At 45.9% G+C, this 144,179-nt stretch overlaps 1 protein-coding gene across 2 annotated transcripts; it reads right to left on the reverse strand.

Annotated features, from left to right (window-relative positions):
• Positions 1–21,232: 21,232 nt before the first annotated feature.
• CMTM8 (CKLF like MARVEL transmembrane domain containing 8) lies at positions 21,233–110,916 on the reverse strand. 2 transcript variants are annotated; one of them, XM_029589413.1, is made up of 4 exons: positions 110,608–110,916; positions 63,663–63,836; positions 26,911–27,036; positions 21,233–21,678 (listed from the first exon to the last, which is right to left on the reverse strand). In XM_029589413.1, exons 1-4 carry the CDS (start codon positions 110,746–110,748, stop codon positions 21,601–21,603), a joined length of 519 nt encoding a protein of 172 aa, XP_029445273.1. In that variant the 5' UTR covers positions 110,749–110,916; the 3' UTR covers positions 21,233–21,600. The 2 variants fall into 2 exon arrangements, with proteins under 2 accessions (XP_029445273.1, XP_029445274.1); XM_029589414.1 differs by lacking the exon at positions 110,608–110,916 and adding an exon at positions 66,741–66,885.
• Positions 110,917–144,179: the final 33,263 nt, after the last annotated feature.

The raw sequence follows: 144,179 nt of genomic DNA on the forward strand, positions 1-144,179 counted from the left end.
CGGGTCCTAAAATACTGATAAACTTCATAGTAAGAAAATAGAACAAGCCAGAACATAAAATGTGCCATACTGGGTCTGAGCAAAGGTCCATCAAGCCCAGTATCCTGTTTCTAACAGTGGCCACTCCAGGTCACAAGTACCTGGCAGGATCCCAAAGGGTAGATAGATTCCATTCTGCTTATCCCAAGGAGAAACAGTGGATTTCTGCAAATCCACCTTAATAATGGTTTGTATTAGACAGGGATTGAAAACATGAAGAACTTCGGTGTTCAGGCAGGGCCAGTTAGGCCCCTGAAGAACTGAACCACTGACTGAGTTGTATACATTGTGAATATACTGTATATATTTAGGATTTGTTAAGACTTTTGGCTTCTTTTTTCTATTAAGCTCTCTGTCTTCTCTGGAAAACGAAACCACTGAATTTTGAGTGCTAGTGGTGAGTCTCTGAGGCCCTCAGGAAATCTGCATTATTAGGCTACTTATAGGTCACATTCCGCTGATCTTTTTGAACCAACACCTGGCAAGGGCCCTCTGCCCTAGGAGCTGGAATACTTGGGAAAGAAAAAAGTGCACAGCATGAATGATGCTTAAATATTGGTGGGAAAGTCAGACAAAGAACCAATACCTCGGTATTGGCAATAATGCAAGACGTTCAATGGCATGCCATGCTCAAGTGCTTCGTGTTCCTAGAGATGGACTGACTGCTATATTGCTGAGGTTCATGAAACAATCTCAGGACTTAAGCAGATTTAGAATTGTATTGTGTGTATGTGTGTGTATATATTCTTTGGTTTTTTATTTACTTATTCTATGTATATACTTTCTTGTTGTTGAGGCTTGGTTCAGGAGGATCATAGTGGACACCACCTCCAGAGTGACATGGGATGTCATGACGACTGGAGCTAGGCTTGGGCAGTCCAGTGAGGCTGGAGGAATTGCAAGCAATGCTGGAACTGAGGAAAAGGGTGCAGGCAATGCTGGAGCTCAGGAACAGACTGAAGCTGCAGACTAAGACTGGTCAGGACAAGACAGAACAAGGACAACACAGAACATGAAGCATAAAGCTCACAGGCAATAATGCAGGAAGGTCTCAACTTGGGCAAGATAGGGAGAGGCCAAAAGAGGCCACAGGCTAGGCAAGGCCTGGGTAGGGTGGAGGTCACGGAAGGCCTAAGTAAGACCGCAAACAAGGAAGGGCCAGGAAGAACATAAGAAGATGCCATACTGGGTCAGACCAGGGGTCCATCAAGCCCAGCATCCTGTTTCCAACAGTGGCTAATCCAGGTTACAAGTACGTGGCAAGTACCCAAACACTAAGTAGATCCCATGCTACTAATGCCATTAATAGCAGTGGCTATTCCCTAAATCAACTTGATTAATAGCAGTTAATAGACTTCTCCTCCAAGAACTTATCCAAACCTTTTTTAAACCCAGTTACACTAACTGCCCTAACCACAATCTCTGGCAACAAATTCTAGAGCTTAATTGTGCGTTGAGTGAAAACGAATTTTCTCTGATTTGTTTTAAATGTGCTACTTACTAACTTCAGGGAGTGCCCCTAGTCCTTCTATTATCTGAAAGAGTATATAATTGATTCACATTTATCCGTTCTAGAGCTCTCAAGATTTTATAGACCTCTATCATATGCCCCTCAGCCATCTCTTCTCCAAATTGAATAGCCCTAACCTCTTTAGGCTATTCTCATAGGGGAGCCATTCCATCTCTTTATCATTTTGGTCATCCTTCTCTGTACCTTCTCCATCGCAACTATATCTTTTTTGAGATGCAGTGACCAGAATTGCACACAGTACTCAAAGTGCGGTCTCACCATGGAGCAATACAGAGGCAATATGACATTTTCTGTTTTATTCACCATTCTCTTACTAAAAATTCCTAACATTCTGTTTCCTTTTTTGATCACCACAGCACACTGAGCCGATGATTTCAATGTATTATCCACTATAATGCCTAGATCTCTTTCCTGTGTGGTAACTCCTAAGATAGAACCTAACATTGTATAACTACAGTAAGGATTATTTTTCCTTATATTCAACACCTTGCACTTTCCCACATTAAATTTCATCTGCCATTTGGAAGCCCAATCTTCCAGTCTCGTAAGATCTTCCTGCAATTCATCACAATCTGCTTGAGATTTAGGTACTCTGCATAATTTTGTGTCATCCGTAAATTTGATCACCTCATTCATTGTATCCCTTTCCAGATCATTTATAAATATATTAAAAAGCACCGGTCCAAGTACAGATCCTTGAGGTCCTCCACTCACTGTTTAACTTTTTCCACTGTGAAAACTGACCATTTAATCCTACTCTCTGTTTCCTGTCTTTTAACCAATTTACACTCCACAAAAGGATATCGCCTCCTATCCCATGACTTTTTAGTTTTCTTAGTAGCCTCTCATATGGGACTTTGTCGAACACCTTCTGAAAATCCAAATACACCACATCTACTGGTTCACCTTGGTCCACGTGTTTATTCACCCCTTCAAAAAATGTAGGAGATTTGTGAGGCAAGACTTCCCTTGGGTAAATCCATGCTGGCTATGTCCCATCAAACCATATCTATCTAAATGTTTTGTGATTTTATTCTTTATAATAAAATCACTTTTCCACCCCCACCCCCCTCCTCTCTTATCTCCTGGAAACAGATATTCTCTTGTTAGATATGATTGGACTTGTCTTTGAAACCATGATGAAGTGAGGGACATGCAAGGGCATATTTTGCAAGAAGGGGACAATGCAGAAATTTTGTTTGGCAACATATAATCCTTGCCAGTTACAGATACCCCGCCAACAGTTTTTTTTTCTATTTAAAGCATGTTTTGTTTGTCCACTAATTAAAAGCATTAGTATTTATGCCTTATGTCATATAGAACAATATATACATGTATAATAAAAATATGTTTCAATTGGAAAGCAGAGAAATGATATGAAAGGTTCAGTTTGCATTTTAGGAAAAATGACATTTGACCTAAAGTCTGTGTTCTGTGTTCACAGACAGGTACAGGAATGTTGCATTCTGGTTATTGTAGTTGCCCCATGACTGTGACCTCATGCAGCAATGGGCAGTGGGTAGGGAAAAAAAAAAGTATACTGTAGACAAACCAAGATTCCACACGCCTCCTTTTTTCCAAACATACATAAAATGTTTTTTAAGAAATGAAAAAATGTAAAAAACTAAAATTGAGTTAAAACATGGTTTGACAGGCCAGTGCTGTTTCAGGCTCCAAGTAAGACTGCAATGCAAGTTTTTTTTTTCATTCTAATTATGGTCTTATAACTTTTTTCTTTGTCTCTCTGGATGGTGCCATAAAGGTGATATTGACTGAGTACCAACTTGTCATGTTGTATTGTGACCAGGGAACAATAATGGACCCAAACCCAAACCCGAGACATGCTGAAAGAAAACTATTTCAATGGTTGTAAATGGCTTGCCTCTAGCTGAAACCGCGGGAGCTCAGATGGCAAGAGCATTAGATTTCCTCTCTAAAGATACTGGTTAAGCCTGGGCTGTAATAGCAATTTTTTTTTCTTTTGTAAAACTACTGAGTGTTTTTACAAATAGTTAACAGGCATAGGGCTGGATTTTAAAAGGCTTATGTGCGTAACCGACCTTACGTGCGCTGGGCCTATTTTAAAAAGGCCCAGCGAGGCGCGTAAAGCCCCAGGACTTACACGCGTCCTGGGGCTTTACTAAAGGGGCAGTCCAGGGGCAGGGCAGGGGTGGGGCCAGAGGCCACCGACAGAGCGGCCATTGCTACTGGGTTGGAGGATCGCGTGCCAACAAGCTGCCAGCATGTGCAAAAGGTAAGACAAGAGTCGGGGGGGGGGGGGGGGGTGTGTTAGAGTAGGGCTGGGGGGGAGGAGGATAGGTTAGGGGGAACGGAGGAAGGGAGCACGGCTCGGCGCCCATGGTGCACAATTGTGCACCCCCTTGCGCGCACCGACCCTGGATTTTATAACATAGAAACATAGAAACATAGAAATGACGGCAGAAGAAGACCAAATGGCCCATCTAGTCTGCCCAGCAAGCTTCACACATTTTTTCTCTCATACTTATCTGTTTCTCTTAGCTCTTGGTTCTATTTCCCTTCCACCCCCACCTTTAATGTAGAGAGCAGTGATGGAGCTGCATCCAAGTGAAATATCTAGCTTGATTAGTTAGGGGTAGTAGCCGCCGCAATAAGCAAGCTGCACCCATGCTTATTTGTTTTACCCAGACTATGTTATTAGCCCTTATTGGTTGTTTTTCTTCTCCCCTGCCGTTGAAGCAGGGAGCTATGCTGGATATGTGTGAAGTATAAGTCTTCTCCCATGCCGTTGAAGCAGAAAGCCATGCTGGATGTGCATCGAAAGTGAAGTATCAGGCACATTTGGTTTGGGGTAGTAACCGCCGTAACAAGCCAGCTACTCCCCGCTTTGTGAGTGTGAACTCTCTTTTCTTCTCCCCTGCCGTTGAATCAGAGAACTATGCTGTATATGCATTGAAAGTGAAGTATCAGGCTTATTTGATTTGGGGTAGTAACCGCCGTAACAAGCCAGCTACTCCCCTCTTTGTGAGTGTGAATCCATTTTTCCACATTTCCTCTTGCTGTTGAAGCTTAGAGCGATGTTGGCATCACAGTAAGCCTGTGTATGTTTATTGAATAAGGGTATTGTCTCCAGGCAGTAGCCATCATTCTGGCGAGTCACCCACTCTTCATTGGCAGCCTCTTGACTTTATGGATCCACAGTGTTTATCCCACGCCCCTTTGAAGTCCTTCACAGTTCTGGTCTTCACCACATCCTCCGGAAGGGCATTCCAGGCATCCACCACCCTCTCCGTGAAGAAATACTTCCTGACATTGGTTCTGAATCTTCCTCCCTGGAGCTTCAAATCGTGACCCCTGGTTCTGCTGATTTTTTTCCTTCGGAAAAGGTTTGTCGTTGTCTTTTGATCATTAACACCTTTCAAGTATCTGAAAGTCTGTATCATATCACCTCTGCTCCTCCTTTCCTCCAGGGTGTACATATTTAGATTCTTCAATCTCTCCTCGTACTTCATCCGATGAAGATCCTCCACCTTCCTGGTCACCCTTCTCTGTACCGCCTCCATCTTGTCTTTGTCTTTTTGAAGGTACGGTCTCCAGAACTGAACACAGTACTCCAGGTGAGGCCTCACCAAGGACCTGTACAAGGGAATAATCACTTCCCTTTTCTTACTCGATATTCCTCTCTCTATGCAGCCCAGCATTCTTCTGGCTTTAGCTATCACCTTGTCACATTGTTTTGCCAACTTCAGATCATTAGACATCATCACCCCAAGGTCCCTCTCCTGCTCCGTGCACATCAGCCTTCCCCCCCTATCGAATACATTTCATTCGGATTTCCACTCCCCATATGCATGACTTTGCATTTCTTTGCATTGAATCTCAGCTGCCATATCTTCGACCACTCTTCCAGTTTCCTTAGATCCCGTCTCATTCTCTCCACTCCTTCCGGCGTGTCCACTCTGTTGCAGATCTTAGTGTCATCCGCAAAAAGACAAACCTTACCTTCTATCCCGTCCGCAATGTCGCTCACAAAGATATTGAACAGGACCGGTCCCAACACCGATCCTTGCGGTACTCCGCTTAACACCGCTCTCTCTTCAGAGAAGGTTCCATTTACCATCACACATTGTAAATGGACCCTTACAAACCCCCTGAAAGACAGGTGATAGAAAGGGAGGGGGGGAGGGGGAGCCAGCCCTTGTTCTCAAGGTATGGTGTAAGCCCCTCTACATACTTAGGGAGCTTGTAAGGGAATGGAAAGGATGCCAGGCTGAGGGAATTTTGATGGAATATCAGGGGCTCTTACCAGTACCAAAGGAGAATGCAAAAAAAGGGCCGGCTGATGCCGTTGGTGCAAAAAATTGTTTGATTCCTAAGACTCGTTCGATAATAATGAGAACAGAGAAAACGCCGATGCGGCGGCAGACACAGACAGCGGTGACAGCTGTATAGATTGCATGGACATAGAGCTGTACCATGCAGCGGCAGATGCCGAGACGATGGATTACTTTAACAAACTAAAAGAAGAAGACTTTTCAGCCATGGCAGCAAAGGTAAGAGCGTGTTTTTTAAAAGTATTTGCGGGTGTTATGACAGAAAGAGAACTAGTTTTAGAGCGGCTTTCTCAATCTTATAAACATTTTATATTATAGCTTGCCAGTGAATCTTTGCTGCCCGGAGAAAAAGAAGAGGCGGGAGATCCGCCGGTGCTCAAATTGTCCTGCGTGCGTGTGCTGTTTTACGCTTGCAACAACGAAGAACCGGAAGATGTGAAAGGTAAACACAGAGATCACAGAAATGGGCTTCAAGATCAGAGGATGTGGGGGACATGAGATAGTGGTACAAACTGGGGGGCGTTGGAAACAAGCGCGCACACAACCTTCTTTACCGTAAAAGCGTATTCAATTCGCTCATACGATCAATGGTGCACTGTGTTATAAAGAAATGTCGGCACGGGGGGGTCCTACGATGACTGCAAGGCATGAATTTTCACAAGTGTCTGAAATGGTGCTGGCAGGTGGAAAGGCAGAAACTGAGAAGCATGTCATAAGCTTTTGTTGCTGGCAGGGTATAAGATGGAGATATTGGGGCTGTGTAACGAGGTCGTAAATATGGTTATGGATCTAATCAGGTCTGTCAAAAATGCAGAGGGCTCCCAGGCGGCTCGAAGCCAACTAGTTAGGCACAACATTGATAAAGATCAAACGAGGCTTATCAACTGCATATTAATCTATAAAAGAGAGCACACCTCATATTTTAAAACAGCTTAGTGATGATCTTGTATTTTTTTGTAGAAATAAAAACTGTTGTAGATGTTTGGAGCAACCCAAGATGTATTTTGAAATAACAATGATACTATGTATAGAATTCCATAAGCAGGTGTTTTGGGGGTTTTTTTTGTAATCTGTATGTTGATGCTGCTCCCCTCTAGGCACAAGCGTGCATCCCAGCCAGATGAAGGCTCTGTGGCAGGAAGCAGTCCGCAGTGCCAGCTGATGACGTCGACTAGCCCAGGCATTTTAACCTTGCTTCTGCAGTTGCCCAATGCCTCGGCAACAGGTCCTTTGCCATGTGACTGCCAGCATAGTTGCTTCGCGTCTTACCCAGTGCCTTGTCTCCTTCCTGCCATGCTCCTGTCCTCCTCCCTTGTTCTGCCTTGTCTTTGCTCTCATTCCTGTATCTCCCTGATCTGTGTCTCGTTCTCCTCCTCATTGCTACCTCAGACCGGACCTCAACCTCATTTTGCCTGCTGCCTGCCATAGCCTTGGAATGGACCTCAACCTCGTTATGCCTGCCATGACCTCGGAATGGATCTTGACCTCGCCTTGCCTGCCACCTGCCATGACCTTGGAATGGATCTCAACCATACCTTGTTTGTCACCTGCTGCAACTTCAGCCAGGACCTTGACCATGCTGTACTAGCCACATGCCCAGACCTGAGCCAGCCTGTTACTTCTCCAGACTTTCCTTGGCCTGCAGCCCACCATGAGAGAGGTAAGGTACCTTGCGGTACCTCTTCTCTTGTTGGTCCAAGGCTCCACTCCTTGCCCCGTTACACCCTGCGCAGTGCTCTCACCCCTATTTTTCCCATTCCCAATGCTTTTACCACTCTCTTCCCCTGTCCTCAAGTACTCTCACTCGTCTCTACCTCATGTTTTTACCCTTCTTCCCCTGCTTTTTTCCCCTCTTCCCCAGTGCACTCACTTCAATCTGCATTCCCACTCATCACATTCCCCTGTTTCCCCACCCCACCCACCCAGCATCGTGCTTTCCCCTGCTCTTACCTTCTGTAGACCTATGCTGGTAGTAGGAAAACGCCCTGACTAGCAGGAGGGATGTACTCCCACCTCCCACCGCTGATTGGCTCATTCTGTTCACAAGAACCAATCCTTTGCCGGTCAGAGGAAACAAGAGAGGAAGCAGTAGAGGAAACAGCTTGATCTCTGCTCTTTCCACTTGCCCTGCATATGAGTCAGCTCTGGTGGTGGAGTCCCCTTTACAGCAGGGCCCTGGTGCATCTGTCCCCTCCCTGCTCTTTCTAGCATCTCGACCCCAGGTCATGGCTTTTCTCTCTTAACTCAAAACCTCTTATTTCTAGTTGTGTGTCCTTTTTGCCATTCTTGACTGGATTGTAAGCTCTAAGGAGTAGGCATTGTCCAATATGTGACTCTCAGTACAGTGCTGCATACCTCTTGTTTGCACTATACAAATAATAGTAATAAATGTGCCACTTGGCCTTCACAGCTGTTGTGGTGTTCCTCCGGGGGTATTTCCCCTCTCTTTATGGCCCTGTGGCTATTTTCTACTCTTTAGCTCCTCAGAGTGTTACATAAATTCTTCTTGGAACACCTTTTGGAGCTAACGTTTCTCTACGTTGCTTGTGTGTGTTGATTCCTTATAACCAAAATTCTCCTGGATCTCCCAGACAGGTAAAGAAATACTTTTGAATTTTCATCTTCATTCAGAACATGTTGTGCTGCATGCAGAATGAGGCTTCTTGGGGTTTTGTCTGTATATTTCTATTTCTAATTTGTGGTCACTTATTTTGCATTTAATGACTTTCTGTCTATGGGGTGGCTTTATCAAAATGTGGTAAGTATTGCATGCGATAGCAAAAGGGGCATGTTTTATGCTAATATAGCATTTATCACAATTTGTGCTAATTACCTGTGTGAAGAGCTAAGTTAGTGCAAATTGTGATACCATTTTCAGATTCTGCAATAAGTGCTAGACCTGTTATATTTCCTTCATTCAACCACCAGGGGACCATTGTTAATGGAGAGAGAGAGCGAGAGAGCACCTGGCTATAATGTCATGGCCCATAGGTAGGTATTTGTATCCCTATGGTAGGCCCACCTAGTAACTCTAGGTGGGGATTAGGTAAGAGTGTAGGGGGTTAGGGGTCACTTTGACATTCTACGTGACACCTACGAACAGAACAGTGGTCTCTTGTGAAGATTTGATGGCCTTCGGAATGAGGAAACTCACTCCAAGATGAGATTTGGGCAATGTTCTCTCAACCTAGCTTGATGTTACCCAGGTAGAGAGTCCATCAAGCTAGGTTGAGAGAACATTGCCTAAATCTCATGTTGGAGTGAGTTTCCTCACTCCGAAGGCCATCAAATCTTCATGAGACCACTGTTCTGTTCGTAGGTGTCACGTAGAATGTCAAAGTGGCCCCTAACCCCCTACACTCTTACCTAATCCCCACCTCGAGTTACTAGGTGGGCCTACCATAGGGATACAAATACCTACCTATGGGCCATAAAACTATTCTCATTCTCTCTCTCTCTCTCTCTCTCTCTCTCTCTCTCTCTCTCTCCAGTAACTGCTGTTCCATGCAGTTTAAACCCCAAGCCTTATATATTAACAAAACAACATTTTTACTGGGTGAGAAGCCTTCTTGACAATTCAGACAATGCTCCTTGATGTGCTTTGCTTTTGAACTTGGCCACAGAAGCAGTCCTGACTTTTTCCCTTATCTCTGTGTATCAGTACCCCAGACTGTACGAGTCGGGGCCCATGTTGGTTGTCCTCTGAATCCAATTCCCCCTTTTCCCCCCATATCGTCAAAGCAGAGAGCAGTTGTGTCAAAAGCATCAAGTCTTATTGGATAAGGGGGTAGTAATTCCCATGCACATCGTTAAGGGTAGTAATCGCCACCCAGCAGGTTACCCCCCATGCACTCTTTTCTTCATTTCTGTCCTTCAGCCTTTGGGGATCCACAGTATTTATCCCATGCCCCTTTGAATCCTTTGACTGTTTTTGTGTTCGCCACCTCCTCCAGAAGGGCATTCCAGGCCTCCACTGCCCTCTCCGTGTGTGACTGAGGTGAGGGATTCTGCTAGCATGTGCTCTGCGTGGGGATCCATAGCAGACCAGTTTCATTGTTTTTCTAGTAGGAGGTGTGGTGTGTTCTAGAGAGCAGTGTAATATTTGCAATGCTGCTTTTTCATAGGTGCTGTAAGCCTTTGCAGGAAGTGGGGTTACATTCCCTCCCCTCCCCCTCAGGATAGCCCTGCATCTGAGCACTGACAACTTTTTTTTTTTTTTTTTTTTTTTTTTACAAATAATCCCATTAAATAAATGATAGCTACTGGAGTCAGATACAAAACAAAGCCTGTATTTTTGGTCATGGAATGCCACAGGGAGTTAAAGTTGTTGAGTTTTATTGGTAGGGGAGTGTAGCAATGTTAATAATTTTCAAGTCTTGACTAGATTGTAAGCTCCATGGAAGAGGGATTGCCCCCTTGTGTCTGTACAGTGCTGCATATGTTTTGTAGTTACTATATAAATGTTCAGTAATAGTAGGAGAACCACCCTCTCTTTTCCTCACCCTTCTCCCCCAGTCTCCACATTCCTGGAACCTTCCTCCTTCTTCAATCCTGAGGAGAGAGGAGAGCTGCAAAGTAAGTGGGGAAAATAACCCCCACGGGAACACCACAGTCTTAATGCAGGCAATATCTTCCCTACAAACTGGTGCCCTGTCACGCACACCATATTTCTAATACACAGGCCGATACAGTACAGAGCGCACTGTTAACCCGCATTTTGGACCCATGTTTGACGCGCTAGCTTTACCCCTTATTCAAGCCGCACATTTTACTTTCAGAAATTAGCGCCTACCCAAAGGTAGGCGTTAATGTCTGCCGGCACCAGGAAAGTGCACAGAAAAGCAGTAAAAAACTGCTTTTCTGTGCACTCTCCGACTTAATATCATGGCGATATTAAGTCGGAGGTTTCAAAAATTAATTAAAAATTTAAAAAAATAATTAAAATCGGCCCACGGCTCGCGGGTTGAAAACCGGACGCTCAATTTTGCTGGTGTCCGGTTTCCGAACCCGTGGCTGTTAGCGGGTTTGAGAACCGACGCCGGCAAAATTGAGCGTCGGTTATCAAACTTGCTGACAGCCGCCGCTCCTGTCAAAAAAGAGGCGCTAGGGACGCACTAGTGTCCCTAGCGCCTCTTTTTACCGCGGGTCCTAATTTGAATAATTTGTTTTAGTGAATTGCGCGCACAGGAGAGTGGCCTATGCGCGTGCCCGCTCTCCCGCGGGCCTTAATTTGAATAATTTGTTTTAGTGAATCCCGCGCACAGGAGAGTGGCCTGTGCGCTCGCCCGCTCTCCCGTGAACTTTACTGTATCGGCCTGACAGTAACTTGCTACTGGAAAACCTTCCCTTCCTCCTCAAAGTTACTAAAGGCAGTGGCTGTTCGTTTTAGGGAAGTCTCATGTTGCAAGATCAGACCCTGCGGTTTCACCAACCATGCAATAAGACGTGAGTAACAAAAATGCACGCTGAACTTCAGTGCACATTTTTCTTTACTCAGACACTAAAAGGACAATTAGCTCTTGGTGCAGTAAGCTAATGGTATGGTAAAGCACTGGGAGTTTAAAAAAAGCGGGCTAACCCTTTAATGTGCATGCAATGACATGCTTAGCACACATCAAACATGATTTATGCACACAAAACACAGTTTGTGCGCAAGGCATGGTTTCTATTCATACACTCAAAACACTGCTCCAAAAAGGAGGAATTATATTTTACCCTTGCTAACACACAAATTTTTTGGGGGGGAAATTGTATCAGAATGATTGTGCCTTCACAGTCGCCTGGCTCTTGCCCTTACAGGGCTTCAACCAGTATCGTGTATATGGCACACAAAGTCACCTCATTTTTTAATAGTGAATCACGTGATGGGGTTTTTAAAATAATAAACTGGGATAGAGTAAATGAGGTGACTAGGTTTTTAATAGTGAATCACGTGATGGGGTTTTTAAAATAATAAACTGGGATAGAGTAAATGAGGTGACTTTGTGTGCCATATACACGATACTGGTTGTAGCCCTGTAAGGGCAAGTTACTGTCAGGCCGATACAGTAAAGTTTGCGGGAGAGCGGGCGAGCGCACAGGCCACTCTCCTGTGCGCGGGATTCACTAAAACAAATTATTCAAATTAGGGCCCGCGGGAGAGCGGGCGAGCGCACAGGCCACTCTCCTGTGCGCGGGATTCACTAAAACAAATTATTCAAATTAGGGCCCGCGGGAGAGCGGGCGCACGCATAGGCCACTCTCCTGTGCGCGCAATTCACTAAAACAAATTATTCAAATTAGGACCCGCGGTAAAAAAGAGGCGCTAGGGACACTAGTGCGTCCCTAGCGCCTCTTTTTTGACAGGAGTGGCGGCTGTCAGCAAGTTTGATGTTTTGAGTGTTAGAATTAACAAGGAGGATTTTTGAAGCCTTATACTAGAGGTTTTTTATGGTTTCTATTCATGTCATGATTTATGCACACAAATCCGAGTGTAGGGATCTCTGCATCACAAACTTCAGGTTCAGCCCGATTAGACCAGTACTATCCCCAAAACCTTTCCCCCACCTCTGACCAGTAAAGCCTATGCACCTCTCTGCATTGGGCAGTAACAGTTAACGCCTTGATTAACATGGGATCTGCATGAAAAAAATGCTAATTTATGAGAACAGTTGTACTCGCGTTTGTGCGAGCAGCTTTTGTGTGCCCAGCTCCTTGTTAAATCGAGAATAAATTTGTACACACAAAAAATTGTACACAAAGCAACACGCTAATGGTGTGCGCCCGGAAGGGCACGTCTTATTCCATCAGGGCCTGAGCATGTGACTGCAGGCCAGTCACTTAATGATCTCCCTGGAGTTTCAGCTGCCCCAGCTATAATTGGGTAATACTAATAAAATTGTTCTTCATCCATTCACTTCTGTCCTTGCACTGCATAGGTAGTGATTTGCAAGTTTTCAAAGCACCAGGCATTGGGATTCTGGCTGAATGAAAGGCATGGCATAAATTCAGATGGCTATTATTATTAACAGCAATACAATTATTTTGCAGATATTTAAAAATAGATTCTAGAACATAAGAACATAAGAACATAAGAAAATGCCATACTGGGTCAGACCAAGGGTCCATCAAGCCCAGCATCCTGTTTCCAACAGTGGCCAATCCAGGCCATAAGAACTTGGCAAGTACCCAAAAACTAAGTCTATTCCATGTAACCATTGCTAATGGCAGTGGCTATTCTCTAAGTGAACTTAATAGCAGGTAATGGACTTCTCCTCCAAGAACTTATCCAATCCTTTTTTAAACACAGCTATACTAACTGCACTAACCACATTCTCTGGCAACAAATTCCAGAGTTTAATTGTGCGTTGAGTAAAAAAGAACTTTCTCCGATTAGTTTTAAATGTGCCCCATGCTAACTTCATGGAGTGCCCCCTAGTCTTTCTACTATCCGAAAGAGTAAATAACCGATTCACATCTACCCGTTCTAGACCTCTCATGATTTTAAACACCTCTATCATATCCCCCCTCAGTCGTCTCTGCCTGAAATGTGTATACCTTTTTTTTTGTGGGGAGGGGGGAGGTCTGGCAATCTCTTCCTGTTTCTCTGGGTTTACAGCTCATTTGGAACGGGTCTCTGTTGAGCTATGGCACCATGAGCCTTTATTTGCAACTGGATGAGAATTCCCCCCCCCCCCCCCCCCCCCCTATTTTCTATCTCCTCCTATCATTGCAGCAGCAGCAGTCTGCGGCTGGGAGTACTCACGTCTTATTGCATGGTTGGTGAAACCGCAGGGTCTGATCTTCTGGAACCCTGTAATCATCAGCCAGAAAAGGTGTCACCCTTGCAGAGTAACTGAGATTCTCTCCCACATGGGAGCTGTGGTGGTTGTTGCCTATTCACTATTCCCAGCCCCAGCTAACCCAGGAAGCAAAAACCGTGACCATGAATTGAAGCCTGCTGTTTTCCACGTGGCTATAGCACTCGCCAGTGAGCCACAAAACCATATGTATGCCTTTAAATTGTAATGAAAAAAATCATTGCTAGAAATCATTGATAAGAGTTCCACCCGCTGCCCCCCCCCCCCCCATAGCACCACTCCTCTCCCTCGCACATGCCTATTTGCCTTAGAAACCTGCTCCATGACCCATCACCTGGCATTTGTTACTGCCATTACAGTGTTGCGGACCTTCATGTCTGACGGGAGCCCAGGAGAAGTCTCTAGCTATCAAAAAAGACAGCCATTCATAAAGGATTATTAGCTTAGGTCTAATGATATCCACTCAGGAGAGAAAACGGAGGCCAAGCCAGCTACTCCAAAAATAAAATAGTACATTTACAGGTCGATCCAGTAAAGTGTGCTCCGTCGGAGCGCACTGTCACCCTGCTCTGGACGCGTGTTTTCCCTTACCCCTTATTCAGTAAGGGGAGGAAAACACGCGGCCCACCCGCGGCACCTAATAGCGCCCTCAACATGCAAATGCATGTTGATGGCCCTATTAGGTATTCCCGAGCGATCCAGTAAGTAAAATGTGCAGCCAAGCCGCACATTTTACTCTAAGAAATTAGCGCCGCCCAAAGGTCGGCGCTAATTTCTTCCGGCGCCAGGGAAGTGCACAGAAAAGCAGTAAAAACTGCTTTTCTGTGCACCCTCCGACTTAATATCATAGCGATATTAAGTCGGAGGTCCCCAAAAGTAAAAAAAAGTAAAAAAAAAAAAAAAATTTTGAATTCGGCCCGCGGCTGTCGGGCCGAAAACCGGACGCTCAATTTTGCCGGCGTCCGGTTTCCGAGCCCGTGGCTGTCAGCGGGCTCGAGAACCGACGCCGGCAAAATTGAGCGTCGGCTGTCAAACCCGCTGACAGCCGCCGCTCCAGGCCAAAAGGAGGCGCTAGGGACGCGCTAGTGTCCCTAGCGCCTCCTTTTCCTCGTTTGCACCGCGTCGCCTAATTTAAATACTGGATCGCTCGCACCGGCGAGGGGCCGGTGCGCGCGCCGGGAGAGCGGGCGTTAGTCCGCTCTCCCACGGACTTTACTGGATCGGGCTGATAGCTGGTAAATAATACATTTACAAAGGCTGATGTTTCAGGCCCCAGGCCCACTTGGAATCTTCCTCAGGCCAACGCCTGTGCAGATATGTCCCATATGTATAGCCCAGAGCGGTCAGCATTTTCTCAGCATTCCTCCAACCTTCCTGCATAAATTCCAAGATGATTATGACACATGAATCACCCCCATGTGATGACAACTTTGGGAGACCCTCATTATGATGCTATTGGGATTCTGCCATGCAAAATCTATGCCAGGCCTGCTCTGATAGCAATGCATTTACCATACACTAAGTATGTTTTATTATTATTATATGTAAATATAACGTTTTAAACTGCAAGTCATTTATACTCAAATTTTATATTTTTGAAAGGACACTTTTTTTTTATCTTTATATTCTGTTTTCACTGCATAGAGTATGTAAAAAGTGATTTTATCCAATAAATGAAGCAGACATCCTAAATACAATAGGACAATCATACAATGTATAATTCAAAAGGTACATTTTACCACCACTGAAAGGCACTTGAAGTCTTTTATGTCTTTACTCCAGCACACTAAGGAGGTCATTTACTAAGCATCATTAATACTGTCATGGGGCAGCAAACTGGAGTCAGGGGGCACCCCCGCAGAAGCAGGACAGGAGCACAGGACCAGACTGGAACTGGTTTTCTACGTATCCAGCCCCCCTCCCCTACAAGTTGAGTCCTTGGGTTCAGGGGGCCAGTAGGATTTGCTTCTTGAAAACATCATGGTGCTGGCGTGAAGTGGGAGCCTTGGACAGGCTGGGAGCTGGGGTCAGGCACAGAATCGAAGCTGAGATCAAGCACAGACTGGAAGCTGGAGGACAAGGGCAAGGCCTGAGGCAAAAGGTCAAGGGAAAGCCCTGAGAAATGGACAAGGAACTGGATTGGGCAATACAAGACATAACAAGGGCTGGACAAGGACTAGAACGAACAGGCAACAATAAAGAGGAATGCTCAACAGGGCACAAGGATGGCTAGGATAACCTAGCAGGCTCGGTGGCCGTAAGGTAAGGCAAGAGCCCAAGCGGGCAGGTAGGCCTGAGAGGCCACAGAGCAAGACCAGAAGGCCTGGAAGAGGCCAAGGGAGGCCACAAGGCAAGGCAGAGTAACCAGACAAGGCAGGAGGCTTGAGTAGGCCACACGAAAAGGCAGAATAACAAGGTAAAACTGACCAGGTCAGAGAGCCGAGGTGTCTCAATGAAGAAGCACTGAAAAGGCTGGGTTAGGTAGGGCTGGGGTGAGGCATCAGGTGATCAGGAAAGTGGTGACTTGAACAGCTGGGAGCAGGGTTCGCTGAGGACCCATGATGGAGGAGAGAATGCACAGCAGGTAAAACCATAACAGTACCCCCCTCCCCTCTTTAAGACCCCCTTCTGCTGGGTCCCATTTGTCATGGGGGCTGAGGTCAATAGGTACTAGAGTCTCGCTGGAACTGAACTACAAAGCTGGGGTCTGTCCGGGCTTGAGCTGTAGAAACAGAGTCAGGTGCTGCAATGTTGACTCAGAGATTCCTTGGGGCTGAGGTATTGACGCAAAGCTTTGCTGGCACTGAAGAATTGGACTGGGGTTTCTCTGGCTAGAAACATGGTGCCGGAGCCTCTCTGGTGGTGAAGTGTTGGATGAATGTCTCTTGCGGCCCGCTGAGGTGCTGGGCCAGAATCTCTCTGACAGTGGGTGGCTATGCTGGCATCTCTCCGAGGCCGGCCGGCTGGCTCAGTCTCTCGGGCACTGGGTGGCTGAAACATCATGTCATTAGGGCCAGGTGGCTAGAAAATCATCTCCTTGGTGCTGGGTGGCTTGATCGGCTGGGTTGGACTCTTCCTGGAGTGGGATGGCTGGAATAGACTGCCCTTTCTGGAGTGGATCAGAAGGAGATGAGTCCCTTATAGGAGGAGTTGCTGAACTAGGTATCTCCCAGAGTAGAGTGGATAAAGTGGATCCCTGAGGCTGAGGCATAGCTGAGACCAGCAGAACTTCAGAGGTGTTTTCCATTTCCTCCAGCTGGGAATATAGAATGTGCAGAAGACGTTACAGATGTTTTCACAATGCATAATAATTTAACAGAGGCACAGGACCTCCCTGAAGGCAACAATCTGGAGTGGGCTCTGTATAACAGGACTGGAGTTAGTTTCTGAGCCTTGCACAAGTAGGAGAGATGCAGAGAAGGCTGGTATGGGAAAGGTACAGGCTACCTGCAGCTGAAGACATCTGAGCTCCATGGGCAGAATCAATTAGCTCTGCCTCGAAACTTCTGCACACCCAGGCAGTGGTTCAGGAGCAGGATTAGCCAGTGCATTCACCGGCCCCAGACTGTCCTGGCTGGATCCTGAAGCAAACCTTGCATTCCCAGATAAGATTTTACAATTTTATTGGCAAAGTATAGCTGTATCAGCTGGGATTTCCAAACAGGCTGTGCTGGTATTTCTTGAGAGGTAACCTTCCTGCTGTTAGACTCTGAAGTTGTCTCTCAGGAGCAGGCTTGGAGACTGCAGTGACCTGACACAAAAGGTAGAAAAGAAGGTGTGCCAGATTCTGAAGCAGTGCTTACCCCTACAGGTACAGATTTTAACTTCTGTCGTCTGGTTTTAAGTTAAGGGGGTGTGCTATGACAGAATCTTATGGCTTAGAAGTAGGTTTGGCAGCATGGCAAAATAAACAGGCTTGTTCAGGAGAATTGCATCTTAACTTGCACTTTGAGCATTTCCATAGGTAAGGTTTACCGAATCATATCCAAGGCATTCTGGAAATGTTGGTGGGTTCTTACCAAGGCATTTGCCACATTTCCAGTAAGCTGGGCAGGAAGGAAGTATCTCCTCAAAAAGCGGGGTCTATAACTTGGGATCTGGCTGGGGCACAGCACAGCTGCTACAGGTATTTATGGATGCAGTGTTTGTAAATCGACATTCTGAACAGTCCCACGATTCAAAATTAGGGGAATGACAACTAATACATTTAGAAAGTGTGGAGAATTCCAACACTGACCTTGGTCACACATTCTGAAGCAAGCAGGAGATATAGGAAACTGAAAACATTTTTTTGTCAGGGAGTCCTGTACCCACTCCCGTGGGGGTTGTTTAACCTCTTCATTCTGTCATGGGGCAGCAAGCTGGAGTCAGGGAGCACCCCTGCAGAAGACCACAGGGCCGGACTGGAAGTGGACTTCTGCCTCAACAGCCCCCCTCTCCTGAAGGTTGAGCCCTTGGGTTCTGAGGGCCAGTACGACTTCCCTTCTTGAAAACATCATGGTGCCAGAGCATGTAGTGGGAGCTGTATATAGGCTGGAAACTCTGGTCAGGTGTAGACTTTATGCTGATGGCAGGCATTGGCTGGGAGCTGGGCTTCAAGCTCAGGTTGGGGGCTGGGGGAGAAGGGCAAGCCCTGAGAAACAGATAAGCGACTGGACTGGGCAAATGTAAGACAGAACAAAGACCGGACAGAACATGCAACAATAAATAGGAAAGCCCAACAGGGCACAGGGCTGACTAGGATAGCCTAGCGGGGCTGGTGGCCATAAGGTGAGAGAGGAAAGCCCAAGCGGACATTGAGCATGGCAAGTAGGCCTGGGGGGCTGCAGAGCAAGACCAGAAGGCCTGGAAGGGCCCACAGCAAGGCAAGAGGCTAAGAGAGGCCACAGAGCACGGTAGCAGAAGACCTGGATAGGCCAAAGGACAAGGCAGCATAACAAAGTAAGGCCTGCCAGGTCAGAGAGCAGAGATGACTCATATGAAGAGGCACCGAGGGAATGGGCAGGCTGGGTTAAGTAGAGCTGGGGCATCAGGTGATCAGGAGAGTGGTGACTAGAACAGCTGGGAGTGGGGCTTGCTGAGCACTCGTGGTGAAGGGGAGGCTGTGCAGCAGGTGAAACTGTAACAAATACTTGATAAACTGCATTTACTGTGCAGTAAAAACATTATCAGAGAGATAAAACCCAGAATTTGAAATTCCATGTATTATCTGTATTGCAGCAAACATGGCACAACACAAGTAAGTAAATGGACAGCTCATTACTATGTAAATCAAATGACGACTTGTGTTCAAGCAAGTCATGTTATTCAATGGAAATGTTAACTGCATCTCAAAAAGTGTAGTTAACTTCCCCTGGGAGCTTTGGAATGCTAAAGCACATTCTGATTCTCCTGGGGTCTTGCATTAAAAAGGCTGGCTGGCCCTCTCCAGGCCTGAGTGAATAAATGTTTTGGGGTCTAGTGGGATTCTCTTTCCCAACTTCCTTTCCATATCCTCAAGTGTCAAAAGTTAGAAAAAGAAAATCAAAGAAACTCCCTGGGCCCTGTCACCACCCATTCTTATTTCCCACCTCATTGCTCCCCTGCAAATGTAAATGATAGACCTGGTGGTCCAAAGGTGTTAAGCGTGCACTCTATGGGCTTCTGCTCCAGAGATACCATTTTCAAAATGATGCCAGCTGATCCCCAGCCATACCTTTGTCCATTTGATAAGTGGTAAAATACCACACCATATATCTGCCCCTAAGACCCTAAGAGATAAACTGAAAGCATAGCTGTACCCAAGCAGGGATATATTCCATCAGGACTTTTGTATCTCTTCAGCCTCTTGGTCATTATGTTATTTAAAAAGAGAGTATTTTAGCTGTTAGAACATTGACCAACAGAATCAAAAATACTCCTTGGATGCAAGTTCTCTAAAGGGCAGATTTTAAAAGGGTTTTGTGCGTAAGTTACGTGCGTAACCCTTAACCCCCACCCCTGCGCACCGCCGAGCCTATTTTGCATAGGCTCGGCGGTGCGCGCAAGCCCCGGGACGCGCGTATGTCCCGGGGTTCGCAAAAATGGGCGGGGCCGTAGGCAGACAGGCAGCGCGCGCAAGTTACGCTGGGCTGGGGGATGGGTTAGATAGGGAAAGGGAGGGAAAGGTGGGAGGGAACAAAAAAAAAGTTCCCTCCAAGGCCGCTCTGATTTCGGAGCAGCCTTGGAGGGAACGGGGAAAGCCATTGGGCCTCCCCTAGGGCTCGGCGAGTGCAAGGTGCACATGTGTGCACCCCCTTGTGTGCGCCGACCCCAGATTTTATAACATGCGCGCGGCTGTGCGCGCATGTTATAAAATCGGGTGTACATTTGTGCACGCCGGGTAGCGCGCACAAATGTACCCCCTGTGCGTAATTTTAAAAATCTGCCCCTAAATGTAGTAAAACAGTTATAACATTGACAAAGCCACATTCCAGAAGCATAGTTGCACATTCGAGCACTTATTCAACTATACGCTTTTATTTTGCAGTCAAGAAGATTATTCATATCTCTTGCAGTGCGCACAGAAGTTGCAGGCATCCCCATTGCGACTCGTCATCTGCTCCAAAATCCACAAAAGGATATCAACAGGGAGAAAATCCTTCCAAAAAGTTAGAAAAAAATGTCACGGAGACACATTACAAAGTACAAATAAAGCAGACACTGCCAGAGCTCTCCTTTTCATGATCTTGAAATTACAAGTGATCATTTTTTAGTAGTCGGCATTTTTAATAATCCCCCTCTGGCATAATACAGACACGAATCCCAACAGGTCCATTCGTACAATGCGACTGACCAGCTTTGCAACGGCCATAAAACATGTTGCTGGGCTGGCTGGCATCATTGTACGACTAGATCCAGCGGGGAAGGAGTGACGGGGGCTCACTTCTGCAACTTTCTACCTAGGAAACTCATGGAAGGCGTAAACAGCGATTGGGGTTCTTTTTTTTGTTGTTGTTTTTTACTTTTTCAATTTAATATTTCAGTTCAGCAAATTAACTGAACTGAAATTCAAAGGGGGAAAAAAGCCCAGAAATGAAATCATGAAACAGAAGTTTTTGTGTGTGTGCGTATCTAATAGTAATATCCTTGGGGAAACAAAATGACACTTCTGCACTTTTTCAAGATTTTTCCTATCCTTACCATGACTAGTTCAGGAATAAGTTGTAGCCCTGCCTGCATTTCTCATGTCACCTCTTGTTAAACATGGGCATTGGTTTCTGCATACCTGTATTCTTGTTGGTGGGCTTTTTTTTTAATGAAATAAATACGAAACAAACAATTCTAGTGGTTTTATAGCTGAAGTAATGTCCTATATAGTGAGGATTTATAAAGCATAAAAGGCCCCATCAATCAACTGAATAATGAGAAAAGGCTTTTTCTGGTACACAGATTTCCTCAGTAGGCATGCTTATGTGCTGGCTCCGCAGACTGAAATTATACTTTTGCATATATTTTTTGTAATTTTAGCTTTCTAAAGGAAAATGTCTTTGCAATAAATCTTGTGAAAAAATTCAAATAGTGCATATGGATCTGAGTGGTTTTTTTTTTTAATTAACAAATCTTTTTATATTTTTTTTCACAACACAATTTACATAATGTTTAGGAAAACACTGTGGATTAATTTTAAAACAATACAAAACACTGGGGGAAAAAGTACATGTTGTAGCACCACAGCACAATGAAGGAGCAGCTTCGTACAGAAACTTGAGGATTATAAATATCTATCCAACTAATGAATATAAAAATCATTTTTTACCAGGCTAAGTGTACAGAAAACTTTGACTGAAGAATCTTCTTCTGGTGGCATATTCTGTACCTGCTCGTTTCCTGTTTTCTGTGTATATATATATATGAGGAAATGAATATGCAGATTTTCTCTAGTTTGCGAAATAATGTTTCAAGTCCTTGATCTCCAAGACACAAAACTAAAATATGTATTTCCGGCATAGCAGATTGTGACCAGGAAGGCAAAGAACTGGAAAAACAGAAATACAACAAAACCACGTTATTATTTTTTACTGCTTTGCTCTAAAATTCATGGGGCACTGGGAGTGGAAAGTTATTGTGTGGTAGGGTGAAGGCAAAATAGATGCACAAGTCTAAAGAATGCTCAGTTACTTTAGAAATTCAAGCAAGCTGTGGCATTTACCACTGAAATGCAGTCTAAGACACACTGGCTGTGAAGTTCAGAAGTATGTGGGGATTAATCTTCTAATGGACAGAGCCGAATATCTCCAAAGTGCACCTGAATGCATTTTGTAGCACGAGAATAAAATGTCACGAGTCAAATGTGTTGCTCAGGGAACAGAGATTTGCAAGAACGCAAGTTTCCTTTTTTTCCTCCCTCTCTGCTGCTGGCCTGCCTGCCCATGTTATTAAGCAATAGAACATGACCAGATGGTCAGCTTTTCAATAGAAACTATAATCTTGCTGCTCAGTACTTTGGCAGTATTGACTGACTGTATCTGTAGCAATGAGCTCAAGTAGGGATGGCGAGCTCCAGTTGTCATAAGAACCTTAGAAGTTCCATTCTGGGTCAGATCAATGGTTCATCGAGCCCAGCATCCTGTCTCCAACAGCGGCCAGTCCAGGTCATTTGGAAGTACCTGGCAGATGCCAATGGAGAGATTCATTCACTATTTCTCACCCTTGGAAGTAAGAAGTGGCAAATCCCAAGCCTGCCTGCTTAATAATTGCTGATGCACCTTTGGCCAATCCTTTTTTAAACCCCAGCTGCACTACTTGCCTTGACCACATCTGCCAGCAACAAATTCCACAGCTTAGTAGTGCGTTGACTGAAAAAAATTACCTGTACTTTCTTAAAATGTGTTTTAAATATGCTACCAGTTAGTTTCATGCTGTGCTCTCTATTCTTAGTACTATTTGAAAGAGTAAATAACCATTCTCTAATTACCTTGTTCTACTCCACTCCTGATTTTATAAACCTCTATCATATTCCCTCTCAGTCTTCTCTTTTCAGAGCTGAAGAGTCCTAAGCTGTTTAGCCTTCCTTCCAGGGCCGAAGCTTCCATTGGGCAAATAGGCAGTTGCCTAGTGGGCAAAAGTTTTGTGGCAGCAAAAATCTAACCAGTGCAAGGCCCAGAAGGGTTCTGGTGCAGTGCCAATGCCATCAAAGAAGAAAGCACCGCACTGATGCCCACTGCTACTGGTAGGAGAGAGAGTGCTGTAGTGCGGCTGCTGCCAATAGGTAAGCTAGGGGAGGGGTGCATGATGAAAGGTTCGCCTAGGACATCAAATGCTCTTGCACTGGTCCCGCTTTCTTCATAAAAGAGCCATTTCATATCCTATAGAGGTGTGAATAGTGTAATCGATCATCTTAACAATCGATTTTGGCTGGGGGGGGGAAGGGAAATCTGATCATCGAGTTGTTTTTTTTCTAAAAATCGTTAAAAATCGTAAATCGGGGGAGGGCAGGAAAACCGGCACACCAAAAAAACCCTAAAACCCACCCGAACCTTTAAAACAAATCCCCCACCCTCCCGAACCCCCCCCCCAAAATGTTTTAAATTACCTGGGGTCCAGTGGGGGGGGTCCCGACGCGATCTCCTCCCGCTCTCTGGCCACCGCTGCGTTGAGAAATGGCGCCGGTGGCCCTTTGCCCTTATCATGTGACAGGGCAAAGGTAGCGCAGGCGCCATTTTGTTTCCTGTCTCCCGACGTCACGCATGTGGGAGATTGCCCCCGGACCCCCGCTGGACCCCCAGGAACCTTTGGCCAGCTTGGGGGGTCCGGGAGCGACCTCCTGCACGCGGGCCGTATTGCCAATCTTCAAAATGGGTGACCCGTATGACATAGTGAGGGCAAAGGTAGTGCCGGCGCCATTTTGAAGATTGGCAATACGGCCCGCGTGCAGGAGGTCGCTCCCGGACCCCCGCTGGACTTTTGGCAAGTCTTGTGGGGGTCAGGAGGCCCCCCCCAAGCTGGCCAAAAGTCCCTGGGGGTCCAGTGGGGGTCCGGGGGCGATCTCCCACACGCGTGACGTCGGGAGCCAGGAAACAAAATGGCGCCGGCGCTACCTTTGCCCTGTCACATGATAAGGGCAAAGGGCCACTGGCGCCATTTCTCAACGCAGCGGTGGCCAGAGAGTGGGAGGAGATCGCGTCGGGACCCCCGCACTGGACCCCAGGCAATTTAAAACATTTTGGGGGGGTTCGGGAGGGTGGGGGATTTGTTTTAAAGGTTCAGGTGGGTTTTAGGGTTTTTTTGGTGTGCCGGTTTTCCCGCGCCCTATTTAACGATACAATACAAATGCCCCTGACGATAAATCGGGGGCATTTGTATTGTATCGCGTATCTAACGATTTTGGACGATTTTAAAATTATCTGACGATAATTTTAATCGTTCAAAAACGATTCACATCCCTAATATTCTATAACATTTTTGTTTCCCTTCTGTGTACATAAGAACATAAGAAATGCCATACTGGGTCAGACCAAGAGTCCATCAAGCCCAGCATCCTGTTTCCAACAATGGCCAATCCAAATCACAAGTACCTGGCAAGTACCCAAACATTAGATAGATCACAAGCTACTATTGCTTATTAATTACCGTAATAGCAGTTTATGGATTTATCCTCAAGGAATTTATCCAAACCTTTTTTTAAACCCAGTTACACTAACTGCTGTAACCACATCCTCTGGCAATGAATTCCAGAGTTTAACTATGCACTGAATGTAAAATAATTTTCTTTGATTTGTTTTAAATGAGCTACTTGCTAACTTCATGGAGTGCCCCCTGGTTTTTTTTTTTATTATCTGAGAGAGTAAATAATCGATTTACATTAACTTGTTCAAGTCCTTTCATGATTTTGTAGACTTCTATCATATCTCCCCCTCAGTCATCTCTTCTCCAAACTGAACAGCCCTAACTTCTTTAACCTTTCCTTACAGGGCAGCTGTTCCATGCCCCTTATTTTGGTTGCCCTTCTCTGCACTTTCTCCAGTGCAGCTATATCCTTTTTGAGATGTGGTGACCAGAACTGCACACAGTATTCAAGGTGAGGTCTCACCATGGAGCGATACAGAGGCATTATGACATCCATCACTTTATTTTCCATTCCATTCCTAATAATTCCTAGCATTCCATTTGCTTTTTGACCACTGCTGCACACTGAGTGAGGAGCTCACTGTTCACTACTCCAAGATCCTATTCCCTAGTGGTAACTCCTAATATGATACCCAACAATCTGCACATATAGCTGGGATTATTTTTCTGTGTCTACATCACTTTACAATGTCAACATTACACTTTATCTGCCACTTAGATGTTCCCTAGTCTTGCAAGTTCCTCCTGCAATTCCTCACAATCTGTTCAAGTTTAAATTACTTGAATAATTTTGCGTCATCTGCAGATTTGATAACTTCACTCATTGCTCCCTTTTCCAGGTCATTAATGAATATATTAAACAATACTTGTCCCAGTAGACATCATTGGGTCTCTCTACTATTGACCTCTCTCCATTGGGAAAACTGACTGTATAGCAGAGCCTAAATAAGCATTTTAGTGCCCTGGGCAGGCAAACTTATTTGCACTCACTTTCCCCACCTTGATCTCTTTCACACTGATCCCCAGTCCTTTCTCCCTCTGTCCCATCTTCCCCCCAGCCTGGATGATAGAAGGACCGTGGCACATTCTCTGCCTTTTCATCCACTACCAGCCCACACTTGCATTTCAGCCAGCTTTCCACCCCTAAAAGGATTTACGCCCTGGGCAGTTGCCCTGTTGCCTACCCCTACTTTAATCTTATTTTTTCTTTCCTATGCTTTAACCAGTTGCCAGTCCACAACAGGATATTGTCTCCTAGCCTATGATGTTTTAATTTCCTCAAGAGTCTCTCATAAGGAACTACATCAAATTCCTTCTAGGAATACACTATATAAGGGTTCCCAATGGCTCATAAATTTATGGGCTGTCTATAATAAAACCTAAACACAAAATTTCCAACGGCCTTCTTTGCAATGAGTGACAATTTCCAAAACATGTTTGTGTGTGAACATGTCCCTTTTCAAGTTACATCCAACACTCAAAAGTTACAAGCCTAATTTTCAACTTGCATGCATAACCCTCAAAGCTATAAGCCTAATTCAAAGTGGCCTACGTAGCAATGGTTTTCTCCAGTTTTGTTTCTATGGGAATGATGCTTAGTACATAGGGCCCATAGGTGCATAAATTGAAATTTACACATGTAAGTTTTTGTACATGTGCAGTTTAAAAATAACAGAGATGGACAAATGATCAGGCATATGAGGTATAACTGTAAAAATGGACCCCCCCCCCCCCCACACACACACACAAAAGCTTTTTCTTCCAGTCCTGGTGGTCAGTAAAAATCTATCAGACTTTCAATTAAAAAAAAAGTTTTAGGAGTTGACAACTCTGCACTGTATCAACCAGCTCACCCAGAATTTTGGACTGAAAGTAATTGTTCTGACCAATGAGATTACAGTTTCTAACCTCCCCTTGGTTTCTCCTACTGTTGGGATATAGTCCTGGACCTAAGTCTTTAACTGTTTACAGAACAGGCTTAGCTCATTAATTGTTGCTTGCAGCTAAAATGAATACCACTTCTAAGTGGAACTATGTTGTCCCCTCTAGGCTGGCAGATTATCATTCCAAGATTTGGCAGATTTCAGAGAATCTGGAGTACCTGACCTTTCAGATTAAAGACAAGCTATCTAGGTTCCAAGATATCATGTTCTGGAATATGCAGGACACAGGATTATCAAAAGCAAGTACGTTTAAACAATGAAAGACTTTCCTTGTATTTCTGTTCCTTGTCGTGCAGCTGTTGTAGCACCCAACTTCCTACTTGAGCCACAGTGGTTGAGATATGTGTCTTGCAGTTCGCATCCACGGCTGTTATGGTTATGTATGTTTTAAGATGAGCATTAATTCCCCTTTTGGAATTTTTGCTGGATGACATTAATGCTGCCAGCTTGAAAGAAGTTACATTTCCACTGAAGGGGCTGCCCCCTGTTCCTAAGGAAAGAAAGCCATTCGCCCCCGTGGTTCTGTGCTGTAAGAGTCCTTCCTACAGATCTATTATTAGAACCCAACCTCCCTGTGATGTCATAAGGAATCCCAGCTGCTGTGAGCTCTCCCCCAGAGGTGAGGGGTTCACCTGCCTTCCTGATGTGCTGACTGGAAAGGGGGCTGAGTTCCCGTTAGCATGGAAAGCAATACTCACTGATGAAGCTGCCCAGCTGTTGTAATCGTGCTGACTGTGGTGGTTATACTCTTTGGTGACTGAGGAGGCATCTACGATGGCAGCACTGAGGTATAGTATGAAGGCACTCCCATTAAAACACAGACCCTGCAGGGGGAAGATATTAAAAGGTATCATATTAAATAGCTCCCAGATGACAATCATATCCATAGGTGAAAATGTAACAAAAATGAGAAATACATATAGACGTACATCGTGCAATATTGTTTTAGTTATTACACTTTTACAATTCATGGATATTAGTCAGGGCTAAGACCTCTCACATGCATCCAGGGTCGCCTGAAAGCTTACAAAATGCAGAATGGTAGAAGTAACCAGCAAGAGGGATTTTCAAAACTTTTAAACAGAATCACCTCTCCAGAATATAGCTATGTTTTGATTTTGAGAAAACCAGAACTGGATCAGCTGGCAACTATACAGAAGACAGGACAATTTTAGGAAACATAAAAAAAAAAAGTAAAGCAATGTTTGTCATTAAGCATGGACACAGGTCATACAGATGTTGATTTGGACCTCCAGTAGAGAGAACATTTGACTTTTTACCTTTGCTACACAAATGGTACTCCAGAGAGAGCTTTGATGGTTCCAATGACTAGCAGTTTAAATTTTAGGTAGATATAATGAAATAAAGTATAATAAATAAATATGATGCAGATATATTCACTAGGATTAGAAAAGATGGTCTATTCACATTTAATGTGTTTGTTACTACAGAAGAGGTATTTTACTCCTCTCCTCCTGCTCCTCTGTCATAGCTGCAGAATTTCCAGTGGGGTTATTTCAATTTTTGGACAGTGGGTCCCAGGGTACAGGGGATATCATTTTGTTAAGGACAGAAAAGAATCTAAATGATGATCAGGCAAGTAGCACACTGCTTGGCCATCCTGCCAAAATATGGGGGTTGTCACTCCCTACTCATGGAACATGATCAATGGCTGATCAAGGATGCCACTTCCCAGAAGGCGTCTACTCACAGATCCTATGGCATTGTGGTCCAAGCTAGGTTCTGGACAGACTCTTCCCTTAGTCTACAGGCAGTCCCCTCCCGATACTAGTCCTCTTGCTTTGGATGGCACAGAGTTAGATGGCCCTCTCCAGATTAAGTACCTGAATGTAGTTTCCCTTGAGCTGCCAATGAAAAGGCATGAACTAAAATCTAAATAAAATGACAGCAGATAAGGACAATTACGCCCATTTAGTCTGCCCAATTTTATTTCTGGTGCAATTCCATAGACCCCAGCTGATCTCTGGTTTTCCTCTCACTTCTTCAAAACTAGCGATCCTCTGTGCTTATCCCACATTTTCTTGAATTATTGTTTCCTTCTTTGTCTGCACCATCTCCACTGGGAGGCCATGCTATTCCTCCACCACCATTCCTGTGAACGCATACAGTATTATCTGATTGTTGTTCTCGAATCGGCCAACCTTCGGCTTCATATCATGACCTCCTCTGTAAAGGGTTTGCTTCCTGTGCCCAAATTATAATTTAGAGGAATTTTAATGTCTCTTATCATATTCCCCTGTCTCCTTTTCTCTAAGGTATATATATTTAAGTCCTCAAATGTCATGTCATATGAACTTTGATGTTGACCCTGCACCATTTTGCTAGCCTTTCTCTGGACTGCTTTCTGTCTATATCCTTTTGGCAGTACAGCCTCCAGAATCAGACAATATTCTAGGTTGAGGTATCACCAATGAGCTATACAGAAGCAGCAGCATCACCATTTTGTCTGCCGAATAAGCCTCTCCTTATATATCCTACCATTCCATTGCAGAGCTGGAAAATTATTAGGAAACCCTAGGTGTTAGCAAGTAATTTTTTTGGAGCCAGAAAGGGATGAGGATGATGATGTGGGATTGCAAGATTATGACTGGGTTGCTTGGTTTTAGGGTTTGTTTGTTTTTTAAATTTCTATTGTTTGTTATATTTGATTGTTATGATGTAATTTTTATGATGTTTCAACAGTCATAAATTGTAAACCACATTGTGTAACTTTACTTGGTCAGGATTGTGGAATTTAAATTGAATAAATAAATAATAAAATTAACTTCAGTCCTTGTAGCACTAGGTCCCCACTACGTTTTTTGCTTATAAAGATCAGGTAGGCAGTGTAAGGGTACAAGGAGCATACCACCTATTCTTCAGCTCCCCCATGTGGGTTGCTGTAATGGTTGCTTCCTGACCCTATTAAAGGCAGAGACCACTAGTGAGAATGTGAATTTCTAGTTTGTTTTTGGAGGAAGCAGGAATGTTTCTTTTGAGTTCCTCTTTCTTTTTCTTCTGATTTTAGTTTGGGGAAAAGAAGAAGAACTTGTAGACCTTCCATACTGGGGAAATTTAAGAAACTGTGGGCCGGATTTTAAAAGCTTTACATGCGTAGAGTGGCTTACGCGCGCAGGGCCTATTTTATAAAAGCCCGGCGACGCACATAAAACCCCAGGACACATCTAAGTCCCGGGGGCTTTACTAAGGGGGTGGCCTGGGGTGGGACAGGGGTGGGGTCAGAGGTGTCTGGCAAGGCATCCAATTGCCGCTGTGTTGGAGGATCGCGTGCCGGCAGGCTGCCGGTGCGTGCAACCTGCGCCTGCCTGGTGAGAGAAAACATTTTGGGGGTTAGGTCAGGCTAGGGGGAATGGGGGAAGCCCATGGGCATCGGCGCACACAAGGTGCACTAGTGTGTACCCCCTTGCACGTGCCGACCCTTGAAATCGGGCGTACATGTGTGCGCGCTGGGTAGCATGCGTACATTTGAAAATGTACCCCTGTGTGTTTCACTCTTTTCTGAGGAGCATGAGCTTTTATTTTTGGATTCATTTGCAGGAAGTTTCCAATCCACCCTTCCTTTTCTTTGAAATTTGTGAGGACTGGTCCTATATTGCTTTGCCATTTGAATCTTTCCACCTAAGAGAGTCAGCCCTACGTCACAGAAGCTTGAAAGGAGGCTTGGACAATCATCCAATGTCCAGGAAGAGAACAGAAGAAAGGAAAGGCTGAAAAGAATGGCAGCAATCTGGAGGATTGGTGCCATTCACTCTCCATCAGATATTTTGGGAAGGAGTTGGGAGGCACCCTTCAGGCAGCACAAGGAGTATAATATACCAAAGGATTAGTAAGGAGTTGATACCATGACATCTCATCAAAGGTATTGCAAACTGGGAAATGAATTTGATCCACCATCCTACCGTACAGAAATCCCCTGAGAGGAAGCTCTAAAACTGCCCTTTAAGCAGGGAGGGATCTGAATGGGAAATCCGTTTTTGAAGAAACTGCAGAGTCACAGATTTTGCCAGGAATGAGTTTTTGCATAATGGACTGTATAGAGAGAGGACATATAAACAGTACTATATTCCACCTTAAAATCACTTATCAGTGCAATTATACTGAAAACTCACCACGAGTCCAGTGTACTTATTACTCTCTGCTATAGAAACTGTAAAACAACACCCAAGTCCTGGGAGAGTATTCTGCCTCACTGGTACCTTAAGCCCCAGGATTGGGTGTGTGCCCATTGGACTATAGAGGACCTCAGTCCAGGGGTTACATACAAATAAACCTGGATCTTGAATCAAATGTATGCAAATCTATGACAAATATTCACTGACTACATGACTACTACAACTCCCTTTATTGGAGATTATCATTGGGTTCACTGAAACAACTGCAAATCCTCCAAAACACAGCAGTGAGTTTACTGGTCAGAGCAAAAGCTAGGGACTATATTACACTAATTCCAGAGAGGTTGCATTGGTTCCTTTATTAATCAAAGAGATAAATATACATTGTTACAAATTGTATACAGTTGTTTGAATCAAACAGGCCCACTCTACCTTTATGAGCTTTTAGAGCTCTATACCACAGAGTTCTCCGATCTTCACAACAGGCACCGTTATTTCATGTAAAACCTGAAATTACCCATTCTACGGCATTTATTTATGTGGCACCATTTTTTTGGAATTTGATCCCACAAGAGATTAATTTTAGAAAAACAGTGAAGACTTGGCTCTTTGCGCGAGCATTTCCTATTTAAGTGAAACAGGTTGCTTACAGAGGTAGGATTGCCAATGAGTGGGCTAACAGACTGATTGGGAATTTAGCAGGATGAGCAGACAAGTAAGAATGGTGAATACTGTAATTCTGGGATGGTTGATTTCTGGCACTTAAACAGTTAATATAGGAATCTTAAATATTGTTAGGGCATTGTTTATGTACTGTATTATAGTGTATTGGATTGTTGAATTTTCTAAAAACATGACAACCATCCCTGTGTCTGGAACTTAAGGATAAGAGTTCACCATGTCTCACCAAGGGAGAGACAAACTGATACTTTCCCCACTCCCACAATCCTCTTCTCCAATATTTCATCTCTCCCTTCCATCCTTCCCCATGGTGTTCCTCCTTCTTCTCCCTCCACAAGGCCCATCTCTTCCCATGATGCTCGTCTTCCTCCAACCCCATCTCTCCTCATGGTGCTCGTCTTCCTTTACCCCACCCATCCCCATTTTCCCCATAGTGCTTCTCCTCCCTCCCATTTCTTCCCATAGTGCTCCTCTTCCTTCCTCCTCCCATCTTTCCCCATGGTACTCCTATTCTTCCCCGCTCCCCCCCCCCCCCCCCCCCCCCACACACATCCACTCCATTTATCCCTATGGTGCAACTCTCTGAGAAATGGTCAGAGTCCATGGGAAAATTGTACTTGTGGCTTTGCAATTCTGCAAGCTGTTTTGAAACTTGTCTGCAACTCATGAAATTTGATTCTGCGTTGTGTCAGAAGTGGAGCCTAAATGGTAAACCAACAAAGTAAAATAGTCTTTGTTGTTATTTTTAAAAAAGTCTTTCTTAAGAACAACTTTTGTTTTCCTGTACCAGCTTCTGTGTATGTACATCAGTCTCAGGAATTTAAATAGATTTACCGGTATATACTATCAAGCTAGGGCAAGAGAACATTGAAGTAATCTCATCTTAGTCTGACTTTCCTCACTCCAAATTACATCAGATCTTCACTGAGGTCTACTGTGCTGTTCGTACATCTCACTCTGCATGTAAAACTGGTCCCAAAACCCCACCTCAAGTTACTAGCTGGCCCTCCTATAGTGATATAAATAGTTGACTACTATTCTCTCTCAACACACATTGTGATAAACTACCTATGCGAAGCATGCAGTGCAGTAATTCTAAAATTATCATAACCACATCCCTTTTTCTTATTGCGAGCATTAACCATGCGAAAATTGTAGCATTTTGATGAATCTAGGCCTGAGTAATTGTGAAATAAATATTGCTAATTACCATTCAATAATCAATCAATATGGAGATGACATAAGAATAGATAGTTTGCTAGCCTGTTACCATGTTTGGAAGCTTAAAGATAAGAGGAAAATATGTCTCCTCCCTATAAAATGCTGTACAATATGGAACACAAAGAGGCAGAGAAGATCCAGGACCCAATTATCCTGAGATCAACCTTTGTTGAGAGACATGAACTTGAACGAATTTCATGGGACATTCTAGAGAAGCGATTCACAACACAAAGCTGAAGATTAGCCCATCTAAACATTTAGTAAGAACCGAGGAATTTTGGGTGAGAAACATAACTTCTTTTGCTTATTGGACATACTTTGGGACATGGAATATTAAAGCTTTTTCCAGACTAGGTAATAAGAAATAATAAATTAGCGCTCAGTGTCTCCAGGTCCATCTTGGTAAATTATGAAGTAATGGCTCTTTGGTTATAGGACCTATGTGAAATATCTGTGATGGGGGAAGCCGAATTCTGGCTCTTATTAGCAGTGGTGGCCCCTTAATAGTATGGCAGCAGAGGCTTCAACAGGTAAGCTTGCCAGCAGAGTGTGTCAGAGGTCTCCATCCAGACCCTGCCCCTATGTGTGAGGTCAGCATACTGTAGGTGTGTAAATGTAGTGTACCACTCTCCAGTGCTAACAAAACTCCTGTGCTCATAATTCACAGGGAGAATCTAGATTCAGCTTTAACACAGGACCTGAGGAAGCAAGTATCTTTCCACGTGGATAGGTGTCTCCTCCTCCATGGGGTGTAATATCCTTATGTGAAGGGATGTCTAAAAGGAGAAGGAAGTTCCAGAGGGACTTCCTGGGAGGTCAAAGTGTTGGAAGAAGAGTTCCTGAGATTCTCAGGAGACCCAACAGAGAAGGGGGAATGGGGAATTCAGCAACATTTTGGATGAGTGTACCAGGAGTCCTAAGGGAGTCCTGGGAAAATCTACAGAGTCAAAGACTGATCAAGCAATCCAGTCAAAGGCTCTGGAGAAGAATCAAAGTGAGAAGAACAGAGAGAAAAAGAAGATTCAGCTACCCAAAATGTACTGGGAAGGCCTAAGTTGGAAGGGTACCCTGAAGACTTAACACAAGATTTATTTTTTTTTAACACTGGAAATGTAACTCATGATCAGAGGTAGAGTTATAGTAACTCAAGGTTCTGGGGCTAGTCTTAGTCTATGATGCTGTGCTGGAGAATAATCCTTGACCTGGAGATCCTGGTACAGGGGTCCTGGACTCGGGTCTTCTGGATAGACTACTGAAGCTAGAAACCCCAGGTCTGGAAGCATGCTGGCATAGCATCCTAGACAAACAATATCTCCAGAAATATGAGTTAACTTTTATTCCATCTCTGGCCTGGGAGTTCAATTGCCAGATCTAATTTTAAAAAAGAAAAATGGGCCAAGTATTGGGGTACCTGATTTCAGTTCCCCAAGCCAGAGACCCTTTACCCTGGTACCCTCTGCAGCCCCCAGCCAGAGAGACTCTGCTATGGGATGCCTGGACTCAGAGATGCAAAATTGTTATACGTGCAACTCTCTATTGTTATATAATTGGAGGAAGGCACTTATAGTAGCATACAATTGTCTCCTTTTTGCAGTGCTCGCTGTATGTACAACTGACTAATGCAGTCACCTTGTGATTCTCCCGATTCCTTGTGTTTTGGTGTGCAAGGCCCACCATCCCTCCGTTGCGCTGCTGTCATACAGCACCTGCCTGGCCAATAGTTCTGCTGCCAGCAGTTCTCAGGTCTTACACACGGAGACAAATCCGGAGAAGCCCACAGCAACAGTACTAGACAGTTGTACACACAAGTGCAGCATAGTGGCGACAACTGTGTTACTGCAAATGTCTGCCCCAATCAGAAACACTTTTTAAAATCCTTAGCCTAACATGTCTTTTCAGGTTTTTTTATGCTCAGAATCATGATTTTTGCTGGGTGGTGTTTTTTTTCACACATTTTTTTTTTTAAACTCCTGATGCATTTGTACATGTGGCCCAGGCCCTAAATCTTGGACCTATGTCACTAGTAATGTATTCTTTTATCTTAATCCAATTTTGCCATGTAACCTCTAATTTTGGTTATTTTGTGATTAGTGCTGTTACAGGAGTATGTGGCATAGTTCACGGCTGTCTCATTAAGTAAGAGTCTTAAGGAGGACCTCTAGGATGAGTGCGCCCTGCATTCAGCTCAGAGGGGATGTATGGGCATAGGTACCATCTCTGTCGTTGCATGAGCTCCTCCAGTGTTGGCTCCGGTACTCCTGTGTGGATCAGGAGCTGCAGGGCCTTGAGGGAGGGCACAGGAAGCTATTGGCTGACTGTGGACTGTCTGTCTAACAGGCTGCAGGGGGACCAGAGAGCAGCAGCAGTGCAGGCAGGGCCAGATTTAGGCACAGACAGCACAGGTGTGCATCTTGGGCGCCAAATTCTAAAGGAGCCAAAAAACCCAAAACTGGGACTCCTCTCTTGCCATTTGATTTCCACGGGGAGGGGAAGAAGGAAACCCCTTGCCTTAGGTCCCCTGCCTATGGGCACCATCTTCTTAAATTTGGCTCTGAGGATAGGACAGGCAGGCTTTCTGTCCTCGGTCTGCCCTGAGGGGCAGTGGAGATGGGGAGGGCTGCTGATAGAAGTAATGGGAAAGGGGAAAGAGGGACAGAAAGGAATGGAGGAGCACTGAGGAGCGTGAGAAAAGGGGCTGGGAGAACTGCTGGGAGATGAGGAAAGGGAATGCTGGCTGGGTTATGGGACAACTGGTTGTAAAATGGATACTAACTAGGAGAATATTGCTGTGAGGGTCTGGGAGAGGAACTGAAACAAGGGATTCTGGCTGGGACCGGAGGAGAGGGATGGTTTTGAAGCTGTGTGAGAGAGAAGCAGACACAGGCTTTGAGGGCAAGAAGGGCTGGGAAGGGGGATATGGGCAATGAGAAGTGGTAAGGAGCTGAGAGAAGGGGGATACAAGATGGGAGAGAAGACATGGACTGTGATAAGACAAGGAGCTAGGGTGAGGGTTTAGGGGTCAGGCAAAGGGAACAAGAGGTGAAGAGAACTAAGAAGGGAGCTGTGTGAGACAGAGAGCGGGGGCCAGGGGGGAGGGCTTTAGGGCACGTAAACCATGAGAAGGGTTGTGAAAAGGGAGGGGAGCATAGTGGAGGGAAGAGGCATGAAGGGATGAGGAGAGAGATGGAATTGGCAGGAGGGGCGAAATTAGGAGAAGGTGAGAGAAGATAGTGAGCTGTGGAGAGTCAGCTGGCAGATAGAAAGAGATATACACATGGAGGAAAAATAACAGAAATGAAAAAGAAATAAAAGGAAAACCAGAAAATAAATATTTAAATAAAAGGAATGAGAAGCAAAAAAGAGGAAACCTGGATAATGCCAAGGGCAAGCAGGTTGAAGACATTTATATTTTAAGTTTTTGGTGAAGATTTCTCTAAGAACCAAGATGGGTCAAGGGTAGGGGGCAGGTGATATTTGCTCTTTTCTTCCAGCCCTGCAGTCATTGGGGTAGATAAGGGATTTTATTGTAAGGATGGGGAAGGGGAGCTTGTGGTAAAAGCATGCTATGCCATGAACTGAAAGTTTCTCTCAAAAATTGCTCCCTCTTGGCAGCTCCAGTTGCTGCCAAGGCTTGAAGTGAGAAGGAATGGAAGGGAAAACTGTTCCTCTAGTTCACAAAAATAAAAAAATATATCTTTCAATAGGCAGCAGTTATCTCTGGGGTTTCAAAATTTGATGGTGAGACAGACTATGTTCAGCCAGGGGCAACAGAATGCCCTTTTTGGGTGGGGGGCAATCAAGCTATGCCCAAGCTCCACCCCCAAGGTCTTACTTTACATTGAAAGTTGGTCATTCTCTCTTACATGCACTCTTTGCATGAATCAGAGTATAATTATTCATGCTAGAAAACCAGACATAGCAGTGAAGGAGAAAATAACAAAATGGCATTATTAATAGAAATATCAGTACAAAGCCAGTATTCTGTACTGTATATGGAAAGAGAGAGAAGATCATCAAGTACAAAGAGATGTAATCTGAGACCAAGAAAAATGTGATCTAAAGATACAGAAACTTTTTTTTCTTACTTGTAAAGAATGCAATACAGAAAATACCACATCATAATCATGCAATAACAAGGTAATCAGAACACAAGACAACTCATTAATTTGCACTGACATATCACTAGCACATTCATCTTTAATCACTGGAGCAGACTTATCTTATATGTCTATTCAAGAACACCAATCCAAGGAATACTCTACTATCTGCAATTTGCCCACAAACCTCTGTGGTAAGGAAAAAAAATGTTTTCCCATGCTTGTACATTACTGTAGTCCTACATGTCACAGTGCAAATTTAATATTCAGCCTCTCCAACCAACCATAGGCCTGGATTTATCAAAATGTGGTAAGTACTGCATGTGATTGCAAGAATTTGTGATAAGTGTCAGACCTGTTGTGTTTCCTGCATGGACCATTTTTGTGAGTGAGTGAGAGAGAGAGAGAGGGAGAGAGAGAGAGAGAGAGACTGGCCATAATGTCATCCCCATAGGTAGGTATTTGTATCCCTATGGTAGGCCCATCTAGTAACTCGAGGTGGGGTTTAGGTATGAGTGTAGGGGGTTAGGGGCCACTTTGACATTCTACGTGACACATACGAACAGAACAGTGGTCTCTTGTGAAGACTTGATGACCTTTGGAGTGAGGAAACTCACTCCAAGATGAGATTTGTGCAGTGTTCTCTCAACCTAGCTTGATGGACTCTCTACCTGGGTAACATCAAGCTAGGTGGAGAGAACATTGCCCAAATCTCATCTTGGAGTGAGTTTCCTCACTCCGAAAGTCATCAAGTCTTCACAAGAGACCACTGTTCTGTTCGAATGTGTCACATAGAATGTCAAAGTGGCCCCTAACCCCCTACACTCATACCTAAACCCCACCTCGAGTTACTAGGTGGGCCTACCATAGGGATACAAATACCTACCTATGGGGATGACATTATGGCTAGACACTCACTCTCTCTCTCTCTCTCTCTCTCTCTCTCTCTCTCTCTCTCTCTCTCTCTCTTTCAATTCACAGCTGTGCAATATCTCTTCACAGACAGGCTAATCCAGCCCACTCTCCTCCTATTTTCTGAATTTGCATCACACCATATGATATGGTGCTATCGCATACATTTTCACATGCAAAAACACCTTATCGCATTTTGATAAATGACCCCCATAGTTTGATATCAAAGCATAGAAGACACTGGAAGGGGCCAGAATCCAGTGTTTCAAAATACAGAATTTTTCTAGCAATATGGTTATTCTAGTAAACAACGCATCTGTTAGACCACTATGGAGCCTATTACCTAGATCCCAATAATAAAAATGTCCCATTAAAAGGAGGTTTGACATCAAGTATCCACTCCAGGACAAGTAACACCTCTTCCCAACATGAAAATAGTCTTGCACCAAACAAAGCAATGCACTAGAGTTCATCTCTCAATATGACATTTAACACAAGTTTCTGAATCAGTTTCAGCCATATGGCATGCTTATACTGTGTCAATAAAACAATGATGTAGTAATTTAAATTGTAATTCTTGAAATTTGGAATCTATAGTTGTTTTAAAAGCCAAATCAAAATAAAAATACCATGTCAATAGATGTAACTGATGAGCCTATATTATCTTTCCAGAATCTTGCTACTGAAGAGCATGAAGCAGAAGATTAATTTGAAAGGTGGAGTTTATTTCCAGTGCAATAGGATGTTGCGTTTATTCATCATATGAACAATGGACCATAGAGACACTGAAGTAAAAAGCAGAGGACGTTTAGACATTAATATCATAATATAATGTCTGATTTGTAAATATGCAAAAGATTGCTTATTAGAAAATGTGTATTGTGCAGACAACTGTTGAAAAGAAAAAGATTGTTTTGTATTATACAATAAAATTGCAAAAAATCTTGAATCCCTTTACATTTCCAGTCTTAAAATATTTCATAGTGAAGTCCAGGTATAAAGTTAGAGTTCCCAACCAAGGGAAGTAAATCTGAAACAAGTGACACCTCCCCATTTACAAATACCATGCCAAGTCAATAATATAGGTTTAAACAACACATAAAATTTCACTTGCATTGGAATGAGGCTATTGGAAGCATGAAGGTTACCCTTACTTGACAATGGAGCTATCATGGCCTCAATAAACAAAGGAATATGAAATTTATCGAAGCCAGGGTACCATTCCCAGCAAAAGTGCATTTATCAGACTATGTTATAAAAGTGAAAGGTAAATTTAATCTGCCAAATCTCTTGGCTTTCATTAAGGTGGCATATTTCAATTTTGCACATTTGCCTCTCCAAATGAAATGGATAACCACAGAATGCAGACTCACAACATCTTAGGTAGTTAGCCAACAAGGTGACATTTGTAATTTATATCACAATTTGGGCAGTAATGTTATTTTAAATAATGCGCATCTGCCAAAAAAGGAGATTGGTAAATTGTTCCATGCTAATAGAGCTGGGTCTGCATATCTTCATCAGCTGCACTAATATTAAGGGTAAACAGTTGTGTTATCAATTGGTACGCATATACCTAAATATTTAAGAAAAGAATTACGTCACTGAAAAGAAAATCCTGGAGTCGGAGATCTCCTGAGCACTGACCGGCGATGTTGGGTGTCCCCAGAAGTGCTGGCCCAGCGCATTGGCATGAGGCACCTGTACGTAGCCGGTCATTTGCTCAGGGAGATACGGGGCCTTTTTACCCCCCGACCCCTCCAGCCCGTCCGAGGGGGTCCCTCAGGCTGGGAGTCCCCCACCCCTGCCCACCCCTCCCCCTGTCCTCCCGGACCTGATAATTGGCCCGCCTCAACATCAACAGGGACCCCCTCAGCCTCCCTGCCCCCCTTCCCACAGCCTATGTCGGCTGGCAGCGCTCCGGCAGATGCCCTTCCAGGAAGCCCCAAAGGCGGCACTCCAGTCGCTGGTCCACCACCAGGTGCATCAGAACACCCTTCGAGGCCGCCCCGATACACCTTGGCGAAGGGTGCTGGGCGGTGCGCAAAAGCCCCGGTGGGAACAATTCTACTCTGAATTGATTCCAAAACCCACCGGGGATATAAGTTGGCGCATCGCCCATGGGGCTATCGCTACTGGGGGCCTGCTGGAGCGGATCCGGGGCTCGAGAGGAGGGTGCGAGTTCTGCGGGGAAGAGGACGCATTAGAACACATTTTTCTCCAGTGTCCACGATTGGTGACCTTCCTCGCAGACCTCAAAGCCCTCCTCCTCAAGTTTTTGGATCCACTTCAGCACACCCCTTTTCATCTACGGGCACATTACCGCACGGAATCCCAGGTTGGAAGCGAGAGACCACCTCGTTAATTTTCTCATCGCTACCGCCAGACAGGTCATTCATCAGTCCAGGAGAGTGGCACTGGACGGCGGCACACCGACAGCCTGCTGGCTCAGTTTCTGCGGTATCGTGAGAACCCGGCTACAGATGGAATTCAGTTATGCTGTAACAGCAGACAGAGTCCAGGAATTTATTTGGAAGTGGGCATGTGATGATGGCCTGTGCATGGTCACCCCTGGGCCTCAGCCTTCCTTGGAGCTCCAACTGTAGGCCATATAGGGGTTTCCCTTGGGGCAGTGGCGCACGCCATCCTTCGGGAACGCGTGCACGGGAAGAGTGAGGCGTTCCCGCCCCAGTTACCAGTCATGAGCGTTGGGGTCCCATGTGGGCAACTGGGAGCAACCCCACAGCACCCCCCCCCCCCCGCCTGGGTTACGGCATCCCACCCCTCCCCTTCCGTTCCTTCCTCCCGGGCCTCGCAGCTGGCTACCTCATTATGCAGGTGAGGCAGTGGTGCGTTTTACCTCTCCCTTCCATCCTCCTCCTGTTCAAGGCTCATAGGCCTGCACCTTCGCAGCTGGTCACGAAACACCACCTGTGACTTTATTTTCAGTCTTTTTCTGCGTACCCTGCGGGATGCAGGGGCACACTAGTTGTATTTCTTCATTTTGAAGGGGGGGGGGGGGGCGGCTACCTCGCCTTCCCCCCAGTTCTATTTCGTTCTAGGCTGAAATAGGCCCCCTGCTGTCGAGCTCTGGTATTACCGTTGTTCTTATGGTAGATTGTCAGCTCCTGCCTGCGGCCGGGCTGCGCTACATCACACAATGTATACTCTTTATCCATAGAATCCCCTGGGCACATATAGGTAAACCTCCCTATACAAAAAATTCTAGTGTCATCTAAGTAAGAAGCACAAAACTCCCTAAGCTGCAAGGCACGTTGTGAATTAAAAAATCCAGAAAAAAAATACATTCAGCATATGTGGCAAATTTGCCATTCCACAGCTATACTAATTCACAGGATTGCAAAAGCAACAACTCTATCTATGAAAAGGCAGCACTGGAAATATTAATCTGGACCCTAGAACACCAATACACCTCCTGTTGGCAAAACACAATGAAAAATACCTCTGCAGATCCCTACAAACTAGCAGAATACCTCAGCTCAGTCACACTTGCAGAACAGACATTGAATACAGAACAAATGACAAATTAAAAACTCCAAGAAGCTCAGACTATGTATGATGTGCAAAGCCTTTCCCAGGCTCCTAGAGTCTCTTCCTCCCCACATCCCCACCAGAAGACTAGGGATGGGAAGAGAACTAGGAAAGGAGAGGGGGAGAGACCTGGGAAACTGGGAAGGCAGAGAAGAGTAGAAGGAGATCAGATGGATGTTATGGGTTTGGACTGTAGCAAGGGTGTGGAAAACACCACCTCCAGGAGTGGCACTGGAGGGCAAGGCTGGAGCTAAGCATGGGTAGTCCAATGAGGCTGGAATAGGAACAATCTCAAACTGTGCTGGAGTTCTGGGATGAAGTGAAGCTGGAACGGAGGTCTGGAGCAAGCTGCAGGCTGGAATGGCGTTCAAACACTGGAACTGCATGCAGTAAGTGTGGAACTGGAACTCAGTGAAGTTCAGCGTGGAGCTGAGAGCTGGTAAGGGTGGAACTGGAACACAGGAAAAGTGTGCAGGTAAGAGTGGAACTGAATGCAGGTAGAAGTGCACTGGAACAACTGGAACAGACTGAAGCTGGGTGCAGGTAAGCAAGGAACTGGAACAGAGACTAAGGCAAGACAGGCTAGGACAAGGACTACATAGAACATGGAACATAGAATGCCCAAAGACTGCATAGGCAAGGAAGGCCCCGAGGGGCAAAGCAGAGAGTGGCCTAGAAACAGGGAGAGACCTAGGAGTCAGGTTAGGCCAGAGGCTAGGAAGCAGGGAGGCCTGGAAACAGAAGAGACCTGGGATTCTCAGGCAGGCCTGACAGGACAGAAAGCTGGGGATCACAGGACAGACAAGGGAACCAAGAAATAGAAGACCCAAAGCCAAGGGACAAGGGTCAAGGAAACAAGAGTCAGAAGACCCGGAGGCCACGAGGAAATAAAGAGAATTGCCTGGAAAGGTCACAAGGCACGGGTCTCTAAGCAAGGAACCCAAGGGAACTCAATGTCAAAGCACTGAGGCATGGAAGAGGCAGGACTAAGTAGGGCAGGAGTCTTGGTGTGCTGCAGGCAGTAGAGAGGGGCTTGGCCAGCCAGGGGCAAGAGCTCGGGGAGTTCTTCTGGTGACGCACAGGGTGTAGGACAGGGACCAAAGATGTGCTGGTAGTTCGGAGCCAGGTTCACCAGGGTCCTCTGGTGGAGGGGAGGCTGCACAGTGGCCAGAAATGCAACAGTACCCCCCCCCCCCCCCTTTTTAAGACCCCCCTCCTCTTGGGTCCCATCACTTCAGGGGGTGCCAGCTGAAGGAGAATGCTGCGGGTTGGTCAAGATCTGCTGAAAGCAGGTGCCTCCCACTAGATGATGTTGCTTCGGCCCCCTTTGGGGCGGCAGTACTGATTTGAGCTCCTCCAGGAGCTGATAAGCAGACTTGAGCTTTCCTTGGAGCTGCTGGGCAGATTGGGGCTCTTCCCAGAGCTGCCAGTCAGACATGGAACAGGTTCCCTCGATGGACAAGTTTGCTGAGGATCATTCTGGAGCTGCATAGCAGGCTTGGGCTGCTGCTGGAACTGCATGGCTGACTTGTGCTCCCCCTGGAGCTGACTGGTAGAGTAGGGCTCCTCAGGGAGCTTCTAGACAGAGTGCAGCTCCTCCTGGAGCCACTGGAGAGAGTGGAGCTCCTTCTGGGGCAATGTGGCTGGCATGGTCCCCTCCTATGGTACTGCAGCTGGAAATGAACAGATGCCCCTTTGTGGATGGGTTGGTTGCGAGAAGGCGTCCTCTGCTGGTGGAGAATGGATGCTACCTGCTGGAGGAGTTAGCAGAGAACAGGCATCATCGGCTGGAAGAACTGGCCGAGTACAGGCGCATCCTGCTGGTCAAGGTGACTGTGAAGGAGTGTTTCTTCCATACTGAGAGTTCTTCGCTGGTCTGGGTGCACCTGAAGCAAAGCTGGGACCCTTAGCTGGAGTAGCCTGGATGATGCTGGAAACCTCTGAGAGCTGTCTGGAAACAAGTTGAGGGAGCAAGGAGTAAGAGGTGCAAGATGATTAAAAACACACGTTGCTTTCTGTTGCAGTTCTGGCCGCGAGCGCCGCGACCAGACCCTTACCTCCGTGCTCCTGGACCTACTCCCGCGTCTGGAGGCCTGGTTTGCGCCCTGTTCGGTGGCGTCCCCGCGGGGGCCGTGCCGCCGGGAGGCTTCCCATGGACGCCCTGCTTCTAGGCGCGCGTCACTTGGACGCTTTTCTAGGCCGTTTCCTGCCACTGGTGACTCCGCCCAGTTCCTGACGTCAGACGCCGCGGCCTTGATAAGCCGGCCGCGGACACTCATTCTTTGCCTTGCAACGGGCTTACCTCCTGGTTCCCTGTTGCGTCGTGCCCCGGAGTGAGTTACCTTGCTACTCGCCCCGTTCCTGCTTGCCTGCTACAGTTCCTGCCTGGTTCCGGTACCCGAGCCTTGCTACAGTTCCCGCCTGGTTCCAGTACCCGAGTCTTGCTTCAGTTCCTGCCTGGTTCCAGTACCCGAGCCCTGTTACAGTACTTATCTACTGTCCTAGTCTGGTTCCAGTTCTCAGTCCTGATCAACAACCTGCCTAAGTCCCAGCGGCCGGGCCCCTTCGGGCTCCTCCCGGGGGGACTTCAGCTTCCAAGGGTGAAGCCGCCTAAGTCCCAGCGGCTGGGCTCCTACGGGCTCCTCCCAGGGGAGTACCAGCTTCCAGGGTGAAGAGCACCTCTACGTCCCGCCTGAACATCTGCCTCCCGGCCTGCCACATTCTAGAGAGATTGAATACCTTTCCCAGTCTCCTGCAGGTCGGCCCAAGGATCCAGTAAACTGAGACTTCATAACAGCTTTCAGCCATCTCCCTGGAAAGCTTGCCAACTTCTGCTGCTGGATTGCAGATGGAGAAAATTGAGCACTACTTGGCTTAGTTAGTCATCCCTGCTCTTGGTAGGTATGTTGCTGTGAACTGGACAGGAAAACCAGGGGATCCCTGCCTGACAATCTTTTCAGGTTGAGTTTTTACAGGCTTTTAGAACTGCGGTTTCAAGAGTTAGTTAGTGCTTCCTGCTCAGGAACAATCAGAGTCTGGGAATAGAGCAAGAAACCCACAAGAATGCTACAGACCAAGTTGGTGTCAGTCTTTTCTGGTGAGTGTTTTACAATCTCTTGATGAAAGGTTTTTCCTAAAGATGTTATGCTGAAAACATTTACAATAGTATGTGCTCTGTTAGCTGGAGTTAGTTCCCTTTCTGGACCAGGCTCTGGTTTTAAAATTGCCATGATTTTCCCCAGGGTTGGCTTGGTGACCCCACAGATGGGGCTAATTAATCCCTGCTGCTTCAGGCAATCTGATGTCTGGCTTGAAGTGAGGAACCCACTAGATCCCTGCCAACAAGATTAGTAATGGGCCTCTCTGCTGCAATTTTTGCAGGAGTTACAACAGTAGTTCCAGTAGTGATTTATTCTGTCTCTTTTGACTCTACTGGTGCAGATTTGTTGTAAACTGTGAGGTTTGGGTGGACCCTTGGACACTGTGGCAGCTGACCATGCCCACGGGAGGAAGTCCGTGAGGGGTCACAGGTGAGGCTTAGCTCAGGACACACAACACAGAGATTGATCTTTTATTAGACTGTATAAGGAAACCACCAGAGGTGGCAGTAGTGAGCAGCTGGAATAGCCCGGCAGGGCTGGTATCCCTCAGGCGCTACAACAGCGACTCCTCCGGTAGCAGTGCTGTAGTGGAAAGAACTGAGAGAATGTTTATAATGATATATGATATGTGTCACTGTATTTCATATTGACTGTAAAGCCTGTTGCTAATTTACTGTTTATTGTGAACCGAGGTGATGTTATTAACGTGCCGCGGTATATAAAAAACCACTAAATAAATAAATAAATAAATAAATAAATGAGTACAGTGGAGAATATACAAGACCCCAGTATGGAGATCCCCCAGGGTAGGGAGAGCAGGCCCTCGAGGAGCGAGTACCTGATCCCTGAGAGCTGGGAGGCTTACAGATGATGTACTCACACAGCAGTTCCACGGAGATGGCACTGGGGCTGGAATGGAGGCAGGCCCTCGAGGAGCGAGTACCTGGTTCCAGGGAACAGCTCTGAGGTGGAGATGGTAGTACTCACTGATGTTGAAGATTAGCGAATCCTTCCAGGCAGAAGAGAAGGTAGGAGTATGCAGCAAGTCAGGGAACATGGGCCCTCGAGGAGCGAGTACCCGTTTCCTGATAGCGACCTGAAAAGCAAGTGAGGCCCCCGAGGAGCGGGTACCCCGTTAGCGTTAGAGAGTCCAACAGAGATTGGAGAGACAGAGTAGCTGGGTACGGAGAGCGAATCCCATCCGTAGGATTCCCGTAGGATTACCCCCTTGCTAACTCAAATGCTAGCAAACATTGTAGGCTTTAAATATCCAGGCATCATGATGTCATCACGGGGGGACGCCCTGGAGGTTCGCGCCAAGTAGGAAATAAGAAGAAGGGCTGCGCGGTGCGCTCGCCCTATGGTACCAGCGGAGCATGGCGGGAGGCAGTGCCCAAGCCGGTCCGGGGATGCCGGAGAGGACGGCAGGCAGACACCGCAGTAGCCAGGCGTCCATCTGCAGCATGAGGAGGAGCAAAGAGAGGTAGGCGGAGTGAAGCCATCGGAAAGGGATGATTGCAACAAGATTTAAAGATGTTTTGAGCCATCAGCATCAGCAGTTTTGTATAGGGAGTGGAAACCAAGAGTTTTCTCTCTTCATAAATAGAGTTTGCCTGACTAGACTCAGGTTTCAAGTCAGTCAAACAGGCTAGTATTTTTTTAGGTGTTGTACAGAGAGGTTTTGCAGCAGGCTGCACATGATTATCTTTAATTAATTTCTCCCTTGGTCCAGATTCAGGTTTTAAGAATGCCTTCTTTTTGGAAACTGGCTGGATGGCCCATAGATGGGCAGATCATTTCTGGAGGAATGTAGGAGGGAATGCAGGGGCAGTTCCACCAGTTTGGCTTGGGGGAGTCACAATTTAAACATTATGGGAACAAGAAGACATTTTTCTCCCTACACCCACTGCATGCCCAAGATTGATGGTCAGTAAGTTTACATGCTAGGCATTCAGATTTATGTGAATAGTTCAAAGCCTGGCAGGTACTGAAGGAATAATATAGTCTAAGAGTGCTATTATGCTTCTGGTTAGAAAAGGGAAGTGGACTCGGTGGGGTGGTGCAGGATCCTGCCCCCTTCCTGGAGATGGCTGTGCTTCGGCATCCTGTTGTGAGTTTGGGCTGTAGCAAGGGTGTGGTGAACACCACTCCAAGAGTGGCACAGGAGGGCAAGGCTGGAATTAAGCATGGGTGGTCCAGTGAGCCTGGAACAGGAACAAGCGCAGACTGTGCTGGAGCTCAGGGATGAAGTGAAGCTAGAATGGAGCTCTGGAACTGGCACACTGGAGCTGCATGCTGGTAAGGGTGGAACTGGCACACTGGAGCTACGTGCTGGTAAGGGTGGAACTGGCACACTGGAGCTGCGTGCTCGTAAGGGTGGAACTGGCACACTGGAGCTGCGTGCTCGTAAGGGTGGAACTGGCACACTGGAGCTACGTGCTGGTAAGGGTGGAACTGGCACACTGGAGCTGCGTGCTCGTAAGGGTGGAACTGGCACACTGGAGCTGTGTGCTGGTAAGGGTGAAACCAAATGCAGGTAGGAGTGCACTGGAACAAACTGAGTGTGGGTAAGCATGGAACTGGTTCAGGGACTGGGGCAAGACAGGCTAGGACAAATCAGGACAAAGACTACACAGAACATGGAACTGAATGCAGGTAGGAGTGCACTGGAAAAATTGGAACAGACTGGAGACTGGTGCAGGTAAGTGCGGTGGAACAGGGACTGGGGCAAGACAGGCTAGGACAAGGACTACACAGAACATGGAACATAGAATGCCCGAAGGCAGCATAGGAAAGGAAGGCCCCGAGGGGCCAGGCAGAGAGAGGCCTAAAAACAGGGAGAGACCTAGGAGTCTCAGGGCTACGCTGAAAGCTAGGAAATAGAAGAGACCTGGGAGTCTCAGGTAGGCCTGACAGGACAGAATAGGCGAATCGGATATTAATGTCTTGAAGTTGTTCATGTAATCGTAATATTGATAAATTCTTGAGAAAAATATTTGTAATATCTCGTGAACGGCTACTGTGTCTCAAAACACAAGTGACAAGATTAACATCTTGCAATTGCTCAGTTTTATTGGGTCTAGGAAAAAGATTCTCTTTTGGAGAAAATAATGCCCGTTTATAGGCTTTTCTGACAACACCTACTGGATATCCTCGCTCCAAAAAAATCACCGGACATTCCTTTAGATTTTTTCTTAAATTCTTGAAGTGATGAACATATCCTCCTCACTCTCAAGAGTTGCGAAAAAGGTAAATTGTCTCTCAAAGGTTGCAGATGAAAACTACCATAATGTAAATATGCATTAAGATCAGTGGTCTTTTTATACAAAGTTGTAACTAAATTTCCACGATCGCCCCCACAAACTCTGACATCCAAAAAAGTGACTTTCCTATGACTGTAATTCATAGTAAACTGTATATTTTCATTACAAGAATTTATCCATTTGTAAAATTTCTGTAATTCATCAACCGTCCCCAACCATAACAGAAACACGTCATCAATATATCTCACCCATATCTTAATTTTCCTCTGAATGGTGAATTATCAATCCAACACGATTCAAACTCAGACACGTATAAATTTGCTATTGATGGGGCCATTGTACAGCCCATTGCAGTTCCTTTGATCTGTAAATAGATTTGTTTGTGGAACAAACAAAAAATTGTCACATAAAGCAAACCTGGCCAGCTTGACAATAAAAGATGTCGGTACTGAATGTGGATGAGGCCATTGTCTCAACACATTGGAAATAACATTTAAAGCTTCTTCCTGTGGAATATTAATGTACAGGGAGCACACGTCTAAGGAAACCATTAAACTAGGGTCAGAAAGATTCAATATTTCAGTCACACTTAAAAAGTGACTTGTATCACGTATGTAAGTTGGCATCTGTAAAACATAGGGTTTTAAAAAAATTGTCAACCTAAATAGCCAGCGGTTCTAAAATAGATTCATTGGCTGACACTATGGGTCTTCCTGGTGGTTTGATAAGTGTTTTGTGGACCTTTGGTAACAAATACATTGTAGGAATTCGTGGATGTTGCATATTTAAAAACTGGAATTCCTTCTTGGTCAAAAAACCTGCCTCAATGGCAGTACTTGTAACCACTTTTATAACCATTTGTAATCTCCTCGTGGGATCCTTGGTCAATTTGTAATATTGTGCATCTGATAGCTGATTCACTACTTCTTGGATAGTCTCTTTTCTTGAGAACAACAATGCCCTCCCCCTTTGTCAGCTGGTTTTATTGTTATGGTTGGATCCCTCCTCAAATTGTAGGTGGTGAATGATTTTTTTCTGTTCTAATTGTCGAATGTCCTGTAGCACTGATTCTTTAAATGTGTATAATATAGTATCCATGGGGCCAGGTGGTATCCAAGTTGATTTTGGGCAGAGAGTAGAAAAGTCATCTTCTGTAAATTCTTTGTCACCAAAAAATACCTCAGTTGTAACAGTCTCACAAATCGTTCAAGATCAATCCTCATTTGAAAGGAATCATAAGGTCTACTTATTACGAATGATAGCCCCTTTTGTAAAACTTATTTCAGAGGAAGAGAGTGATCTATCTGATAAATTGAAGACCAGATCTTTATTATTTAAAGTATCGATGCCACTCTCTTTCGGAGTGGACTGGTCAATTGTTATTGATCTTGTGACTTCTGAGAACGTGTGAACGGTCTTGACCAATTGCTTCTCTTCATTAGATTTTGAAAGTTCTTTTTGCCTTGATATCATTGACCTCACTCCAAAAAAACCGGGAAGACTGTGTCCCATCTGAATCATCGCTACTCATGGATTCATCTGATGTCGCAAAGGTGACCAATGGTATCTCACACTGTCTAGAAAAAAATCACAATCTTGATGATTTGCCCTTCTTTGCTTTAAATTTGGTGGAACAACATCCGTGGGGTGGTGACAGAGAAAAATATTTATTACAGCAAGAATAAAAGTGGGTTTATGAATTGGGAAGCATTGTTCCCTATAACTTGAACATTAGTATTGAATGGATACATTTTCTTTAATGGACTTTTGTGAAAGATGCATTTTATATTCTATTGGTCAGCAGTTTGATTGTCAACTGATTGCAGCAGTAGTGAGTTGGGATTTGGCTGTACTCCTCTGTGAATCACTGGAATCAAGAACCAGTCATTTCTATTCTTTTGTGAATCAATGGCATTGAGATATACAAAGAACCAATTAGATCAATCAGAGACTTGCAGAAATTCAGATGCTATTGGCTAATAGTGTGAGTGACAAGTGATTGTTGCAATAGCAAGTCAGGTATTTGAAAAGCACTACACTATAAGCTGCTGCCTTTCAACATAGTATTCAAAATGGAGGTAGACCTGGATCACCTTTGAGTATCATACAGTTTTTTTGAATGAAACACATCGTTGAAAAGGTTGGTTTATGGGAGGAAGTGGGTGAATGAAAGTTATTTAGATTTTTAAATTTTGCATGTTGCTTATTTTTAGGAACAGTCCAGTTGATTCTCCCTGACGCAGCCATTAAGGCGAAACACTGGCCAGCTTGTTGGAGCAATTTTGTTCAAAATCTTACAGCAGTGCTCTTGCTCATGTGAAATAACTGAAAGAAGCTAGAATTGAAACAAGATAGAGAAGCTGAGAAACAATTTGAGGACTGTTACAAATTAATATGGCTGAAATAGTGGTCCTTATTGAGCAACATATGTTATGAAAAGTGAGGTTCTCAGCTAAATTTCATAGAATGTTAATAGGTATAAGCATATTGGAGCGATAGTGGATACAGCGTTCCTTTTTAAAGAAAAACGTCAAGATAATAAAATTTAGTATTGTAAGATTAAATTTAATAAAAAGAGGAGGTTTTTCCAGACTAATGATTTTGCCCTTTACTAGGATGACTTATTAAATAGTCATTCTGGCATCTGAAGACATTTCCTCCTTGAAAAACAAATATATAAAAATTACAAATTGGAATAAATTATCAAAATTAAATTTTTTTTAGTTTATATAATGTGCATTTAGATTTCTATGTGCAGTTTTCTCTTTGGGTTTATATATAACGCACTGGTTGCCCTTTAGCATTGAGTATAAAACTTCAAAACTGCATTGGTCTTTGGAGAGGTGACATTATGAATTAGGTTATGGATGATGGAGGAAAACTTATACTGAATTCGCCATTGAACCTGGATCCAGTGCAGTGTGAAAAGTATAGGGAATGTTGTATGACTGTTAACTTCAGAATGACGGTATATAAATAAATAAATAAATAAATAAATAAATATTAAATAACATAAATATGTGGTCACAAATAGTTTTTCCAATTTGAATGTGGGCAGCAGAGTTTTGGATAGTTTTAAGGGGTCAATTTGTGTTTTGACCTATTGCTGGTTCTCACAGACCAGCAGGGCCCATGGTCACCATGGAAGCTGGAGTGCAAATGGTATACTTCTAGACAGTGCCAAGGTGCACCTAGGGGGAACTATGGACCACAACTATCTTGTGTATCTTGTGGGAGGATCCTGTGGTTTTTGTTGCGATTCCGGGCCGCCCCCGGAATCGCCACCCACCTGGTCGCGCGTCCGCTCGGGCCCCGTGCTCCCCGGGCCTCCGGGGATCTCTGCCGCCGCAGGCCCGGCGTCTCCCTACCTCGCCCGGGCCTGCAGCGCCTTCAGTTCCTGCTCCTTCGCTTCGCCGGAGCAGCCGGTGCCTCGCGGTGCTAAGCCCCGCCCCCTAGACGCGCGCGCGCGCGTCTAGGGCTAGTATTTAAAGGGGCCAGCGCGGGAAACCTCAGGGACGCCCCCTGATGACATCAGACGCTGCAGGGTACTTAAACCCTGCAGCTGGACCAGGACATCGCCTTGCAACGAGGTTCCCAGGTTCGTCTGCTCCCAGTTGCTGTGTTCCTGCTCATCGCTTGATCTCCTGGTTTTCGACTTCGGATTGGCTTGTGGTTCTTCCTGGCTCCTGACTCTGGTTTGGCTTCGGTGACTTCTGGCTCTCGACTCGGCTTGGCTTTCGGTACTTCTCTGGCTCTTGACTTGGACTGGCTAACGACGATCCTCTGGCTCTAGACGCGGACTGGCTGACGGCGATTCTCCGGCACCTGACCCTGGCCTGGTGAGCTCGACTCCGTCGGTAGAGATCTCCTAAGTCCCAGCGGCCGGGTTCCTACGGGCTCCTCCCGGGGGGACACCGGCTTCCAGGGTGAATCGCCTAAGTCCCAGCGGCCGGACTCCTACGAGCTCCTCTCGGGGGAGTACCGGCTTCCAGGGCGAAGATCCTCTTCCACCGGGTCAGCCTCTCCTCCTGGCCCTTGGTCGCATAGGGCCCTTCGTGTCCTCCTCTCAGCTGTCCGCGAGCCTGTCTTCGCCGCCCCCCCGGTTGGAACCGGTGTCTCTACCTCTCTAAGGTATTCCATCTCCTGGTTCCGATCGGCCCAAGGGTCCACGAAGCTGACAGATTGCAAGGCCATGGACCCGGCGGACCTTGCCGGTCTCAAGGCTATTCCAGGCCTGGCCCAGAAGTTGCAGCAACAACAGAGCTGCCTCGACACGCTCATGTCGACAGTACAACGTCTGGCAGATCGCGTTGATGGAGCCTCCGCAGCAAGTTCCCGGGCGTCCATGTCCCAGGCCAGTCCCAACTTCGCCGCTCCCGTACAGATGCCCGCTCCATCCCGATATTCAGGGGATCCGAAGGCATGCCGGGGGTTCCTCAATCAATGCTACATCCGCTTCGATCTACTACCCGCCCAATTCCCTACGGACCGAGTCAAAACGACCTTTATAATCTCCCTCCTGGAGGGGAGACCTCTGTCTTGGGCTTCAGCTCTTTGGGAACGACAGGATTCCCGACTGAATAATCTGGTTCAGTTTGTCAAAGCCTTCCGCAGAGTCTTCGACGAGCCTTCCCGGGCCTCCACGGCCGCTTCCGAACTGCTTCAGCTCCGGCAGGGCAATCGGCCCCTAGAGGAGTACGCCACAGAGTTCAGACCCTGGCCACTGAGCTGGCCTGGGGGACCGACAGCTTGCACGGCATCTTCATGGAAGGCATCTCTCCTCGTCTTCAGGATGAGCTCGCCGGCCGTGACCTCCCCGACGACCTTCAAGAGCTCATTGAACTAGCTGGGCGTGTAGACCGACGAATTCAGCGTCGGTTCCGAGAGCGACGGCCTACTCAGGGCCAAACCACACGCAGGATCACTCCGCCTCGAGTCCGGACGTCTCCGCCTGCAGCTACCACTCCATCTACCGAGGAACCCATGCAGTTGGGTCGTGGTCCCCTATCTTCTGAGGAACGCCGACGCCGCCGTACCCAAGGACTGTGTCTTTACTGCGGGGGCCAGGGGCATTTTCTGGCCCGCTGTACCGAGCGTCCGGGAAACGCCCGAACCTAGAGCTCAGCGGGGAGTTGACTCTAGGCAACATTTCACCTAGCTCCCCATGTACCGTTCCGGTACGCCTGTGTCTTCCGGAGGGAGGCTTCGACACCCTAGCCTTACTCGATTCTGGGTCCGGGGGGAATTTCGTCCTCCAGGAGCTGGTACAACAGCTTCAGCTCGAGGTTTGCCCGCAAGAACCGCCTGTGCGGGTTTCCTCCATTCAAGGGAGCCCTCTTCCTGGTATCATATCCACTCGCACCAGCCCTCTGAAGCTTCAGGTGGGAGCCCTCCACCAGGAGGAAATCTCGTTTCTTATCCTGGAAAAATCCATCCACCCAGTCATCCTGGGCTTACCCTGGCTTAGGGAGCACTCTCCGGTGATCGATTGGAGGTCTCTACAGATTACCTCCTGGAGTTCTGCGTGCCACCGTCATTGCCTTCCTGCACGCCCGCTACAACCCATTTCGCTCTGCACGGCCTCATTAACAGTACCTCCACAGTACCATGCCTTTCAGGATGTTTTCTCCAAAGAGAAGGCAGAGTTACTCCCAGAGCATCGCCCGTTCGATTGCGCAATCGACTTGCTCCCGGACACCACGCCCCCCCGTGGGAGAGTATATCCTCTGTCCTTACCAGAGACCAAGGCTATGTCCGCCTACATTAAAGAAAACCTGGACCGAGGGTTCATCAGACCGTCTAACTCCCCGGCTGGAGCCGGCTTCTTCTTCGTGGCCAAAAAGGATGGGTCTCTCCGGCCCTGTATTGATTACCGGGGCTTGAACCAGATTACCCGGCGGGACCGCTATCCATTGCCTCTGATTCCGGAGCTCCTGGATCGCCTGCAAGGAGCTCGCATTTTCACCAAGTTGGACCTTAGGGGGGCATACAACCTCGTACGAATTCGACCAGGCGACGAGTGGAAGACCGCCTTTAATACCAGGGACGGCCATTACGAGTACCTCGTCATGCCCTTCGGTCTCTGCAACGCCCCAGCGGTGTTCCAAAACTTAATGAACGAGGTGCTACGGGACCTCTTGTACACATCCGTCATTGTGTACCTTGACGATGTGTTGATCTACTCCCGGAACCTCGAGGAACATCGGCAGCATGTACGACAGGTTCTGCAAAAACTGAGGGAAAACCAACTGTATGCGAAGTTGGAGAAATGCCAGTTTGAGGAAGAATCTCTGCCCTTTCTGGGATACATCGTATCCTCCACCGGCTTCCGCATGGACCCTGAGAAGGTTGCTGCCATCCGGAACTGGCCCCAACCGGTGGGAGTGAAGGCGATCCAACGGTTCTTAGGCTTCGCCAACTTCTACCGTCACTTTATTCCACACTACTCCTCCCTGGTGGCGCCATTAACGGCCCTCACACGCAAAGGCGCCGACGCACGAAACTGGTCTTCCACCGCCGTCCAGGCCTTCCAGGACCTTAAAGAGGCCTTTCTGCAGGACACTTGCCTCCGACACCCGGATCCCTTACGTCCGTTTGTTTTGGAAGTGGATGCCTCCAACGTGGCCGTGGGAGCCGTCCTGTCCCAAGCCTCCAAAGACGGGAAAACCCGACCATGCTCCTACTTCTCCCGAAAGTTTTCACCTGCTGAGAAAAATTACGGAATAGGAGACAAGGAGCTATTGGCCATTAAGCTGGCCTTCGAAACTTGGCGTCAGTGGTTAGAGGGGGCCCAACATCCCATCGTGGTGTACACGGACCACAAGAACCTCGAGTACTTGTCCCATGCTCAGAGGCTCAATCCACGGCAAGCACGCTGGTCCCTCTTTTTCAGCAGGTTCAATTTTGTTCTCCAATATCGGCCAGCAGCCAAGAATACCAGGGCAGATGCCCTCTCACGTGTTTCGGAGAGTGAAGATGGTCCCAACCCTCCGCAATACATTCTGGATCCGGCAAAGGTCCAACTGGCGGCCACCGAACTAGCACCGGCAGGGACTACGGTGGTTTCCGTACGTGCCCGAAGGAGGGTCCTGGCGTGGGCACACGACTCTTTGACGGCGGGGCACCCCGGGGTAGCCCGGACTCTCCAGCTCCTGACTGAGTTTTACTGGTGGCCGAAGGTAAAGGAGGATGTCCGCCTTTACGTCCAGTCATGCCCCACATGTGCGCAGCAGAAACCGTTGCCTGGTCGCCCCTGGGGACTCCTTCAGCCTCTCCCTGTACCCGCGGAGCCGTGGACCCACATCTCCACAGACTTCATCGTCGAGTTGCCTCCCTCACAAGGGAAAACGGTTGTCTGGGTCACGGTTGACCGCTTTTCTAAAATGGCTCATTTTGTGCCATTAGCGAAGCTACCCTCGGCTCCTGAGTTGGCAGACCTCTTCGTCCATCATGTCTTCCGCCTACACGGTCTGCCTCAGCATATCACCTCAGACCGTGGGCCCCAGTTTACGGCCAAGTACTGGCGGGCGCTCTGCAAGAAGTTTGGGATTCAGGTAGACCTGACTACGGCGTTCCACCCCCAGGGCAATGGTCAAGTGGAACGCACGAACCGAACCCTGAAAACGTTTCTCCGCGCTTTTGTAGGGGAGCAGCAGGACAACTGGGTGGCTCTCCTCCCCTGGGCCAAATTCTCGTACAACCGGCATTGACACTCTGCTACGCAACAGTCTCCCTTCAAGATGGTATATGGAAAGGTCCCTAAACCACCATTACCGTTGCCTGTCTCCACCTCCTCGCCAGCAGCGCAACTGACGGCCAGCCAGATTCAGCAGCTTTGGCACTCCACGCAAGAGCAGCTCCGCCATACCGCCGCACGCTTCAAGACTTACGCGGACAAGTCTCGGCGACCTGCTCCGGTATTTCTGCCCGGTTCCAGGGTGTGGCTCTCTACCAGGAACATCCAGCTCAGGATTCCCTCCATGAGATTAGCTCCCGCTACATCGGACCTTTTCGGGTAGCCGAACGGGTTGGCGCGGTTTCCTCCTACCGCTTACGTCTCCCATCTACCCTTCGGATACACGACGTCTTCCACGTTTCTCTCCTCAAACCAGTGGTCCTCTCTCGCTTTCGGCCTCTGCCTCCGGAGCCTTCCGAGGTTGCTTCTGATCCTGGGACCACGTACACGGTGAAAGAAGTCTTGGACGTTCGGTTCCGTCGTCATCGCTGGGAGTATCTTCTCTCCTGGGAAGGATACGGCCCTGAAGAGAACTCATGGGAGCCCTCCGCCCACATTCTGGATAAGGACCTCCTTCATCGATTCCATATGGCGCATCCTGATAAGCCGCGACCCCCCGGGAGGGGGCGTAGGAGGGGGGGTACTGTTGCGATTCCGGGCCACCCCCGGAATCGCCACCCACCTGGTCGCGCGTCCGCTCGGGCCCCGTGCTCCCCGGGCCTCCGGGGATCTCTGCCGCCGCAGGCCCGGCGTCTCCCTACCTCGCCCGGGCCTGCAGCGCCTTCAGTTCCTGCTCCTTCGCTTCGCCGGAGCAGCCGGCGCCTCGCGGTGCTAAGCCCCGCCCCCTAGACGCGCGCGCGCGCGTCTAGGGCTAGTATTTAAAGGGGCCAGCGCGGGAAACCTCAGGGACGCCCCCTGATGACATCAGATGCTGCAGGGTACTTAAACCCTGCAGCTGGACCAGGACATCGCCTTGCAACGAGGTTCCCAGGTTCGTCCTGCTCCCAGTTGCTGTGTTCCTGCTCATCGCTTGATCTCCTGGTTTTCGACTTCGGATTGGCTTGTGGTTCTTCCTGGCTCCTGACTCTGGTTTGGCTTCGGTGACTTCTGGCTCTCGACTCGGCTTGGCTTTCGGTACTTCTCTGGCTCTTGACTTGGACTGGCTAACGACGATCCTCTGGCTCTAGACGCGGACTGGCTGACGGCGATTCTCCGGCACCTGACCCTGGCCTGGTGAGCTCGACTCCGTCGGTAGAGATCTCCTAAGTCCCAGCGGCCGGGTTCCTACGGGCTCCTCCCGGGGGGACACCGGCTTCCAGGGTGAATCGCCTAAGTCCCAGCGGCCGGACTCCTACGAGCTCCTCTCGGGGGAGTACCGGCTTCCAGGGCGAAGATCCTCTTCCACCGGGTCAGCCTCTCCTCCTGGCCCTTGGTCGCATAGGGCCCTTCGTGTCCTCCTCTCAGCTGTCCGCGAGCCTGTCTTCGCCGCCTCCCGGTTGGAACCGGTGTCTCTACCTCTCTAAGGTATTCCATCTCCTGGTTCCGATCGGCCCAAGGGTCCACGAAGCTGACAGTTTTATTGAGAATTACTGCTGAGAAGAATTCTGTGAAGGGGTGTGAGTACCTCTGAAAACAGTGATATAGAGCAGTGATTTTCAACCAGTGTGCCGCAGTACACTAGTGTGCCGCGACACATGGTCGGGTGTGCCGCGGGGAAAGTTCCCCAAACTATAGTGCTCCCCTGTGCAGGGCCGGCGGAAGCACTAGGCGAACTAGGCGGTCGCCTAGGCTAGGGCGCCAGCTTCCCGGGGGCGGCACTGCCCTGGTAAAATTAAGAGAGCCGCGCTTTCAAGCATGTGAGTCCTTTGCTGTCAGCCCGGGCGGAACGCGGCAGGACAGCTGGAGTCAGCGGCACCGGGCGTGCTCTCTTCTTCCCGCCCCCCCCCCCCCCGCGGTCCGGAAGAGGAAGTGGAGAGCATCGGGTGCCTGCGCGGGAAGAAGAGACCACGCTAGTGTGGTCTCTTCTTCCGCGCAGGCACCCGATGCTCTCCACTTCCTCTTCCGGGGGGGGAGGAGAAGAGAGCACGCCGGGCACGACTGGAGTCAGCCGGGTGCCTGCGCGGGAGTCAACGGGTGCCTGCGCGGGAGTCTTCCCGCGCAGGCACCCGATGCTCTCCACTTCCTCTTCCGGGCCGCGGGAAGAAGAGAGCACGCCGGTGCCTGCGCGGGAAGAAGAGGCCATGCTAGTGTCCGACGGGAAGAAGACTGCAGCGCGGCTCGGAGGAAAATGGAGTTTCAACCGCGGCCGATGGGACTCCGCCTCCGCGAGGGCTGAAAATGAAGAGGTTAGCGTTGGGAGGAGGCTGCTGCTGCTGCTAGTTCCTGGGGTGGGGGAGAGAGATAGTGAATGAACGAGCAAGCATGTGTGTTTGAGATCCTGTGTGTGTGAGTGAGAGATTGCATGTATGTGAATGATTGAGAGCCTGTGTATGTGAAAGAGAGTATGTCTGTGATTGAGAGCCTGCCTGTGAGAGAGAGAGCATGAATGTAAGTTTACCATTGGGAACCTGTATGTGTAAGTTTGTGTGAAAGAGTATGTGTGTATGATTGAGATCCTTTGTGTGTGAGAGAAATCATGTGTATGTATGATTAAGAGCCTGTGTGTATAAGTAAGAGAGAGATCATGTGTGTCTGTGTCTGATTGACAGCTGGTTTAGGTGATGGAGCATGTGAGTATGTGATTGAGAGCCTGTGTGTAAATGAGAGAAAGAGAGGACATGTTTGTAAGCATGTGAATGAGAGTCTGTGTGTGAGAGAAAAAGACAGCATGTATTTATGTGATTGAAAGCCTGTGTGTGTGTGTGTGTGTAAGCGTGAAAAGATAGACAGCATGTGTGTAAATGTGTAATTAAGAGCCTATATGAGAGAGAAAAAACATGTATATATGTGAGTACTGAGAGCATGTGTGTATAGGTGTGTCATTGAGAGCCAGTGTGAGAGAGAGCGCTGGTATGTGACTGAGAGAGGAGAAAGTTCCAAGCAAACCACCCCACCTCCTGCTAATTCAGAACAATCTCAGGACACCTGGATATCAAATGTTCCCAGGTATGCAGAGCAAAAAAATTTTTGTATCCTTATTATTTTTCATTACTGGGTCTTTGTGTCTGCTATTTTTAAATATTTTGTTGGTATCTGGAAATGTTTTATATGAGTTTTTAATTATTGGATATTCCACTCATCAGCTGTTTCAAAATATGTTCTTTTTGTTAGTACAGTTTTACTGCTGATGATTTTATATTTCTTGATTTGTTTTATAAGGATGGGTGATGTTTCTTTTTTCCTTTGTTACACTGCATACAGAGACTCTGGCTTGTTGCAGTTTCCAATTCAGTTTTTTCTGCATGCTTCTTGTTATGCGTTTTGGTCTCTTTATTCTATGTTAGGTGAGGGACAGCACGTGATTCAGGTGAGGTTTTCTGCTGGCGTGTTGTTTCTGTGTAGGACTCTATAGCAGCCTGACTTGGTCCGTTTTCCTAATAGGAGATGTATTGGTGTCTTAAGGCCTGGTGTAATATTTTCAGAGACTTATTGTACTTTAAAAGTGTGATCTTACATAAAATGCACACATTTACTTGTATTTAGTTTTAAACATATTGTATGGCTCTCATGGAATTACATTTTAAAATATGTGGCGTTTATGGCTCTCTCAGCCAAAAAGGTTCCTGACCCCTGGTATAGAGCTTAGCCACTACTGCTGCTTCTGGTGTGTACTACAGCCTGCATGGAAGAAGAGTAAGAGAGCTGCTGGAGGGGGTAAGTAAAGATGGCTTTTTAAGTTCATTTTTCTTGATGTATAATATGTACTGTTTTAGTGTCATTTTGTGCCATTTTGGTTGGTGGTGTGCCCCGGGATTTTTTAAGTGTAAAAAGTGTGCCGCGGCTCAAAAAAGGTTGAAAATCACTGATATAGAGAACCAGATTAAGATCTGAAAGCTAAAGGAAGAGGAAGCTAAACGTATAATTGTTTTTGTTCTTCTGTATGTCTGTCATGAATCTTGTGACCCATTCTTTTTGGTGATTTTTGTATTTGTGCCTGAATTTGTCGAGACATACCAGACCAGTACCTAGGATGGCATAGATCTGTGGGGCAGCAGGCTGGCTGAAGGTCTGCTGTCCTTCAGCTGTTATGAATCTCACTTAGCAAAGAACATCCCTCTACTTCCTGGTCAACCCCAAACCAAACCAGACAGCGTGCAGGGAACAGGAGGGGGAAGGGTAACAAAACATAGTAACATAGTATTGCCAGCAGAAAGAGACCAAATGGTCCATCCAGTCTGCCCAGCAAGCTTCCCATGGCAGCACCTGCTGCTCCGTGCAGGTTACCCCCAAGTGTCCACCAAGGGTAGTAACTGCCGCTCCGTGCAGGTTACCCCCAAGTGTCCACCAAGGGTAGTAACTGCCGCTCCGTGCAGGGTACCCCCCAAGTGTCCACCAAGGGTAGTAACTGCCGCTCCGTGCAGGGTACCCCCAAGTGTCCACCAAGGGTAGTAACTGCCGCTCCGTGCAGGGTACCCCCAAGTGTCCACCAAGGGTAGTAACTGCCGCTCCGTGCAGGGTACCCCCCAAGTGTCCACCAAGGGTAGTAACTGCCGCTCCGTGCAGGGTACCCCCAAGTGTCCACCAAGGGTAGTAACTGCCGCTCCATGTAGGGTACCCCCAAGTGTCCACCAAGGGTAGTAACTGCCGCTCCATGCAGGTTATCCCCATGATTCTGTTAAGGGTAGTAACTGCCGCTCCATGCAGGTTACCCCCAAGTGTCCACCAAGGGTAGTAACTGCTGCTCCATGCAGGTTACCCCCATGCCTTATGTTAAGGATAGTAAAGCTTACAAGCAAAGCAAATAAGAGTTGCTCTGCGCCCTAATCCAGCACCCCTTCATCTTCTTTCATTCAAGGACAGGGGGGGGGAAGGGAGGGGGAGAGCCTAGAGCAGACACAGCAAAGGAGGATCATTTTAGGGAGGTTAGGAGAGGCTGACTGGGAGACCACTGGGGTGTGAGGAGAGAGGCTGGGGAGAGGAGAGTGGATCAATCTGGGAGCATGTGTCTGTATATGAGAGGGGGAGAGGAGATAGTGTGTTTATAAATGTGAGGGAAGGACTTCGTATTGGAGGGGGAGGAGTGTGTGTGTGTATGCTAGAATCATTGGGTGGTTAGAGAGGGAATGCAAGGGAGATTAGGACCAAATCACAGTAAGGAAACCTGCCTCCTCCCGTCTCTCTCTTCCCCCCCACCATTCAGAGCCTCTCTCCCTTGATCTTGGATTTGACTTCTCCCAACCCCTCTTACTTTCTACATAAGAACAGAAGGCTTGCCATACTGGGTCAGACCAAGGGTCCATTATGCCCAGTATCCTGCTTCCAACAGTGGCCAAGCCAGGACACAAGTACCTGGCAGGATCCCAAGGGGTAGACAGATTCCAAGCTGCTTATCCCGAAAATAAGCAGTGGATTTCTGCAACTCTACCTTCATTATGGTTAATGGACTTTTCCTCTAGGAACTTGAACAAACCTTTTTTAAATGCAGCTATACTAATAGCTTTCACCACGTCCTCTGGCAATGAATTCCAGAGCTTAATTATGAGTTGAGTAAAAAAATATTTTCTCTTATTAGTTTTAAATGTATTACTCAGTAACTTCATTGTGTGCCCCCTGGTCTTTGTACTTTCTGAAAGAGTAAACAACTGATTAACTTTTACTTGTTCCATTCCACTCATTATTTTAAAGGCCTCTATCATACCCCTCCTCAGCCGTCTCTTCTCCAAGCTGAAGAGTCCTAATCTCTTTAGTCTTTCCTCATAGGGGGAATTGTTCCATCCCCTTTATCATTTTGGTCATCCTTCTCTGTACCTTTTCTAATTCTGCTATATCTTTCTTGACATGTGGTGCCCAGAATTGCACACAGTACTCAAGATGAGATTTGTACCATGGAGCGATACAGAGGCATTATGATATTCTCTGTTTTATTCTCCATGCCTTTCCTAATAATTCCCTAGCATTCTATTTGCTTTCTTGGCTGCTGCTGCTGCTGCACACTGAGCAGAAGATTTCAACGTATTTTCAATGATGACACCTAAATCCTTTCCCTGAGTGGTGACTCCTAATGTGGAAACTTGCATTTTGTATCTTTAATTTGGGTTATTCTTCCCTATTTATTTATTTAAATGTTCTTATATACCGCTTTAAATAATTGGGTAATTGATCTCAGCAGTTTACAAATTGGTTACATACATAAATACAAAATAATATAACAGAAATAAAACAAGTTAAGATAAAAATAAAAGCAATATACAATAACAGACTACAAATTAAAACTTAAACAAACAAGTAAAAGTCATAAAACAATAACTATGTGATTTTGTAGGCAATGGAGCAGAAATGTTTTTAAAGCTTTTTTGAAACCTTTAGTATTTGATATGAGACGGATATTTTCAGGCAAAGAGTTCCATAAAACTGGACCAGCCACTGAAACTGCTCGCTTATGAGTCAAATCTAGTCTTGCTGTCTTAATGGTAAGCACTTCTAGGATGCATTTATCCATGGAGCGTATTTGTCGAGACGGTTTGTAAAGCTTTAACATTGAACATAGCCAGACTGATGATGGATTATAGATTATGAATGGTGGTAAGAACTTTGTATTGAATACGATATTAAACTGGTAACCAATGTAAAAATTGTAATGTTGGGGTAATATGATCTTTACAAGGTATGTTCTATATTAAGGGGAAGATTTTAAAATGTACACATGCGGCCTACATTTGTGCACGCTACCCAGTGCGCACAAATATACGCCCGATTTTATAACATGCGCGCGCAGCCGTGCGCATGTTATAAAATCAGGGGTCGCGCGCGCAAGGGGGTGCACACTAGTGCACCTTGTGCGCATTGAGCCCTCGGGAGACCAGCTGGCTTTCCCCATTCCCTCCAAGGCCTCCAAATCAGAGCGGCCTCGGAGGGAACTTTCTTTCCCACCCCCCCCCCCCCCCCGTACCTTTATTTCACAAGTTACGCCTGCCGGCCAACTGCCGGTGCACGATCCACCGGCCCAGCAGAGGCCTGTGGCCATGCCCCCGCCCCCGGACCACCCATTTTTTCAAGCCCCCGGGACTTACATGCGTCCCGGGGCTTTACGCACGCTGCCGGGCCTTTTGAAAATATGCCCGGCGCGCGTAACCCCACTATGCGCGTAAGGCTTTTAAAATCTTCCCCTAAGCGAGCAGCTGAGTTCTGAATAATTTGAAGGGGCCGAATATTTATGGCTGGAAGTCCTAGATACAATATATCACTTCACACTAGTCTACATTAAATTTCATTTGCCATTTGCATACCCAATCTCCCAGTTTTGCAATATCCTCTTGCAATTTCTCACAATCCTCTTCCCCATCCTCCCCATTCCTGGTCCTCTCTCCTCTTTTTTTTTTTCCTTCTCGTATTCCTCCTCCCTTCCTTTCCCCATCCCAGATCCCTGTTATTCCCTCATCCTTCCTCAGTCTTACCTGTTTTCCATTATGTCCATTCTCAATCCTCTCTTCCTCTCCTCCTCCCATCCCCAGTCTTCTCTCCTTCTTATATTTCTCCCCATTCCTGATCCTCCTGCCTTCTCTCCCTATCTAAGATTTCTGATCTTCCCTCCCCATTCCCAGTCATCTCTTCCCATTACTGGTCCTCATCCATTCCTCTCCCTATCCCTGAGATTTCCTCCTTATCCTGATACTTGCAATCCCTTTTCCCCATCCAATAAAAAGAAAATAATTTATATACACTTAAGCGACATTGGAAAAACTATTTTATTCTTATAATGTAAAATAAAAGATGGAAGTATTTGTTAATGTGCTTCAGAATTTTCTAATTTTTGCTGGAGAATCTGCCTGAAATTCCTCAGAAAACTGTGGTGCTGTGCCATAAACCTTATGCTCCCTGTTATCTGATCTAATGTGCTGATGGTGGCTCAGGGAGGAGGGGGCCACAACACCAACAGTACCTAGGAGCATCAAAATCATAAATCTGTCACTGTTTGTATTATTGTGAATTCGCTGTTAGTAATCTCAGAAGATTAAAAATTTATCATTGTGAAATATAACTACCGATGGAACTCAACTCTAAATACCTATCCCAGGGTTGTGGATTTGAGGTGTGAAGATATCAAACTTTAAGAAGAAAAGACTGAAGATTGTGGGTATAAGGGTGCGGTCAGATAGTCACAGAGGGGAAAAGGATTTGGGTATTTTTTCTTGTCCATCTTAAGAAAATATTGTCCCAAGCCTCTGAGCTAGGTCCAGTCCACCATCTGCATGACTAAGATGCACTTTTTTTTTTTTTTAAACTCACGGAGGCCGGTGCCAAGACCACACTATTCCTGCATCAGACCCTCTTTTATGTACCCTATCAGGGGGGTTACACGTACTATTAGCTTTCTGCGTCAGGCACAAACCTTTTTTAGCGCATACATAAAGAAAATGTGCACCGAAATTCAGTGCACATTTTTTTTTTACTCATGTCTGATTACATTGGGCCAAGTTGAAATGGAATTCTATTACTAAACCTGCGAATGGGGGTAATGTTAAGGGGTCTTGAACTGCCCTCTAGTAGTGGTAATAAGATTTTTGGCAACACTTTTTGCTTGATAAAAGGGGGAAAAAAAATTAAACCTGCCAGTGCAAAGTAAACTCTAGGTGCTTTTGCTCGTATCCTCACTTACCACTGTGGTCCATGGTACCTGTGGGATCCTGGTATATGTCATTGTAATGTAGATGATTAAAAAAAAGACAGTAAGAACCCAGTAAAACACGGCAACAAACATCACCCAGCCAAAGGCAGGAAACCGGAAGTATTCTGTGCTGGCTATCAGTGTCCACACCAGCAGTCCCAGCACCTGCAGGAGCAATAGAGAAAAGAAATGTAAGTACTAAAAAAGGGCATTTGGCAAACTTTAATGCATAACGATACAATCTACATGCACATAAAAGCCATATCCAAGGGAAGAAGTGGTGACAGCAAACAAGATGGAGTCGCAAACGATTTAGTCGTAAAAGCGCAACAAGCTGCAGACCCTGGAGATCTAGGAACAGCGAACGTTTCAGAAATGAGCTGCCAGTTACTCACATGGCTTAACCACTAGGAAAGGTTCCTGTTTAAAAGACTATTTTATTTTTTTGTTCATATATTTTTATTGAATTCAGAAGAATTTCTATATACCATTGCTGTTTGGCAAATGCCACACAGACTCGTTTGGAAACATACTTCCACCACATTGTATAATACATTGTATCTGATGATGCAACATAAGGGGTTGCAATTTCAGCATCTGGGATAACGTACATTGGAGTGGAAGATAGATAAACTTTCAATGCTACTTTTAATTCCTAGTTCAAAGTTCTTGTATACTGCAGTGATGATAACAGCACAGATAAGTATTAAAGTTATTAAACAAGGAAATACTGCTGGAAGTTTTGATGGTTTCCAATGATACTTTTACTGACATAGTATGAAAGGATGAAAATGTTCTTTACAGCAGGTCAGTTTACTTTTCCATGTTACAACTGCTTTAAATAAATGTGCGACTTCTCACAGTCCTGCTAAGTTTAAGATGTTAAAGCCAACGGATTCAGTCTTTAATCTGATGTTTCATCCATCCCATTGGCATAGGGCATGCTTTATACCTCCCACCTCCGTTCTCCTCTCTCTCATTGTCCTCTGGATACTGACCATCCACTGCTTCCTTTTCGGGGAAACAACTTCTCCCTTTGATGTTAGATCAGTAAAGAAAATAATGTAATGAGTCCCTAGTTAATGGGTACTCGGAACTCAAAGAAATCAGATTAAAAAATACAAAAAAGGATAGGGAGGGTGGACAGAAAATCCCATATCCAAAATAAAAGGTACGTTAAACAACAGAAAATAGAAGAGGACAGCCAAGACATGCCGCTTCTGGAAAAAGAAACTAAAATCCACACTCTGTCAGGCCGATGCAATACCGGTGCATTAAAAATACGCGTCCAAACTGGGGATAGTTTATTTTGTTTTTTTTAACAGGGGCACAATCACCTCTCCTGGGCACTCGATGCAATAGGCAAATAAGCTGCTGCGCAAAAAAAGGACGTACTAGGGATAAATTGTGCGTCCCTAGCGCATCCGTGGCATCGAGCACCCAGGAGACGTGGCTGTGCGCAGGTTAGGAAAATGGACACTCGATTTTACGAGCATCCGTTTTTCCTAACCCATGCACGGTCACGGGTTAGGAATACAGACACTTATAAATTGAGCTTCTCTTTTCCTAACCTGACTGCTTTAAAGGCCCTTTTTTTTTTTTTTTTGCTGCTTCTGTTGTTCCTCCTGCTTAGTATCACGACAATATTAAGTTGGAGGAACCATAGGAAAGCAATATTTTCTGCTTTTCTGTGCATGGCTTGGGGCAACTCAATACCTAACGTCAGCTCTGGGGCTGGCATTAATTTTTGAGTGTAAAAGCATGCGTGGCCAGCGCGCGGTAACTTTTTTTTTACATCGGGTGTACTAGCTAATAGCCTCATCAACGTGCCTTTACATGTGATGAGCGCTATTAGCTATGCGCTAGCTTAGATGCGCAGTTTGGATGCACTAACCCTGGTATTGCATCGGGCGTAATTCTAGCCCGTTCATCCGCGCGTTCAGTGGCATGCTGACCTTAGCGCCCAATATTGCATCGGCCTGCTTGATGGTGGTCAGAGCTTGTATAGCAGAGGAACTTACCAAATACTTTTCCCCACATGGGGGAGCTCTAAACCCACACTACACTTATAATCAGGCCGATTTTAAAAGTGTTGCTCGTGCACCAATGCCCATATAAGCATGTTTGCGGGCCACACATGAGCAATGCAGATTTTAAAAAGCTCCAAAATACGCGCATATGTACCCGTGCACATGTAAAGAATGGGCGGGGCATGGGTGTTCTGGGACAGGGCCAAGACATGCATATAACTCCGAATTTTAAAACCAAAAACCACAGCGCACATACGTTAGATAGCCGCATAACTTTACTGCTGCTCCTGATGAGGAGCAAGTCTGAAGATCTTGAGTTTTAGAGCTTATAGAAGAAGGTGAGGGGTTCGGGTCATCTGGGGAACATGAGGGATGAACTAGAAGTCTGAAAGATCTCGCTATTAACTGGACAAACTGGTGGACTAATTGCAAAACTGGGAATGTGCCTTGCAAGAGCATGTTTTGAAATTTGCTTAAGTATGTATGTAAAAGATGACAAGATCCTATGGAAGAGCTGTGCTCGAGTAATCTTTAAAATTCAGAACATAATTATGCGTGGTTGATGCATTTTAAAACACGCATTTCCAAGTGCATGCACAATTAACAATTCCAGTGTATCTTTGCTTGCACACTGATACATGTGTGTATGGGGGCACACGCACCCGTTTTAATATTGACCTCTGTTTCCTCCCAAAACAAAAGTGGTTTGCTCCTATACCTGTTCCTAGTAGGGATCCAAGCGATCTCTACAGGGAGAAGTAACAGGCAGGAGGACCACTGGAAGGCCCCCACATCAGCTAGGGAAACAGGAACAAAGAGAGGGCAAGAAGGCCTGTAACAGGCTCACTACAAACAGGGACAAGGATAAGGCAGAATAAAGTGCAAGGGTGGCCACAGCAAGGTCGCTAAAAACCAATGCCGAGTTTATCGGCATCGGTTTCCCTTACTGCCGTACGGTTTTCATGACCAGCGTACGGCAGTCACGAAAGCTCCAGCTTCGTACCGGGATTCCTGCACAGACACTCGACCAGCAACTTACCAGCTCTGGCCAACAACAACACCGCCGCCTCCAAGTTCCCTGGCAACTCCTTCTGCCACCTGACGAAGGGCTCGGTGAGCATGGCCCTGCTGAACAAACAGAACAAGTTCTGCGACCGTTCATTCAGTGAGAACGGGGAGCACAGCCAGCACCTCCAGCAGCAGCAGAAACCAAGCACCCAGATCAAGTCGACCCGCTACAAGATGGAGCTGTGTCGGCCCTTTGAAGAGAGCTGTACCTGCAAATACAGCGAGAAGTGCCAGTTCGTCCACGGCTTCCACGAGCTGCGCAGCCTGACCCGCCACCCCAAGTACAAAACGGAGCTGTGCTGCACCTTCCACACCATCGGCGTCTGCCCTTACGTCACAAAAACAGACGCTGTTAAACTTGGCATTTGGTTTTTGTGATCGTCAATTTCTTTTTCATTTATTTCTTTTCTTTTTATTCTTTTTTTGATGCGCTCATCTCTTAACGCCTGCTCCTGGCAGGCGTTAATAGATCCAACAACACACCGGAGTACCACTTGCACTCACAATAGTAAGCATCCACACAAGTGCAAGAAATGAGTGAGTTCCTGGTGTACTTTATAATTAATCATTTATGAAATTGTTATTGCGGCAACTCCTTGTTAAAGATACAGTCTTTTACCGAACATCCCCCAACATGGTCCCGTGTTTCGCCACCCGGCTGCCTCGGGGGGAATAATTTTAGCAACAATCTGAAAAAGCACAAGAACATAATATCCAGGAACAATGTCAGTACCGAGCAGTCTAATACTAGAAAATGCACTACTGTTCACCTTGTAACAATACATATTGACGTACCTGTATCAGTCTGTCAAGACTTTTTAAGTAAGAGTGCACCTACGCTGGCTTACCACTAGGTTTAAAAACGCTATTTTTAGGCACGAAAATCACCACAATCTGTTGCCCAATCGATGTCGGTCTGACGTGCCGACGTCATTAACCGGCACGTCAGACCGACGTCGATTGGGCAACAGATTGTGGTGATTTTCGCACCTAAAAATAGCGTTTTTAAACCTAGTGGTAAGATAACTGAGTCGGTACTGGACATCACACGCCCTACACAACCTAGCCGGACTGGTCTCGGACCACGCAGGCAGCGCGCCCTACACAGCCAGGATAGGCTGGTCGCAGACCACGCTAGTGGTTCCCCACACAAGTTGGCAGAGCTGAGTCGGTACTGCACATCATGCGCCCATATTCTCAGCCAATAAAGACAGGTCACGGCCCACTCTGGTGGTTCCCCACAGAGGGAAGAAGAAGATGAAGTGAAGATTCCGACGAAGCCTGTTCCAAAATGCACCCTGCACAGTTGATAAAGGCCAGGCAGGGCCACGCCGGAACGGATCGGATAATAGAGTTCATTTGTGAAGTGGAGGCAGGGTGCAGACTCCAAGGATCCAGGCAAGGTTTAGGATTCAAGGGGATGCCTCTATGACGATGGTTAAAATAAGAAGCTGGAACCTTATGGAGACTTGCGCTGCCAGAACGAAGATCAACCGGATAAAGAAGACATCAAGACGAGACATCTGGAGACCTTGAAAAGATGAAGACGTAGAGTGAGGACATCATGAAGACATGGGATCCCACATAAAATGAAGTGCCTTGAGAAGCAGATGACAAGAAGTCCTAAGGAGGACTTGCTCCTTGCGAAGGCAAGGAAAGAATGAAGACAAGACTCTTTTATAGGGAGAAGAGGTGACTCCCATGATGACATCACTGGTGGACCTCTTCCCTCGCTGTCCCTTTAAATACTGAAGAGAGAGCCGGCCTCGGCTCCTAGGAGGAAACAGGAAGCAGAGCAGGACCCTGGACAGCAGCTCTGATACGACGCTGAAGACTGCAGAAGGAGAAGCAGGCCTCAGGCAGAGCCCGGTGTCAAGGGCGGCTCCTGCTGCTGAAGGAGGATCGCTGGCGGCTCCAGCCATCAGGAGAGACCGGGGATGCAGGCCCTCTTTCCCCGGAGGGCTCAAGGTAAGGTAGTGGCCTCCGGGCCAAATGGGGATGCTGCAACGCGGCTCCTGCCACGGAAGGAAACATGTTGGCGGTCTCTGGGCCGCTTAAGGAGTTACAACGTGGCTCCTGTCATGAGTGAAGATGTCGACAGCCTCCGGGCTGCAAGATTGGCAGCAACGCGGCTCCGGCTACGTGTGCAGTGAGTCGGCGGCCTCCATGCCGCTTAAAAGTACAATGCGGCTCCAGCCGTGATGGGGAGTAGCGCGGCATCGGTCGCGATGGAAAACGGCAGCCTCTGGGCTGCATAGAGAGCATAACGTGGCCCCAGCCGCGAAGAAAAAGGAAGGAGAGAGGTGGTCTGTGGCTCCTGCCACAGGCCGAATTGTAACAATTGCACACAGCATTCAAGTTGCAATTTCACCATGGAGTGATAGAGGCATTATAACATCCTCTGTTTTATTTGCCATTTCCTCCCTAATAATTCCTAACATTCTATTTGCTTTTTTGACTGCCACAGCACACTGAAATGATTATTTCAATGTAATATCAACTATGATGCCCAGATCTTTTTCCTCGGTACTAACTCCTAATATGGAACTACAGCATGGGTTATTTTTCTCTATATGCATCACTTTGCACTTCTTTACATTATATTTCATCTGCCATATGGATGCTCAGTCTTCCAGTCTCACAAGGTCCTCCTGTAATGTATCACACTCCGCTTGTGATTTCATTATTCAGAATAATTTTGTGTCATCTGCAAATTTGATCACCTCACTCGTTGTTCTCTTTTCCAGATAATTTATAAATATGTTAAAAATTACCAGTCACAGTCAGATCCCTGAGGCTCTCCACTGTTTACTCTTCTCCACTGAGAAAACTAACGATTTATTCCTACTCTGTTTCCTATTTTTTAACCATTTTGCAATCCACAGTAGGACTTTGTCTCTTATCCCATGACTTTTTATTTTTGTCAGGAGTCTCTCATGGGGAACTTTGTTTAAACACTTTCTGAAAATCCAAATCCACTGAATATACTGGATCCCCATTATCCCATGCTTATTATGCTTTAAAAAAAAAAAGTAGAATATTGGTGAGGCAAAACTTTCCTTGTATAAATCCATGCTGGCTATATCCTATTAATCCCTGCCTTTCTATATGTTCTGTGATTTTATTCTTTAGAATAGTTTGATTGTTTTCTGTCACTGAAGTCAGACTCACCAGTCTATAAGTTTTCCAGATCACTCTTGGAGCCCTTTTCAAATATCGGTGTCATATTGGCCACACGCAGTCTTCAAGCAGAATAAATTATTTTAATGATAGGTTATAAATTACTAATAATAATAGATCTTCAATTTCATTGTTTAGATCTTTCAGAACACTGAGGTGTATACCATTTGTCCTAAGCAATTTGATACTCTTTAGTTTGTTAATCTGCCCTATTATATCAAAATATGAAGTCTGCTGGAAACCTAAATCTTCTAAGTACAGAAAACAAGAAACCTTAGGCAATGCGATGAAAAACTTTGTCTGCATCTAAGGAAATAATCCATCCCTGGGATTTTGCGCTTCCTAGCTAAATGTACTATATTAAACAGGTGCCTTGTGTAATTAACTGAGTTTTCCTCTTTTACAAACCTAGTTTGATCTTCCTGAATCACCAAAGGAATAATGAACTTTAGGCATTGCTGATGCACCTTGGCCAAAATTTTTACATCTGTATTTAAAAGGGGATAAGTCTATAAGAGTTCTAATTAGTAGAATCTGTCTTTCTTTCGTATCATCATTATTAGAGCATCTGTCAAATGGTCTACAGTCGAATCAGCAGCTCTAACCAAATTAAAAAGTTCACACAAAAGCAGAGTCAGCTCTGACAGGAGCCGATGATTAAAAATCCAGATGAATACAATCAGGTTGCAGGCATTTTTTTAAGAATAAAGACATGTAATAAGAACAGCCAATATTTTCCTCTTTTCTCTGCCAGACTTTCCGGTAGGACTATCAAATCTAAAAAACTTTCAACCTCATCTTCAGAAACTGTGGAGGAAGCAGAATATAAAGAATTAAAATGTTCCTGAAATACACTAACAATCTTGGAGGGTAAATACCTCATAGTGCCCACTGTATTTTTAATCCCCACAATAGAGAGACCTAAAAGCCATTTTTAACCATCTGTGTGTTGCGTTGGAGGTGGACCCTTGGGCCGAGGTGGGGTTGACACAACTCATAGGTAAGGACCTATGGGTCCCCACCATCGGCAGGTGGAGTGGGCTGATAGGCAGAGGCCGCTGGAGCTTCACCTATACCAGCCCTCGTTCCCCGTGGGTTTGAGCCTTTGGGTGCCGGGGCCAGCAGGACTTAGGTGGGCCTCTGTGTATAGTTGCAGGAGAAGTTGGTTCAGCCGAGAGGCAGCAGGCGAGAGATGGTACAGTCTTACTCCGGACTGGATAATGTCCTGGAAACTCGGGCGCCAATGGAATGAAGGCAGACAGGGGAGTTCTAGCAAAGGTAGGCCAAAGCCTGATGAATCCAGAAGAAGCAGAAGAGGCATCCAATGGTAGGCTCGAGTCAGGGCTGGTGGCGATCCAGAGGCAATGGCAAGCAAGGCTGAGGTCTGATCACGGAGATAATCAATAGTGTAGTCGGACGAAGCAGAGGTCTGGTTCCAGAGATAGGTTGTAGCATAGTCGGGCGAAACAAAGTCAAAGTCCGTGTAGTCAATCCGAAGCATAAGCAGGGCAGGAACGAAGAGACAGGAACCAGGAACGTAGGGATGGGATGAATCTCTAAGTAGCAACGAATACTCTACCAGCGAGGACACCAGCTGCAAAGGCAATGCTAGGGAGTGGAGCCTGAGCTTAAATACTAAGGATAGGTTGACGTCTTCATCCGGGGCCGCGGCTAGGTTCCTGCCGCAGTCCCTACTTAAGGATCAGCGATGCTCACGCACACCTAGGGAGGGGCATGGTGTGAGTAGTGGCCTCTCTCCACGGGCCATGCGGAGAGGTCCGACGAGCAGTGTAAGCAGGACTGGGAACACTGGGGACTGTGGCAGAGCTGGAGGCACAGGGAGAGGCCTGAGGATGGAGCTGGTGGCCCACTGCCGCTAGCGAGGAGGAACCAGAGGCTGGAGTCCCTGTGGAAAGGTGAGCTGCGGGTCTGCTGTGGATGGCACGTATAACAGTACCCCCCTTTTACACCCCCCCTCTTGTAGGTCGGGGTTTGCCTGGATGGGCCCGATGATAGTTCACGAGGAGGGTTTTATCCAGGATGTTCTGAGCTGGTTCCCAAGAATTGTCTTTGGTTCCGTAAATCTCCCAAGAAAGGAGGTATTCCCACCAGCAGCTCCTACGGCGGACGTCGAGGACTTCATGTACCTTGTACATCGTATCAGTTTCAGCCATGAGTAGAGGTGGTTCAGGAGCCTTTCTGGCAGGCCAGGATAGGACAACAAATTTTAAGAGAACTACGTGAAACGTATTAGTATTCCCAGCGTAGGAGGCATCCGAAGCTGGTATGTAATGGGTCTAATGCATCGGGTGACCATAAAAGGTCCAATATACCTTGGAGCGAACCTTTGGGAAGGTATTCTGAGTCGGATATACCGAGTACTTAACCAGACTTTCTGGCCAGGGAGGAATTCAGGAGCCGAATGTCGGTGACTGTCAGAAGTTCTCTTGGCCTGGGAAGCAGATTGATGTAAGCGAAGATTCGTCTGCTCCCATAAAGTCTTGAGGGCACCACAGTAGCCTGAGCACAGGGGACAGTGCTGACAGAGGTATGGGCAGTGGTGGTCGTGATTGTTTTCCAAAGACGACAGAGAATGGTGATGTCCCTGTAGCAGTGGCGATTGTGAGAAAACTCCGCCCAGGATAAAAGTTCCGGACCAATTGTCTTGGCGGTCATTGATGTAAGCATGCAGGAAGGCCTTCAAAGAGCGATTCATTTGCTCAGCTTGTCCGTTAGCTTGGGGATGATAGGCAGTTTTTTAAACTGATATTAATACTGAACGCCAATATCTAGCAATGAACTGTGGACCTCCTATCAGAGACGATGTCCTTGGGTAGGCCATGCAACCTGAAGATATGGTTGAAAAAATAGGTGTGCCAATTCTAGAGCAGATGGTAGGCCTGGTAGACGGACGAAATGGGCCATTTTTGAAAATTGGTCTATGGTTACCCATATTATGGTATGACCCTTTGGAGGCAAATCCACGATGAAATCCCATAGACAGGTGGGTCCATGGTTCCTCGGGAGCTGGAAGTGGTTGCAGGAAACCCCAAGGTCGACCAACTGGGGGGCTTTTGCTGTGCACAAGTGTTACAGGATTCGACATATACTTTAGCATCAGAGACCATAGTAGGCCACCAGAAGAACCGCTGGAGCAGTGCCATGGTTCATGCTTGCCTGGGTGACCGGCAAACTTAGAATCATGCGCCCAGCGGAGTACTCTTTCTCGGAGTCGTCTGGGCATGACAATCTTCCCAGCAGGGACTGGGTAAGTAGCAGACAAACAGATACAGGCTGGGTCTATTATATGGCTGGGTTCTTTCGGAGTGTCTTCAGGCTCGAAAGAGCATGATAGGGCATCTGCCCGGAGGTTTTTATCAGTTGGATGGTAAATAAGCTCAAAATTGAACCTGGAAAAGAACAGAGCCCGTTAAGCTTGACGGGCATTGAGACATTGGGCATGGCTCAGATGTTCCAGGTTCTTATGATCGGTGAACACAGTGAACTTATGTTGCGTACCCTCTAGCCACGGGCGCCATTCTTAGAGGGCCAATTTTATGGCAAGTAACTCACGATCTCCTATACTGTAGTTCGCTCTGCAGATGAGAATTTATGGGAGTTGAATGAGCATGGGACTGTAGTACCAAAAGCAGTGCATTGACTAAGGACTCGCCCAGCTCCAATTGCAGAGGCGTCCACTTCCACTTGAAATGGATGGTTTGGGTCTGGGTGATGTAGGCAAGACCCCACCTGGAAGGCTTCTTTGAGGCGGTGGAAGGAGGTGCCTGTGTGACGGCTTCCGGAGTCCAATTTGAGTATCTTGGCCCTTATGAGTTAGGGCTGTCAAAGGAGCAGCCAGAGTCGAGTAATGTGGGATGAGATGGCGATAGTAGTTTAGAAACCCCAGGAAGCACCGGAGAGATTTAAGACCCACGGGTTGCAGCTAATCCCGGATTCCTTTAACTTAGCCGAGTCCATGGAAAATCCTTGTTGGGAGATAATGTATCCGAGGAAAGGCAGGCTGGATTTCTCGAACAAGCATTTGTCCAATTTTGCAAACAAGTGGTTCTCAGAAGGCGTTGGAGGATGGTAGGACATCAGTGTGGTGTGTGGCCAGGTCTTTAGAAAAGACAAGGATATCGTCCAGGTAGGCCACAACCTTGGTATACGGCAAATCTCTGAAAATTTCGTTCATCATTCTTTGGAAAACTGCAGGACCGTTTACTGAGGACTGAAAGGCATCACCAGGTATTCATAATGCCTGTCCTGGGTTTGTAAAGGGCAGTCTTCCAACTGTCGTCGGGACAGATTTTTGTACCAGGTTATATGCCCCATGTAGGTCCAATTTGTGAATATAGATGCTCCCTGAAGACGATCGAATAGTTCTGAGATTAGTGGCAGAGGATACTTTGTCTTTGCGGGTGATGGCATTTAGGCCGCAGTAGTCAATACACAGCCTAACTGACCCATCTTTCTTGGTCAAAAAAAGAACCCCGCCCCAGCAGGAGAGGTTGAGGGTGGGATGAATCCCTTGCAAGATTTTCTTGGATGTACTTTGTCATGGCCCTTGACTCGGGTAGGTAGAGACAGAGGGCAGGTACATCATCGGGGAGGCGTGGTCCCTGGAAGGAGATCAATAGGACAATTGAACCTCCGAAGAGGTGGAAGAAGGTCTGCTTTTTGCTTGGAAAACACATCTTCGAAATCTGCGTAAGGAGCGGGTATGCCAGAAGAAGTGACAGCCAAAGGAACCACGAATGGCGGTACCACTTTCTGAAGACAGGACTGGTGGCAGGCAGGACCCCACTCCACCAGTTGCAACGAGCCCCAATTAAATTGTGGAGAATGCTTTTGTAGCCAGGGGAGTCCGAGGACTATCAGATGGATGGATTTCTCCAATACTAACAGTTCAAGTTCTTCTGTATGTAGGGCGCCAGTGCGCAGCTGGACAGGTTCCGTGGTAAGGAAGATTTGGCCAGGTAATGGCTCTCCATAAATAGATGCTATACACAAGGAGGTCTCTGGGAAAACAGGTCTTTATACCCAGGAGCTGGACAAGATCCTTGAGAAATGAAATTACCTCCTGCTCTGGAATCCACCAGAGCAAGAACTGGAAAGGACCGGGAATCCCAGATCAAGGTGACTGGTACAGATAATTGGGGGGGCTGGAGAGAGATTGTGCCCAAGTTTCCCGGACGGTCTGTAGATGGTGGCCAGGTGCTCCGCAATACAGACACAGACCGGTTTGTCTCCACCGGAGGTGCTCTTCCAGTGTCAGCCGCTCATGACACAACTGCATGGGCTCTTCCATCTTAGCCACAGTAGTGTCCCTGCTCGAGGCAAGGTTGGTGGTCTGTGGCGAACAGGACCGAACGCGAGAGGGCTTCTTGGGCATCTGACTCTCCCGGTGACGCTCTTGGAGACTGTAGTTGATTCAGCCTGTCAAGTCTATAAGGTCCTCGAGAGAGGAAGGGAGCTCCCTTGCAGCCAGCTCATCCTTCAGCTGTGAGGAAAGTCCATCCAAGTAGATAGCTTGTAGGCAGTCTTCCTGCCAAGTGAGCTCGGAAGCCAAAGTCCGAAACTCAATGGTATAGTCGAAGAGACTTCTTTGACCTTGACGAAGATGTAATAAGCTGGTGCTTGCCACAGCATGCTGCCTGGGATCATCGAAGGTCCGTCGAAACACAGCCACGAACTGAGACAACTCCCTTAGAAAGGGGGGAAGGCCAAGCCAGCGCTTTCCCTTCAAGACAAGATAGAATGAAGGTGTCTTTGGTCAATTCATCCTGGAAGTCGGAGGGCTGCAGAGCGAATTGCATATAGCATTGGTTAAGGAACTCTCTGCAGAGTCTAGAGTCACTGTTGAAGCGTGGGGGTGCTGGTAGGGCCAGCAAGGCTTGCGATGGTGACGGCTGTGGATGAGGAGAAGCCAGGATAGAAACCGCATTATTGGTGAGGGCATCAAGCTGGGCGTGAAGATGATCCATCCACATATTACTCTCTAACTCTTTGGGTTATAGACTTAGCCTTAATTCTAGAGCTATTATTGCCCATTCAGTAATATCTCTCTCATCTACTATTGTAGATAACCATTATAGCTGTTGTAGTTTCAAGTTATTTAGTAGACATGAAAAATTTCTCAGATGGCATTTGGTCTGGACATATGTGAAAACTAAGTAAAACTGAAAAAAATGTCTGACTGAAGACTGTAATAAAAAGGAACTTGACCTAGATATTTATATGCATATTTCTGCTCGAGAGGCAGGTGCAATAATCCAGTCAAATCAGAGATCAGCAAAGGGAGTACTGCAGGAGACTGAAAAAATTCACTTTAATAGTACTGAATAAGATACTCTATCAGTTAGCTTACAATCTATGCATTCTCCTTACAGCAGTTGAAATCCTAGATTGGCCTTATAAAGATCTTGGAAAATTGGATGCAGTTAGTATAGCTGTGTTTAAAAAAGGATTGGATAAGTTCTTGGAGGAGAAGTCCATTACCTGCTATTAAGTTCACTTAGAGAATAGCCACTGCCATTAGCAATGGTAGCATGGAATAGACTTAGTTTTTGGGTACTTGCCAGGTTCTTATGGCCTGGATTGGCCACTGTTGGAAACAGGATGCTGGGCTTGATGGACCCTTGGTCTGACCCAGTATGGCATTTTCTTATGTTCTTTCTTATGATCCATGGAGGAGGCCAATGCCTCAAAAAACTGCTGCTGAACTTGTACCTTGGATGCCAGGCCTGGGATGGCCTGGAGGGCATATGGTTCTACTGAGTCCATGGCCTTTGCAACCTGTTGCGTCGGAGGTGGACCCTTGGGCTGAGGTGGGGTTGACGCAACCCATAGGTAAGGACCTACAGGTCCCCACCGTCGGCAGGTGGAGTAGGCTGATAGGCAGAGGCCGCTGGAACTTCACCTATACCAGCCCTCGTTCCCCACGGGTTGAGCCTTTGGGTGCCGGGTAGGTAGGACTTAAGTGGGCCTCTGTATATAGTTGCAGGAGAAGTTGGTTCAGCCCAGAGACAGCAGGCGAGAGATGGTACAGTCTTATTCCGGACTGGATAATGTCCTGGAAACCCGAGCGCCAATGGAAAGAAGGCAGACAGGGGGCACTCTAGCAAAGGTAGGCCGAAGCCTGATGAATCCACATCCAGGGAGTAGTCAGAAGAGGTGTCCAATGGTAGGCTCGAGTCAGGGCTGGTGGCGATCCAGAGGCAATGGCAAGCAAGGCTGAGGTCTGATCACGGAGATGTAGTCTAACAAAGCAAATCTGAGGTCTGATCACGGAGATAGGCTGCAGCAGAAGTCTGGGTCTGGAGATAGGCTGCAGAGTCAAAGTCCGTGTAGTCAATCCGAAGCATAAGCAGGGCAGGAATGAAGAGACAGGAACCAGGAACAACGAGGAACAGGAACGTAGGGATGAGACGAATCTCTAAGTAGCAACGAGTACTCGACCAGCGAGGAGACCTGCTGCAAAGGCAATGCTAGGGAGCGGAGCCTGAGCTTAAATACTAAGGATAGGTTGACCTCATCATCCAGGGCCTCGGCTAGGTTCCCGTCATGGTACCCTACTTAAGGATCAGTGATGCGCTCGCTTAGGGAGGGGCGCAGTGTGAGTAGTGGCGTCTCTCCGCGGGCCACACAGAGAGGCTCGACGAGCAGTGGCAGCAGGACTGGGAACGCCGGAGACTTGTGGCAGAGCCGGAGGCTCGGGGGGAGGCCCGAGGATGGAGCTGGCAGCCCACCGCCACCAGTGAGGATGAACCAGAGGCTGGAATCCCTGTGGAAAGGTGAGGGGGCCGTGCCGCGGGTCTGCCGTGGAAGGCACGCGTAACACTGTTTAAGCAATAAGCCAGGCTTGTTACCATGATCATAAAATTTCTGTCACATAAACCGCAAAATTTTTTGATTGTAGCAGCCTATAGTGCATGCAGTTCATCTCTTGTCAAGGTCAGAGCCTTCAAGGTTTTTGGAGCACTGTCCACCTTTTGTTTATCCTCTAACTCTTTAAACTGCTGCAACATCTCTTGCTGTTGACACAGTCGTAATTTATTATGATGACTGGCGTATGCTATAATATTTCCTTGTAAAACAGACATCAACATTTCCACCGCAAAAGAGTGCTACGTTCAGCAGGAGGATGTCATTGCTGGAAATCAGCCAGAGGAGACTGCGCTACATTTCCAAAATCAGAGCTAGATAACATAGAAAAACTAAGCTTCCATCTACCACTATGCACTTCATCAGGCCCCAGTTCCAAGGAAAGAGAAATAGGGCTATGATCCAATAAATGACAAGATAAAATATCACAATCGGAGACCTTCCTCAGCAAAGATGAACTTCAAAGAAAAAAATCAATTAGTCTGGTGACTTGGAGAGAAACACATGTAGTTACATGATAGATTCCTTTCTCTCCAAACATCCTTCACATCAAGGTTTCTATCCACAAGGTAAAAGCCTATGGAAGATATGGCAGAGAGATGCTGTTGCTGGACCTATCAACCCTATAATTTATACAAATATTCCAGTCACCATCAATAACTACATTACTAACCTTAAAAGTGGCCACTTTTGAAAACGATTCTTGGTAAAAGTCCCCCTGATTACTGTTAGGTCTGAACACATTAATTAATGTAATAACTTATTATCACAAAACATCCATCTGAATCACAATAAAACTGATTGCCAGAGGCAAGGAGCGCTGAATTAAAATACATATCCCATGACTTTTGAATTAAATGAGGATGCAAAATTCTGGCCCACCAATCCCTACAAAGCTTAACATGTTCAGTTTTCATGAAATGTGTTTCTTGTAAAAATACAATTTGAGCATTTTGTTTCTTCAAATCTAGCAAAATCCTCTGCCTTCTAATTGGGGAGGAAATTCCTGTGATGTTGAGAGAAACATTTAATTGTTTCCCCAGCCAACCATGGCAAAAAAAGAAAAAAAAGGAGAAGTGTATCTATGCCAAACAGAGACAAAATTCCAACCATACCTCACTAACACTATTTTCCCTTCCTCCATACTAAAGAAAGGCACTCATGCCACCCACCAAGCCCTAGTGAACACCCCTATGTTCACCACGTGCCAACACATTAAAGAGCCCCTCAAACACCAGTTAAGAAAAAGCAGAAAACTAACATAACTTCAATCCTTATTGAAAGCTTCCCCCTAATTAATGAAGAGTCTCTGTATTTTTTACCACCAAGTCCAATGGTCCCCACAAATATGTTAAGAGAAAAAAAAAATCCATGCTTATATAAAAAGGACCTAAAATTATGGACCCAAGAGACAGGAAGACAAAAGGGGAGAAAATCACTAAACCAACAACTCTCTCTTTTCTAATATTGTACTAATAACATAAAAGAGAGAGAAAAAAATAGCATTTACAAACCCACCCCAAAACCAAACCTCATTTTAGCAGGATTTCTGAACCTCTCTTAGCCAGTAAGGTGCCTTCCCCATCACTGAGGCTGCTCCCAACACAATTGACCTTAAATAAAATCTAAAACTGTTACTGCTACGAGGTGGCCCTGGTTCCAGAATCCCACAGCACCCCAAGAAAAGAAAACACAGAAAAATAAAATCCCAAGTGACAAATAACATGTCCCATAAAAAGTAATAAGATCTATATCCCTCAAGTGCAGGCCAGAAGACCATAAGAAAAATAAATCTTCTTCTGGCAAATTGAAAAACATTGCATAAAATAGTCCTGGGCAATCAATCTTTACACAATTTAGTGGTAAATAAACAAAAGAGCTCAAATAAAAAAACCCCCCAAAAACCAAGCAAATCCAATGAAAGAGTTGAAAATCTTGAATCCCAGAAAAAGAAAAGATGAACACATTCCTCCCAGCAAACCATAGCTAGGGTCTGAGAAAAGAACATAAGACGTTGCCATACTGGATCAGACCGAGGGTCCATCAAGCCCAATGTTTCCAAAGTGGCCAATCCAGGATACAAGTACCTGGCAAGTACCCAAACATTAAATAGGCCCCACTCTACTAATGCTGGTAATAAGCAGTAGCTATTCCCAGGGCAGGTAACTTTTAAACCAGCGCGCGGGCACAAATGTGCACGCATTTGCCGGCTTGCGCCTAGGGACACAGCTATTTTATAGTATATGCATGCATATGAGTGTTGCGTCCGTCGGTCTCAGGCGGCTTCGACCTTTGTGCCTCACCTTTCTCTCTGCTCTCCCCACTAGCCTTGGGAAGATGGCTAACACCACGTCTGCATGCCGCTCTCTCCGGCGTCCCCAGAACGGCAATGGCAAAGCCTCACGCCATGTTTCTCCTAAGGGCCTCCTAGGGTGTACACGTGCACACCACGCATGTCTTTATCCACGTCATGGCGGGAACCTCGGGGGCGTCCCCCTCGAGTGACGTCACCCCATCCGGGTATTTAGCCTGCCCTTGTTTGCTAGTTCATCAAGTTAGCAAGGATCGTGAATGGATGGAAAGCCTCCGGTCTAAGCTGCTCTGCCGCTTCCTTGCTGCCGCTGGAAGCTCTCTCTGCCCTTCGGGGTATTTCTCTAACCTGGGTACCCGCTCCTCGGGGGCCCTTTGCTTTCTTTTAGGTGCCTATCTGGGACCAGGTACTCGCTCCTCGAGGGCCTGCTCTCCCTGGCTCGGTGCCTGTATATAACTACTTCTGCCTGCTGGGATCTCCACCTATACAGCTACCAACTTAGGGCCTCATTTTCCATCCGGATCGCACGTGATAAGGGACGTTTTGCATGCGAAAAGTCCCTTATCGCGTGTGATACCAAAATGGGGGCGGAGTCGGCCCTGGAAGAGGAGGAGTCGGGGCATCACCGGGGTCGACTCCGCGAAGATGCCGCAGACGACGAAAAGGTAAGGCCCTTTTCGCGTCCGAGTTCGCGCCCAATAGCTACACCTTCTATGGTGGCGCTATTGGGTGCAAAACCGGCAGCGCAGGCCCGCCCCCCATTTCGGCCCCCCGCCCCTCATTCCCTAAAGTATCTCAGGCCTGCGATACTTTAGAAAATGCGGCCCTTAGTGAGTAATCTAACATTCTAAGTCTGTCTCATCTACAGCTCTGCTGCACTGGGAATCTGCAACCGAATCTCCTTATACTATCTCTGTGAGACGGGTCCCCTCTGCCAAGGGTCCCTGGACTGCTACCTCTGGATCACCTCACTACTGCTACTTCTGGTGGTATATCTCAGCTGTATAATAAAAGACAAATCTCTGTGTTTGCGTGTCTCGAGTCTAGCCTAGTACTGTGGTCCCTCTCGGGGCTCCTCCCCGTGGGCGTGGTCATCTCCACAGCACCCAAGAATCCACTCAAACACCTCAAAACCATAACAATGAGTGCATGTTATAAATTAGGATGCACGCACATGTGGCTGTGTGCCTATACAAATGCCACTTCTACCATGTAAATGGGGGGATTTTAATAGACATGCACGCCATCTTTGCCCATTTTCCCAGTTCTCCCAGCTAAAGGATAGGACTTCCAAACCCCATCTAGTTTAATAGTCTCCATCCCTCCTGTTAGCCCCAACCTTAAAAGCCCACTGATCTATTTAGTTTCTTTGTTTGTTTGTTTGTTTTATGACTTACACACCATTCCTAGCAGAAGTAAATTTATGCGGCAGGATCCTGGCATGCACCATTGTGCACATGAATTTACGCGCTAATTTCAATGTAAAATCCAGGAATGCCCATGCCCTACCCCTTTTTTGAAAAAAAAGGTTTTGTGCATACAGAGGGAGATATGCACATATCCAGGAGGCTTTTAAAATACATTCGGCCTGTGCCGGCCCAACATGTTCATGGATCCCCTAATTTCAGCATGTGTTGAGCTTTTAAAATTCACCTCATAGTCAACTTGATAAATAGCAATTTATGGACCTCTCTTCCAGGAAATTGTCCAAACCTTTGTTTAAACCCAGCTACGCTAACTGCCTTAACCACATCCTCTGGCAATTAATTCCAGAGCTTAATTGTGTATTGAGTGAAAAAGAACTTTCTCCAATTTGTTTAAATGTGCCACATGCTAACTTCATGGAGTGTCCCCTAGTCCTTGTATTATAGGAAAGATTAAATAAACAATTCACATTTACCCATTCTAGTCCTCTAATATTTTTATAGAGCTCTATCATATTCCTCCTCAGCCATCTTTTCTCCAAGCTGTTCCATCCCCTTTATTATTTTGTTCACTTTTCTCTGAACCTTTTCCAGTGCAACTATATCTTTTTTTTTTTTAAATGCGGCAACCACAATTGTACACAGTACCCAAGGAGTGATACAGAGGTACTATGACATTCTCCGTTTTATTCACCTTTCCTAATAATTCCTAATATTCTGTTTGCTTTTTTTACTGCCGCAGCACACTGAGCCAATGATTTCAAAGTACTGTCCATTATGACACCACCTAGATCTTTTTCCAGGGTGGTAACTCCTAACATGGAACCTAACATCATGTAAATACAACGTAAGTTACTTTTGCCTATGTGCATCACTTTGCACTTGTTCACATTGGGGCGGATTTTCAGAGCCCTGCTCGCGTAAATCCGCCCAAAACCGGGCGGATTTACGCGAGCAGGGCCCTGCGCGCCGGGAAGCCTATTTTACATAGGCCTCCCGGCGCGCGCAGAGCCCCGGGACTCGCGTAAGTCCCGGGGTTCTCCGTGGGGGGCATGTCGGGGGCGGGCCTGGTCGTCGCGGCGTTTCGGGGGCGTGTCGGCAGCGTTTTGGGGGCGGGTACAGGGGCGTGGCTACGGCCCGGGGTGGTCCGGGGGCGTGGCCACGCCCTCCGTACCCGCCCCCAGGTCGCGGCCCGGCGCGCAGGAGGCCCGCTCGCGCGCGGGGATTTACTTCTCCCTCTGGGAGGCGTAAATCCCCGGAGAAAGGTAAGGGGGGGGGTGTAGACAGGGCCGGGCGGGTGGGTTAGGTAGAGGAAGGGAGGGGAAGGTGAGGGGAGGGCGTTAGAGGATTCCCTCCAAGGCCGCTCCGATTTCGGAGCGGCCTTGGAGGGAACGGGGGTAGGCTGCGCGGCTTGGCACGCGCCGGCTATACAAAATCGATAGCCTTGCGCGCGCCGATCCAGGTTTTTAGCAGATACGCGCGGCTCCGCACGTATCTACTAAAATCCAGCGTACTTTTGTTTGCGCCTGGAGCGCAAACAAAAGTAGGCTATTCGCGCACCTTTTAAAATCCGCCCCATTGAATTTAATCTGGTATTTGAATGCCCAGTCTTCCAGTTTTACAAGGTCCTCCTGCAATTTATCACAATCTGCTTGTGATTTAACAACTCTAAATAATTTTGTGTCATCTGCAAATTTGATCACCTTACTCGTCATTTTCTCTTTCCAGATCATGAATAAATATATTAAAAAGCACCTGTCCCAGTACAGATCCCTGAGACATTCCACTGTTTAATTTTCTCCACTGAGAAAACTGATCATTGAATCCTACTTTCTCTTTCTGATCTTTTAGCCAATTTGCAATCAACAAAAGTACATTGCCTCCAATCCCATGAATGTTTAATTTTCTTAGGAGTATTTCATGAGGGACTTTGTTAAATACCTTCTGAAAATCCAAATACACTAAATCACATATTTATTAATGCCTTATAAAAGTGAAGTAGATTTATAAGGCAATACGTGCCCTTGGATAAATCCATGCTGGCTGTGTTCCATTAAACCATGTCTATGTTTACAATAGTTTCTACTACTTTTCCCAGCACTGAAGTCAGGCTCATCAGTTTATAGTTTCCCAGATCACTCCTGGAGCCCTTTTTAAATATCGGGGTTACACTGGCCACTCTCCAGCCTTCAGATATAACATATGATTTTAATGCTAGCTTATAGATTACTATTAATAGATCTGCAATTTCATAGTTTAATTCTTTCAGAACCCTGAGGTTTATACCATCTGGTCCGGGCTATTTGCTACTCTTCAGTTTGACAATTTGGCCTACTACATTTTCCAGATTCACTGTGATTGGCTCTGATGCTCAAAAATAAAGAAAAAAGAGACACATTTCAATCCCAGTCTTTGCACATCTACTAAGAGAAATCAGAAAATAAAATACTTGTTGCTTGTAATGCACTTCTCGTAATAATCCCACTTTATCTAGGACTCTCGTTTTGTCACTATAGTTATAAATCTTAATAATGATTGCTCGGGCTCCCACCACGGGGGTAAGGGGGTGGGGGGAAGAGCCAAGGCCCAATGCATGCTCTCACTTTTCAAGCAGCCCTTCTTAGCCTCCAGACCAATTACTTTGGGTGGCTATTTTGAAAAGAAGGCCACTGTATTCAAGCCCTCCTCTCTCTCTGGAAGAATCACTAGTGTAATATTGTTTTCAGCATCCTCAATTTTCCATGCTGCAGAGTTTTTCCTCCATTAGTGACATCACAAGTTTCTCCACAAGGCTGACCATCTCCTTTATCCGTGTGGTATTCTCCTGAACAGATACCACCAGTTGTGCCACTTGATCAATGACCACCCCCATTTTGGCATTAATATTGTAGGTAAGCTTCTAAGAAAAGGATTCAAACATGTTTCACAATGTCGTAGTTGTGTCCAGCAGTGTAGAAGGAGTAGGCAATTCTTCTTCCCAAATTTGAGTTTTATTCCAGGCAGGCCTTATCCTCCTTTGATTTCCTATTAACCATCTGCGTTTTTGCAGTTTTGTCAGCCTAAAGGGCTGGCAGAGTTTTTACCTTCTTTGAACATTTATGTGTGTTTGCTCACCGAAGTGCAGAGACTGTACAGGATTAATGTCCTTAGGTCAAGAGAGCCAAACCTGCCTGTACCACTCCATAAGCAGCATATCACATGATCTTCTCACATGTTTGTTTTTGAGTGAAGCATTTATTGATGCTTGGTGCCTATGACATGACCAGAGTTAGGTGTAGGAAGCCAAGTTTATTTTAACAATGCCCAAACTTGTCTAAAGAACAATGATGTGCAGAACTATGTTTAAGGGAAACAATATTTTATTATTGGCCCTTGTTGTTATTTTTAAATCTTCATCTTCCTGTTGGATAAGCTAAACCACAAAAAACGATTATTTTTATAGTCGCCATCTTACTTTTAGGAACTTTCATTATAAAAAATACTTTTAGAAATCTGGTTGTAAAAATAATTTTGTACACACACAGCATACTTTTCTCCATTGACCAGTAGGCGTGAATCAGCCATAATGTGTGGTTGATGTTTTATATAATGGTGCTGACACAGATCCAGCTCTCTGAGCATGCACAGGATTTCTTGCGCACATATGCTGCTATATGAGCCCCTCTGTTTTTCTTCATCCAAGCTACCTTATGGACGTATCCCAGTCTCTATAAATGTTATTGTGGGGGCTCAGTGCCTTGAATTTCCTCAGTGCTTGCATCAGCAGTCCCTCAAACAGAACTTTCTAAGTTTAAGAAAAAAAGAGAGAAGAAAAGTTAAGGAAATATTGAGAAGCATGGATAAGCCTAAGGCCAAAAAACATGTAGTGAATGGGTTCAAGGCCTGCATCTGTGGATACTGGAAGTCCATTGTAAACCAGCTGGGTCCCTCCTGCACTTTGAGTCATGGTGACACCATGGTGTTTTTGATGATATTAGATGAAATTTGGGACCTTGCTGTCTTCCCAGGAATTTACATGAAGAGGGGTCCCTGGGACCCACAGTCCCACCTCTTTACCATGTATACTTGTATAATAGAAAATCCCACATGGTCAGTACGGCCATTGGAGTTTGACAGGACAGGCTGAACCACAAAAATAAAATAGATTATTCCCTCCTGATAGGTTGGAGGGTATACAAAAACCATAAAACTGTCCCAAGGTCAGACTTTTGATACATGCAATAACATTTGTGTGTTCTCTTCTGTTAAGAAAGAAGAGTAGCTACTGATAGAAGAATGAAATTTGTAAAACAGCTGAATCATTGAACTAGCAAGTTTGCTTACCATAAACAATGTTCTTTGTAGACAGCAGGATGAATTAGCCATGATATTTGGGTAATATCATCCAGCAATACCAAACAGACCCTTCTCTCTAAGCTCATAGAGCTTTTGCTCTATTGAGCATGTGTGGGTATTCCCATGTGAGCATTGCCTCATGAGCACTTCAGTCGATTTGACGGCTAATTCTAAGAACATAAGAACATAAGAAATTTCCATGCTGGGTCAGACCAAGGGTCCATCAAGCCCAGCATCCTGTTTCAAACAGAGGCCAAACCAGGCCACAAGAACATGGCAATTACCCAAACACTAAGAAGATCCCATGCTACTGATGCAATTAATAGCAGTGGCTGTTCCCTAAATAAACTTGATTAATAGCCGTTAATGGACTTCTCCTCCAAGAACTTATCCAAACTTTTTTTTTTAACCCTGCTACACTAACTGCACTAACCACATCCTCTGGCAACAAATTCCAGAACTTAATTGTGCGTTGAGTGAAAAAGAATTTTCTCCGATTAGTCTTAAATGTGCTACCTACTGACTTCATGGAATGCCCCCTAGTCCTTCTATTATTCGAAAGTGTAAATAACATAGTGTGATGTAGCGCCGCCCGGCCGCAGGCAGGAGCTGACAAGCTACCATAAGAGCAACAAGAATACCAGAGCCAGACAGCAGGGGGCGCATGGGAAGAAGAGAAGAACTACGAATCCCAGATTCCCTGAAACACCACCAGACAGGGGAGGAAAGCCTGAAGGCGAACAGGTGGCAGGCATAGAGGTTAATGAGGAAGACACCGATGAGTCCATGGAGGTGGAGGAAGAGAGCGTGCCCCCTTGGTGGAACTGGCCACAAAAACCCAGCTCTTCGGAGTCAGAGGAGGAAGAGATGGAGGTAGGTTCAGGGGGAGAGGAGTCCTCCAGTTCGTATATGGATACTGAGTAATCTATGTGGGGGTGAAGTATACTCCTTAGCCTAAAGGGGAAGCCCGGGAGGAGGGCTCTAAAGGGGCCTGTTGTGCTGGGTCTTGTATTAACGCTGAGCAGAGGAGGTAAAAAGGGTTACTCTGTAATAGCACTGCTTGTAAGAGGACCGGAGGGCTGGAGGGGGAGGGGACAGCCCTCATGTAATGTATCCAGTGTTACTTTATAAACTGCTTGGAAGGAACTAGCGCTCTCTCTCTGTGTTGTCTTTGGGGATTGGGGGGGCTGCTTACCCCCAACCCTGCTTGAAGGGAACTTAGGAGCCCAGCCAAACCAGGGCCAGCAGAGGCACGGACCAGGGGAGTTACGTGAGCCTGTCGAACTCCAGGGACCTTGGCCGCTGGTGGCAGCTCAGGACGGAAGACGGATGGGCGGCGCCCAAGGCCTCACGGACGGTGAGCCATCACAATAGTCACATCTACTCGTTCAAGATCTTTCATGATCTTAAAGACCTCTATCATATCCCCCCTCAGCCAAATCTTCTCCAAGCAGATGGCCGCCGCCATCGTAAAGATGGCCACCGCCATCTTTAAAGAGGGCGCCGGCCATCCAGTGCTCCTACCATGTGACAGGAGCCGGCCAATGGCACGGATACCCTGTCATATGGTAAGGGCAAAGGGCCATCGGCGCCATCTTTATGAGTGGCAGTCGATGGCCTGAGAACGGGAGATCGCTCCCGGGACCACCACTAGACCACCAGGTATGTTTTGGGGGGCTCGGGAGGGTGGGGGAAGCTAAGGGGTCATTTTTAAAGGGTCAGGTGGGGTTTTTTTTTATCGGGCCATCGGCGCCATTTTTGAGTGGCAGCCAAAATAGCGCCGATGGCCCAAGAGCGGGAGATTGGTCCCCGCGCCCCCATTGGACCACCAGGTAATCGTAAAAAGTTTTTGGGGGGGGTCGGGAGGGTGGGGGAAGGTAAGGGGTTAATTTTAAAGGGTCGGGCCTCACTACAAAAAAAATAACGATGTGAATCGGAACCAATTCCGATTCACATTACCCACATCACCCACGATCAGATTTTTTCCCCCCTCTAGCCGAACCCGATCGTTAAGACGATCGGGCACACGATTCACATCTCTAATAAGAAATGCCATGCTGGTGTTACGCTCCACGGCCACAGATGGCTGCGGCCGCCATTGCTCACCTCTCTTTTTACAACTTTGGCTCTGTTGGGCGAACTTGCGGCTTCAGCCAATCACCGCCAGCCCTCCAACCTCCGTTCCCAGGCCTGCTCGAGCAGCATGGACGCTGCCAACTGCCATCTTACCGTGGGGTTCCCTAGGAGCGCGCACGCGTGCTCTCTGACCAGCTTTAATCACATCATGGCGGGAACCTCAAGGGCGTCCCTAGCAGATGATGTCACTCCACTCCGATACTTATACTCGCCAGCCCAGACAGCCAGCGACTTGGCAAAGAGTTCACTTGCTGCATTCCACAGCTTCTCTTCACCTTGTTCCAGTTTCTGCTTCTGTAGTGTGAGACTTCAGGTACCCGCTCCTCGGGGGCCCTCCTCATCTCTTGGTTATCCACTCCTCGGAGGGCCTTTCACCTGGACCTCAGCCTGCCTCACCCCTGAGGTCTACTTCAGGACGAACTTTTGCTTCCAATCGCTGTGAGTACCTTCCTCTGGATCCTTGTGGTGATTTCTATGTGGGAATCCTCTGCAGTGTATCCCGCTCTGCGGACCATTGCCGTGAGGAGTCACTTCCAGGTTTTCCCCTGCTACGCAGGACCTGCACCGTGTCACCATCAGAGAAACCCTCATCGGTGTACCCCGCTCTGCAGACCATTGTCTCGAGGACTCACTCCCAGGTTCCTCCCTGCTCTGTGGACCTGTGCCGTGATACCATCAGAGGAACCCTCGCCAGTGTACCCTACTGTATTCTCCCATTGAGGAACCCTCCTGCATACTTCACTACAAATTCAGTATATTTCAGTGACTGTACTTTCTCCCCACTCCTCGGGTAGTGCCGCTTCTCTCCTAGACTCTCATCTTTCAAGCTGTGTCTGATGTCAACATCTCTGCTGCCGTATGGTGGCCCGCCTCCAGGGGTCACCCTCTCCTGCTCCACTTCTGCGTCTGCTGTATCCCATCCTGCAGCCGAGGCTCCGCTTCCCAACGGTGAGGCCCAGCGGAGCTCCTCCCCCTGGGCGGTTACACCTCTCATCTTGGCCAAAGGGCCCACTCACTTACTTATGCTAACAGCTGGGTCAGACTAATGTCAAACAATCCCAACATCCTGTCTCGGACAGTGGTCAGTAGAGGTCACAATTACCCAGCAGATCCAAAAATGGATCCACAAATTACAAATGTGCAGACAAAAAACTGAAATGGAAATCCCAATAAGCGAAATACTGTATACAATGCAAAACTGGAAAACTAGAAATAGAAATACATTTTCTCCCATACTTGAGGCAAGCCCCCAACATCTTTCCTGTGGAGGGAGGGGGGGGGATGTTATGTGGGGATTACCTAGCTCCTGTCATTATTCTTGTGGAGAATGGAGGGTATTTTGTTACATAACACTCACCCCCAGTACCCACAAGAAAAACATGGAGGCTCAGTGGCTCAAAAATAACACTACCTACTCCACTCATGTGGTACTTTGCTCCCCCTATCCCTTGCTCAGCACCAGGGATCTAGCAAAGCTCCAGGAGTTGTCTGGCAATTAAGATTTAAATCTGAAAAAACAAAAACCAAAGTGAAAAAAAAACAAAGGGAGCCGTATTGTATGAGGGCAAAATTCCTCTAAGCATGAAAGAGAGTTCTGGGGGTGATATTATTGGAATATCTTAAGGCGGCCAAATAGGTGGATAAGGTGACAGCAAAAGCCAGAAGGATGCTTGGCTATGTAGGGAGAGGAATGGTCAGCAGAAACAAGGAAGTGATACCGCCCCTGTTTAAGACCTTGGTGAGACATCATTTGGAATATTGTACACAGCTCTGGAAACTGCATCTTCAAAAGAATATAAACTAGTTGGAGTTGGTCCAGAATGTGGCTACTAGAATGGTCAGTGGCTTTCATTCTGAAGTATATAGGGACAGATAAAGATCTAAACAGGGGCGATGCTAGGTACTTCACAGATCTGGGGCACAGGAACACAGGCAGCGGGGGCCAACTTTTCCATGAATAGTAAGCAGGCAGGAGCCTGCTTCCTATTACTTTTAACATTCTAATATTGCTTTAACAGATGTAACACCTTTCCCTTTCTACAAAAGCAACTGCTAGGTACTGTTCCGCTTGGTGTAGTGTGCCTTTATTCGTTTTCACAAAATTATTTAATTCTCCGTCATCTCGCTGATAAAATAAATTGTACATGGTACATAACTTAACTTAATACTGAAAATTGTATTCCAGTCATGGGATTCTGAAAACCTTTACTGGATCAGCTTAAGAATTACCTAAAAATATTGTACAGAAGTTTTTCAAACTACATAGATCCCTTCTTCAGATGTCAGATCAGAGACATTCACATCTGAAAATGGGTCCTATATAGTCGCAAAAGCTCAGGTGCAATATTTTTGGATACTATTTACATAGATCCAAAAATGCTTTCACAGCTTGCCAAGAATACAGTTTAGCCCAGAAACCATATCTACCATACCAAAACACTAACTCCCAGGATTCAAATGGCAACAACTCTATCCATGAAAAGGCAACACTGCAATTACACCAGGCCCTAGAAGGCCAATACACCTTCTATTGAAAAAGGACAAGTCGGACTGCTATACAACTCCTAAACAGAAACAGAATCCATAACCTTGATCACATATGCAGAAAACAGACAAATCTGGAGAAGGAACCACGGGAGGAAATGGCCACTTGAAGGCTGAGCTTTCTACCCCAATCTGCTTAATCCCTCCAATATCCTGACAATCAGACTACTTACCACTCCTGAATTGGGCGATTCAATTCCGGTTTGACAGAAGATGGCAAAGTGCAAAAAAATCAATTTATTTTGAAGCACTTCTCATTTGAATCTGGCAGGGCAAAAACTTGGTGAGCCAACTGAGCTGGAAGGAGAGAACAGCCACTTGGAGGCAGGCCGCGATGATGACGCTGTTCCTGCAGCAGCACTGGAGAAGCAGGTAGCTGAGCCACTTTCTCTCAAACAGACTTCCAAAACTGGTTTAAAGAACTCAGAGATTATATGACCTCTTTGAAAAAAGAAATTTGCTCAGTAGTGGGTGACCTACAGAGGGAATGTGCAGAGCTGGGAGATCATGTAGATGCCACTGAAATCAGATTAGATGAGCAAGAGGCTGTATGGGAGAATGCCCAGCAACAGATGAAACAGTTGAAGGAGGATAATCTCCTACGAAAGGACTGGGTTGAAGATCTAGAAAATAGGTCTCACAGAGGGAACCTACGCTTTCGAGGTATACCTGAGGAAGCAGAGTATTTGGACTGTGCACAAGTGGTAACCAACATTTGTACAGCACTGTTGGGATGTGAAACAGAAGGAAACCTGCCTAAAATTGAACTAGACAGGGCTCATAGAGCTCTGGCTAGACCGAGAGGCAACATGCCCAGGGATATAGTGGTATGCTTCCACGAATTCTCTGTGAAGGAGAAAGTTACAAGTACTGCCAGAAAATTAAAAGACTTTCACTGGAAAGGAACAAAGTGGAATTTTTTTTAAGATTTGTCACTGATGACTATTAAGAAAAGGACTTTCAGAGAGGTGCTTCTAGTGCTTAGGAAAGAAAATTTGCACTACAAGTGGCTATTTCCCTTTGACCTACAATTTACCAGAGAGGGGGTAACCTCTCAAGTTACAGCAGTAGAGGAGGCCGAAAAGAATCTACAAGCAGCGGGTCTGATGAACAAAATGGATAGCAATGCAGGTTCCTCCTCTCCGTTATTGCATAGAGAAAACAGTTCCAGATGTTAGTGCCTACAATATGAAGGGAAAAGGCTGCGGGGGCACTCTGGAGGATCTTTACCTGGGAGAGAAGATGCCACCTGAAAGGCACCTTCCAGGAAGAGGATTGTGGCTGGTTGAGAGTGAAGGGGGACTTCAATGGCTTTATATCACCAGTTAAAGTATGCCCTAGTTAGGGTTATTTCTAAGAGGTGTTCTTTACCTAGATATGGAGTGCTATTTTGATTTAAGAAGGGGTGGGAGGGTGAGCTGTGTACAACGGTTATGAGATCCAGTGATGTCATTCCTCAGAGTATTGGCTGGAGAGGTATGGGGGGGGGGGGGGGGGGGGGGGGGGGGTAAGGGGAAGAAGTAGGAAAAAGGGTTGGAAGGGTAATTTTGTTGCTTATTTTGGACGGGTAGGAAAGTTGGGAGTAGTGTTTGGTGAAAGGATGCCAGTAGGGAATTGAAATATGGGTTACTTAAAAGGAAGAGAGGGTGGATTATTCAATGTGTTTTGTTAGGCCAGAAGTATTGGAGAATATCACAATGTTTTGGATGATGGGAGAATTAAAGATTTTATCCTGGAATGTCAAGGGACTAAAGGCTGGTGCTAAGAGGAAACTACTTTTAAACAACGCAATCTGCATGAAAGTAGATATACTATTTTGTCAGGAAACTCATTTAAAGAAAAAATATGAGAGGTTGATGATCTCATATAATTTCCCTCAACAATATTTTGCAGCGGCAACAGTTGCTAATGAATATAGTGGGGTGGGAATGTTTTTCTCTAAAAATGTGGTTGTGGATGTCTTATCAACTGCTAGAGATCAAGAGGGAAGGTTCTCAATTGTAAAATTCAGAAGGCAGAAGGATATATTTACATTGGTGAATCTTTATTGTCCCAATATGGGGCAGGGAGCTTTTTTGGAGACTATCACAAATTCTTCAACAGTGGGCAGAGGGAAATGTTAAAATTGAGGGAGATTTTAATCTCACTAGGTATCCATATCTAGATAACAGTAGTGGTCATGTAGGTGCCTCTAAATTTAATAGATCAAGGCTGAAAGAGTTTATAGAGGATGGGGGACTGATGGATATATGGCAGCTGATGCACCCTACAGGATGAAATTATGCCTTTTTTTCTCTAAAGCTCATCGGGTATACACCAGAATAGATTATTTCTTGATAGATAAAAATCTGGAGCATAAAGTAGGAGAAGTGTGGATAGAGCCAATCACATGGTCAGATCATTCCTCAATATGACTCTCTTTGAAGGGATAGGGGGGGTCAGTGGGTAAGAAATGTTGGAGATTAAATGAGAGTATTTTAGAGGATTCTGAGTTCTGTGACCATTTGTGCCTGGAGATTCAGGATTGCATTAAGGAAAATGTCAACGGGGAAGTGGCCCCGGGGATAGTGTGGGATTATTTGAAGGTTGTAGTGCAGGGGAAGTTCATTTCCAGGAGTCCTTTTTGAAAAAAGAAACTGGAACTTATGCCAAAAATTGGCAAATTGGAAATAAAACATAAAAGACTGGCCACTCTGAATACAGGTTCGGAACTTGAATCATTAAGGTTAGAATTAAGGAATTTACATACAGGGGAGATCATGTTCCAATTAGACAAGTTAAAACAGAAGTACTTTGAGGGGGGCAACAAGGTGAGAAGAGTTATGGCAAGGAAACTTAAAATGAGGGAGACTCATACCCAGATCCTGAAAATTAAAGACAAACAAGGGGGAATGATTTTTTATTCCAAGGACATAGCTACACGTTTTGTGCAATTTTATCAAGATTTATATTCAAGGCAAAAGAACATTCAACTAGAAAGCATAGCATAGCGGAGTTTTTAGAGGGCATAGAGCTTCTGAGAGTATCTGCAGTGCAGCAAGATCGCCTAAATAAAGAGATCTCAGTATTTGAATTGAAGCCGAACAGGTGATCAGGGAATTGAAATTTAGGAAAGTCCCCAGGACTAGATGTCTTCTCAACAGGTTTTTACAGGAAAATGAGCTTGGTGGTTGCCGCACCATTGACAGCTGCTTTTATAACGCTTTGCCCCCAGGTGGCGACATAACAGATGATTCTATAGACTAGAACTTATGGTACTGGCAAAGTCGGAAAGGAATGCTATGCTCTGTGGCTCACATAGACCTATTCCACTTATAAATTTAGATCTTAAAATTCTGACAAATTTTAGCTCAAAATTGGGAGGGATCGCACCTGCCTTAATTCATCTGGACCAAAAGGGGTTTATTTTGGAGAGACTGGCCTCCAATAACGTGAGGAGAGTGATCAATTTAATATGGTGGGCTCAACAAAACATTCTATTGGCTTTACTAACGATGCTGAAAAAGCATTCAATCAGGTTCATTGGGATTACCTATTTGCTGTGCTGGACAAAGTGGGACTGGGAGGGAACTTTTGAAGATGGATTGAGAAACTTATTTTATTCTAAATCTCAGTGCGTGCATCAAGGTAAATGGGAGATTCTCCAAGCTGTTTTAGATAGAGAGGAGCACGAGGCAGGCTGTCCACTATCTCCTTACTATTTGTGCTCTATTTAGAACCTCTAGCAGCTAGAATTCACAGGAAAGACAAGGTCCAGGGATTGAGGGTGGGAGATCCCGATCGTAGAGTTAACATTTAAAATTTGGGACCGGTGGGAAGGTATATTTAGGGGGGGGGGGGGGGGGGCGGGGGGGAGAATGACAAACATTATTTTCATAGAACATCTTTATATTTTAATAAACAATTTCCACCAGGTTGGATGTATGCTACTTCAAAGAACTGGAAGGAAAAGGGTTGTGCTTGGTTAGAACAAATGTGGGATGGCAAGCAGGTGCTTGATTTCTCAACAATAAAGACAACTTTTGGTCTCTCATAGGCAGATCATTATTCCTATCTCCAGGTACATCACTTTATAAAGCAAGGGGAGGTGTTGGAAGCATTGAGGTGAGGGAAATCCTTGTTTGAAGGATGTTGCGCCAAGGCACAATGGGTGACCAGAGGGATACCTAGAATATATAGTTTATTAAATAGGGATCTTAAATGTAAGCCCACACACATATCTCTGCGTGGGAAAAGGATTTGAATGTGTCTTTGGGGGTGGGGAAGACTTGGGATCTCTGTTTTCTACACACCAAGAGGAGCTCTGTTTCTGCTTGAATTGTGTAAAACAGCTATAAGGTACTATTTCGATGGCATTTGACACCTGTTAGGCCGCATTCTTTCTACCCCACTCTGAATAATAAGTGCTGGAGAGACTGTGGGTTAGTGGGAACTTTCTTCCCACTAACTATGTTGTGGGAATGCCCAAAAATTGTTCTTCTCTGAGGTGAGGTTATAAGATTAATTTTTCAGATTATGGGTAAAATGATACCTAGGGATCCGTTGTTTTTTTTTCTCCTGAATATACCAGTCATGGGAGTGACTGACACTGTCTTGAATATTTCTCAACAAGTGGCTCTGGCAACTAGGGGAGAAATAGCATACTTTGGGAGACAGGCTGCAATTCCTTCTATAGGAAGAATCATTCGAAGATTAGATAAGGTGTATTATAGGAGTAAACTTACAGCTATCAAGAGGAAACAAAAGCAGAGGATGTGGCAGCAGTATGTGCAATGGAAATCTGATGATGAGGGAGAGGGGACCGAATGAGAGGGGGTCTAAAAGGGGAGAGATGTCGAGACATTACTGGGATGATTTTTCATTAGATTTTCTGGTAGAGTTGAACTATTGTGTCTCTTACTAATGTATGCTTATACAACTGTGGAAGTGATCTGATGTGTTAATACATACAGATTTTCAATTAAAAAAAATAAAAGAAAACCGAGAAATCCTTACCAAATACAAAATAACGAATCACAAATTAGAAATAGAAACATGCACACAAAAACTAAACTGGAAATCCAAAGAAGCCAGAGCATGCAGTGCAACAGCAGAAAAATAAACATCACCACTTCCCCCACACTTCTGCCCTCCAATCCCTTCCCCCCAGGTCCAGACCCCGATTGCAGCCCCAACCTCATTCACTTAGACACACACCCTTAGGTCCTTGTCTCATGCTCACATGCACTCTAACACAAGCTCCCTCCCTCTCTATCACTAACACCATTGCTCTCTCTCATACACACACACATCACTCTCACTCACACACACACACAGGCACTGCTCATGGTCCGCCGAGTCTCTGCTTCTCTCGGCCGTGAGTGGAATGGGCTCCGCTCGCAGCCCCATGTGGCTGTTCTTTGCCGCTCCCTAATGGCTGGCGCCCCAGGCGACTATCTAGTTTGCCTATTGGGACACACTGGTCCTGCCCTACCCCTACTACCTTTCCAATTCCTAGACCTGGATTAGAAACAAAGGGTGCCATCGCTTCTCATTCCAGAAGACCCCTCCCCAACCAGCATCTCTCTGACTCTCCCCCCCCCCATGCCTCCCCCACCATCTCCAAGCCTCTGCCCATCATCCCCTGACCCATTCTCTCCCCCTACCCTCTTCCAACCATCCCCAGAACCCCTAAGCACACCTTTCCTAGGCTACTTATCCTTCTCCCGTTATCCCCTGATCATCTTTCCCAGCATCCCCTCTCTCTCTCCCCTCACCCCCTGCTTGTCATGCCCTCTTCTCCCTGCACAGCAGCACCAGCATTTTCAATACTCCCATTTCCCCTTCCTTCTGGCTCACAGACAGCAATGCTTTCCTCCTCCTTACTGGCTCTCTCCTTCAGGCTGGCAGGTCCGGTAGGACCATGCTGGCTGCTGAAGCCAGGAGTGGAAGGAGGCAGTATTTAATCCTCCCACGCAAAAGCGGCAAACAGAGACAGATGCCGCAGGGTCTGTGGTGGCATATGAACCAGGATGCAGCCACTGCTAATTTTTTTTTCCCTATCCCTGACATCTTCTCTGCAGTCAGCACGGCATGTTCTATTGCTGCCTCCGATTCACCCACAGCTCTGGGTCTCACCTCCTGTGAAGATTCATAAAAAGAGTTTGCCTCTCACGTGTTCTTTTTCTGAGACTGTGCTGGAGGCAGGGTGGGGAGGTCGAATCAGAGGCAGCAATAGAACATACCATGCTACCTGCAGAGGAGATGTCAGGGATAGAAAAACAATTAGCGGTAGATGCCACTGAGAATTCGGGTCACCAAACTTTGACTCAGGGCACTGGCCTATATACCTGATGCTAAGGACACCCATGGATCTAAAGATTTATACCTTTTGAGGAAAGGTGTGCTAGAAGAGATGTGACAGAGACAATTATATACCTCCAATGTTTCCATGCATAGGAGGTGGGCCTCTTTCAAAGGACAGGAGGCAGCTTAAGTCATTCAGGAAAACTGGTCCCCTACCACCAAGATGGTAGTACAGTCAATGGAAGTTGGAAGATCTAGATTAAGTCTGTGGAAAGGTGAGTCCATAGTACAGAAGGAATCAGGTGCGGGTGCAATTCACCTGAAATTTAGCATGAAGGATCTTGATTCTAGCACATATTGAACAGGTCAAGACACAAGTCTTACAATCCTTGCACAGAGAAGTCTACCAAAAAAACCCTGAAGATTGGTTCAAAAGGTTTCTTAATTCCTGGAAGTCCAGAGAGTTTGAAATCATGCCCTCATTTTGAAAACATCTGGGTGGCAAGTGTCTGGAACAAAAGCATGCCCAATAGGAACCCTTACAGGAGATTTCTGGATTGAAGATTCCAGATGACTTTTCTTCATCAGATCATTCTTGACTGTATTTGTGATTGATCCTGGAGGCTGGTATAATGGGGCCTTTATTGCAAGGTTCAGGAATCTTCTCAGAAGAAAACTGTCATGACAATGCATCAACCTTAATATTCTTCAAGTCAGGATAATAGAAGATTATGAGTTGGAAATGGGTGAAAAATGTGGTCCACTGAACTTTCTGGGAGTTCAAACATTTTGCTGCCTCAATATAAAATAAAAACTTTAGTGATCTGTAAGGATTGTAATTTGAAAGGTGGCTCCTTCTAACAGGTTTCTCCACTCTTCCAAGACTCACTTAATGGCAAGGAGTCCTCAGTTTCCCACATCATTTATTTTACTTGATTTATATTCTACTTTTCAGACACTTCAAAGCAGATTGCGTTCAGGTACTGTAGGTATTTCCCTGTCCTCAGAAGACTCACAATCTAAGTTTGAACCTGAGGAAATGGAGGGTAAAGTGACTTGCCCAAGGTTATAAGGAACAGCAGTGGAATTTGAACCCTGGCTTCCCTGGTCCACAGCCTGCTGCTCTAACCACTAGGTTACTCCTCCACAGCGGGAGAGAACTTTCAGGAAAGGTAATCACTTGGGTGGAGCCAAGAATCTGGATCAGATTTTTGAGACAAGACTACACCTGCGCCAACCTCAGAGGCATCTGCTTCTAAGATGAAAGGCTTGGCGCTGGATCAGGGTGATGCAGGATTGCAGCTGATGCAAAGAGTTGCTTCACTTCTTCAAAGGCCTGCTGAGTTTGGGGATTCCAAGAATTCTTGGCATGCCATCACCTTGGAGAAGTTTTGAATGAAGCGCCAATAATAGTTAGCAAAGCCCAGAGAGTGTTAGAATGCCTTGAGACCTAAAGGTATCAGCCAATTAAGTACTGTGGTTACCTTATCTGGGTCCCTCTCAAACCCTTGAGCCAAGATCACATATCCCAAGAAATGGATTTGCTCTTGTTCAAACTCACACTGCAAAATTGGCAAAGGCTAGAAAAGACCTATACTTCATGCTGCCTATAGATGTGTTGCAACCGACCGTTCTCGACGGCTTCACTCCGCCTACCTTTCTTTCCTTGCACCTCCTCTTGCTGTGGATGGACGCCTGGCTGCCGCGGCGTCTGCCTGCCGTCCTCTCTGGCATCCCTGGACAGGCTTGGGCGCTGCCTCCCGCCATGCTCCGTCTGTACCTTAGGGCGCGCACACCGTGTGGCCCTCGCTCTTATTTCCTACTTGGCGTGAACCTCAAGGGCGTCCCCCTGTGATGACGTCACGCTGCCTAGATATTTAAAGCCTACACTGTTTGCTAGCCTTTGAGTTAGCAAGGGGGTATCTTACGGATGGGATTCGCTCTCCGTACCCAGCTACTCTGCCTCCAATCTACTATTAGACTCTTAATGCTAACGGGGTACCCACTCCTTGGGGGCCTCACTTGCTTTTCAGGTCACTATCAGGAGACCGGTACTCGCTCCTCGAGGGCCCATGTTCCCTGACTTGCTGCCTGCTCCTACCTTCTCTTCTGCCTGGAAGGATTTGCTATCTTCAACACCAGTGAGTCCTACCATCTTCATCTCAGAACTTTCCCTGGAACCAGGTACTCGCTCCTCGAGGGCCTGCCTCCGTTCCAGTTACGTGGAACCTCTTTGTGAGTACATCTCCTTCAAGCCTCTCAGCTCTCAGGGATCAGGTACTCGCTCCTCGAGGGCCTGCTCTTCCTCTCCCGGGGTTCTCCATACTGGGGCTTGTGCATATTCCACTGTACTCACTATTTTTAGTTCTTTCCACTACAGCACTGCTACCGGAGGAGTCGCTATGGGATACTAGCCCGGCTGGGCTACTTCAACTACTCATCACTGCCACCTCTGGTGGCTACACCACATTGTTTAATAAAAGATCAATCTCTGTGTTTGTGTGTCCTCAGCTGAGCCTGACCTGTGGCCCCTCACGGGACTTCCCCCTGTGGGCATGGTCAGCTGCCACAGTGTCCAAGGGTCCACTCAAACCTCACTAATTATAACAAGATGTCCAGGTTTGGGAAGAAGATCAAGATGTCATCAAGGTAGACTATTACATACTGAGAGAGGAGGTCTTGAAAAACATCATTGACAAAGGCTTGGAATATGGCAAGAGAGTTACAAAGTTCAAAGGACATGACTACATACTTGTAGGTCTCATCCCTGGTATTGAAGGCAGTTTTCCACTTGTCACCCTGTCTGATCCAAATTAAGTTATAGGCCCCCTGCAAGTCCAGCTTAGTAAAACTCTGGGAACCCTGAAGTCTATCAAAGTGTTCAGAGATTAGTGGCAGGGGATAACGATCATTAACTGTGATCTTATTTAGGCCCTGGTAATCGATACAAGGCCTAAGGAATCCATTCTTTTGTATGAAGAGGAATCCTGCACCAGCAGTGGACTTTGGTTGAATGAAGCCTCGAGCCATATTTTCCTGAATATGTTTGGACCTGTCCTTAGTTGCAGAACCTGACAAAGGGTATGTTTGACAATGTGGTGGCATGGGTCCAGGAGGCAGATCAATGGCGCAATCATACTCACGATGCTGTGGGAGCATCTCTGCTTATTTCTTGCTAAAAACATCTGCAAAAGCATGGTACTACATTGGAAGGCCCGGAGGTATTTCCACTACAGAGGCCACGAGAGTGGAAACCATAAACTTTGGAGGAGACCTAGAGACAATTTGTCCTAAATGCCAGTCAATGAGTGAGTTAAATAACTGAAGCCATGTTAACCCCAGAAGAATCATACAGAAAGGTATTTCAAGGACCCAAAACAATAACTGACAAGCACCAATATCCAAGACTTGATGAAAAGCAATAAAGTATTTCAATGGTTTTAAAAAAGGCCTTGCTTCTAGCTAAAATGATGGTAGCTCAGATAGCAAGAGCATTACATTTCCACTCTAAAGACTCTGGTTTGATTCTGGGCTGTAGTAGCAATTATTTTTTTGGTAAAACAGGTGGGTGCTTTTACAAATAGTTAACATGCATAGAGAGTAAATATGAAGTAATAATCCTAGACAGGCCCAAAATACCTTTTTTCTTATGGTGTTGGAATGGGGTCAACAAGTCTGAGGATGTCCAGGGTGGGGCAAGACAGAGGCACACCCACACAGCTTGCAATAACAACAATACTATGTATAGAATTCCATGAGCAGCTTTTGTTTTTTTGTAATGTGCGTATGTGTGTGTGTATATGTATTTTGAAACAATCCATAAAAAAGAATGATATAAACATGTTTAACAAAATCTATGGGTGGCATGCTCCCTGCTTTGTTTTCTTTGTCAAAGATGTGAATAGAAACTTTTTGTTGACCCTCTGTTATAAAAGAAAAAACAATGCATGCTGACAGAAAAATAGACTAATATTCTCTAGGTATTTCTTTATAAAGAATGCGCATTTTATGTGATAAGCAATAAATGTAACAGTTTAATTCTCAGATGTCGTTACAAAATATAATTTGACTCTCTGTGTCACACATACTTCGGTTGGTTGCTACCACAATTTTAGCTAGAGACAAGACCTTTTTAAAACCATTGAAATACTTTTTTTCTTTTCAGCAAGTCGTGGATTTTGGCGAGTCAGTTATTGTTCCCTGGTCACAATACAGCCTGATAAGTTGGTACTCAATATCGCCTTTATACACAATCCAAAGAGACAAAGAAAAAAGTTAAAAGGTTATAGCATGGTAATGCCACAGGCCATAATTAAAATAGCGGAAAAAAAAATGCGAGTGCATTGCAGTCTTACTTACAATCAGGGTGATCCAGTACCGAGCGGTAGGAAGAGCTGCGTTAGTGCCTACGGCACCCGCGGTTACCGCCCGCACAGTGCAGCTCACCTACCGCTCGATCCTGAAGCCTAATTATATGTAAATGTAAGCCGCGTCCGAAAAGCCTTAGTCCCATGCAACCCAGGATACTGGATAGAGCGCCTATACAGGATCCTGGGTGCGCGGGCCTAAGGCTTCACGCCACGCTGGTATCTGTCATTTCAAATGTCATTTGAAATGACAGATACCAGGAAGTCTGGTCCGATCGGATGCAAAAATAAGTTGCTTCGCCGCTGTCATCTCTCTCCTCTCCTCCCGAAGCAGGCCTTGCTCCGGGAGGTGGAGAGAGAGATGACAGTGGCGAAGCAACTTACTTTACCATCTGATCTGACCCGACAGCGCTTCTCCCCCCCTCCCGGAGCAAGGCCTGCTTCGGGAGGAGGGGAGAGAGATGACAGCGGCGAAGCTTTCCCCCAGCCCGGACCCAACCCGGACCCCCGACCCGGACCCGACCGGACCCGACCTGACCGCTGTCAGTCTGTTCTCCCTCCTCCCGGAGCAAGGCTGCTTTCGCGCCCTGCTCCGGGAGGGGGGAGAAGAGGTGACAGCGGCGAAGCAAAAAAAAAAAGGGGAGCAAATTTTGTTTTTTTTCAAAAGCGACTTACTTTTGGGATCTGTCAAGATCCCAAAAGTAAGTCGCTTTTGGACGCCGGCAAAACTTATCTTTTTTGCAGCCATCAGCCATCAGCAGGAACACGATCTGGCTCCTGTAGCTCCTCCCAACATGATGGCCGCCTGCACGGGGAAGGCGTACAATTGGCTGCTGAAGACGTGCAGCCCCCAATGGGGGCTGCAACGTTTTTTTTCGCTTTTTTTTCGCTTTTTTTTTGCTTCGGGAGGAGGGGAGAGGACTGGGGCTGCCACGGAGACTGGCACCCATGATCGCGGCCGGGGCAGGTGAGCGGGGGCTGGGGGAAAGCTTGCCACCTACCCTTACCCATGCCTCTACCGCCTGGGTCAGGGTAGGCGGTAAGTTTGCAGGTTAAACGCGCGACAAAACGGCAGGGAAAGGTAGCGATAGTTGGGGCGCGGGTTACGGGATGCTAGGGGAATAGCTAATTGGCTCGTTTGCATGCAATATCGCGCTAATTCGCTCGTTTGCATGCAATATACATGCCGCGGGCGGAAGGGGTTGCCCGGGGAATTTAGGACGCGGTAGGAGTAGGTTAAAGGGGATTCGGGATCGCAGGAAGGGCTAACGCGGCCGAAACGTGAGTTAAAAGCGGCTTAGGAGCAGGGTAAACGCGGCCGCACTTTACAGGATAGGCCTGAATATGAAAAGAGAATTTTAGATTTTCCAAATATTTTTTTTTTCATTTCTTAAAAAAAAACAAAAACCCAACTTTATGTATGTTTGGAAAAAGGAAGGGCGGTAGATGTTCCGAAGGCCAGCCACTGAGCCCGTGGCCGGCTCTTCTCACCTTTCTCTCGTGGCACAGAGGACTCTCTCGTGCGGCACGGCAGGAATGCCATCGCTGTCTTCCTCCAGCCCTCACGCGGTTCACCCGCCGCCGAGCCCTGTTCCGGCTGGGGCCTCCCCTAGCGCGCGTGCCTTCCTCCAAGATTTAAAGGGGCCTTCCCTGATGATGTCATTTCCTCAGGGTTACTTAAGGCAACTGCCTTAAGTAACCCTGAGTAAGCCTTTGCAACTGGCTTCCTCCATAGTTGTCTGGGCTCCTGCTATTGTGCCTGTCTCTACGAAACCTTAGGTTGACCGCTGCCTGATTTTGACCTCTGCTTGTTCTTCGACCACGCTTGACCACTGCCTGACCACGACCTCTGCTTGTTCTGCGACCACGTCTGCCCTCCGGAACCCGACCTCTATTTGATTGACCACATCTATCCTCCAGCCCTGTTCCAGCGTCCTGCTGTCTCATCGCCTGTTTGTTCCTGTGCACTCCCAGGTAGTACCTTGGACTGACTCTTGGCACTGACCCCGGCTTGCTTCTTGTTCCTGACCTGCCTGCCGCCTGCCAAAGACCTCAGCTTGTTCCTGACCTGCTTGCCTGCCTGCCACCTGCCAAAGATCTCAGCCTGCTCTTCGACCATGCCTGACCTCTGGATCTTGACCCTTGCTTCGTTGACCACTTCTCTGACTGATTCTTGGACTTGACCCTGCTCGCCTGACCTTGCTTGTCTCTGGTAGTCCCTAGCCTTGTCCTCTCCAACTCTATTCTGGTTCGCTCTCTTCCAACCTGTCTCCAGCTTCGAACCCAATAGTGCTCTTCCAGTCTCTGTGGGCACGCCGGACTCTGACTCTCCCAGGAGACCCTGCGAGGCCCACCTAAGTCCCAGTGGCCCGGGTCCTTACAGGCTCCTCCCGGGGGGGACCTCTGGCTTCCAGTGGTGAAGATCTACACTGCCTCTGTCTCCCTCCGTGCTCCGCCCCCTGTGGCCAGTCCCTGTACTGCCACAGGACAGGGCTCCACCCCCAAGCACAACAGTAGATTCTTGGTTTAGTTTCAATATAGGTTTTTTTTTTCCTACCCACTGCCCCCCCCCTCACCTTTGACACAATCCAAAGCGACAAAGAAAAAAGTTAAGTTATAACATAGTAGCACCACTGGCCATAATTAAAATGGAAACAAAAATATGCAAGTGCATTGCACTCTTGCAATATGAAACAGCACTGTCCGACACACACATGCTATAAATTCTGATGGCCGCATGCATGTGTGGGCAGCATGCGCAGGAGGGTGAATTTTTGATTAATACATTCAGGCCTCCCACAGTTTCCTCCCAGTTCGCTCCAATTAAGGAGCGGACTGGGAGGAAACTTCCCTATCCCCCTACCTAAACTTAAACTTCCTCCCTCTTTCCCTCTCCTCTCCTCCCCACCCCCTAAACCCTTCCTATCTACTTACTTTTTTTTTTGTTTATTACTTTTTGCTCCTCTGGAGCAGAAGAAATCTGTGTGTACCAGCACATGGCCAGGCCACGTGCGTAAACCATAGTTTTTACATGTGTGGGCCTTTGAAAATCCAGGCTTATATTTTTAATGTACATGTATTTATATCATTCTTGATTACATAAGGCATAAATGCTAATGCTTTTAAATAGTGGACAAACAAAACATCCTTTAATTAGAAAAAAAAATGTTGATGGAGTATCTGCAATTAGCAAGGATTATGTGTTGCCAAACAAACCTTCCTTGTCAGCCTCTTCTCATCAGGGTTTCAAACACAAGATAAAATCTATTTCCAGGAGATAAGAGAGGCCTATTTCAGACCGTAGGAAAGGAGAGGGGCACCAGCCAACTCTCCCAATGGAAGATAGAGACAAGGAGATAAGAGAGGAAAGGGGGGTGGAGACAAAGACTACATCCTCCATCATGCCTTATTTCTGATTTCCCTTGGATCTCACGAAAACAAGTCCAGACTTGTTACACATGAGACGGGCGGTAGTTGTGTTTCCCCATAGCGGTGTTGCCAACCTCGCTTATTTCCCGCGAGATTGGGCTTCTTTTTCTAGTCATTCGCGGGTTGCTTTTAATTGGGCTATTTTTTCTGCCAGTTGCGTTTTTTTGGGCTTGTTGGGCGGGACTTGTGCTCTGTTACAGTGATTGGCTGCTGCTGCTGCGATGAAGCCTGTCCATAGCAGGCGCACCCTATATTGCAGCAGTAAGCCAATCAGAATTGTTCCGTTTTTCTAACCAGAGCAGGGCGCCTTGGATTCAAATAGTGCAAACCTTCACGAGCACATCTGTGGGCAGACCCAGCACCGTCCAGCAGGGCATGCACAAGCATCCCACGTGGGCAGACCTGGAAGGCCAGCAGCACGGCATTGCAGCGCAGCAGCAAGCAACGGAGAAGGAATCTTCAGACTGCAGCTACAGCCAGGTATCAGGAGGGGAGGAATTAGTATGTTGGGAGGGGGGAATAAGAATGTGGGGGCCAGAGATGTGCTCAGAGGGATTAGGGAGGGGGTAATGAGAGTGTGGGGGCCAGAGATGTGCTTGGAGGGGATAGGGAGGGGAGAATGAGAGTGTGGGGGCCAGAGATGTGCTTGGAGGGGGTAGGGAGAGGGGAATGAGTGTGGGGGGCCAGAGATGTGGTGAGGAGGGGGGAATCAATGTGGGGGGGCCAGGGATGTGCTCGGAGGGGGGAATGAGCATGAGGGAATTTGTTGTACCAGCTTCTTGCCAGGTAGTAATAAGCTGAAGCGATTCAACGAAAATATGTATCCTGACAATGCTGACAATATAGAGAATGAAGAACTGGCTGTTATCACTAATTGCCACACCTTGTTTTAGTTAACTGTGAGAGCTACAACAATTTATTACAATAAAGTCATCTGTTTTGTGTGCATTACAAAAGTATTTCAAGCGTTAAATGCTAGGGATGTGAATCGTTTTTCTGACGATTGAAAATATCGTACGATATTTTCAAAGTTGTCAGAAATTGGGGGCTCCCTGAAACCGATAGGAAAACCCCACAAAATTGTTTGTGGGGATCTCTTATCGTTTTGGGGGAGGGCGGGGGAAAACGGCACACAAAAACAACCCCTAAACCCACCCCGACCCTTTAAAACAGATCCCTTAGCTTCCCCCACCCTCCCGACCCCCCCCCCAAAACTTTTTAAAAGTACCTGGTGGTCCAGTGGGGGTCCCGGGAGCGATGGATGGCCCGCGCCATTTTTAAAGATGGCACCAGCCGTCCATTACTCCTACCATGTGACAGGGGCTGGCCAATGGCATGGATACCCTGTCACATGGTAAGGGCAAAGGCCATCGGCGCCATTTTTATTAGTGGCAGCCGACGGCCTGAGAGTGGGAGATCGCTCCCGGGACCCCCAGGTACTTTTAAAAAGTTTTTTTTTTGGGGGGGGGGAAGCTAAAGGATCTGTTTTAAAGGGTCGGTGGGTTTTTTGTTTATCGGCTCGGGTGCAGCCGATTAAAAAAAAACCGACTGGACCGCACGAAAAATATTTCACGATGTGAATCTGAATCTGAACCGATTCCAGTTCCAATTCACATCTCTATTAAATGCTATAAAAAATAAAGTTTCAATCTCACGTGTTTTGGGCTTTTTTTGGGCTTGTTTTTTTGGAAAAAAGTACTTGTTCTTTCATGAAAACCTGGCAACCCTGCCCCATAGCATGGCCAGACAGCTACAGCTTATCTCAAAGAATGCTCTGTATATTCTTGTAAAACATGAGGGGAGGCAGATAAGCGGGGCAGATGATTGCTTTATATGTCTGAAAATTTTACAAATAAAAACAAAGTTTACAAGCCTCGGGAATCCAGAGAGTGTGATTTAAAAAAAAAAAAAGCTCCCAGCTGGTACTCTGCAAAACTATGTGACCTGGTCCCAAGGTAAGAAAAAAAAAAAAGAATTAAATTTGACTCTATTTTTTCACATTTTCTTAAAATGATAAAAAAAAAATATGGGCCTGATTTTTAAAAGCATTTACTTGAGTAAAACTGGGCTTTATTCGAGTAAATGCACTTTACTCGAGTAAGTGGGTTTTTGAAAATTCCTACAATATATGCCATTGAATTGTCCATAGGATTTACTCACATAAATGCACTTTACGTGAGTAAATAGTGTTTGAAAATTGCTACAATAGTAGTTACATTTATGCGCATAGGGGGTAATTTTCAAAAGGAGTTACGCATGTAAATGTAACTACTGTTGTAGCAATTTCCAAAAGCCATTTACTGGAGTAAAGTGCACTTACACAAGTAAATCCTATGGACAATTCAATGGCATATATTGTAGCAATTTTCAAAAGCCCACTTACTCAAGTAAAGTGCTTTTACTCGAGTAAAACCCTGTTTTACTCGAGTAAATGCTTTTTAAAATCAGGCCCTAAACTCCTTTTGAAAATTACCCCCTATATGTGCTGTTAATTTTCAGACATGCACAGGTTTTGAAACGGCTTATTGATTTCAATACTATAGTTTTCTAACACATATTGGGACATTTCAAGTCTACAATATTGTTTTTCCCTTTTTTTTTTTGTTTAAAGTTTATATTAAGACTCCCCCCCCCCCCCCTCATTGGGTCAAACACAGATCCCTGCTGTTATAAGTAAGGACTAGAATGCCTGTGGTCCTACACTTGTGTTCTGCCAAAGAAAAACATCTTAACTGACATTTATAATAAGATAAAAGAGCATTATCTTCATTTCTGCCCCTGCCTGTATTTAACAAGTGAGAATGTGAGGGGTTGATGCAGGAATGGCTGTAGAATTGAAAATAAATGGCTTCCACATATTCTGAAGTCACCATATATAGAAAAAAGGGGATTTTTAGAATTAAAAAAAAGTATGCATGGAGGACACCAGTATTTGAATATTCTCTGCAGTGTTGCTGAGCTGTTGGGGTGCAGGCTGTGGTATTGTGACCCTGTTAATGAGAATATTATTCTCATGGAGAATAGCAAGGGAAAGCTCCTAATTCTGCTCTGTGGTGACATTGTTAAACCTATGAATTAAAAAAAGTGTTGGTTCACCTTTAAATATCCTGTTAATAATAATTTGAATAATACATTTCTTATCATTATTCCCCACAAAAAAAACTGTATTTTGCCCTGTAATTTTCCACTCCTCCCCCCCCCTACTGATCCCAAAAGGCATGTCTAGGCATGGCCCTCTGTATGGGGAAGAGGAACACTGCTGTGTTGTCGTTCACCAACCATGGTGCCTCCCCTCTTAGCTGTGATGAAGTTTCGGGTGATGTCATCCAAGAGGACAGCCCCCTGTTAGCCATGATATTTTTAGTGATGTCAACCAAGAGGGTGACCCTCTTTTAGCCATGCTGTTATCCAAGACAGTGGCCCCCAGGCAACCAAAATGGCTGCCCCATGGGCAAAAAGGGGCGTGGCTTGGGCAGAGCTAGACTGAATGTCAACAAAGAGGTGGGGGTAAGGTGGAAAAAGTGACAGTTCTTAACCTGGAATTGAACACTGATTGGCTGGGAGGTGGGATCTGTGGGCAGGGCTTAACCCAGAAGTCAACGCTGAATGCCTGTGGGTGGGAAAAACGATGGGGCTTAAACTGGAAGTGGGCATGGCCACCAGTCAAAACAAAGTTTTGACATTTACTGTACCCCCTAACTACTTATGTTATTTTTTTGTGTTTATGTTTTACCTGCTGTAATCCATGTTGTTTACCCATTGTGTTATAAATATACAAAATTCAATTAACTGTGTCATATCTTGCCATGTGTTAAACATGAAGGGCTGGGGAGCATAGGAACCTGGTGAAGCAGGTCATCTTATAATGATAAATATGTTTACGGTATCTTTCAGGGATTCATATTATCTCCAACACAATCGCAGACACATGGTGAAAGATTGTCAGTGCAGGTTAGAACTCTAAATTCATGGTAGACATAGAAGGAACATTCTTAGAAATTTAGATGGGGTGAGCTTCGGTGTAGGTGGGCATATACTGCAAGCATCATGGAGCGAAATGTCCACTGCCTCATGTCTCTTCCAAAGACAGACCAGGACAAAAAAAGAGCAATCAAAAAAATTCAACTGGTCCTCATCCAAGAAAAACACACAGGAAAAGTATCTTTATCTTGTTAGACTCTCAAAAAACATATGTAAAATATTTAAGCTTTTGTTCTAGCCATTACTTCCCTATGCTGATCAAAAACTACATTTTGAGTCAATCTCATAAATCTAATGTCACATTGACTTACAAATCAGAGTGATACACTATCCACTGCAATTGCTCCACCTAGTAGACAGCCCCTGTTTAATTTGTATCTTCCCTGCTCATCATTCATGACCAATGAGTACCAGAACATGGCAACAGAATGCTAGTCAGGAACACATTTTGTAGCAAAGATGCCAAAAACCACCATAGTACCAGGGCAGAAGGAAATAGCATCCCTACTTTAAGCACCCCTGTCTTTAGGATATGAATCTCCTTTTACTTAGAAGGCTTTATCCCAACCTCTGTATCAGGGATTGGTTGAGGTAGATTTTAACAAAAATTAAAAAAAATATATATTTTAATTGGCCGGTGGCTCAATTATAACTGCGTCCATTTTCCAAACCCATGGCTGTCAGTGGGTTCTAGAAATGACGCCGGTAAAATTGAGCGTCGGCTGTCAAACCCGCTGACAGCTGCCGCTCCTTTTACCGCGGGCCCTCATTTGTATACTGGATCGCACGCCCAGGAAAGTGGCCTGGGCGTGCACCTCGGAGCGCCGGCTCTCCCGCGAAGTTTACTGTATTGGCCTGACTGTTTACAGTCCTAGCATTACAATAATAGCATAGTGTCCAATTACAAAATGTCAAACACACTTAAAAAAAAAGTAACACGTTTTAAAATACAGCATTTTCTCAAAACACACTTAGAAAAAAGAAATCTACCTCAACCAATCCCTGATCAGAGGTTGGGATAAAGCCTTCTAAGTAAAAGGAGATTCATGTCCTAAAGACAGGGTTGCCTAAAGTAGGGATGCTATTTCCTTCGGCCCTGCTACTATGGTGCTAGTACCCCTTACTGTATAAGGGGTAAAAATAGCGCGTCGAAATCGCGCGGCCAACCGCCTCCCCCCCCCGAGTTCAAATTATGGTTTTATGGGAAGAGTAGAACAGCACATGCACTGGTTTCTCTGAGAGCGTGATCACAGCCTGCAAATTACCCTGAAATTCTACCAAAGCCTAAAATCGCCGTCCACTGCCGCCGCTGAAGCGCTCTCCCAACAACTGGAAGAAAAGTGAAGGAGAGAACAGCCCGGGGAAACGTCACCTCTGCCAGCAGCAAGGGCGATCCTCCTGTGCAGATCGGCACATAAATGACATCGGAACAGGGAGCTTGGCACCGAGCTCCTTTACTCTCCGCCGCCTTTTGACATGCAAGCAAGGAAGAAGCTAATAATCACCGAGGAATTTTTTTTTTTTTTTTTTGCTACCTGTTGAAGCTTGCCTCATGTCTGTTTCTTTTTCCATGCATTTTTTTTTTTTTTTGCGAACATCAGTAACAAATTGGACGCGCAAAACACCCTGAAAATACGAACTACTACGCTCCATGGGCCAGATTTTAAAAAGCATTTACATGCATAAATCTGGGTTTTACGCATGTAAATGCACTTTACTCGAGTAAGTGGGCTTTTGAAAATTGCTACAATATATGCCATTGAATCGTCCATAGGATTTATTCGCATAAGTGCACTTTACGTGAGTAAATGGCTTTTGAAAATTGCTACAATAGTAGTTACATTTATGCGCGTAACTCCTTTGAAAATTACCCCCCATATCTCTATATATAACACATAGAGCGAGCGAGCGACTCTGCCCTGCAGAGCCAGGGAGAAGCGGCCGCCGGAGTTTGCTTACGATTTCTGCCAGCAGCAGGACGCCCGGCGGAGTCCGGAGGAACTCCCTGTCGTAGGAGAAGCTGGTGCTGTTGGAGAAGGTGTCCTCGCTGTACGAGCTCTGGGTGGTGACCACCGCCGGCGAGCGAGGGCGCTCCTCCATGGACGCAGCGGGCACGGGGATGGACAGACAGACGGACGGAGGCCAGGGATGCGCTGCTCCGAGACACGACGACAACAACAACAACAACAAAAAAAGAGGACCCCCCCCCCCCTCCGCCGCCAACTCCTTCAATCTGAAAGAAAGTCCCGGCTCCGAGCTGCGCTGCCGTTTCCCCGCCCCTCCTCCAAACTATTACCCTCCCCCCCCCCCCAAAAAAAAACCCAAAACAAATCTAAAATAACCCCGCGAATACAATAGGAAGGGAAACGTCAATAAATCCTCCACAGCGATTTGAAAAGGAGGCGGCCACTGCAAGTTCACTTGGTCCCCATCAATTGCTCTGGGATGGGGGATTTGCTGCTGCTGCTGCCGTCCCTTTTTGTGTGTGTGTAGGGGGGGGGGGGGCTGCTCTAGCGGCGCGCGGCCCCCTCCTCGCACCTGGGCCCTCAGGTGAGCGCGAGAGAAGCAGAGCCACCCGCGCCCTCACACCCACTCGCCCAGAGAGAGCCTCTCTCTCTCTCCCCTCCCTGCTGGAATTCCTTCTTGCTCCTCCCTCCCTTTTCCTTTCTTGCCTCCCTTGTAATGGGGGTTGTAATGGGGGCTTAAAAATAGAGCTCGCTGGCACATAGACGTGTGAAATCTTTTGTGTGCATTAGCTTTTCAAGAACCCTGCTTTCAGAATTCAATCAGATCCTCCTCCTCACCAGCTCCACATTAAAAAAAAAAAAAAGAAAGAAAGAAAGAAAAGAAAATCTATTGTGTGTGTGTCGTGTAAATAGTGAGTGGGAGGTAGAAGGCAGAGAAAGCTGGAACTGAGGAAGGGGAGAGAGGAATCAAATTATGGAAGAAAAACATTCAGTCGTTGCGAAATCCTTTTTATTTGTGGGTGTTCCTTTGATTTAATTAAAGATAAGTGTTCCTTTAGTTAGTGAGTTCCTGGTTGGATGGGTCTGTTCAATATCCCTGAACAAGAAGGAAATGTTCCTGTGGAAAGTGCAACTGCAACCTTTAAGATGCCAAGAATTCTCAAATGCAAGGAAGGAGCTTAAGCTGTTTCTTCTCTTAGGGCTTTCGTGCCTGAAACCATGTCCCTGCAGTGCCCTTCACTTTACCTCAGAGCAGATTGTTTTATTAATATTTCACCATATGACTTCCCATCAGTTTCAACAGATGTTTGTCAAAAAAGGTTTTACCTGCTAAAAATAAATAAATAAATCCCCCGTTAATACCCAGCAGTTCTGAAATGTTCCACTCCTCTTTGAAAACCTTTAGCTGAACCTCTCCTTGCTGCATGAAAATTAAATACACATCCTTACAAACAAACACTAAGGGGAGACGAGCCGATGTCCTTGAACTAGGGCAGCCCCCCCCCCCCCCCCCCCCCACACACACATACACATACAGACACAAACATTCATGGTCACAATCACTAACTTTCTATGATCTCAGTTTAGGCAGCTGGTAGTAGATAATAAGTGGAAGTTCCACACAGAATTAATGGAGCTTAGTTTCTGGAACGGGCGTACACTTCCTTGCATGCACCTAGGTGGATCAGGAAATATATGTGTGTCTGAATCTTCCTGGCTGCCATTTCAAAATTTATTGTGGATAGGATGCAAAACCCCATTGCATACATCATGTATTCATGGAATTTGTGGGTTCTCTTCTCCCGCCCCCCCCCCCCCCCCCCACCCCCAAAAAAAAAAATCCTCTCATGATTCTCATAGACCTCCTGACATGTCCTGAAAATTTAGTGTGCATTGGATGCAACAAAAAAGTTATTAGTTGGTATAATTGCACACTCATATTTGTGGAATATGCATATATGTGGATTGAAAAATAAAACCACATAGGGAGCCTTGTCGGTTACCTGACATCTCCTGAAAATTTGGTGTGAATTGGATATAAAACTAGAAAGCTATCAGATGGCATAATTTCACCTATATATTCATGAAATACATGAATTACTTAAAAAAAAAAATACCCCTTTCATAATCGTAGTAGACTCCTCCCATAACTCCTCCCTAACTAACACGCAGAACAGTATCAGACGCCTTACTGAAATCTAGATAGACAATCTCTACTGCACCTCCCTGATCCACCACTTTTATCACCTCATTAAAGAACTCAAGTCAAGTATGTCTGACAGGATCTTCTCTTTGTGAAACCATGCTGTCTAGCGTCCTGCAATTTACTTATTGCAAGATGCTGCACTCTTTGTGTAGTGGGACTACATCCACTTTCCTCCAATCCTTCAGAAACACCTCCCAGCCCCCTCCTCCATCTTCCAGGACAAATTGAACAGAGCTGCAAGGGGTATTGGTCAGCACATTCTGGAACTCTATTATCCTGGGGTGTACACCATTAGGTCCCCTCACCTTATCCACTCTTCTTTGGGTAAGTACTCTGTAATTTGGTTTGCAATCATTTTACATTAATCAGTGCTGTTTCCTGCCTGAGAGCCATCGCTTTTAAGGTGAAGGTCTTCGGTTTCTAGTGCTGTAAATCAAGCACCTTTAATAAGCTCTAAATTCACCAGAAATTTTTAAAGTATACATGACAAATAGTAATCACCATGTATAAAAAATATTCTTGAATTTCTTTAGAAGGGTCTACTACAACCATCCCTGCACCCCCTCAGCAACCATTTTAGCCCTCAGTAGATCTGACTGGTCCATATTTACTATTTCACAAAAGGCATCACATACATTGCATGTACTAATCAGATTCCTTTCTATCCCTGGGATACTGAGAAGGCAGACGCATGGCGGCGGTGCATTTTCGCCCACTGCAGTTGTGGCCACGCTGCTCACTATCGCCCCCATAGGCCCAATAGAAAAGCTGTAGATAATTCCAGTGTTACTGCTGGCGATAATGTGTAAAACATTATTGCCCACAGTGGTACCGCCCAAACCCCACCTTAACACCTCCTCTTTCCCTCATTTAAAATGTTAACTGTCGCAATGCGGTATTTATCGCTTGCTTTAGGGCGTTATCGTGTGTAATAACGCCCTAACATATGCGGTAACAGCCCATCACGTTTTAATGAATGACCCTGCATGTGAGCTGATTTGTGATACTGTGCCAAACGTTCAGGGTCATTCATTAAAACACGATGGGCCGTTATTGTGTGCATTAGACCAGTGGTTCTCAACCTTTTTTCTGTTGGGACACACCTGGCAAATAATGCTTACAGGCCATCATGGGGCTAAATGTAAACATATACTCTGCATCCACAGGAGCCTGCTTACCATTTGTGACCCTCCACATCCTTTTCCCTGTGCTCCTTCTCTCTCGTTTGACTCTCCTTACCTCCTTCATCCCATCTCCCTGGCCTACCCAGCTACCCCAACCCCCTTTTTCCCACCCCTTCCTATTCAGCAGCCCCCACACTCCCTTCTCCATTCCACCTTCATCTTCACAGCATCACCAACCTCCTTTCCTCCACCCTCCATAGGGTGAAGAGATCATCAGCAACATCACTCCCAGACTCAGGAGAGGAAGATAAAGTTTGTGTCCCAACAGGCTTAGAACAGCCGGAGCTGGCAATGTCTTGCTTTGATCTGGGTGAAGGAGGAAACAGCCACCCACTGGGCTAGAAAGAAGAGAAGGAAGTGAGAGTAGCTTCTCATCAAGCCCAATGTTAAAAGTCAACCAGTTCCCACCAGGGCTGATTAAGGAGGCAGCCATCTGCTGGCCCTGCGACACACCTCCCAGGACCTTGTGACACACCAGTGTGTCCCGACACACCTGTTGAGAACCACTGCGTTAGACTATATTGGCTAACCAGGTCTTTAAAGGGTAAAATGGATCCGTCCACTGCCAAAATCTGTTGGAGAGTTACAACACCTACATCAACCCACAGATTAAAAGATATGGATTGGGAACCAGGAGAAAAATCACAATTACCCTTAATAGGTAAAAACAGTGAGCAGGAGCTATTGGCAAGCAGAACATGCATTGCATAGCTTTTTGTCAAGCCCAGTGTAAGGGGGTGACCAACATATTGTTCAAGTTATGTTTGGTCACTAGGTTGGTGTTGGCATGCAACAGGTAACACAGGTCCAGCAGCTTGATTAGAAATTGTTCACTCTCCAGAGAAACATACTTAGCCTCACTGAAAATCCAATCATGCACCAATCTCAACAAACTAGCTAAATTATATTGTTTCATATCCAGCATATTCAAGCCACCCGAGCTGCAGGATTGCTTAAGTCTATGAAAGGCTATTCTTAGTTTCTTGCCTTTCCAAATAGAGACGCTAATCATTCATTTCCAATTTCTGGATATCCCCGTGTTTCAGTTTAATAGGCAAGGTTTGGATAATATATAACCATTTGGGGAACAGTATCATTTTAAATAGATTGATACGACTAATCAAAGACAGTGGTAAATGGTACCATATTTGAAATTTCTCCTTAGTAGCCACTAGAAGAGGCGACACATTTAAGGTATACAATTTCCGTAAGTCTTGCGACATTAATAAACCCGAATATTTAAACGTTTTTATGGCCAATGCAGAGGAAACTCCCCCACCCATTAAAGCCTAACTGAATCTGGATATGCTATAGCCTCTGATTTGTCCGTATTGAGCCTAAAACCTTAGAAATCCCCAAAATGCCTAATAATACTCAAAAGTTTTTCCATCGAGGAAGCAGGCGAGGTGAGAAAAAATAATAAATCATCTGCAAAAGCAGCATATTTAACATGATGGGTTCCCCGATGAAAACCTCGCACACCATTGTCCAGTTGAATTGCTTGCAAAAGGAGCTCCAAAGTGAGCAAAAATAATAACAGAGACAGCGGGCAACCCTGTCTAGTACTCCTATTAATAGAAAAAGCTTCTGAATATTCCCCATTAGCCAGAATCATAGCTTGGGAGTCATTATATAGAAGATGAACCACTTTACCAAAAACCAATACAAACCCAACTGATCAAAAATATAGAAAAGATAGGGTCATTCAACCCTATCAAACACATTTTCAGTTTCAAAACTTACCGCTAGAAAGGAGGTGGCAGGTTGTTTACATAAAAGAATGGTGGTAAATAGGGAACGGATGTTAGCCAATGCATTTTGTCTCCTGACAAACCCCACTTGGCCTTGCTCGATGTAACTAGGCAGATATGAGGCCAATCTATCTGCCATGATTAAGTTTCAGGGCAATTCCTTTTTGGTTTTTTTCAGCCCTCTCAATTAACTTCCTTTATAACTAGAAAGAAAAATAATGTGTTGTCCTCTTCTCCTGCAATTTGATTGTGTACTTCTAAAAGTGCAACTTGTCTATCATAAATGTTATACTACTACCCCTTTATCATAAAGTTGTTTAAATTGTGAATTCCTCAGATTGTGTAAATCTTGGATCCTTGTTTGAGAGCTTAATTATATGCTTTGTAGCTAATAATTATAGATCCCCCTTAAAAAAAAAAGTATTATGTTTTTCTCTTTCCTTATGATAATACTTAAATTCACAGGGGGATAAATATTTGTTCTATTGTGGTTTTTATATTGAATGTTAAAAAGCCATGAAGTATGTATTTCAACTCAAGTGATTCTTGATGTTATTGTAAAATGAATAAACAGAACATTAATAAATAAATACATTCTGGACTGATGGCCCAGATCGCAGACTGTAAGTGGGGAGACAAACTGAATTATACAGAAATATCATCTTTCTTCAATTTCTGTTCTTCTCTTTGTCTTTGAAATAAAGCCGTAACAATGCACCTTATACATCCTCTAATGCATTATGCATTGAGTTTGGGATCCTTTTTGCTCACTGATTGGTTGTATGTTCAAAATCCTACCAGGCCCAGGGCGACCGGGTGTGCATACTGTGCATTTGCACACCCGGGGAGGCGGCAAGCTGGTGGCAGCAGGAGAGGCTGCGGGCTGCCAGTGGAGCCTAACCAGCTGGCGGCCAAAGAGAGCGCAAGCAACGGAATGAGTGGCCTGACTTACGGGTATGGGCATGTGTGCATGCACACTCGTGCACAGCTTTTGCTCTCTCTCCCCCAAGCAGGAACATCGGTGGGCCATATGGCCTGAAGATAGCAGGAGGCCCACAGGACCGTGGTGGAGCTTATCCCACCATGGCCCGATGATAACAGGAGACCATGTGTGTGTGTGAGCTTGTATATATGTTTGAATGAGTGAGAGCCTGTTTGTGTGTTCATGTGTGTATCTGTGTGAAAGCTTGTGTGTGTGTGTGTGTGTGTGACTGAGTAAGAACTTATGTGTGTGTCTGTGTGAGAGTTTCTGTGTGTGCCTGTGTGAGAACCTGTGTGCTGTGAATGTGTTTGTATGAGAGCTTGTGTGTTTGTGTATGTTTGTGTGCCTGTGAGAGCCTATGTGTCAAATATGGGCTCCCCCAGGCACGCGCACACACACACACACACACACACACACACTGTATCTATGAGGGTGAGGGAGAGACAGCCTGTGTATGTTAGAGAGAGGGAGTGTGTGAGAGAATGAATGTGTTATTGTGCATGTGAGTGAGAGAGAAGATAAAATTTGTGCGGTCCTACCTCCCCCAAGTCAGGACAATCTCAGGGTGACTGGAAATCAGATCTCAGGTATGGAGAGCAGATTTTAAAATCCTTATTAGTTTTAATTATTGGGTGTAATTTGATGATTCTGCTCTTTTGAAATATTTTATTTGGGGGGGAATAGAACATTTTTTAATTGGAGTTTTTATTCATCAGATTTTTAAAATATATTTTTGATGTTTTGATAATTTTTGATATTCTCTTCATTAACTGGTTTAAAATATTCTTTTTATAAATATGACTTTATTATTATGATTAATGTTGTATATTTCTTGATTTTATTATTTCATGTTTTATGAAGAATGATAATGTTTCTATTTTTCCATTGTTGCTCTACATATGGATGCTGGCTTGTTGTGAGTTCCAGTTCAGTTCTTCTCAGCACGTTTCTGTTTACAGTTTCGGATCTCTTTATTCTGTATTTGGTCAGGGACTCTCTATGTCCTGCATATGTGACCGAGGTGAGGTATTTTGCTAGCATGTAATTTCTGGTTAGGGATCTATAGCAGCCTGGTTTCCTAATAAGAGCTTTTATTGGTGTTCTAGGGCCTGGTGTAATATGTGCAGTGTGGCCTTTCATAGATAAGGCTGTTAGGGTTGTTTTGGTATGGGAGGTTTACTATATTGTAATGGTAATTGTGTTTATTCATGGCTTTCTGAGGGCCAAGCTCACATCCAATACGCTTTACAGAAAGTCTAATTCCATAGGAACTCCAAGTGTCTTTTTTGCAGAGTTTTTTGGTTGGCACCACAGGAGTGCATGTAAATATAATATATATATATTGTATATGATATTTCTGCCTCAGAAGACTGCACTCTTGAATGCTTTTTTCATGTAAAATTTGCTATAAATGCATAATTTAATTGTATGAGTCTGTAAAGGGTGTGGGATGGTGTGGGAGGGGGGCGGGGGATTTGCGTGTGTGCAAGGCTGTAAGGTTTGCCTAGGGTACCTAATACACTTCCTTATCCATGGGTTCTGGGCGGGGGGCTTGTCAGTTTTTAAAAATATAGATTGCAGGATGGAGCTGGGCTTTATTTGATGGGCCCAGGACAGGCACTGAATGAATCTGGGGGGGGGGGGGGGGGTGGGCAGAGCACAGTAATTTTTTGCGCACGGCAGCAACAAACTAGCACTGGCTCTGAATCCTATCCATAAAAGGATTGTTCAAATTCTATAGATTCTTATCAATCTTTAGCATATTGCTGGTCCACATGTAGCTGTCAAAGCAGTGGCGTAGCCAGAATTGATTTTTTGGGTGGGCACAAGGTTAACATGGGTGGGCTGTAGGCATGCAGGTCTGAGACCTACTAGTTGTTTTTTTACTGATAAATAATGCCATATACTGCACCCTAGAATGACTTTCTAAGTAATTTGCAACAGCCATAATGCATCATGCATGAAACTTTAAAATAATTTACCTCAATTATTTCAAGCACTTACCAGCATTAAAAATTCCTTATTAATCAGAATTTATTTTATATTTATTGCAGTTTATAAATGCACAAGTATAGAAAACAATCAGATCCAATCATGTAATAAAACAAAAATTAATGTATTCTTTCATGAACCATCTTTGCAGAAAACCAGAAATCTTCATAAATACAATAAAATATAATTAATCATCAGAACAGGTGCAGTGCAGAGCTAGGGTAATTCACATTACAACTAACATGAAAAAAAAAATTCAAATTCTGGTGTCACCTCAGCAAAACTTATCCCTCCACTGCTATTTTGTGAAGTAATGGAAACTCCTGCAAAGAAAGAGGCATCTAGAACCTTGCTGTACAGTCACAGCACTGACTCTCAGGATTCAAATAACAGCAACCTTATGAAAAAGCAGCAATGCAAATACTACACCAGGCCCTAGAACATTAATACATAACCTATGGAAATAGCAGAACAAGCTGGACTACTACTACAGAGAAACTACACGCTAGCAGAAAAACTGCATTTCATTTCTTAAGAAAGAGCAAAATACAAAAATATAAGAAATGCACATTCCTAAAGATGACATATTTAAATTGCTAACATCTCAAAATAATTTTTTTTTTAACCTTTGTTGTCTGATCTTTGTATTTTTCTAATCAGTTGGTCCTGGTCTCTTTTTCCTATTTTTTCCCTTGTCGCTCATTTCCTAATTCCTTTTCAGTGTCTTTCTTCTACTACTGTCTTCTTCCCTTCCACACACACACATACACGCTTTCTCTCACAGACTCCCTCACACACTCAAGCTCTCACTCTCATATGCTCTCCCCCCCCACATACACAAACTCACATTCTCTGCAGACACACATACAAGCTCTCACTTTCTCACCCTTCCCCAGGCTTACATTCTTATGAACACACAGACACACATCCAGGCACCCTTTCTCACCCACACAAACCCAGACTCCCATTCTCACCCACAAACCCATGCTCCCATTCTCACCCACACATATACACATTCATGCACCCATTCTCACCCACGTATACACACATTCAAGCTCCCATTATCATCCATACATACACACAAGCCCACGCACAGCTTCCGATTCCACTTCCTCCTCCCAGCAGGAAGATCAGTTGGCCTCTCCTGCTGCCACTGGCCTCCTGCTAACTTCAGGCCATACGGCCCACCAATCTTCCTACTTGGGGGGGGGGGGAGGAGAGGAAGTGGAAGCTGTGCGCGGCGCTTCCGCTCCCCCCCAAACAGGAAGATCGGTGGGCCATACGGCCGCAGGATCGCTTCCTCATGTGTGCCATGCAAATGCACGGAATAGCGCACCGGGCCTGGGTCCTCCTCTTCGCTGTCACGGGGATGGGATCCCACGACGGCCTTGCAGTTCCGGTGCCAGTTGGGTGGGCAGCTGCCCACCCAGGCCCACCTGAGCCTATACTACTGTGTCAACGTCTTCATCCCTTTTTGAAATTAAACAGTCATTTGCAGTGTCAGAGCAACAAATACAAGAATCGAACAAGTACCCCTTCATCACGCTGCACATTCTGTTTCCTGCTTGACTCTATGCTGAACTTTACATACATATAGTGCAACTTCTCCACCAATTTGATCTGCCCTGTCACGTTGATATAATTTGTACCCTGGTATCACAATGGCCCATTGGTTATCCCCCTTCCACAATGACTATGAGATGCCTATTATGTCTATATTCTCGTAAAATGCCGTACAATACACCTCTCCAATCTTGCTGTCAGACTTCTGGCATTCACATGGAGACATTATGATTTGCATTTGTATTTCTTTTTATAGTCATAACCTGCTTATTAGCAGAAGATACAGGCAGTTTAGAAATATTCACATCTATGTGCTTTAGACTACTGCAGCCTTAACTACAACATTATCGCTGGCAGTAGCGCAGGGAATAGCATCACCTTTTACGGTGGTGCTATGCCCACGATAGCCTGCAGTCAACTGCATCGCAGCAGGCGAAATAGCACCGCTGTGGTGCGATCGGCTAGGGGCTATTGCCCGCCCACCCCCTCCTTCGCCCCCTCCCCCTTTAACGCAGGCTTAATCATTCCGCACGGAATGATGAATCCTGGCCTTAGCCGGCTAACTTAACTCATCCCTGTTATGCCCTTGAAATGCCCTGTTATGCCCTTGAAATGCCCTTGAAATGCCAGTTAGTCAGCTAGAATATAGCTGGATAAATGCCCAAATATTTATTTAGCTGGCTAACTTCTGAGTTAGATGGCTAAATGCTTCTGAATATGGATCTCTAGGTGTCTTTATTAGGAAACCAGCAATAGGACTAAAAATAGTCAATCGCTAAAATGAAGGTTCCTCCAAAAGTCCCAGATGCAGACAAGCGAGAAGTTTGCACCTGTGTCTGGGTGTTTTTGTTGAACAAATATGTCTGGGAATGTAGTTCAATTTATTTAATATTTGTTTGACCACCTTTCTAGTAAAATATCAAAGTGATGAATATTATGACTAAATACATAATTAAAAATAAAATTAAAATTAGAATCATGAAGCAAGACAAAAATTAAAATAGATAGCAGTATGAGAAAACTATAGAAACACAAAAGAAAACAGTAAAATTACAACCCAGAGTTGACAAACAATAATCCTCAGTATACACCAACCTTAAAAATGAATCAGCATGGCCAGAATAAAATTCTAATTACATAGAATGCTACTAGAGAAAAGCATACCCTGGTACACATTATTTTCTAAACGCTTCTTGAAATAGCTGTTTTTGTACCTTTCTTGAATTTGCGGTAGTCTGATTCATGGTGTAATTCAAAGAGCACAGGATTTCAACATAGGGACTTGATAAGCAGAGCAAGTTTGTCTAGTGCCTTCAACATGAATTCTGTAAAATAAGGTAATTTTAACAAATTAGCTTGTGATGATTATAACATTCTAGTTAGTTTATAGGGAATAAGAAAATGTGCTAAACATAGTGAGTGGCACTTTAAAAAGCTTTAAAGGTAAAATATACAATTTTAACTTTCACCCTTCACAATTTAGTTGTAATGCTTGTTGGATGCGTAGACCTTTAGTGCCGAGGTGTGGTTGGCACTGCCTAGGGAGCAAGCCCCTTAGGCCCATACCATTGGCTGGTGAATAGGCCCCATGGCAGGACTGGCTGGAGCTTTGCCTATACCAATCTCCTCTCACGCAGGTTGAGCCCTTGGTGGCAAGCAGGTCTTGGGTGGGTCCCTAGGGCAGTCCAGAAGCAAGAGTCCGAGAGAAAGCATAGGTCAGGGCAGACAGCAGACAGCAGGCCAAGGGTCGAGGCAGGTGGCAGACAGCAGGAATGAAGAGAAGGCCAGAGGTTGGGGCAGGTAGAAGGCAGAGCAAGGTCAGGTCCAAAGCAAAGGGTCATGTCCGGGCAGCAGTCAAGGGAATTCCAAATCCAAGCCAAGGTCAATACCAGGAAGACAAGCCAAAGGAATAAGGAACAAGGAAGAAGACAGACCAGACAAATAGGACCAGGACACAAGGCTCAGAAGAGCCAAAGGCAGGGCATGGACAAGGCAAGAGCAAGGTACAGAAAACAAGAAAGGAAAATGTAGGGCAAAGCAGGAACAACAAGACAAGGTACAAGACAAGGCAAGAATAAGAAACGCACAAGGAAGTAATACGCACTGGAAACAAGCACCAGGGGCCTGTTGCTGAGGCAAGGAGGAAGTGTCCTATGAGCCCTAAATATAGGGCGAAAGCTGCTGAGGTCATCAGGGGATGCCGTGAGAATTTCTCGCCACGGGTCCTGTTGCGTGCCCCGGCCGTGCTAGGGCTGCGACTGGCCCTGCTCACCTTCTAGACCCAGCCTCCACTGCTCCCCCGGTCTCTCCCGTGGTCATAGCTAGCTGTCTGCACCCTCGGGCTCCTAGCTCCTCGGCCTCCTCAACTCCGGACCCGGGTCCCTCCAGCTCCGGTGCTCCACGTTCCTCGTGGTGTGGAGAGGCCCGCGCCACACCTTCCTGCAGTCAGCCCCTAGGTGTGCACATGCGCACAGGGTCGACCTTTAAAGGTGCCATGGTGGGAGACTGCTCTGCAGTGCCCAGCGATGACGTCACCTGAGCCCTGCATAAAAGGCAGGGCTCAGCCCTCCATTCCTTGCCTTGGCAAACAGGTCGTCACATTGTGTGAGCTAGTTGCCGTCCTCGTTCCTGAGTTCCTGTGCTTGTTCCAGTGTTCCCGTGTTCCTGTGCTTGTTCCAGTGTTCCTGAGTTCCTGTGCTTTTTCCAGTGTTCCCACATCTGTTTCTGTGTTCCTGTTCTCATTCCAGTATTCCTGCATTGCTCCTGTGTTACCGTGGTCCTTCCTGTGTTCCAGCGCCTGTTCCTGTGTTCCTTCGCTCCCGAGTTGTTCCACATTCTGCAACCCAGGTTGTACCTTCTCGGACTGATTCCCGGAACTGACCTCAGCTTGTCTCTGATCACGCTTGGACTGATACCCGGTACTGACCTATGCTTGCCTCTGACCATGCTTGGTCTGATACCTTGAACTGACGTCTACTTGCCCCTGACCACGCTCAGACTGATACCTGGAACTGACCCTTGCTTTGGCTGACCATCCTCGGACGGATACCCTTGCGCTCCATTCGGACACTATCTTTGCTTCTCCTGAGACCACCAGGCCCACCTGCCTTGACACTGTCTGCGGCCTTCCTCGAGCTAGACCACTAGACACTGCCTACCCTGCCCAGAGGATCTTCAGTTCCTGCCTTGTACCCGTGGTCTCTGGTACACTCTGTTTCGGTCTAGCTCGTCTGTTCACCGTCAGTCGCGTACCTCTACTCCTTGTGGGCACACCTCTCCACCATCTCTCCGGGAGACCCCCAGAGGTCCACCTAAGCCCAGGCAGCCCAGGAATCCAAGGGCTCAACCCACGGAGCCCCTGGGCCATTATTTGTGAAGCTCCAGCTTTCCTCTGTCTCCTTGTGTGCTCCGCCTCTTGGCGGCAGGTGCCCTCTGGGATCCCTCAGAAGGCTGTACCAATCCTGCACCAGGCCAAGGGTCCACCTCCAGCACAACAGGCCCTTTATATCATCTGGTGTTGGACATGTGGACACGCCTAGGGGACTGAGCAGAGATGGCGATGCGGTGGCGTCTCGCTGCGGAGAGGAAACCTGACTAACGCTAGCAGTGAGGGTGAGTGTGGCGGCTCGTGGGGACTTCCTGCAAGCCACCAATCATAACAATAGGTAACCAATGAAGTTCTTCCAGTAGGGGGTAACAAGATCAAACGTCTTACCCCATACATTACGTTTGCCGCAGTGTTTTGTAGAAGTTTAAATTGACTAGTTGATGACAATGACAAGCCCTGCTAAAGGGAATTACAGTAATCCAAGTACTCAATACCAAGGCATAAATGGGTGTCTGAAAATCCCTCTATTTATAAAAAGTTCTTAAATCCAGAATATATTGAAGATAGTAAAATGAATGTTGGATCAAAATTGCCATTTGATTCACAAGTGTAAGTTTAGAATCAACTTTCATTTCAAGGGTAGTGACTATCTCCTTAAGAGGTGTCTAAATGCCTGCCATCTGTGGGCAAATAACCAAAGGGATGTTGTTTTTGGATATCCAGAAAGCTTCAAACTTGCTGAAATTAAGTTTTAATTTATGAGCTAGAAGCAGTCACAGATTTTGTCCAGTCATAAATATGTTACTTTTAAATATGTCACCTATATACTGCTCACAATTATGTCACCTTGATACCATTATAAAATATGCTACCTTTGTTTCCTACTTGTCACCTTTTGCTACGCATAAATATCTTACCTAAGCTATCTTCCCCCCTCCCCCCACACTTTTTTCTCCTTTATCCACCCTTACCCCATTAATCTCAGCTCCCTACTAGCCAGCTGCCAGTTTTGTTATGTTATATGCTATATCAATTGTTACAAGATATACAAATCTATACGTCTTTAAACATTGTTAATTACTGATTTCTCACCTCTTCCTTCTATGCCTTTCCTGTAATCCTTCTCTTTCCGTTAACCAAGTTCCTGTAACCCCCTTGTTGCTATGTAACTTATCTTTCTTTTCTAATGCTACAATACCCCTGTTCTATGTGAACCGATATCATATGCTTCATGAATGTCGGTATAGAAAAGAGTTAAATAAATAAATAAATAAATCTGAGCTGCCAGAATGGACATATGCTATAATCTGGATGTCAGCGTATAAACAAGACCTAAAACCAAGGTCTTAAATTAGGAATGCAATTGCACCTAAATAATAGGTTCTAAAACTGATCCTAAGGGTACATTGCAATCTAACCTTTGTGATAGTGACAATTTTGTTTCCCAATTCACTTAAGTAAGCTGTTTCCAACAGTGGGCAATCAGGTCACAAGTATCTGTTATCCAAAAAAATTATAAACCATTCTAAAACTGTTCCTTGAAAAACAGGTTCTTTCAGCCTATAAATTAACAGCTGCTGACTATTAGCATCAAATACTGTGCACATATCTAAAAAACACTATGGGGTAAATTTTCAAACCTACGCCCGATTTTATAACATAAAATCAGGGGTCGGCGCACGCAAGGGCGTGCATACTAGTGCATCTTGTGCGTGCCAATGCCCGCAGCCTTCTCCCGTTCCCTTCCCCCTATTCTAACCTACCCACCCCTTCCCCTAACCTTTCCCCCCCCCCAGCCCTACTCTAACCCCCCTCCCCCCCCCCGACCTCTGTCTTACCTTTTGTGCCTGCCTCCAGGCAGGAGCAAGTTGTGCGCACCGGCAGCCTGCCTGCACAAGATCCTCCGACACAGCAGCAAATGACCGCTGTGCCAGAGGTTTCTGGCCCCACCCCTGCCCCGTCCCATCCCTGGACCACCCCTTTTGTAAAACCCCGGGACTTGATGCGTCCCAGGGCTTTAACTCCTCACTGGGCTTTTATAAAATAGGCCTGGTGCACGTAACCCCCCCACACACGTAAATCCTCTGGATTTACGCGCATAGGGGCGGATTTTCAGAGCCCTGCTCGCGTAAATCCGCCCAAAACCGGGCGGATTTACGCGAGCAGGGCCCTGCGCGCCGGGAAGCCTATTTTACATAGGCCTCCCGGCGCGCGCAGAGCCCCGGGACTCGCGTAAGTCCCGGGGTTCTCGGAGGGGGGCGTGTCGGGGGCGTGTCGGGGGGCGGGCCCGGTCGTCGCGGCGTTTCGGGGGCGTGTCGGCAGCGTTTTGGGGGCGGGTACGGGGCGTGGCTACGGCCCGGGGGCGTGGCCGCGCCCTCCGTACCCGCCCCCAGGTCGCGGCCCGGCGCGCAGGAGTCCCGCTCGCGCGCGGGGATTTACGCCTCCCTCTGGGAGGCGTAAATCCCCCGACAAAGGTAAGGGGGGGGTGTAGACAGGGCCGGGTGGGTGGGTTAGGTAGGGGAAGGGAGGGTAAGGTGAGGGGAGGGCAAAGGAAAGTTCCCTCCGAGGCCGCTCCGATTTCGGAGCGGCCTTGGAGGGAACGGGGGGAGGCAGCGCGGCTCGGCGCGCGCAGGCTATACAAAATCGATAGCCTTGCGCGCGCCGATCCAGGATTTTAGTGGATACGCGCGGCTCCGCGCGTATCTACTAAAATCCAGCGTACTTTTGCTTGAGTCTGATGCGCAAGCAAAAGTAGGCTGATCGCGCTTCTTTTAAAATCTACCCCATAGGGCTTTTAAAATCCGGCCCTATGAGTGCCTCTTTATGCTTCTCTGCACAGAGTCTAACCTCATTCAGCATGGCTACTAGAGCTGATTCTGTACTGACTCTAGAGCCAGATTGTTTAGGTTGATAGGCCGATGTTTTATAAAGGAAGTCAGACAATTTATCTGCTATTACTTTTTCTAAGACTTTAGAAATAAAAGGCAAGTTTGAAACTGGTCTCAAATGATTAATATTGCCCAGATCTAGAGATACTATTTTTTTTTAATAAAGGATGGACAATGGCCTGTTTCAGTGATTCTGGAACTCACCCTTCTTTTAGACTAGTGTTAACCATATTAGCACTATGCTAGGCTAAAACCAGCTCAGATCTTTTCACATATTATCAGGATATGGGATTAGTAAAGAAGTACTAGACTTCTAAGCTCTAGGTTTTTAATAATGCCTACTGCAGAGGATCCACTGGAAAAATTCATCCTGAATCTTACTACAGCACCCCCTAGGTGCAGTTGGTGGAAACGACTCTCCCGTTATGATGGCTCAAGGCTCTCTTCCCGACTGGGTAATTTAAAATAAATGGGAAATCTCACCCAGTCAATAGAGCTCTCAGAAGTTGGGAGCAGAAGCAGGGAGTAAGAAAAGATTGTATGTAGGGAAGAATAGGTTGAAAATAACATCTTTATTTTTGTAACAATTATTAAATCAAAAATTTAACCAGCTTGCAATGATGTTAAACCAGGTTCAATGGGGTCACGTGATGTGGTGGGCTTGATTAGATGTGCGTGTTCGAGCTCCAGGCGTCGCTTCCAAGTTCTGCATGTTTACTGCCTCAGTTTTCTCTTTGAATGGCAAGGTTTGCACTCAAACTGTGTGAGGCACCCATATTTCCAGAGTTCCAAGTACTTGGGAGGTAGGATGGCGACGAAATATTTGTGCAAAGATAAAGACTGTCAGAAAGGCCCCGAATCCAAAATGGAGGGGCCACTTAGGTTGAAGACCCAGATTTGCCTGTGGATGACTGGCCGGAAGGTAAAATTACTGCAATGGTGGTTGCAGCCCTGGACCTGAGACTGTCCCGAATATCAGATCAAATTAATGCACTTCAAGATTCCTTAGCTGATTTCGAAGCTAGAATGGAGGCAGTGAAAGGGAAGGGTCACTGTGGTAGAAGATTATTTGCTTGTGCTCGAGCAGAAAATAGCAGTGCTAGAAAAAGAAGTTCAGCATCAAGATGACAAGGACAACAAATTGGAAAACCGCTCTCGCAGAAATAACTTACGTTTTGTAGGTTTTTCAGAGAGTACTCCTGAACAGGAGTTATTGCCTATCCTGGAAAAATGGCTTTCATCGGAGCTCCTTGCATCAGACAGGAATGGTGGCTGCTATGATTTGTGGTTATGTAGGCTTTTGGCCCGAGGCGCAAGTTGTTACTGCCTGTGGGAAGGACCCCACAGGTCTGAACCTTCGGGAGGCGAAGTCAGAGACAGCAGAGAGTTCTGGGTAAGGCAATGGAGAGGTCCCGCGGTGCCAGGAGAGAACCCCCGAGAATAGGAGGCTAGAGGCAATACCTGGGCAGGGACCCCAAGGATAAGAGTGCCAATCAGGCCGCAGAGCGGGGAGTGTGAGACTTGACCAAGCAGGAGATACTTCGGAGGGCAACTCCAAGGGGAGGAGCTGCAGAGCATAGGATGATGATGTAACACTGTAGGCCAACCCTCAGGACAGGGAAGCCCGAGCTGATCCTCAGGTGATGATGTAGCACCGCCCCAAAGAGCGGGGGATGTTGGTAGTCTCGATATACTAGGCTGGCGCAACCCCCGAGGAGCGGGGAAGCGTGCAAGGTTCCAAGAAGCTGGAGGGCACTATCCCGAGGAGCGGGAAGCCCTGGCAATCACTGTAGAATGTGAATGCAGTCCCGAGGAGCGGGAGAAACGAGCAGTCTTATTCAGGTCGTGGGCAGAACCCTGAGTTGCGGGAAAGTCCCTCTGTAGAACTCACAGGAAGCTGAGATGTTCCAGAGGTAGTCCCGAGGAATGGGTCGCCTTGTAGGTTAGAACTCAAGAGATGCAGAACCAACCCGAGGAGCAGGGTAGGTGAGGAGAGCGAGTCCCCAATGTGTGCACTGGCCCCTGAGGAGCGGGTACCAGACAGGGTCCAGGTCCAAGGCACGAGCGAGTCTCAGGCAGTAGTCAAAGACGTATGGAACTTGTTGCCAAGTCGGCTAGCTGAGGGCAAAGGTGGAGTTTAAGTACACCGGCCTGATGATGTCATCAACCAGAGACACCCCCGAGGTTCCCGCCGATGAGGCTTCATAGGAGGGCCCAGTGGCGCGCGTGCGCCTAGGGATCCCCAAAGTCAAAGAAGATGGCAGCGGCGACCAGGCCGCCATGAGGAATCCTGGGGAACGCGACGGTGAAAGCTGTCCCGAGCCATGCGCAGCCCCTGGGAGGGCAGGAGAGTAGCGTAGGAAGTAAGTACATGCAGTCGCAGCCATCTGTGACCAACGGGCATAACAGTGGTGTTATCCTTGAACGTGTGCACCGGCTGGGCCCGAAAACCTCCGAGGGCCAGAAACCTAGGGTGGCTATTGCTAAAGTGCTGAACTATGTACACAAGCTGCAAATTTTACAGATCTATCGCAAGCAGAGGGATGTGTATTTTGGCAATCACAAGATCTTAATGTTTCAAGACTTTTCTCTCCAGGTTTCAACATAGCGGAAGGCATTTCCCCCGGTTTGCACGGAATTGGCAAATCGACAAATACGCTTCGTTCTGCAGTACCCTGCTGAGTGCCGATTTGGCACCAGGGCTCCATTCATGTTTTTGAAAAAGCAGACGTGCAAATGAGTTTGTAAAGACCCTACCGCAATCTGAGGTATAATGAAATTGATCATGCTGATTGAATGATTTTACAAGAGTTCTGGCAGCTGGCAATTTGGGCTAACAGATTGCGTGGAGAGTTTGTTTTAGAGCTTCCTTGTTTTCTTTATGTCTTCTGTTGTAAAGGAAGATGGTGCCTGAGCACTTCATGTTTTGATCTATGACCTCCTGTATCTCAGAAAGAGAGAATTCTAAGTCTGTGGCTTGGGGGGCTCAGATGTTTGGGCAATGTTCGAATAAGCTGTTTCTGTTTTTTCCAGTTTCTATGATTAAATGGGAGGGGAAAGTTCACTATAATGAAAACGGAGTAATTCAGGGGAATGGTAGGGTTGGATTATCAATATCTGTCATATGTTTCCACACACTATTGTCTGTTGCTATGTGATTTGTGTCACTGTTCACAAACTGATCCACAGTACTTTGATATGATGGTTACAATTAATACATCATCTCATTGAATATTGGGACTTGGAACGTGGCAGGTTTGGGAACGCCAATTAAGCGGGAGAAGGTTTTGGCTTGCTTGCAAAAATTGCAAGCTAAGGTTATTTTTTTGCAGGAGACCCATCTGACCGCCGCTGAAGCTGCTAAATTGTGTAAATTGTACCGGTATTACAAAAAGTTGTGGAGTAGCGATCCTTATTCATAAAGAAATCTCTTTTCAACTAATACAAAGCACAGCTGACCCTAATGGACGTTTTTTACTCCTATTGGGTGATCTTATGGGAATGTAGGTTATTCTAGTATCCGCATGTAAGCCAAATCAAAACACACATACTTTTTAATGGAAATCCTCTCCTAGATAACACAGTTGGGGGATTATCCCATACTCCTCGGGAGGGATTTGAATTGTATAATTGACCCAGAGTGGGATAGAATTCCTGGTGCCCGAGGCTCTTTGTTGAGTGAGCACAAAAGCACTCGTTTTTTATGCATTCACCTGAGGTTAGTAGATCTTTTGTGGGTGTTACATCCAGGAGAGAAGGAGTTCACCCATGTAGCCAAGGCACACAGGACGCAATTATTGGATTGATTATCTATTGGTCTCTCTGAACAGCTCTTATCCAGGTTCTCCCAGGTTAGTATAGAAGATTTAGTGATTTCTGATCATTGCCCTGTGTTAGATACCTTGGACTTCTCCTCACCCGCACGCTCCAATACATGGAGGATGCCTTCTGACGTACAGAATGATCCAGCTTTCCCTAAGTTTTTGCAACAAAAATGGCAGGAAAATTTAGAATCCAATTGCCAACATTTAAACAACCCGATATTATTCTGGGAAACAGCTATGTTGCAATGCTGCTTGTGGGCTAGGCCACAAGCAGCCTCTCACCTCGCAGCACGGCCCAGAGGCCGCCGCTACCATCACTGCCGACTGCCGTTCCCCTCACAGCCTGGAGGCCATGCCGTTCTTTCTCTGCGGCCTGGAGGCCACCGCCACCGCTGCTGCCACTCATTGCCTCACTCTCCGCAGCCCAGAGCCACCACCGTCACCTCTCCTGTGCAGCCTGGAGGCTGCCTCGCTGCCATTTTCGTGGCCTGGAGGCCACCACCGGTGCTCCTTCCATGCGGCCTGGGAGCCACTGCTGCTTATCCTCCATGTGGCCTGGAGGCTGCCGCCGTTCTTCCTCTGTGGCCCGGAGGCTGCCGCTGACCGGGTCCTCTTCCACAGCCCAGAAGCCACTGCGGAGCTCCTCTTTTGTGGCAGGGAGCCACCATCAATCTTCCTTCTTCGTGGCAGGGAGCCGGCGAAATCAGGGCCTTCCCTTGTGGCGTGAACACTGCCATCACTGTCTGTGGTCCTGCCTCCTTCCTAGGCACGCGGTTATACCTCTTTTAATTATTTAAAGGGCCTGTGGTGGGCAGTCCTCCATGGCTTCTCCTGATGACATTCCTGAGGCATCTCCTCTTCAGCCCTATAAAGAGGGCCTTCTGTCAGTCCGTCTTTGCCTTTGCAAGGAGCTAGTCAGCTCCTGGATTCTCCGTTCCAGCTCTTTAATCCAGGAGACCACCGTGATCCTTCCTCACTTCTTCAAAGCACTCCGTTCTTTGTGGGAATTACTTGTCTTCATCTGTGGTTCTTGATCCTTTGTCTTCATCTTCGTTGCATGTCCTGGTCTCTCTTTGGTTCCTGTGTCCTTGTCTGTCCTGTTCTCTCGATGTTCCTGTCTTCAGACACTCCAGTCTTCGGATGTTCCTAGTCCTGACGTCCCCGGTCCAGAAGTACCTGATGTTCCATGTTTCATGTTTCAGATGTTCCTGATGTCCTCATCTCCAGAGGTCCTAGATGTCCAGACACCCTGATGTCCTGGTGTCAGAGGTACCGGTGTCCTGCTGTACCTGTTCTCCTATGTTCCAGTCCTGATCCTGATGTATCCGAGTTCCAAGTTCCAAGTCCTGATCCTGATGTATCTGAGTTCCAAGTTCTGAGTCCTGATCCTGATGTCCTTCTCGTCGGCAGCACAAGCCTCCGGAAGACCCTTGCTTTTAATGTTCCAAGTTCTGAGTTCCAAGTTCCGAGTCTTGAATCCTGAGTCTTGTATCCTGTTCCAGGTCTTTGGAGTACCTCATGCCTGCTTCTGTTCTTGACCTAGATCCTGGTCTTTGTCCTCGTCTGAATATCCTGAGTCCTCATCTGACTAGCCTGAGTCTGCATCTGAGCATCCTGTATCTCCATCCATGTCTGAGCATCCTGAATCCAAGTTCCAAGCATCCTCGTCTTGTTCAAGTCTTCAAGACTTGTCCAAGTCTCCAAGTTCCTATGACTTGTTCCAAGTTCCAGTACCATCATCTGTCCTCAACTTCTGTTTGTCCTGTCGCATCTGCCGCTCCCAGGTGGCAGGTCTGAAAAGGATATCGAGTGGCCGGAGGGCTACCCTAGAGACCAGCATTGCGTTGCTGGGTCTCTCCCGATGCGTTCAGGTTCAGCAGAGGTCAGGGCTCTTGGTGGTCAGCCTGTCCGCCCATGCTTGGACACGTCTTGCCTGCCTTGGTGCTTCCACGGAGCTCCTCTGCTCTCGCACCGTGGTCCAAGGGCACACCAATCTCCCCAGAATCAAGACCGCTCCCTAGCACTTCCACAACAAGCTAAATCTGTTATAAAGGGAAAATCATTAGCTATGTCTGTTATAAGTGGAAGAAGCTAAATGCCGACATCATTGAGTAGGAGAAAGTTTTGAGGACCCATAAGCATAATCTTGGAAGTGATGTCCAAGGAAAGGTCGGGGACGAATTTAAAATGATTCAAAATGCGCTTAATAATTTGATTCATCTCTGGGTGGAGTGGTTGCTACAGTGAATGCACAGAGAACTGTTTCAGTTTGGGAATAAACCAAGGAAACTGCTTGAGAATCTTATCTGTGGTCAAGAGCAATCTAAATTTATCTCGTCAAGAAAAAATGGGAATGGGGTGTGCCTGACTAACATGGAGCAGATTGCCGCAGTGTTTTCTGCGTATTATCAAAAGTTGTACACAGATGACTCTGGAAGTGTTCAGGAGATGGATAAGTTTTTGGAGGATACTGAGTGCCCTGAACTCTCTGAATCAGACCATCAAAAACCTAATTGACTCATTCATAAGGGAAAAATTAGAGCAGCAAATTTATCTTTGCCATCTATGAAAGCCCCGGGCCCCGATGGTTTTGGTGCCCTCTTTTATAAAGTCTTGGTGAAGGAGGTACCAGATATCCTGCGTTTAACCTTTGAAGCAATGTGTACTAATGGTAAAATGTCTGATACTATGAGAGAAGCAACTATAGTAGTTTTTCCTAAACTGGGTAGAGATGCTCAGCTCCCCTCATCGTATAGGCCAATTTCTCTTCTCAATTTGGTCATCAAAATATTTGCCAAAATTATAGCAACCCAACTAAAGTTTGTTTTGCCCAAACTCATATTCTCCGACCAAGTAAGATTTGTGTATGGGAGGGATTCAACGGCCAATGTTTACAAAGTGTTTAAGGCAGTAAAATGTTATACATACAGATCCATTCCAGAACCCCTAGTAATGAGCTGCGATGCTGAAAAGGCATTTGATAGAGTGTCCTGGCCCTTCTTGTTTAGGGTTCTCAAAAAATGTGGTTTCCTGGGGAAGATCTTTGATTCTCTGCTAGAATCTTAGTGAATGGACTGCTCTCGAAGACTTTTTATCTTCAGAGAGGAACTCAACAGGGGTGTCCACTGTCCCCCTTACTGTTCCTATTAACGGTGGAACCACTGGTGTAAAAACTGCAGAACTCAGTGGCAGTCACAGGGATACAGTTACATGATTCCAAATTAAAACCTTACTCTTTGCAGACAACATCCTTTTGTTGTTATCGAATGCCAGAATGGCTTTGCCTGCAGCTCTTCAGATCTTTTTGGATTATCAATGAGGTTCTGGTTTCAAACTGAATCTGGATAAGACAGAAGCTCTTGATGTGTCTGTCTCTTTACGCCAAAATTGGGAGAATTTCCCAGTTAAATGAGCAGCGGATCATATCATAGGAAACCTGCATTTTGGTATGCTTCTAATGTCCCTCCTTTATTGGAAAAACTCCGCAGGCAATTGGAGAGTTGGCAGTCTCTTCCTTTAACATTAATGGGGTGTGTGACATTGAGCAAGATGGTGTTGGCACCTAAACTATTATATTTGCTAATGATGCTCCTTATTCTACCTCAATGGCTACAAAAGCTCGTGGAGGGCTGAATATCCCAGACTTTCATATATACGCCTGGGCAGCAAATTTGAGATTTGTGGGCGACTGGCTAAATGATACATCTGACTATACTGATTGGCAGATGTTTAATGCTTTGTGTTCCCCCTTAGGTCCCACATATGTTCTTCATGCTAAAGCAGAAGAAATACGAGAGGTTCTTATGCCTTCCCTTTTGATCAATACGGTCAGGAAAATATGGTCCTTAATTCTTGTTGAGATGTCATTAGCTGTACAAATATCGCCCCAGCTGCCTCTCCGTGGAAATCCTAATTTTCCTTCATATTGTTTGCCTAAGAGACATACCTTTAAAGTATCATCGGATTGGGCATTTATTGATTTTTTAGAAGGCAACACAAATCAGGTGTACTCTTTTTCATATTGCCAACAACAACTTGACTTTCAGAGTAACCATTTTTTACTTTATGGACAAATCAGAGCATATTTTCCAAAAGCTATATCTGGTAGCCAAGGTGCCTTAACTAATGCCTCTTATCAGACCTCGGTGAAACGTTTTGCTTTAAGGCAAGGGTCGCTTTCATATCTTTATTATTTTTTGCTGCAAAGCCGAAAATTTTTTAATTTTGAGAATTTGGTGCAAAAATCGCAGAATGATATAAAGGAGGAATTAGATGCTCTTATGTTATGAGATTGTCACGACATGATTTACAAAATCTCCTATAATGTGAGCTTGCAGGAATAACAATTATGCATTTTTCACAAAACTATTTTTTCTCCTCGGCATGCAAAACTGATGGGGTTGATAGAGGATGGGTCTTGCTTAAAATGTCAATCCAAAGAGACCTCATTGATCCATTGATTATGGGAATGTCCTCCAATCCAGAGTTTCTGGGTGGACGTGTGTACTATGCTTAGCCAAATTCTCAGATTACAATTAACCTGGTCCAAAGCTTTTTGCATTTTGGGTGTTGATTCTGGGAAAGATAGTGTAAACTCTGAAAATGGTCTATTTTTAATGAAGATATGTCTTATTGCCAAAATATGTATATTATCTTATTGGATAAAGATGACTACTCCTACTGTTGAAATGTAGAAATCCTCAATGTCAGAACTCTTTCAATTGGAATATGGTTCCCTTTATTGCAAGTTTTCTAAAAAAAAAAGAAGATGTTCTTTAAGGAAATTTGGGGAACTTTTTATTCAACTTTGCTGGGTGTGGTTCAGAGTGCTTTCCCACTAGATGACTGAGTGCCCAACTGCCTAGGGGACACCTAATGCTTAGTTTACCTACTTTGTGGACAATATGTTTCTCTTCTTGCTGTTTCGGCAATGGATCAAAGACTCTATGGTCGTTGCTACTGGACCCCGAGAACTTTCTGACATATTTGATAGTGAAGGTTGGGGTGGGGGGTGAGGGAGGGGGGGTAGGGGGATTTCTTAAAAGTATCATGTTAAAAATGGATGGGTAATCTATGTCCATGGACTTTTATGACCTGTTCTGTGTTTTTTGTTTTATATTCCTTAATAAAAAGATTTGTGAAAAAAAAATCAGGTTCAACATTTATTGTTTACCAATAGTAAATAAATTCATTTTAAATCTTAAGCAATTGAGATTTTAGAACTACCTGTATAAACTCAGGGCTAGATTCATCAAACTATCACATGCAATAGGAAGAGGGGTATGTTTTATGGTAATAGCCTATTTATCACAATGTGGATGATTTTTGCACTAATGCCCCAATTATTGCATTTCCTTCCTGCAGCCACTGGGGGAGAGAGAGAGAGAGAGAGAGAGAGAGAGAGAGAGAGAGAGAGAGAGAGAGAGAGAGAGAGAGAGAGAACCTAGCTATAAGGCCCTTCTAGTAGTTAGCTATTTATACCTCTATAGGAGGCCCACCTAGTAATTCGAGGTGAGGTTTAGGTAGTAGTGTAGGGGTTAGGGGCCACTTTTACATGCAGAGTGAGATGTACAAACAGAACAGTACACTCTTGCAAAGATTTGATGTCCTTCGGAGTGAGGAAACTCACACAAACATGAGATTTATACAATGTTCTCTCAACATAGCTTGATGTTACCCAGGTAGAGAGTCCATTTTTGGTGTTAAAACTGTGCGATATGGCTTTGCACTTTGCGAAGCCAGCCCACTTTTCCAAAAATTCTGCCCCAACTCCTCCCCTTTTAGAAATTAGCATCTCACCATGCGTTTTGGTGCTTTCCGCATGCATTAAGGCATTTTCACATGCGAAAACACCATAACGTGACTTGGAAAATAACCCCCTCAGTTACTATGGAATTAGCATTTTATTCTAGTTCTCTCTCATAAACAAGCAAGATGCATTAAAGACAGTTATTCAGGCAAGTAACAATATTGTCCACTCTTGCTCTTTATATTTTTTTACTTAACATCAGTGTATTCTCTGAAATTGATGCTTTGTGATGCTCTCTATCTTGTAGTGTCTTTGCAGGTTTTCTCTTAGGTAAATATAATTTACTTCCTATATCTCTATTTATGTATTTCTCCTTTATAGTGAATGTCACTTGTGTCTGGCCAGACTTAGGCTGTTGTATGAGTGCAAACTTAGCTGTATGATGCAGGGTGCATTGTCTCTCATGCTCAAATAGGTGCTTGCGGCAGTCTTTAGATGCCGATTGACAGCAATGCACTCCTGCTTCCTTTTTAGTAGTAGGAACTGTCTCCACTCTGCCCTCTCAGTCTCTTCCTTCCGAGGCTTTTGTTTTCTGAACAAGGGCTGCAGCCTGATCATGCTGTCTTTCAGAATCACAGGAGGTAATCAGGCATTGGTGAGGGAAGAATACAACAGGCTGCCTTTCACAACCTGTCTTTTTACCACTGCAGCATTTCTTGGTTTTCTTTAACCAGGTACACAGAATGCAAGTGTTTTTCACTTACTATTTAAATAACTTACCTTTAACTCAAAAGCCTTAGCAAAAGTCTCAGCAGCGAAGGGATAATTCTCCAGTGATTTCATTGGATTTATTAGAAAATTGTGCAATTAAGAACAAAAGAACAAAGGATTGCCATACTGAGTTAGACCAAGGGTCCATCAAGCCTAACATCCTGTTTTCAACAGTGGCCAACCCGGGATACAAATATCTGGCAAGTATCCAAACAGTAAATAAATAATTGCCGAGGTCTATTGTCTGCTGAATGGAGACTTTTAGAAAGGAAATCTTTTTTTAGCACATTTCAATTCACAATGATGAGATTTAATATTTGATCTGCACAAAGCTTTATTTGCTGATTTTTTTTGCCCAGTGCCAGATTCTCTCCTGTATCTAACTTGCCTCTTCAATAGCCTAAGCCATGAATGAAACCACAGGTAACTTCGCTTAGAACTTTTTTGCCGCTGTGTTAAAGAAGCCACTTTATCAAAAGCCCCTTTGAGTTTATCATTCTAATTACTAACTTAAGAATCAAGAGGTAATTGTGCAAAATCATCAGGAAAGAGAAAAGTGATAATATGGTGACAGACCTTCCTTTAACATTTTTTGTGTTTCATGCTACATCCCACATCCTGAAAATCTCCTTGCTGGTCTTTCTGCCTGCAAACCAAATTTGCCTCAATACACATTGTGTAAAGGCTTATGTAGACATGTCATTATTAACTGCACTCTCTCTCTCTGCAGTTGCAGGTGATACCTTTTATTGGATTAACTAGGTTTTGAGAACTATGCATCCCATTCATCTTGTCTGCAACCGTTACTAATTTAATTTAATAGGCAGGGTGGCCACTTGTAATGTAGCCATTGAGCTGGGAATTAACAAATGTGTTATTTTTAAAAAAGCAGTCGCTGTAGCAGAATTTGACCGTGAAAATATTGAGGTCCATTTTCAACGAGCAAACAGGCCGTTTGGACGTGCGTTTTCGACGCGCTAGCTTTAACCCTTATTCAATAAGGGGTAATAGCGCGTCGAAAACGCGCGTCCAAACCCCCTGAAACTAATAGTGCCCTCAACATGCAAATGCATGTTGATGGCCCTATTAGTTATTCCCACGCAATTCAGTAAGTAAAATGTGCAGCCAAGCCGCAAATTTTACTTTCAGAAATTAGTGCCTACCCAAAGGTAGGCGTTAATTTTTATCAGCACCGGGAAAGTGCACACCCTCCAACTTAATATCATGGCGATATTAAGTTGGAGGTCCCAAAAGTTAAAAATAATTAAAAATTAAAAAAAAAAAAAAAAGTGAAATCGACCTGCGGCTCCCGGGTTGAAAACTGGACGCTCAATTTTGCCGGCGTCCGGTTTCTGAACCCGTGGCTGTCAGCAGGTTTGAGCGTCTGCTGACAAACTCGCTGACAGTCGCTGCTCCTGTCAAAAAAGAGGCACTAGGGACGCGCTAGTGTCCCTAGCGCCTCTTTTTACCACGGGACCTAATTTGAATTTTTTTTTTTACTGAATCGTGCGCACAGGAGAGTGCGCACTACTCTCCTGAATCGGCCTGAAAGTTATCTGGATAAACTTATCCAGCTAATATTGCTGGGATATTCAGCAGCACAGCTGTGCCGCTAAACATACCCATCTATGTCAAAGTTATCCGGCAGTCCTAAAGTTATCTGACTCCTTTGGCTGGGTAACGCTGAAAATCGGCATTCATCCTGCTAACTTCACCGGATAACTGGCCCCAGCCTGGAATACCCATCCCTGCCTTGGACTTATCTGGCTAACATTTTAGCTGGATAAAACGTTAGCCAGCTAAGGCCAGGGTGGGAAGTAGTCAAACTGAGTGTCAAACTGGCAGGATTTTAAATCCAGCTTAGCCAAACAAACCGTTTTCAATATTGACCTAATCATATATTGTTTACTCTGGGGAGACCTTATTCCAGTTTATCAGAACCCAGGGACTATGGTGGTGCATGATTTATCTCCTCTGCATTTCCCCATCGTCAGTTCTGCACACTCTCACCTTCAGGCCCTTAATTCACTCTGTTCAGAACATTTTGAAAACACCGGAGTAAACAATCAGTACTAGGTGCCAGGTATTAGGAAAACAGATCCCTGCTGCTTTAAGTAGTTACGGGTGCTGCAGTTTCTTGTATTACTGAGTGATGATGCAATCAATCTTTGCATCTTTTATATTGTCCAAACCCCCATACTAATACAAACAAGAAGTAAAAAAAAATAAATTATGTATATATAATTATTTTTTTTTTTACCCAGAAGTCCCATCGTGCTCCTTTGGACTTCCAGTTCAACAGATCTGTCCTCTATGGTGCTACCTCACTCTCACTTGATCAAATCATATCTATTGTTTAGCTATTATGCTATTAATATTACACATTAATTTTCCATGCCAGAAACAATAGATTTGAATAATAAGGCTCACAAGTACAGTTTTCATAGATGGCATTGTCATGTAAGAGCAGCAGTAACATAATAATTGATGGCAGAAAAGCACCCGATTGATTTGTTCTGCTCAGTTATTCCTGTCCACACTACCAAGGACCAGCCTTAGATAATGACTGCTTGCAGGATATCATTTCTTATCTAAGACAGCTTTTGTCGTCTTCTCCACTGTACTCCACCCTCCTAGGTAGCATGCAAGACATATATTTTTTCAATTCTCTCCCAGCACCAACTACAAAGTCCCAGAAAAATCCAAACAACCATTAACACCGTTGCAGCTGTTACCCAACTATCTAAGTCTTTCCTATCAGTGCCCTGCAATCATCAGCCCATCACATGGATCCAGTGAACTCTAGACATGTGTAGCCTGCCAGACAGACCCAGCAATGTGAGTGTCTGCATTTCTGCTAGAACCTATAGTTGTTACTGCACTAGAAGCCTGTCAAACAGTCCCAGTTGCTAATTAATTCTATCATCTCAGCCCTGCCAGACAGAACTGGCTGTCTGAGCGCCTGAGTTTCTGCTAGGGCATCTGGTTATTACTGTACAAACCGCATGCTCATGATCCAGTTGCTAATAAGTCTTCCATTTTCTCTGATGGTCTCAAAGTGCTAAAATAGTATGATAAAGTAGTGGCCAGAACCAGAGATATGCTAATTTGCAGCGGGAGAGGAATAACCAGCAGAAAAAAAAGGAGGTGTTAATACATTGACATCTCTCCTAGAATATTGTATCTAATGCTGGAGACTGTTTCCCCAAAAGGATAAACCAGAGACATGCTACCAAAATAATGAAGGGTTTGCAACAAAAACCATACATCAGGCCACTTAAGGATCTAAATATGTATATCCTAGAAGAAAGAAGAGACAGGGGGAGATGATAGAGATATTTAAATGCCTCAAAGGTATAAATTGAGCACAAGAAGCAAATCTCTTTCAGAGGAAAGAATGTTCACAGTATGAGACTCCATGGGGGGTAGACTCAGGAGCAGCATCTGTAAATATTTCTTCATGGAAAGGGTAGTAGAGGCATAGAATGGACTCCCAGAGGTGATGGTGGTGACAGAATGTTGTGTCCGTCGGTGCCCGACACCCTCTCTCCGCCCTCCTTACCTCTTTGGCGCCTCCCTCTTCGTCCGCGGGAAGATTGGCTGCCTCGGTGTCCTCCTGCCGCAAGTCCTCGGGTGTTCCCAGACCGGCTCAACGCTGCAATCGCCATGTTTCCTGGAGGCCTAGGGGCGTGCGCGTGGTGCGGCCCCGACTGAAGTACCAGCAATGGCGCGAACCTTGGGGGCATCCCCCGAAGATGACATCACCAGCAATGGATATTTAAGGTCTCAGTAATTGCTAACAGATTGAGTTAGCAAGGGGTTTCGCTACTAAGTTACTCTGCCTTTGGACTTACCAGAGGTACCCGCTCCTCGGGGGCCTCTCTCTCCTTTTGTTTTTCAGGTGACAGTCTGGAACCGGTACTCACTCCTCGAGGGCCCACGTTCCCAGACTTGCTCTGTATACTCTTCTGCCTGGAAGTCTTCACTACCAACTATATCAGCTACATCGGTGAGTTACCATCGTTCTCTCTGAGCTTTCCCTAGAAGCAGGTACTCGCTCCTCGAGGGCCTATACATTCCAGCTCCTGGGCTTCATTGGGACATTGTGTGAATGTTACCATCTGCATACCCTGCCTACTCACTATATCTCAGTCTCTCCTTAGCTCAGCCTCCAGGGATCGCTGTTTCAGTGTCTGAGGAACTACAGCCCAGCCGGGCTTACCAGCTCACTACTGCCATCTCTGGTGGTTCAATGTACTGTTTAATAAAAGAACTAGTGTGTGTCTGTCTCCATACTCTGAGCCTGACTGGTGGTCCCTCTCGGGACCTTCCCCCAGGGGCGTGGTCATCTGCCACCAGCCCAAGGATCCACCCACAACACTCCTATCTGATTGTTCCTCCCACCAGGCATCAGATTAACAACAGATTGCTAACTCCTTGCAACAGGTCACAACACAGAAACAGTAATGGATTTCAAAAAGCACACAGGATTCCTAGTGGAATGGTAGAAGCTATTTCTAAAAACATTCACTGGCCATATAGATAAGTCATGGCTTAATGGAGAAGAGTCAACATGGTTCTAGCAAAGGGAAGTATTGCTTTACCAATCTTTTAGAATGTTTTGAAGGCATGAGTAAATATGTGGATAAAGGTGAGCCAGCTGATATACAGTGTATTTGGATTTTCAGAAGGTATTTGATAAAGTCTTCCATGAGAAACTCCTCAGGAAATTTAAAAGTCATGGGATCAGAGGCAGTGTTCTATTGAGGATTGGTACCCTATTAAAAGACAGGAAACAGAGTAGGACTAAATGGTCAGTTTTCCAAATGGAGAAAGGTTGTAAGTGGAGTACCACAGAGATCTGTACTGGAACATGTGCTGTTTAACATATTCATTAATGATCTGGTAAAGGAAATGACAAAGGAGGTGATAAAATCTGCAGATGACACAAAATTATTCAAAGTTCTTAAAAGAGCAGCGGATTGTGAGGAACTGCAGAAAGACCTTGCAAGTATTGGAGACTAAGTATCTGAATGGTAGATGAAATTTAATATGGAAAAGTGGAAAATGATGCATATGGGATTCCAACTACAGGTACATAATGCGGTGTTCTGTATTGGGAGTCACCAGCCAGGAAAAGTACCTTGGAGACCTTATGGATGTTGAAATCCACAAGGTGGTGGTGGTAAAAAAAAAAAAAGCAAATAGAATGTTGAGAATGATCCAAAAGGAATGGAGAATAAAACTGAAACTATGGACACTTTACCCATGTAGGTGGGCTTTTGAAAATTGTTACAATATATGCCATCGAAGTGTCCATAGGATATTCATGTGTAAGTGCACATTACGGGCGTAAATGGCTTTTGAAAGTTGTTATGATAGTATGTTACATTTACGCACATAACTCCTTTGAAAATTCACCTGCTTGCATATTGTGTGCAATTCCGGTTGCCCGATGCAATATTTGTGTGCAGAAAACTAACGCACGCCCAGCCACCTCTCCTGGGTGCGCGATGCAATATTTAAATTAAGGGTCATGCAAAAAAGGAGGCATTAGGGAAAATTTGTTCATCCCTAGCTCCTCCTCGGCATGGGGCGCAGAGGAGAGGTGGCTATCGAGCGGGTTGGGAAAGATGGATGCTCAATCTATGAGCGTCCATTTTCTCCAACTATGGGCATAGACACGCACAAGATACATGGCCTGGACCGTCTACTGGGTGTCCAGAATGTTTTTTTTTTTCAAAAACTGTTTTTTTTTAACTAAATCTGCTTTGTTTTATGGCTCGCGGGTTTTTGTGGACCCTTGGGCTGTAGCGGAGTTGACGTACCAGAGAGGTTGAGCCCCGCAGTTCTCTGCCATTGGCAGGCGGAGCTGGTTGAGTGAGATGAGGTCCGGCATGGCAATGGTCAGAAGCAGAAGATAATCTGTGGCGTGGTCAGGCAAAGCAATGGTCGGAGGCAGGAGACAAACGTGGCGTGGTCAGGCGTAGCAGTGGTCGGAGACAGGAGACAAACATGATGAGAAGACGTGGATGCAACTAACCCTCCAAGCGAGAAGACAAGTTGCCAAGGCGAGTCCTGACAGTTAGGACTCGCCTAATATAGTCCTGAGGGGATGACGTCATGATGAAGGGCCGGCAGCCATGGTGTGCCGCGGGCCCTTTAAGAAATGTAGAGGGGCGCGTGCGTGTGCCTGGAGGCATGAGAGCAAGGAGCCGCCGGCGACGGCGTCTCTGCCACCTCTGCCGTAAGCAGAGGCCTCCCAACGACAGACAGGGCTGCAAAAGAGAGGGCAGCGCTGGGAGCACTCCCCCCACCCTGCCACAGAGCCGAGTAGCGTCCCCTGCAGAACGGAGCGAGAGGTGAGAGAGGCCGGTCGCGAGCCCTGCAGCCGGCCGACGTAACAATTTGGTTCCTCTGACTTAGTATAGCTACGATACTATTAGAGGGAATCACAGAAAGCAGGATTTTTCTATTTTTTTCAATGTGCCCTCGAGTGTGGCATTACAGGCTGGCATAACATTTGCCGCATTGCAATAGGCACATTGGCTGCACGGGAAAGTTTTTGCATCATGGGGATTAGCTAATAGCCTCATCTACATGGAATTTACATGTGATGAACATTATTAGCCACGCGCTGATTTGGACACATGTTTTGGATGCACTAATCTCTGTATTGCATCAGGGGTTATGGACGCATGTCCAAAATGCGCATCCAATCATATGTTAAACCATGCGCTAGCCACTACGCACGGTATTGCATCGGCCCCATAGTGAATTAGAGAAGGTGCAGAGGAAGGTGACAAAAATGATAAAGGGCATAGAATGGCTCCCCTATGATATGATGCTACGCAGGTTAGGGCTCTTCAGATGGAAAATCATGAGTGGGGTAGAATGAGAAAATAAAGGATGGTCATTTACCCATTCAAATCATACTAAAACAAGGAGACACTCCATGAAACCAATAATCAACAGATTTAAAAGAAATCATAGAAAGTTCTTTTTCACTCAGCGCATAATCAAGATGTGGAATCTGTTTCCAGAGAATGTGGTCAAGATATGTACAAAAATGACTAGAAACTAAAAACTAATGCCATGCATTTTTCTACATATCTTTGTTATTGTAAATGATATTTTTTTAATATAGTTTTTCCTCTTTGGCATATCTTTGGTTATATACCACTCATGGTTTTTTTTTTCTCAGTCTACACAAGCATGGACACATACACTAAAGAGAGCTGTCATTTTTCCTATTTGCTTGACTCAGGTGTTGTAATGGTAGTTATTCGTTATTTGTATGCAATGATAAAATAATTTGGATTTAAT

This window comes from Rhinatrema bivittatum, chromosome 2, assembly GCF_901001135.1.
Source record: "Rhinatrema bivittatum chromosome 2, aRhiBiv1.1, whole genome shotgun sequence".
Lineage (NCBI taxonomy): Eukaryota > Metazoa > Chordata > Amphibia > Gymnophiona > Rhinatrematidae > Rhinatrema > Rhinatrema bivittatum.

Coding starts and splice junctions, on each gene's coding strand:
- CMTM8 (XM_029589413.1), bottom strand. CDS start 110,748: ATGGAGGAGCGCCCTCGCTCGCCGGCGGTGGTCACCACCCAGAGCTCG. Junction 27,037..63,662: donor AGGTACCATGGACCACAGTG/GTAAGTGAGGAT, acceptor TTCCCCCTGCAG/GGTCTGTGTTTTAATGGGAG. Junction 21,679..26,910: donor ACAGCTGGGCAGCTTCATCA/GTGAGTATTGCT, acceptor CTGTTTTTCCAG/TTCTTTGCCTTCCTGGTCAC.